Source organism: Canis lupus, chromosome 11, assembly GCF_003254725.2.
Source record: "Canis lupus dingo isolate Sandy chromosome 11, ASM325472v2, whole genome shotgun sequence".
NCBI lineage: Eukaryota > Metazoa > Chordata > Mammalia > Carnivora > Canidae > Canis > Canis lupus.
In genome coordinates, this window is record NC_064253.1 from 12206445 (window position 1) to 12350623 (window position 144179).

The 144179-nt window shown below is 43.9% G+C and overlaps 1 protein-coding gene across 1 annotated transcript; it reads left to right on the top strand.

Annotated features, from left to right (window-relative positions):
• The first annotated feature begins 7430 nt into the window (after positions 1 to 7430).
• On the top strand, positions 7431 to 109877 carry PRDM6 (PR/SET domain 6). The gene is made up of 8 exons (XM_025432497.3): positions 7431 to 7576; positions 8033 to 8651; positions 17652 to 17959; positions 78167 to 78294; positions 81804 to 81928; positions 92823 to 93165; positions 101723 to 101899; positions 108895 to 109877. The coding sequence occupies exons 2-8, from the start codon at positions 8048 to 8050 to the stop codon at positions 109007 to 109009; spliced, it is 1800 nt and encodes a 599-aa protein (XP_025288282.2). The 5' UTR covers positions 7431 to 7576; positions 8033 to 8047; the 3' UTR covers positions 109010 to 109877.
• Positions 109878 to 144179: the final 34302 nt, after the last annotated feature.

A 144179-nucleotide genomic window follows, 5' to 3' on the forward strand; every position in this document is an offset into this window, starting at 1 on the left:
TTAATATTTAACTTTAATATTTAAATATTTATGTATATTTATATATAATATCACAAGTAAAATGATATCTACACAGATGAAATATAATATTTATATATAAATTTAATATTTATATATCTATTTAAATATTTACATATTTAATATATATTTATATATTTTTAATATATTAACATGGTTCTTTATAGTTTGATAAAAGCAGTTCGGAGAGTCATAGCTTATACCATCCAGAGCCAGAAGTGGCCTTGCTGAGCTTACCAAATCATGGTCCAGGGTACTTTTTGCTGTGCTGATGGCTTTATATTGGAGCTTTCAGCAGTTTTCCACTTATCATACATAAGAGTTGAGTCTCATACTTAAACTTGAGTGTATTAGTTCGGCACAGTCTCATAAAAACATTGTTCTGAATCTATGGAATATAACTACAGGGCCCCCAGGGAGGTGGTGCTCTGCCTCTGAGAGAGGGCAGCCAGCCATCTGCTTGTTATTTTTGTGAACGAAGAAAAGTCACCCAAGTCTCCCAGTTTATTTGTGTTGGGTCCTTTCTTTGTGCCTCTCTGGTTCCTCCTAGCCTATAATGCCTCACTTCCTCTCTATCTGCCTGAATGGAGACGATCCTTACAGCCCACATCGTTTGTGAAGCTTTGCCTCATCTTCTCCTGGCCTAGATGGTCTCCTCTCTTGAACTCTCATGTCATCAATCGGCTCCAGGTCCTAGGAACTGGACTGGGAAAGCTGGGAAACCATAAGATTTCCCCAGATCACAGAAGGGAGGGGCATGGTGGTTTATCCTCTTTTGCTTTCCCCCAGCAACCTGCACAGGGTCTTTGTTTTGGGCTAAAGACAAGGTTTCCTGGTTCCAAAAGGGAAACTGAGAGTAGGTTCTATTCATTCATTCATTCATTCATTCATTCATTCATTCATTTCCTGGGAGGCTCTTAGACGGAGAACATAGACTCACCAGAAATCATACAATAAAAACAGACTGTAGTGTTATCCTTTGAGCCCGTAATTTGGAGGAGGGCAAGAGCACCAATCCAGCCAACCAGGTGTGTGATGAGGGGGCAGACAGGGTTCCCAGGGCTCCCACAGGTGCATGCGAGAGCCCCTGCTGGAGTGTGGGCCCTATATGCCCAGGCTGCCCTGGGACAAAGCCTTCAGGGCCCGCTCATGAATGGGGGTAACTGGAAGGACTGTTGCCAGGAACTCAGGGGAACCCATCACACACTAGGAACTACCAACCCTCGGAATATGATTCAGAATATGAATCAACCGGAGAGCATATGTTCCTAATTTCAAACAGATGCACCGCAATATGCCTGCCTCATCCTGATTAGAACTTAAGGCCTACAGGCTTCAACTAATTCAGGCAAATCTCTGGTGAACAAAAGCAGACTGCATTAGAACCAGGTAGCATTTGCTAGAAGAACATCCAAGGAGATTGTCCCAGAGATCCCTACCAGTGGTCTCTTGCACACAGCAGGCGTCCACTAGATGATGTTAGGTATAGCTGTTAATTTGTAGCTAACTTCAATGGGTCTTGTCTCCTCTTACAGATTCTGGTAAAAATGGAAAAGCAATTTGGGGGCCGTGGGGGCAGGGAATAGATAATATGAGGGAGATAGTGTAGGAACTCTAAGGGTTTCCGAAGGGACAGTGCCCCGTGTCTAATTATTTCTCTTTTCTTTTCCTTGTCAAGACGGGAAGAGAAAAGAACAGCTGGTTTTCACTCAATGGCTATTCATGAAATCTTTATGGGACCGAACTTCCTCGATATGTTTTAAAGTCACGAGGCCTCTCCAAATCATAATAGCTGACTTCCCTGCCAACGGAAGGGATATATTTAAAGGCTTTCCTGGGAGAATGAATGGGCCCCAGGGATCGGTAATGGACGGGAGAGCCTTTCACCTCGAGGTCAGCAGGTCAAATCCAAATCAGGCCTGGGGTGGCGGAGAGGCATTGTGTGAGTGACAGCTGTTGGGGGACCCTGGTGAAAGGCACTGGCGGGTTCGGCTGCATTTCAAGTGAAGTGAACAGGTGCTGTCTGCGGTGATGTTGGCAGTGGATGAAAGAGGGCGGTCAGAAATAGGCTGAGCTTGGGCTCCTGGCCCCAGAGGCTGTCCCTGAGCTGGCAAAGTGAAGCACTTGCTTTCCCCATCCAGTCGTGACAGGAGACGAGCAAGTGGAGATCACGGATCTGAACTGCCAAGGCCTCAGGAGGACACAGAGCCTCCTACTGCAGCCTCTGAGCAAAGAGCTGACTTCCTCTTCTTCATAGGGACCTTTCCAGGGCCTTCTATCCCCCTCACCCCCCAGCCCTGCATCTTACCCCTCCGCCTCTGTCTTTCCAGCACGCTACTTCTATCACCGAGTGGGGAGGAAGGAGTGAAGACAGAAAGGGGTCAGTGAGAAGATGGCAGTGATTAAGGTAAATGATGTGGGTTTCCTGGGTTCCAATTTCTCTGTATTTCTTACATACCACACGTGTAAAATCTTAGTCGCATGGAGGTGGTGTAGAAAATGGGTGGGAAAGAGGAAGGTCGGAATTTGGTAGCTCCTTTATAAAAACCTTAGGACAGAAAGCCACATGAGTCCCATCCTTTCATTTGAACATTGAAGAAACAGAGGTGGGGGGGGGCAGTGGGAGAAAGGTCACTGGATGAGGCTCTAAGTCACCAACAGAGGGGGCTTCCAGTATTTCAAGTCACCACGGGACTTCAAATGCTAACTGCCCATTGTAAATTCTTTCCCCTTGTCCTTTTAAAAAAAATTTTATTAAATTCAATTAATTAAAATATAATGTATTACTGGTTTCAGGCGTAGAGTTCAATGATTCATCAGTCTTACATAGCACCCAGTGTTCATGACATCACATGCCCTTGTTAATGCCCATCGCCCAGTTACCCCCTCCCCACCAGCGACCTTCAGTTTGTTTCCTTTGAGTCTCTTACGGTTTTTGTCCCTCTCTGATTTGGTCTTTTCTTTTTTTTTTCCCTCTCCTTCCCTATGATCCTGTTTTGTTTCTTAACTTCCACAGGAGTGAGATCCAATGATAATTGTCTTTCTCTGACTTATTTTGCTTAGTGCAATACCCTTTAGTTCCATCCACGTTGTTGCAAATAGCAAGATTTCACTTTTTGATGGCTGAGTAGTATTCCACTGATATCCCCTTACCCTTTCTTAATTGCTCTCCACAGCTCTTATTAGCATCTGACAACCACGCATTCATTATTTCATTTTTGCCCCTGCTCCCTCTCCCCCCACCCCCACCTTTAGTGTAGACCTCATACAGATCTGGACTTGGTGGTTCGGTTTTGTTTGAAAGCCCCACTGTGCCTTTCAGAGGGGAGAGTGTCCACCAGAAGCTGCCTGTGCCCTTTGCAAAGGAGCTTCCTTTTGATTCCATTCCACATGGGGGCAAGTTGCAAAGCTCCTCCTCTGGGAATTTTGTGGTGGTGGGGGGTGGGTAGGATAGTCTCCTTCCGGAGATTTCCGCCCTTTGCCTGCATTCCAGAGTCCTCAGATGACTCTTCCAGATCTTAAAGCTGGACAAATGGGGGCTTTGTGAATACGGGGGAGTGAACCAGTGTGCACATAGGCAAAAGGACTGCGGGGGCGGGGGGGGGGGGGCAGAGTCCCCAGGCTGTGTTTGGATGCCACATTTTCTACCAAGTTTTTGTCAGCAGGCTAGAGCGACCTGCCCATGAATCTGGCTAAACAAACATTCCTCCCAGCTGTGTCCAGCTCTCTCTTCATTTCCCTTTTTCTCCTTTTCCCTCCTTTCACCTGCAGCCCAACACCTGCCCCCCGCCCCTCCATTTCCCAGGAAAATAAATCTCTGGAAGGAGGCGGCAGAGCGAGTCTCAGAGAACCCTTCTGAATAAATGTCTATATTAATGAATTATTAACTCAGCCATCCATGACCTTAAACCTAGAAGCCGGAGCGCCGAGGGCAGACAGGAGAGCTGCTGAATCCTTTATTGGAGTCCTGTCAAAGGCAACCGACCATTTGTTCCCCTCCTCCATCAGGAAAAAAAATAATTAATATGAAAGGCAAACTTTAAAATTGTATGTCAAACGAAATCAGATAAAGGGTCTCCCTGACCAGATCCTCCCCTGGCTTTCCTGCCCCTTCTTGCCACTCCCTCGTGGCTCTGGCCTCCAGCTCCCTTCTTCCCCTCCCAGCTAAGGGTACAACGGGCTTCCAAGGATAATTTTCAGGGGAAAAAAATTGCTGGAGAAAATGATGAATTTGGGTAGTTAATTTATTGATCCCGGCTCCTCTTCCCACTTGTTTTATTTTAGAGGTCATTAATCAATGAAGAAAAACACCACCGTGTCCCCCCGTTTGCATTTAATACACTCACGCTCCTTATTTATTCCTCTGGAACAAATTCCCAGCAAATATTCACGCATCGATTTGGGGGCCATGGATTTTTATAAAGGTTTGATCGTTTCCTAAGTGGTCCAAGTGATTTGTTTCCATGGCCTTCTTCTAAATAATGAAGAGGAGGGGAGCGCATTTGAAGGGTGCAGGTCCCGGCGGCCAGTGGGCTCACTTTCTAAAACCCCCGGGGGGAGACGTGTGCGTGTGGGGGGGGCGGTGTGAGGTGGGTGGGTGGGTGGGCGGCGGCCTCCACCAGCACCCAGCGCCCCAGGGCCGAGGGCATTCCCGCCTACCGAGGTCTGCGCCCGCGAGGGAGCGGGTCTCCGGGGCCCTCCGCCCCATCCCGGCCCTTCCTGCCACCTCCGGGTGCCACCAGGGCCCCGCCACGCGTCGTGGGCCCACTGGGCAATGCTCGGACTCTCGCCACGCTCCCCCGCACACCTTCCTTGCCTTGCGCTCCCGGACTCCGGGGCCTTCTGAGCGCCCTAACTTTTAACCACCTCCCTCACGGAAGTTCTCTAAGGCCTGTGGACCCTGAGGGTCCGATCGCCGGTCGCCGGGAGATCTGCGTCTGCCCGGGCCCCTGGCGGCGGCGGGGACCAAGGAGCTCGAAGCTGAGGAGTCAGGCACCCCACACTCGGGCACAGCACACGGAGGCTCCGCGGCAGTCTCGGCTTCTTCCCCTGCCCCCCACGGCAAGGGGAGCCGAATCTCCCTCGAGGCGCCCCTACACCCTTCTGGCGTCAGTCTGGAAGGGGAGGGCAGAGGTTGGACTAGGACGGGCAGGAAAATACGTGCGGCGCCTCACTGTCCCGGTGTCGAGCACTCAGTAAGCGCGTGACCTTCGGCAACCTACTTTCTGAGCCTCAGTGTCCCCATCTGTAAGATGGGGTGAATGATAACGCTTTCTCGCCTCGCCGCGCGCGGCCAATCCGCGGCTCTCACGAACCGCTCGGCTAATCTTACCGGGAAGGCAAACCCGGGCTTCCCAGGGTTCGGGCGCCAGGAGGCCTCGGGAGCAGTTGATGCAAGCAGCCTCTTAAAATCTCGAGATTTTCAAGTGTGTGTGGGGGGCGGTCCGGGGAGGAGTTCTCTGAGCCGGCCAGTCCCGGGGACCCAACGCTCGTGCGCAGCCAGCTTGGCCCCAAACGAGAAGGCGGCGGGGCCGCTGCCGCGGCGTCCCGGCTCCCTTCCCCGGGGCTCCCAGTCTCTCCCGGGGAACCGGCAGCGAACCAGGAGAGTGTGAGAAAGAGCGCTCGCCCTTTCTCCCGAGGCCCGACAGCTCCCCTTTGGCAGTTCCTCCAGCAAATTAATTGAAACGGGCCTGGAACTCCCTAGTCTCCTCCCGGTGGAGTCGTTCAAAGCCCCCGCAGACTGCCCGGTTGGCCTCGGGGGCCACCGCACGTGGGTTTTCCCCCGTGGCGTTTGCCTTAAACTTGGGTATTATCAATCTATCCAAGAATGACCGATGGCCTTGTCGCAACGACGCCAGTCAAAACATTTTCGGTCCAACTCTGTTCCAGCCAGCGTCGAGGCGTCCTGCGTGAGACTCGCACGAAGTCTAAACAGCGCGGTTCCCAGGCTCAGGCGAAATGGTGGGAAGACAAAAAGAAACAAGCAGAAATCAGGAAAGAAGGGCCATCAATTGTTCAGAGTGGCGGGTGCTAAATAAGTTGGCTTGTTTGGGGAAAGGCAAACGTCACTTCTTCTCTGAGTGCGGACAGAGCACCGGCGTTGGGAAAGCGCCCGAGCGCGTCGGTTTCACACACCCCGGCCGCGCCCTGCCCCCGCCTGGAGGTGCCGCGGGCCGGCGCCCAGCGCGTGGATGCGAGACCGCGCGGGGAAGGGCAGCCGCGGCCCCGGGCGCCCGGAGGGGTCAGGGTGGAGGCGGGGCCGCTCTCCCAGCCCGCACCTCCGACGCCGGGTTTGGGGCCCGAGCCTTCCACCGGACGCCCTCCCCCAACCCCGGGGGCAGCCCCTAGCAGCCCAGGGCAAAGGAGCTTGGCGGGGTCCCGGAGCCCTGGAAAGGCAGTGTAACAGCTCGGGATCCTTGCCTCCGATGCCCACAAGGAGAAGGAGCGAGTCCCCCAGGGAGACTTCTGGAGAGTGCGCGGGCTCTAGGGCTGAGCCCCGGGAGACTCCGCCGCGGCCGGGACCAGCCGCCCTTAGGGACCCGGGGCTCACGCCTCCCGGCTCCCCGCAGCCTGCCTCCTGGGCTGCAGACCCAGGGTTTCACAGCAGCGCGCAACCCGCCCCACCCCGCCTCCCCCCGCCAGGATTTCTGTGGGAAGTCGCGCGGCGGGCCGGTGGACCCTGGCACCCAGCAGTACTCCGGGAAGAGTGAGCCGGGCGAAGGCGCGAGCCGGGTGCTGGGACTCGGTCCACCCGCCGGCTGGGCGCGCCCGCTCCGCTGCGGACGCCCGAGCGCCTGCGGACATGCATCCCGCTTTCCGCTGCTTTCGGGATCCGGGCAGGGAGCTGGCACCTCGAAAAGGCTTATCATGGGCAGAAAGAGACAACAGGCGAGCGGGAGACGTCACGCCAAAACCCGAGCAGGCGGGTGGGTGGGGGAGCGTGGAGGGGTTATCGGTGCGGGCGAGGCGCACGGGCGGCGTGGGGATGCAGCCGAGTCAGAACTTCCCTCTTTCCCTCTCCCCTCCCCTTCGATTATTCTGGCCTGCCTCCCGCCTCCCCCCACTCCCCACCTCTCTCTCTCTCTCTCTCTCTCTCTCTCTCTCTCTCTCTCTCGCCCTCTCCCTCTGTTTCTGTCTCTCCCTGTCTCTCTCTGTCACACACACACACACACACACACACACACACACACACTTGTATTTTGTGCTGTCGTAAAACCCACGTGTCCAGCCGGGAGGCTGCCAGAGCGCGGAGCTGAGGAACCGGGACCCGGCGGCGGCCGAGCGCAGCAGCCCAGCGCGGCTCCGGTCCGCGCCCCGCTCGGGCCGCGCTCCCCCGCGCGCTCGGCTCAAGCGCCCCGGCGCGCTCCGCCGGCCTCCGCGGGCCTCCGCTCGCCTGCCCGCCCGCCGCCCGGGAGGGTTCCGGCGGCCCGACCACATCTAGGGCTTTCCTTTCCCGCGGCGCAGGGGCATGTAGTGCACCCGGGACGCACACTCTCCCGCACGCTCACCGACACACACACACGCACGCACGCACCCGCCGGCGGCCCCGAATTTCCAGGTAAGGCGCGGCTGGTCTGGGGCCGGGGTCTGGGGCCCCGGGGACAGGAGGCTGGAGGTCCCGGGCTGGGGGCGGGGGGCGAGACTGTCCCGCCTCCTGGCGCCGGAGGCCAGCGCGGCTCCGGGGCTGCGCCACTCCGGCTCGGGTCGGCTCCGGGCGCGGGCCGCGGGCGGGGGCTGCGTCCTGCCGCCGAGTCCTGCGGGCGAGCGCCCGAGCGCCCGGCTTCCACGGTGCGAGGCGGGGTGCACGGAGCTCCCTGCGCGCCGCGCCGCGGCTCCAGAGTAAACTTTGCGCCCTAACGGAGTTGGAGAGGGGGAGCGGCGGCTCCGGGCTGCCGCAGGCGGAGCCCGGGCTCAGCCCTCGCCCCAGGGTCTGGGCGGCCATCCTCCCGCCCCTCTCGCCCCCGGCCCGGGGGCCCGGCTCAGGCGCCCTCTCCTCTCTGCCCTCTGCCCCCAGCTTGAGAGGTCGGACATGCTGAAGCCCGGAGACCCCGGCGGCTCGGCCTTCCTCAAAGTGGACCCAGCCTATCTGCAGCACTGGCAGCAACTCTTCCCGCACGGCGGCAGCGGCGGCCCGCTCAAGGGCGGCGGCGCCGCGGGTCCCCTGGGCGCGCCGCAGCCTCTCCAGCCGCCGCCGCCGCCGCCGCCGCCGCCGCCGCCGCCGCCCCCGGAGCGCGCCGAGCCTCCTCCGGACCCCTTGCGCCCGCGGCCCGCCTCGCTCTCCTCCGCCTCCTCCACTCCGGCGTCCTCCTCCACCTCGGCCTCCTCTGTCTCCTCCTGCGCCGCCGCCGCCGCCGCGCTGGCGGGTCTGTCGGCCCTGCCCGTGGCGCAGCTGCCGGTGTTCGCGCCTCTGGCCGCCGCCGCCGCCGCCGTCGCCGCCGAGCCGCTGCCCGCCAAGGACCTGTGCCTGGGCGCCGCCTCGGGCCCGGGGCCCGCCAAGTGCGGCGGCAGCGGCGGAGACGTGCGGGGCGGCCCGCGCTTCCGCTGCAGCGCGGAGGAGCTGGACTATTACCTGTACGGCCAGCAGCGCATGGAGATCATCCCGCTCAACCAGCACACCAGCGACCCCAACAACCGTACGTAGCCGCAGCCCGCGCGCGCTCTCCAGGGCCGCTGGCGCCGTCGAGCGCGGGCGCCCATCCGGGAAGGGGGTCGCGGGGCCGGGCTGCAGGGGGTGGGCTGCCCCAGGCCGCGGCCCCGCACCTCCCAGACCGTCGTGGCAAAATTTTTCCAACGTTAGAGAAGGAGAGAGAACGGATGGGATGCCGGGTGGCACCTCAGGGTTACCTCTACCTCGTCCCCACCCCCCCTCCCTGCTTCGCAAGCCTTTAGACCCCAGCGGCTCGAGGACCCGGCGGACAGACCTCTGCCCTCCCGCGGGATTGTGCCCGGGGCCCGGCGGGCGCCAGCAGCGCACGCTGGGGGCTTGGCCCGGCCTCGGAGGGACGCGGGAGGGACCCTCAGCGTTTCTGGGGAGCGTGCACTCCTCCTGTCCCTCACCTCGGGAGTTAGCTACAGCAGCTCACTTTCCACCCGTGGGGTGGGCAGGGGACGCGCCGAGAGCTGCTGGCTGGCCGGGCCTCGCCCGAGTAGGAATTTTGCATGACACTGGGTCAGTCTCTCCCTGCAGGCAGGCATTATTCTTAGGTCTTCTATTTATTTAGAAAAGGAGGAGAAGAAAACTTGCAGGCTGCTTAATGAGAAAACGTTTCCGACTTCGGGGTAGGGTCATTCCCAGCGGATCCCGCGTACTCCGCGCACCCTTGGTCGTTTAAACGTTTGTTCGCAATCCGTAGGCACGCTTGATTTCCTTTTTTGTTTTTTGTTTTTTTTAATGACTCTGACAGTAGTTCTGTATTAGCAGTGTACGCTCCTTGTTCCCGAGTAAATGGCAAATGCCTAATTGAAAAATTAAGTAAGTGCCTAATTCAAGCTACACGGTTCTCCTTCCTCTAGCTTCGATTCCTGTATTCAGATTTTCAAAGGCTTCTCGCAAGTACAGCTCCGTTTTGCGGTCTTGAGACAAAACGCTAAATGAAGACCAAGAATATGTATTGCTCTGTATCCAGTCCTTTTGGTCGTATCAGAAGTTAGGATACTCTTTACACCTAAGGCATTGGTGTCAGTGCTCGATACACTTCCAGAGATCTCTGGAGAGAGTATTAAAGGTTAAGAGAGTCAAGTTGAAAGCAGTAGAGGATTTGAAAGATCAGCGCTCACTTAGCTCCTTTCATCTCATTCCCTCGTTTAGTTTCTGCATGAGGAAAGTTGATGATAAACGTGTATAATCATTCTGTTCTGAATAAGCCCCTTCTTGTAGAATGTCTACCGCTCCATGAACTTCTTAATTCGTTGTAAAAGCAAAATAACTACACATTTTAGTTAAAGGACTCTCGTTGTCACTACTTTGATGAGAAAACACTAGCCACGAGCCTAGTGATGGCGGTGGTTCAGTCTTTTCAAAAGGGATGGGGATCATTTTTCTGATGGAGATAATTATTACTAACCATAAAAAGCAGTTGTATTTACTTTTTTCTCTCCAGAGTTTGAGGGTAAAGTACTAGTTTAAAATGAGGGTTTCAACTCAAATTTGCCCTGCTGTTAGGAAGACGTTTGTATTCCAGAGTTTAGAAAATTTTATATAATGATATCGTCCTAATGGACTTCAAAAAAAATACTTCTCTTCCTCCTGAATTTCTTGAACGTGTTGTTTTCAAAGCAGTTCTTTTAAAAATGTGAATTAAAAAGACAAGAAATGCTTTGGAAAAGACAGTTCTTACTGCTAAGTGAAATACAGTCACTGTGGGCTGAGAGTACTTTATCAAACTTGCACTTTCTCTTCTGCATTAAATGATTGTTGGCAAAGATGCCAGCAGCACACCCCAAAGCCCTGGCTGTGCTCTGAGTGCCTGTATTGTTCACAATGCAATCTTGAGGTTCAGTGCATTTTCACCAGAGAAAACCCTAGATTGATCTGAGAAAGAACTGGGATAGATTGCTAATTAATATATGGCTATCGAGCCAGTTTATCATCCAGGTAACGTTTTCCTCTGACTGGAGGAAATGAATTATGATGTATTTAAATTATTCCCATTGTGTTATCTTCTGGTATCTCTTTTTGAGTCAGCTGGACTGCGTCCCCTGTGCGAAGTGCAAGGGAAAACACAGAAGGCAAAGAAAGTCAGATTGCCCTGTTAGAGTTACACTTCACATTGCTTCCTCATTAAAGGGCATTTGAGAAAGAAAATAGAAAGCTGAGGTAGCTTTGTGTAATGCTGGCCAGCCAGGCCTGCCTTTCTTGCAGAAACTTCTCTGGGCAAGAGCACACACTCGTTTGAAACCTTGGGGTGCATGTTTTGCAAAGATGGATTGAGAAGTGATTGGGTTTAATCTAATGAGGGGATCAAAACCAAACAGAAATGCAAAGGGTGGGAAACTGTTGGTCCCCCTTGGCGGGGGAAGTTGGTCTGCTGTTTGCAAGGTGGTGAAAAGCAGAGCTGCTCCCCATTCCCAGGTTGTTTGCAGGTGAGGGTGGGGGTGGGGTGGGGTGAGAGGCTGCTCAGAAGGGAAGCGCCCAGTGATTTTTATCCCTACCCCCCACCCACGTTTTCCTAGTTTCAGGTTCCTGCCATCCATCCTCTTGTAAGAGCATTCTGTGAAATGACCACTCAGCATCGCTTCCCTTTATTACTTTGTATTTAAAAGGGTGTTGAGTCATTTTCTCTTTTGCTCAGGAGGCAAAGACAGGGACCCCCTCACTTCTCTTCCCTTTAGAAGAGTCGCTCTTTGCCTGCAAGCCGCAACCCAGTAACACGTGTGAATCATTAACACCCGCTTCACCTTGAAACTTTATTGGCATCTTTGGCAAAGGCCACAGTGAAGGCATAGCGGAGGGTCCTTAAAACACACACACAAAGACTTAAAAACAGCAGACGCGGTATAAAGCTAGCCGGGTGAACTCTTCCAGTACATTGCTCTTATCTGTGTGGGTTAATTTATTCCACGGTGGAAGGACACTTTCCACGGACCCTCTGCAGGCTGCTGTGCCTCCTGCTTTCATCTCCCAAACACCGGTGGGCGGTTTGCAACAGAAAAGGACGATGGGGGTGGGGGGCTTCCTTCCCTGTCCTGTGTTACCGCCCGCACGCATTTGCTGCCTGGTTGCCTAAAGCCATTGCTTACGTCAGGCGCCTTCGCTGTGGTCTCCTCCCGGGTTCTGGGAGCCGGTGCCTTGCCTGAGACCCTGTCACTCTTCTTGGAAGATAGCGAAAGGCAGCCACAGGGCGCCCCTGGTGTTTGTAGGCGCGATACCTGGCGGTGTGTTGGGGGGCGATCACCTTTCCAGACCTTTCAGGGAAGGTGCTCCTTTTACGTATCTGGGAAGGGGTTGGGGAGCTGAGTCCTCCCGGGGTCTCCGCGGAAGCGAGACGCTTCGCAGCTTCCCCAGCTGGAGGTCTCTGCCACTTTCCGTCTCGGGGGAGCTCTGCTGCGCAGGGAACAGTGGTGGGAACAGCACGGGCAGATGCTCCGGTGTAGGAGTCGGGCGCGAGGCTCTCCGGCTGGGTAGCGCCAGCCTTTCCGAGGGCTGGGGAGGGGCTGTGGGCGAGAAGGAAATGGGGGGTTCGTCCAGCAGAGGGGTTAAAGAGGGAGCTAAGAGGAGAGCGAGTATTTTCTGACCTTCCCTAATCTCTTCGCACCCAGTTGGGAGACGCAGGTCCGGTCTTCGGGAGCCCCCGAGCCCAGCAACCCCGCAGTGGGGTCTTCCTGCCACCGAGGCACGGACTGCGTCGGCCACTCCCGCCCAGCGTCCCCGCTGTCAGCCGCCAGCGACTTAGATTCCAGACCTGGTCCCCGGTGGGAGGGAGGCTCGGAGTCAGCGTGTGGGCTTTTGTGTTGTTCTATTTTTCTTTTTCTCTTTTCTCTCTTTTTGTGTGCAGGCCCAGCCCCATCCCGTAACATACATGATTTAGCTATTTTACATCATTCGTTATCTAGCGCCCTGAAACTGAACATAGAGCCATATATTAGATTGAGGTTAGAAGAGGTGGCGACTGTTTATTTAAGGTGATAAAATGGTCCATCAGCAGTAATCTCCATCGATATGTGCCACCAGGAGATGAAGGATGAGGGGACAAGCCACAATTAATTGCCCTATAGTTTTGTAGGAGAGAGTGGAGCCAGCCCAGACCCGCTTCGATCCCCTCTCCGTCCTATTCATCATCTCCGCATTGTATACGGCGGCCTCGCCGGGGCAGGGGCTGGCCAGGTTTATCTCGGCGCAATATTCTCTCGCCCGCACGCACACCCTGGCGCTCCCATTTAATTTATTAATACGGTCCTCGGAAGACAAATAAAATCCACATTGCCTCCCCCGCCCCTCCGCTTTCTTTCCCTCCCCCTTTGTCTCTCGCCCTCGGTCCCTGGGCCAGGCCGGCAGCCAGGCGGAGCGGGGGAAGCCCAGCGCCTGTGCCATTCGCGCGGGGAGCTTTCTAGCGCCCCACGGAGAGCCCTCCCGAAGGTTCCGTGCGCCCACGGTCGGCTCCCCTTCCCCGCCGTGGCGGCGCTCAGCCCGCACGGCCTTCCGGACGCGCCTCCAGGACCCCGCGGGAGGCGAGGCCCTTGCCCGGCGGAGGCAGAGCCGCCGTGGGGGGCGGCGCGCGGGAAGGCCGGGGCCGGCAGGCGGGGGCCGGGGCCTGCGCGGTTCCGACCGGGCTGCGGGGCCTGCCGCGGGCCCGGGCCCAGCCGCCCACCCCGCCCCGTCTAGCGGCCGGCCCCGGGGCTGGCGGAGAGGGCAAGGCCGCAGCCCGGGGGCGGGATCGCGCCGACGTGCTCCGCCGGCCCCGGACCCCGCCGGGCCTCGGGACCCCGCGACCCCGCGCCCGCAGCGCGCACGGCGCGGCCAGCAGGCGGCACTCCCGGGGCGCTCGCCGGTGGGATCGATGCGCGGCCGCCCCGCCGGGCTGGCCTGCGGGGCCGGGGGCCGCCACCTCCGCGGCGGTCGGGGAGGATTTATAGCTTAGTTGTCCCTGCCGCCCGGGCGGAGAGGCAGGCTTCTCGGCTGCTCCTCGGTGTCCTTTCCAGAGGGGGCTGAGGGCAGGCGCAGGAGGCCCGGAGGCGTCGGGGAACCCAGGGTCTGGGTGTGGGGCGGGGGGGTGGGGGGCTTCCCGCGGGTCCTGGCTCCGCCGGGCCCACACGAGTCCGTCAGCCTCTGCAAACAGGGGGATAAAAAAAAAAAAGTCTCGAAACGTTTTAAATTTCACCTTTCCTAGAACAAGAAATGAAACACCAGAAAAGAAAACCATGCCTGTTTTGCCCCCCTTTACCTTAAAAAATAGAGCCGCTTTCAATTGCCACAGTAGTGTACGCACTTGGGGAAATACTCAAGCAATCCACGAAGATGGGAAAGAAAGAGTGGAAGTGCGCTCTTCGTGACACTTGGGCTGGCCTTCCGAAGTCAGTAGGTGGATAGGTCTGTAACCTAGAGATACCTCCTTCCCTTATTCAGGGCCACAGAAACAGGAGCCCTGACAGATCCATTCACGATGAGAGGAGGGACCATGATCTCTGATATTGCCTAATTCGAAAATGGCATTTCAAAGTATCTTGCTTGGAGAATCTGATATTTCTCACAGATAGAGAAAACACTTTCCAAAGAACAATTATGGACTTTCAGAAAATAACCCTGATTTTAGGATAATCTAGGAACATTTATTTGCTTATTCTTTATGAATACAAATACACTTGTATTATGTATTGCTTGGCGTGGAATGCTGTATGTAATGTATGCGTTTATTATGTGTGTGTGTGTATATATATACATGCACATATATAAAATACATTTGGGGGGTGCACTTTGGACATCTAGCCAGCCTTCTCCCTCCAACCTTTTCTTGTAGGCGTTTATGGCTCCTTTCTGGAAAACACTCTGCTAGGATGTTTGTCTATCTATGCCACATTTGTCAACCCCGGAGTAAGAACTTGCTTGTTTTAAGCATCCTCAAGCTCCTTTGGGACCCTGAGACACAGAGTCAGAGGCCAGTTATTTTCAATGGCAGGGGTTTTGTGTATTAAAAAACATCAGGATATAATATGTATTTGGATGTAATTGGTCAACTTCTCCAGCAGAATATTTTGATATAGCACAAAGTGGTTTATCAATTAAGACTCATGTAATTAAAGTGGATTAGCCTCCCTTACTCTCTGGACTTTACACACAGGTAGTCTTCTGTATATTGGGAGAAACTCAGCTTTTTCTTTGGCAAAATGCCACTATTAAGTTTTTCAACACCTGCTGGAGGCAACTGAAATTTAGTTGGTAGAAGAGAGTTTTAGAGGACTTCTTAGAGAAAGGGCTAGCTGTAGTTTTATCATGCATAACAAATACAGGGAGTGAGTTTGCTGTCTGTGGGATTGGTGGCTGGAGTTCCTCCTTATTTTATTACTGATGTAGTTGGGGTGATAGTGCGTGTTGTGGAGATGTTGGAAGTTGATGTAATCTCTGGTGTGGACTGGTAGGGAGTGAATACCAACTGCTTTTGCTTCTCACCATATGCCTCATTGAGCCAACCAGAAAGGGAAAGTAGCTTAAGCAGCTCCTTAGGGTGATTTGAGTTTTATTTTTACCGGACATATTGTTTTTGCTTATTGTCATTTGTTTTAAGCTATTTTTGCTAATGTGCTGAAAGGTCATCTCTGAGGGCAGAGGCTAAAATTCAAAGTTATGGACATAATCTGTTCACTTTGCAGTACATTTAACCTCCCCAAACTCACAAGCGTGGGAGAGAGATTTGGAAATTTCTGTTATTCACCGATGCTAGAGCAATTTTTGTGGCCTGCCAAATAGTGCTTTCAGTGAAATACTTCAATTGTACTGATTATGAGTTTGGATGTAAAATTTTCCCAGCTTTCATTAGTCTCCCTAGATCTTTAGATTTGGAGGCTTTGAAGTCAGGCAAACTCGACCGAGAGTCTTTCTCTACCACTTTCTGGTTTCTGATCCTTGGTCTAGCTACATTGCTCATGAAGCCTCAAATTACCTCATCTACAAAATGGGGATCATGATATGGTGATTATTCTGAGATAGGTGTCTGGAACACTATAGACACTGGGTGACTTTGAATATTTATTGTCTTTTTTTCCATTCCCCCCTTGGTCTTGAGGTAGTTATTTTCACAGTCAGAAGCAAGAGAGGATGTGTGAAGTGTATCTGGAAGGGCTGACATGTGGTAAGGGTAGGAATACTTTCTGTCTAGGCCCTAAAGGCAAAAGTAGAGCCTGACACAGTATTTACATTAGTTGGTATCACTGGGAGAGGGGGCTTTTGTGGGATGGAGGTCCAGAGCATGGGCACCTCCCCACCTGTAGAAACAGGTTGTCTCTTGTCGCTTGAGAGGCCTGGGGATATCAGAAGCTGCAGTCAGAAGGTCCTGTCATTTCCTGCCCTCTTGGGAGGAGTGTGGGAGTAGGGGACTGAGGGGAAGGCACAGCCTGCTGGAGCCTTCTCCACTGAGATAGGATGTTCACATGGTCAACCCTGGGCTTGCTTTGAAAGAAATGGCAAAACCAGGGTTTGCTCTGGGCGGCTGGGTTGCCCTTGGGGATTCCTTCCTTGTAGATTCCTCCCTGACTCACTTTGTGAAAAGTTAGGTAGGCTTGCCTCTGTTTTAGGATGGATGGAAGCACACTGAGAGTGACAGTGCCCTGTGCCCCCAACCCCAGACCTGGCGGACCTGAAGCTGGGTGCAGGTGCTAGGAGGCTTCGAGGGCCACCCGTCGCCCACCCATGCCCCAGCTCCCACCACCCACCAGTTGGTACCCATCCCACCTCCTGCTCGGTGCCCTAGGGCTCAGTTGCGTGGGGGCGCCGTGGCTCCCCAGGGAGGCTGGGCCAGGGAGGCTGGGTTGTGCTGGCCGGCGCCGAGGCTGCCTCTCTGAGGCAGGTCTGCAGGGCCGGGGCGCAGACACCGCGGCTCCGCCAGGCCCATTAATAACCCAGAGGGCGCTGCGATTCGACAGCGCGGTCGCCGCAGGCTCTGCTTCCTGCGGCCGCCTGGCTTTTTCCCATCCAGTTTGAGTCGAGGGACACTGGGCGTCCACAGCCACCCGACCCAGAGGGAGGGTGAGGATCCCCTCCTCTGGGCTGCTGGCTGCCGGGGAGGGGGGGGACGTCGGAGAGAGCCGGGTTCACGGCAGTTCTTCCCTCGCGTGTAATGCACGAGGAGGATCGCGTGCAGCCTGGGGACCCATCATCTGGGCAGCAGCCACCCTCTCCACTCAGCCATTACCCAGATCCTTAAATTCACTATGTAGTCCTTTTTGGCTTCTGGTAAGAGCTTGCACTCCAGCACAGGCACCCCAAACCCGCTAGAATGGTCCCCCTTTTTCCACCCTTTCCTCTCTGGCTGGAGTGGCCGGTGTCTGGGGTTCTGCACCACCAGGGGCCAAGGACGGCTCCCCACTTTGGTGCCGGCTGCAGGCCGTGGGGGCGGGTGCTTCCCCAGGAGTCGGGAGGGTGCTTCGTGCTGGATGGGTCGCCCGCCTGCCCCGGTGATTTTGGAAGCATCTTCTCTCATTGTCGGAAGAGGAAAACCAAATATACCCAGGCGACCAAAGTAGAATCTCTCTGGGACATAAGGTTGAGCAAGAGATAGGCTCTTTTCATGGGACAGTGATAAACACACCTGGAAACACCCTGGAGTGAGAGGACAGGGGAGAGAGTCAGAGGGAACTAGAGAGAGAAGGGAAGAGGGAGAGAGAGACACCCCCCCCCAGAAGCAGAAGGGAGCTGGGGGTTCCACAGAGACAGCCATGCCACCCACACCCAGCAACCAAGGCGTTTGGGGCGCTGGGGGCTCGACCCCTATCAGGCCGATTTGGGTGCCACGATTTCCAAGGCAGGGGTGCAGATGAACCTCTCCCCTATTCCTAGTGGCCCGGGTGCCCTGAAGGTGTCCCCTCCCTCGCAGGTGGCATACCGGGGAGGGGATGTGGTCGTCTCAGGATTGGCCCGAGGATGGGCCGCCTTGAGCGGCGGGTTAACCGTCTTCCTTCCCTCCCTCCCGCTCGTTCTCTGGCAGGTTGCGACATGTGCGCGGACAACCGCAACGGCGAGTGCCCCATGCACGGGCCGCTGCACTCGCTGCGCCGGCTTGTGGGCACCAGCAGCGCCGCGGCCGCCGCGCCCCCGCCCGAGCTGCCCGAGTGGCTCCGGGACCTGCCGCGGGAGGTGTGCTTGTGCACCAGCACCGTGCCCGGCCTGGCCTACGGCATCTGTGCGGCACAGAGGATCCAGCAGGGCACCTGGATCGGGCCCTTCCAGGGCGTCCTCCTGCCCCCGGAGAAGGTGCAGGCCGGTGCCGTGAGGAACACGCAGCATCTCTGGGAGGTAAGTCACCCATGGCTCAGCACCTCGCCAACCAGAGCTTTGGCCGGCAAACAGCCTGGCCCTTGGTGGTGGGGGTGGGGCAGCTTACGGGAGAGCCTTCCCTGTTCTTCAGGGGGTAGGGGAGGATAGATTTCTCAGGTCATGCACATGCCGGGTGTCTGCCGACGTACAGCTCTTAGGTGCAGAGCTTGGCCTGGCACCTCAGCAACCCAGCCAGGAAGACAGGGCCTACAGGTTCCTGAAGGTGGGATCCCCTTAACAAGCCTCTGTTCCAGCTGGGATGGATTTGATGTTTTGGTCTCCCTGGATCTTGGGAAAAAGAAAAGCCAGCTGAGGTTGATAGAGCAGAGGAGGCCTGGCATTTGGGGTGTCAGCTAGGTGAATGTCCCATTCTGAGCTCTTCCACAGTATGTTTTTTGGGCACTGGGCAAGAAGGGACATAGCATAAACAGGAGGAAGAGAGTCAGGCTCCTTTTCTCAGATAAAAACAATTTTGTAAACGCTGAGCTTAAGAGACTGGGGCATGTTTCATAACTTTCAAAGCATCCCGAGTAAGCAAATTACATCGTGAATCTGAAATCACAAATTCTGCTTCTTTTCTGACAAAGTACAATTAGGCAGCCTTCAGCAAGACAGAAAATCCAAACATAGGAAAACTTGGAGCACTTTGATATCACCCAATTCATGATAATACTTCAGTGGCACAATGTCATGTCATGCTATGATTTAAAAACAAGGAATGTATTTGAAAAATGTTCATCTGAGATTTCTTCCAGAGCTTGGTTGTTATTGAGATCCAGTTCTGAAGAGGCAGATTCTTAGCCGTAGGTAATCCCCCCACCAGGTTTAGCCACCCCTCTCACCCAGGGGGTGATTTATGAAATAGAAGATGGTGGAAGTCTTACTCTTAGGGCCATATGTAAATCTGCCTGAGGCCAGGCGGTACAATAGAGTGGGAGTAGCCAGAAAAGAAAGTCACTTAAGTGCTAGAGGCCAACTTGGCAAGGACCTTAGGTCTCCATTAATGGGTCATTTCTACAGCAGCTTGTCTCATACAAGGTTCAGTGGCCTGTCAAGATGGGCATGCTGGCTGTGAGCAGCCTCGTAGTCACTAACTAAAACTCATGGGACTTGGTAATCCACTCACATTTTTGCTGAGCGCTCTGGACGGCACTATCTTGGGCTCTGGAGACACAGTGTTGTGAAAAACAAACCTGGTCTCCACAGCCATTACATGACTGTTGGCATGGGATGCTGGGGCTGGGGCCTGTGCCTGCAAAACCTTCTTTGATGGTGTAGGAGCTACATGGTGAGCTTACAGCCCAGGAGCCCAAGATGGCCTCATGGCGGCCATGGGCTGCATAGCCTATGCTTATCTTCTGGGGCCCTGTGCCCAGGCTCCCAGGTTCTGTTTCACTTCTAAATTGGAAAAACAATTACACATTTTTAATCTCTCAGGATAGGATTCTTGAACGAGGAAGAAAACGTTGGGCATGTTTATGTCACCAAATAGTGCCCCCCCCTTCCTTTTTTTAAACAGAATTTTTTATAGGGAAACAGGGCAGAAGAGAATGGCTCGGTACATAGAGCCAGGTTAGAAGTGAGAGCTTTTTGGATCGGAAAAACTGACAAGTGGGAAATAATCAAAGCATCTGGTTTTGAAATATTTCCCAGTTGGTTTTTGTTTCTGACTAATTAGTTGTAACCTCCAGTGCGGTTTAAAGTTTATAAAACACTTCCAGGCACTTTTCATGTTCCAGTAGTGTTATTAGGAGCTCTAATACCATACAGTTAAAGGTCTGCCAATACTTTTCTGAGGAGATTGTTAAACGATTGTTCAATGGTACAGATTCACTCTATCGGCAAATGTTAAAACCAAACACTGTTATATTGCCCTCTCATGCCCCAGGTTTTGAGCTCATCTGTTTTCACAGTACCAGGGGATGAAGCCATAAACATGAAAAAAAAATCCCATAGTTCATAGTTTTGTTATAAAGGATGTGGATGCTTGTGATGTTGGCTGGAGATCACTATGCATATAGAATATAATGATACATATTAATACTGAAAGCTGTGGAACCTTCCTTTTGTACCTTTCCTTGAGCTTGATTAAGTTAGCACTGTTGAAGAGCAGGGATTGAGAGTTGTTGATACCTCAGTGGAGAGGAAATGCGTCTTACCTATTGTTTCAGGTACTGAGTTGGTTCTGTGTTAGAAAAAAGACTTGCTGGGTGTATGCATGCTTGTAGGATCTCCAGATCCCTCCTTCTGAATTCAGAACATGACCTATTTATTTTTATCATCTGTAAGAAGAGTTAGAATAAGCAAACATTTCGGGGATTGAAGGGATATTAAAACTGCAGTGGTGCAAAATGTATCAGTCTACTGGGAGATCCTATAAACTGTGACAGAGTACGGCCAGGTACCTTAGTGCCAATGTCCATTTGTTAAGATGAAACTCTCATAGGGTTTCAGGTTTTTATTAGTATGATTATTTTTAAGCTATGAAGTCTTGAGTTTTTAATTTTTAAGCATTATGATTTATTTTTTTATGAAATGTGATGATTTGAATTTAAATTTATAACAGGAGAGTCTAAATGTTGGATTGTTCCTTAAACGTTAGTCTTTGCTTTCAAACCTCAATTTTATTGTGAAAAAAAGTGTAGTTATCATATTATTCATATTAGGAAAGAATCCATAGTCGGAATACAAGATAGATCTATAGGAAACTTTTGGCAATAATTGTTTAATGACTCACATAATAATTATCCATTAAAAAAACACATTCTTTTAGATATCTTCCAGAATAGCAGGTCGACATAGAGCAGATCTTTAAAAACTTAAAAGCAGTTGAATCATTACCATTTCATTTTAAAAGTCAACTGGAAGCGTCTCTCTTCCTCACATTTTTTTAAGTCACTTGCTGATGAAGAAATGTCTTTATATTTAGAGTTCAATACTCAGGTCCTGATGGATCTTACCAGGGTTACTTATCTTTATTTCAGTACAATAAATGGATTGCTAATCTTTTCCCGTCACTGTTTCCAAGTAGATGATGGATTTTTGTTTCAGTTTACAGTTCATTGTTTTTAGTATGGCTGTACTTTATTATACACATGAAGGCTTATTACAGAAACAATCAGATTCACCTTAGTTACTCCCTTTGTTTAATCATTAAAAGCTCTCTTTGTACAAAATGACTTTTTAATATTTAACGTACCTCAGCCATTGAGAGCTTATTTGATTGTTTTGTCAGTGTGCTTTTAGTTAATATTTTCTTTGTGCTAATCATCCTGGTTCTTAAAAAATATAGCAACTTAAAGAAAGTTCAATATCATTCCATTATCTGCAGTATATTTTGACTCTTTGGGGTATCTATGGGCAATTCGAAGAGTTTTTTCTTTTTTTTCTCTTTTAAAGCAAGAAGCCCAGGGTTTTTTTTTTTGTTTTGTTTTTTTCGTTTTTGTCTTTTAAGGAGATGAACAAACTGAAAGCCCGATTACTAGTCTTTTTATTGGGGGGGGGGTCAGTTTCTTTTAGAATCAGATTTCACTGTGTTTTACAAAAAATAATAAATTCACAGAGTCTAAAACAAAAACATTACAGGACGGATTAAACAATCACTCGTTTTGCTTATATACATTTATTCCAGCAAGACTTGGATGCATGGTATATTTCTAGCTATTTGGCCATAATGAGAAAAATCTTTCTGAATGTTTCGCAAAGAAAACATACTCTTTCTCAGCAATTAGGTCTTATTGATGAGAGTGAGATAATTTTGCTCTAATGTGTTTTCTAATAAAGAAGTGAAAAGACACGTTTGATTTCAGCATTTATGAAAACATTATCTCAATTATTAATGTGCCCTTTTTCCCTTGAGATAAATTAATCTAGTTGCACATGGTTTCCCCTTTCTGCTTAACATCAGAATTTAATATGACTGGACCTGAGGAATGTACATCGTGTAAACTTAAAATTCTAGTGGATAGAAAATACGGAAGTTTAAAATAAAGTAACAGTTTAAGATAGGCCAGAATTACCCAGGCCTTTCAAATCAAAGTCTAATTTGACAGGAAATTTTAGTGACAATGACAAAATAAATTGCACTTATTTTCATCCTAGAAAAATTATTCTGCTAATTGAAGTATGTTGTGACTTGTTAGGATTACGGTCAAGGTACTAGAAAGGTCTTTAATTTTATAGAATCTGTCTTTGCCTCTGTAAATTTGAGTGTCTCATTTTCGTTTACACTATGTGAAAACCTTCATTATTTTTCTTCAGAAAATCAAGGGGGAATAACATAATATGGGGTAGGATTTTTTTTGTGGTTTGATTTTATGCCATAATATTTTAGATTTAATAAGAGATTTGCTTTTAAGCAAATGGTCTATTTTTCATCATTACCATTTAGCTTAGGTCAAAAGACATTGATGAAACCAATATTAAAAATATATTACACATTGCTAAATGTTTATATTTCAAAACCATCATAGGAAACTGGTGCTTGGAGGAAATGATATGACTTCATATTTTAAACGCATTACTTAGGTTTTGTATAATCACCCAATTCCATGTATAGTACTGTACTCATTTGTATATAAATATTTAGATGTTAAAAAATAATTTAAAATTAATTATTTAAAATGAAATTAAAACCACTTAAAAATTTAACAGAAACCATTTTAAAATTGTTCTGGTGATAGCACTATAATTATATAGTCCATAGTTTTGCTTAATAGATTTTGGCTTGTTGGGTCTGATTCACCAAAGCACTAGGGGTTAGAATTATGTGGCTGTTCCAGTTACAGTGAAGTAGAAATTGTGCTTCTTAGTAATTTATCATTTAATATACTAGACTGCTTGTCAGCTTGGCTTTGAATATGTCAATTTCGTGAACTCCAAATAAATTCTTCCTAAAAAGAAGCCATAGTCATGTTGCTGTTATGTTTTAAATTTACAGAGGAACAGCTGGTGTATCTCTCTGGCTTTGCCTCATTTGATTTGAAGATGTCTGCGATAGTGGTGCCCATTTGATAGAGTGTGAGCATTTTGTAGTTTTACATAAACTGTAAAACCATCTGCCGCCTCTTGGAATGGTTTCCAGCATTGTGTTCAAAATCAAAACTTGGTACTTAAAGTTGGCTTGGCAAAGGCCTGTTCAAGTCCTGGTTCTCTTTGGTTTATGTATCACCCTGCACAGTGCCACTCGTGGTTTTCTAAAATTCAAAAGTGATAGTGCTTTTTTTTTTTTTTTTAAAAAAGACATCTATTGTAGCCATTTGGAAATTCTCACACTAGTGAGGTTCAATCCAAATATGCATGTGATGAGACAGTGTTTCAGTCGCAAATACTTTATGAAGAGTGATATGTTCTGTATCTGCAGGACTGATTTCTCTCATTAGTTCATTTTATCTGTTGTTTACAGATCACTTCTCTTATTGATAATATTTTGTCCATGTGGAAAAAAAAAACCTCATAAGTATTTCCTGTCACAACTGCATATTTCCTTACATCAGGTGATTCTCTCTGCCCCCCCCCCCCTTCTTCCACACTGACTGGAAAAGAGGATCAAGGAATTAAAATCAGAACCTCAGTCTTCCCCACTGGTAGCCAGCGAGCCGATGAAAATGTGTTGATGGTCATGTTGGACCTGAGGAACTTGCACAGGAGACTCTTTGTTTTATTATTTTACTGTGTCACTTAAGGCACTTTGAATTATTTGATTAATCTCTTTTGTTACCCAGAAATCACTTCATGGTGGTAGGGTAATATTACGGGTCTGACAAATGTCATGGAATACAAAATGGTGCTTGGTAGTTAGCTGAAGAATCAGGCCCACCATCTCCAGATCCAGCCCCCATCTGCCGATCTGAAGAATGCTGGGCCTGGAACCATGGCGGGGACTGCCTTGCGTGCACTCTCTCTCTCTCTCTCTCTTTTCTCTCTCTCTCTCTCTCTCTTTTTTAGAATCTTATAGACTCCCAGATTTAATGAGTTTAGACATTCCTTGTGTATTTACACAAGAAATACAGACCCCGGCATCACTACTTAGCATAAAAGCCAAGAGAAGCCAGAGCAGAATATACTTTTCCTTGTAAGCATTTGCCACCTCGCTCAGATAAGTTACAGAATTCCATTATCCAAATTGTTACACATGTGTGACAGAGGTTGACCTTTTGTCATGTCAATCCTTTTTTGTGTAGGCTCCAGGCTCCAGCCTAATGGCTCAAACCCTGATTTACTCACTGTAATAAGGGCAGGAGGTCGAGCAATTGTCAGGCTGCCTGTTCGTACTCTTCTCGGAGTCTGGTTGAAGGCTGTTAACACAAAGCTTTTCAAAGTGAATTTACAACCAGCCCCACTGACAGAGGCCAATCAGTGCACCATAAATGTCAGGTTAGTGAGATTGAGCAGTAAGTAAAGTACTGACAGTACACCATTGGCTGGAATCAATTGGCCAGGGTTTAACCCAGAAGAGCAATCTACGCGTGGCGGGTTGAGGGAAGGAGCCAAGCGTGCCGCCTGGGTGTCCAGGTGGGAGAGCATCCGTGTACCTGTTAGGGGGCATGGGAGGGTGAGGATCAGGTCTCCTCCGAGGGGCCGTGCTGCACAATGCCCTGACTTCGTGGGGGGCTGCTGGCTGAGCCTGCTGACTCTGAGGCTGGGTGGCGAGGAAGGGCTCAGCGTTAGGACAGGGAGGAGAACTGATCCAGTGTGGTGCTTTCAAAACCAGAGGACGCAGGCAGTGCCTGACTATCTAGCCAAAAGGTGACTTTTGCTGCTCAAAACTCCAAAACCGTGACCGGGATGTCCCCCGAGGCCTAGACACAGGTCAGTGGCTTCCTCCGCCCTTCCAGAGGCTGAGCAATGCGAAACTTTGGTGGAGGTCACTAATGAATGATCATGGGCTGAGGGCCTGAATATCCATGCGGTGTGGCTTCCCCACCACGCGGAATGTTTTTATCATTTTGTGTCCTGACAGCCTGGACAACAATTCATTCTGCTCTGAAGGCATCAGCATTAAAATGGAGGAATCCATTAAAATGCTGTATGCAAGGATTTATAAATTAGGCAATTTCCTTGATTATTGCAATCATTTACAAAATTGATTGTCCCAGTGTGGTATAGACAGATTTCAGCAACTGTCATTGACAACAAACACATTCTCTGATATCTATAGCTACTGGCCACTAAACCAGGTCACTGGTCCTCACTGCCCCTCCCCTGTTGTGTGTGGTCTCAAGGTCAGGCCGACTTCTAGAGAACCTTACAATGATCAAGTTTCAGTTGCCTTCAGAGGTGACTCACTTAGGCAGGCGCAGGTTCTTATAAAGGTTGTAGCATTGTTTGCACAGGTTGAGTTCAAATTTTGGAGGCAGGTGCTGAGGATCCTAATGTGCTTGGGATCAGAAGCGCAGATTCTGAAACGATGCCAGCTTAAAAGGAGATGATTTTTGCAAATTGCAGCTATAAATATTTGTTTGATTGAAGATCTGAAAGTCAATAATGTGTTTTATTCGTTGGTCCTTAGAGTTCTAATTATCCAATAGATATATCGTAGAGTCACTGGATTTTAGGTCAATTAATTCTGGAAGGCATAATAAAGACATTGTTACAAGTGTGAGGCTCTCAAAACGCTGTAGATTTTCCTATAGGGGAACACACACAGCAAGTCCACTTGGTGCTTAATCACTAACCACAAACCACAGAGTTGCCTTTATTCCTGAAATATCAGAGGTGGGCATGCCAAATGTGTCTGCAGAGCTGCGTCCAATGAAAGCTGGCCATGCGGTTTATGCTTAGTACAAAATAACTGACTTTAGACATTTGTTTTTAATCATCATTTTGTTTTTAATCATAAATTTTCCCTTTTGGAACTCTGAAGCAAAATGGGGCTTGTAAAATAATAACACTTTAGAAAATCATTTCACACTGTCGTGAAGACAAAGAAAGAAGTTTTTCAGTTTGTCCTCATTTGAATACATTAATATTTGATATTAAGGTAGTCCTTTGTTTAAAAGGGAAAAACGTCATGTTTTAGGAAGTCCCTGGGCTTGGCGACATGTCGTTGGGTTTGTGTGGGTATTGTTGTCTGAGAAGTCAGAATTTCCTTTTCATTTTTAATTAGTTGTAATATTCATGGCTTAAAAATTCAGTAGAAAGGCAGTGTTTTCATTTCAGCGTCTTGATAGTATCACCCCATTTTTATTTAAAACGTTCTCTTCCACAGGTATTTCTGATTTCTGTTAAGACTTAAAAGCCACGGGACCAGATCTGTCTTGGGTCAACTGTGAAGGGAGGCACTCACTGTTATAGATGTTTCTGCCAGTGCCCTTGCACATTTATTTAATAAACCGAAATCTCCAGCCTGCAACTGTGAAATAATGATATGGGGCTAAGCCCATTTTATTAAAATGAACAGTGTTTTTCACTCTCTGTGATCACTTTAAATTAAAGCTGCCTCAGATAATGAAGTGTCTTCTATAGAAACATTCAGTGTAATCTAATTCAGCAGAAACTTCTTAAGTGCTTTTTAATTGGAATCAAATTAAATGTAATCAAGTCATGTTTTCAGGGTCTTGTAAAGCACCGAGACCTAAGTGTTCTTAGCACACTTGGGAATATTAATGTTGATCACAAATTTAGTAAAACAGTGCTAAATTCTCACATATCCGTGCAAACTCCAAAATGGTAGATAAACCGTAAATAAATTTTTGGTTAGAGTACAGTGCTTTCGGAATCTGTTTTGTTTGTCTCCAAACTTATCTTCAAATTCATTTGTGATCTTAATTTTAAAAAAAGCACAAATCATTCCTGGAGGCAGAGAGTTCTGGAAAATGTTGTACTAGTGAGAAAAGCACTTAATTTCAGTTTGTTGCAATTAATTGCAACTTAGAATTTGACCTGGATAATCTACAAAGTGGAAAAATCTAATAATGAAGCTTTAAAAAATGGAAATGAGCTTTTCTATGGAACGTAGTTTATGCTCATCTTTAAAAAATTCAAACTATATAGAAGTATAAATCAGTGGTAACTATTATGACTTAAAAAAAAAAGATTTTTTTTCTAAGTAATCTCAACCCCCCAACACAGGGCTCAAACCCATGACCCCAAGACCAAAGGTTGCGTGCTCTACCAACTGAGCCAGCCAGGTGCCACCGCCCCACCCCCACCCCCATTGTTGAGGATTTTTGTAATGGCCTTTTGAGAGATGACTTGTAATATAATACATATTTATCTGATTGAAATCACAGTTTTGGTAAAGATATTTGCTCAGTGTCCTTAGTACTACAAAACACTTTGAAGGCAGCAACCAATGACATTGTTTTCATAGGATTTTCCTCAAATGGTTAAATTTGGCTCAGCCATGAGTAGGCTTTGATTTTGGGGTCTAGTTCTATCCTCCTGTCTGTGTATTTCTCCTGGTGGGAAATTTCATTAGCGGTCTGCAGGCCCTGCTGTATTACAGAAACACTTCTGATATTTTTGTATGTTTTTAGTACGTGTCTTTAATATGACCAGAGGCTTTCTGGGGTGGATAGGGAGATTTTACCTGTCCTCAGAGAGGAAAAAATTTCTGTGTTCCTTTTTATACATGAAGGTGTTAACAAAAAAGCATCATCAGAGCTCTGAAATGCTTTTCTAAGTAGGAAGACTCATTAATTTGCCTACTTGCATGTTAGACTTTAGGGAAACTCCTAAGTTTCTTCGTGCTGCTACTTCTCCTTGTGTAAAAGAGAGTCATACTGTACTACTGTGCAATTTAGACAGTATTTATGACTTCTTAAAATAAGAGATTTTTCCCTTTTTCAACTGGGATTTTTATGGTAATTTTTAAGTCTCTAGCGTATTCTGCACATAGTTATAATGCCATTATTTATCTGTTAAAACAAAAAATTGGGCAGAGTAGACCATGACACACAGTTTGAATGGATTTGATTACTTACTATAAAATCAGGCTTAAATAGTATTTAAATGTAAACTTATTTAGTGCTACTTATGCATAAGAAAAGATTATGTATTAAAGAGATCCCCATATAACATGGGTGTGAAAAAAATCATTGGATGGCTTCAACTTTTTTTAAGGTTTATTTATTGTTTTTAAAGTTTATTTTTTTTTAGTAATCTCTATACCCAGTATGGGCTCAAACTTATGACCCTGAGATCAAGAGTCATGTGTTCTTCCAGCTGAGCCAGCCAGTTGCCCCTGGATGGCTTTAATTTTTAAAACCACATTTCCAATGGAGGGCAACAAGGATAACCGTAAATATTGGACACATAAATAAAAGTTTGTAGGTGTATGATTTCACTAAGTGATTACTCTCCATCCTCATGATGAGAACCGACTTACAATATGAAATGTAAGGGGAATGACTGAGAAGCATCTAGAAAAAGTCACACAGAAGCCCCAAAACCTGAAGGTCCTTGGACCATAGACCTCAAACCAGGAACAAATCATTAGGTAGGATTGACACTGCATATTGAATTCTGAATAGAGTAGCATCTCAACGCCTAGCATATTGTGGCTTGTCAATATATATTAAATGACAGCAAATCAGCATTGTGGCACATTTGCCACTGTCCATAAAAACACGTGTGCCACTGCATGTGGACTCATTAGTACTGGTACACCATACGAATTTTGAATGTGTCAGTATAAACCCTATGAAAAGCAACGATTCTAAACTTGTTTTTTTCTTCCTTTAAAGACTTTTTATTTATTTATTTATTTATTTATTTATTTATTTATTTATTTATTTATGAAAGAGGGAATGTGCACAAGTAGGGGGAGAGGCAGAGGGATAGGGAAAAGCAGAGTCCCACCTGACCATGGAGCCCATGCGGCTCGATCGCAGGACCCTGAGATATGACCTTAGCTGAGATCGAGAGTTGGCTGCTTAAGCAATGAGCCAGCCAGGTGCCCTGAAAAGGAAGAATTCTATGTGACAGTTTGCAATTAGAAAACTTTAGATGAAAAAGTCAAAATAAAACTGAAACAAAAAATAAATAAATAAAACCGAAACATATCCTAAAGAACTAAAATTTAGATTGAAACTAGTATTTTTAAAAATATATGTTTATTTCATGTTAATTCTTTCTATTTTGGTATCTAGAGTTACTACGTAGATGGCATTCTAAGCAGGGGTGATACTCAAAATATTTGACAACCAACTCAGCTCTGACTTTGCCCTGTGAACTGGGATGCCTGCCATTGGATCTGTGTCCCACAGGGTTGTGTATCAGCTCTCAATCTAGGATAGTTAGCTGAGCTTTGGCAAAACTATTAAGTAAAATCAGGAAGAATAATAATCTATAATAGGTATAGGGGTTTGGTTTTATAAGGTAAAAAGTTCGGGAGATTGGCTGCACAACCATGTGAACATACCTTATGCTACTAAACTGTACACTTAAGAATAGTTAAAATGGTAAATTGTGTGTATTTTACCCCAACTAAAAAAATAATCTACATTTTCAGCGACTTTTCTTCTAGCTCAGTAATTCTCAAACTCTAGCGTACAAAAGAATTTCCAGGTGCAGAGAGCCAAGCAAAATTCAGTCTGGGGACTTGCTGCTAAAAGATTCTGACTCAGTCATCCTCTACTGGGGCCCATCACTCTGTTTTCTTAGCAAATGTCTCACGTGGCCCTCCAGCTGCACTTTAAGAAAACGGAGTATGCCAGACCCCACCTTTCTCTACCTTACTCCTGTGGTTGTCAGCTTCTCTTCCTGCTTCTTCTCTTGTTTTGGCGCCTCTGGAGCAAACCTGGTCTCTCCCTTGCTTCGTTTCTACTCCTGGTCTAGCCTCTTCTGTTCCTGTGTTAATTCTAGTCTCGCTTTCATTCCTGCTACACCTAGGCTAATGTCCAGGTATTTTCCATCTCCTACCTTACCACCCCCGTCCAGATAGATAGATGAATAGACAGAGATAAAGATAGCTCTAAATATGGATAGAGCTAACAGACAGCAGAATGCACTACGATGACTTTCATCTTCTATATATTTTGGAAGTCTACCTGGCCAGGTGTCAGGAAGTGTCTAAAAAAGGCAGAAAGCTTTATACTACGTGTGCACTGCCGTGTGTCCTTAGCCCCTGGGTAATCAAGGTGTGTTCAGAAGGAGGCGGCCTTCTGGATGGCATTTGGTGATGTTCAGAGGGCCTGAGCTCCATCTCTCTCTGGGGCTGAGCTCTGTGACAGCAAGCTGACCTCTTAGCTCCCTCAGCTCTTACCGAACACTCCTTACCTCTCTGCCAGTCCCTTCTGTGCAGTCCCTCCACTGTGTCGAGAAACCAGATGCTCCTTGCACAACACTTGCAGTCTGTAAATTGTCCATGTACCACCTCGATCTGCAAACTTGCTGATCTTTTTCTGTCTTTCTCCTTAGTTTCCAGTTTCTGCCCATTGACCGAGATGGTCTGCGGGCCTGCAGCCTGGCTCTGGGGCTTCTCTTCTCACGCTCAGCTCACCTGTTCTTATGGTTTCAATTGCTTTCTCGGGGCGGGGGGGGATGGATCTCATGGATTTCCACCCCAATCTTTGCTAAGGCCCGTGTTTTCAGTGTTCTTTGGGACATTGCTGTTGGAAGATGTTTTCTTTTCTTTCTTTCTTTTTTTAAAAGATTTTATTTATTTATTCATGAGAAACGCCGAGAAAGAGAGGCAGAGACATAGGCAGAGACATAGGTAGAGGGAGAAGCATGTTCCCTACAGGGAGCCCCATGCAGGACTAGATCCCAGGACCCTGGGATCACAACATGAGCCACTCAGGCACCCCAGTGGGAGATGTTTCAAATTGAATTCAGTCTTTGTCCTCTGCCCCATATCTCCCGAAGTAGGTGGCTCTTTATCCTTAACTTACAGGGCTATCATAGTCCTTTTTGCCCTTTGGGCCTAAAGTTTTGCAGTCATGCTAATGGTTTTTAAAAATATTTAGATTCCATGGGGGCAGCCCGGGTGGCTCAGCGGTTTAGTGCCACCTTTAGCCCAGGGCCCGATCCTGGAGACCGGGGATTGAGTCCCATGTCAGGCTCCCTGCATGGAGCCTGCTTCTCTCTCTGCCTGTGTGTCTGTCTGTCTCTCTCTCTGTCTCTCATGAATAAATAAACAAAATCTTTAAAATAAAAAAGGAAAAGAATTTTCTTAAAAAAATATTTAGATTCCTGGAAACTAACAGTAACACACAAAAGGCACCTGTTCAACATGATCTGCTAGCAATGATAAGAACTAACACAGGTAATCTGAGATGGTGAGCCTGGTGCTCTGCTAATGAGCTTCACAGGGGTTGTCTTAACTGATCCTTAGAATAACCCAGTGAGGTAAGGACACCTGTCAGTCATTTTTCAGATGAAGAAACTTTTCAGATGTGGGCAAAAGAAGCTAAGTAACTTACCTAAGATTGTATGGAGTAAAGGTAGGATTTCCACTGTGCTGGTGTGGGCTGTAGAGTCCTTGCTCTAGACGAGTCCATTGCTATACTACCTGCCCCCTTCCCTTTTAACCTCTGGACCCCATTATATTATGGGGCTCTGATGTGTGCCAAAGACTTCTTTCTCCATGCAGCTGCCCCTAGCTTCTGGGCCTGGATGTGAGCTTTCCCTCCTGGGTAGACACTGCTTTGGTTTCTCAGACATCTACTACTTGGTCCCTTGAAATGACCAGTCTACCCTGTGTTCTAGGACCATGGGAACCATATTTATAACGCCAGAGAATTCAGACTTGCCAGCCTTCAGAGAAGTGCATTTATTGAAAAGCCTACAGGTGGGAGGTGTGGTGCAGGTCACAGAGATGGGCGCGACCAATTCTGCCCTTAAGGACCATAGTATGGTAGGGCCTTGAGGAATTCCACTTGGAAACAGGTGCAAAAAGTGCTATTGCATTGCCCAGAGGTGGCTTCCTGCTGGGAAGGCCGGGGGGGGGGGGGGGTTGCGGGGGGGGGGGCGCTCAAAAGGAGGAGGGAGATAAATGGTTAATACTCGGGGAGTTGGGGAATGGGTGGGAGGTGCTTCTGGGGGAAGATCAGCCCCCATCCATGGATCCAGTTTTTCTAGCCCCAGCTGTATTGTCTCTGCCTCTCCTTCCTCTCAGCAAATGGCTTCCTATTTGGTATACCTGAGTCTTGCTATTTTTCAGTGTTGTGATTTTTGCCTGAGCTGGTTCTCTACTTAGACCACACCTTTGACTTTCTTAAGAGCCATGACTCCTCTAAGAATTCATTTTAGGCTCATCGCAGTTCTCTACCACCCTATCCATGTTTCCTTGTCTTCAACCATCCCCTTGAAGGTTGTTGAAATTTTGCTTTATCACCTAATGTTACAGTTGTAGCCTCAGGTGGTAAGCTCGTATTTGGAACATACTTAAACCAAAAAATAATTGATTATCTACCTGTAATTCAACTCTGACCAGAAGTCCTGTATTTTTATTTGTTTAATTTGGCAATCGTATTGGGATGATAATTGAGGAGAGACCTCCCAGAAAAGGGGATGACCCTTGAGACTGTCAGGAAGGCCAGTATGCCGGAAACTAAGGGATTTCAGAGAGGTATGGTGGGAGATAAAGTTGGAGGGACTATGGGAAAGACTGCATTTTATTGTGGTGAAGTAGATCTTGGGCCAGAAGTATTAGGAACTGACTTAACGTTATAAAAGGGTCATGTTGGGTTCTGTGTGGAGAAGTCTGTAGTGGAGCGAGGCTGGTTGCTGATAACAGGAACCCACAGTACAAGGTAGATTTGGAGTTAATATGGTTATTTCAGTCCATAAGACTCTTTGAGCTCAACTGAGATGTGTGGGAAGGCAGCGCTTTGGCTAGAGGAAGGCTAACATGTCTCTAGTTCTATCCACCTCTGTGAATTGGATCTATTAGTCAGATGTAGATTAAGGACCGTGCAGTTCCAGCCTAACATTTGGAGAGATGTAGGTATAGTCACAGATGTCCCTCCTCTGCCAGCAATGGGACCGGTCTTTACTTTTGCCTCTCTGGTTGGCAAGGCAGTGAGGCACTAGTACAGTGATAACATAATGATGCTGCCTCTCCTGAACGTGTTGGAATCTGTGAACTGTGAGGCCATTATATGCTTCAGTTGGGGTGTATCCAGGAAGCCTTATCCCCTCATCTCTCCTACTCACAGGGAGGTATCTGCCCACGCACACAGGTACAAAGTGAACACACACATGTTCACTACTGTCCTCTTACACTTATTTTCACAATACTTCTTGTGAAGTCATTATTTTTCTGATTACAAAGGGTAAAGGGGGATCCCTGGGTGGCTCAGGGGATCCCTGGGTGGCTCAGCGGTTTAGCGCCTGCCTTTGGCCCAGGGCATGATCCTGGAGTCCTGGGATCGAGTCCCATGTCAGGCTCCTGGCATGGAGCCTGCTTCTCCCTCCTCCTGTGTCTCTGCTTCTCTCTCTCTCTCTGTCTCTCATAAATAAATAAATAAATCTTTAAAAAAACAACAACAGCTTTTTTTTTTCGCAACGGGTTTGCCGCCAGAACACAGGTGTCGTGAAAACCACCGCTAAACCTAAACCAAAATGGGAAAGGAGAAGACTCACATCAACATCGTCGTCATTGGACACGTAGATTCGGGCAAGTCTACCACTACTGGCCATCTGATCTACAAATGTGGTGGGATCGACAAAAGAACTATCGAAAAATTTGAGAAGGAGGCTGCTGAGATGGGAAAAGGCTCCTTCAAGTATGCCTGGGTCTTGGATAAACTGAAAGCTGAACGTGAACGTGGTATCACCATTGATATCTCCCTGTGGAAATTCGAGACCAGCAAGTATTATGTGACCATCATTGATGCCCCAGGACACAGAGACTTTATCAAAAACATGATTACAGGCACATCTCAGGCTGACTGTGCTGTCCTGATTGTTGCTGCTGGTGTTGGTGAATTTGAAGCAGGTATCTCCAAGAATGGGCAGACCCGTGAGCATGCCCTTCTGGCTTACACACTGGGTGTAAAACAACTAATTGTTGGTGTTAACAAAATGGATTCCACTGAACCACCCTACAGCCAGAAGAGATACGAGGAAATCGTTAAAGAAGTCAGCACCTACATTAAGAAAATTGGCTACAACCCCAACACAGTAGCATTTGTGCCAATTTCTGGTTGGAATGGTGACAACATGCTGGAGCCAAGTGCTAACATGCCTTGGTTCAAGGGATGGAAAGTCACCCGTAAAGATGGGAATGCCAGCGGAACCACACTGCTTGAAGCCCTGGATTGCATTCTGCCACCAACTCAGTCCAACTGATAAGCCCTTGCGTCTGCCTCTCCAAGACGTCTACAAAATTGGTGGTATTGGTACTGTCCCAGTGGGTCGAGTGGAGACTGGTGTTCTTAAGCCTGGTATGGTGGTCACCTTTGCTCCAGTCAATGTTACAACTGAAGTAAAGTCTGTTGAAATGCACCATGAAGCTTTGAGTGAGGCTCTTCCTGGGGACAATGTGGGCTTCAATGTCAAGAACGTATCTGTCAAAGATGTTCGTCGTGGCAACGTGGCTGGTGACAGCAAAAATGACCCACCAATGGAAGCAGCTGGCTTCACAGCTCAGGTGATTATCCTGAACCATCCAGGCCAAATCAGTGCTGGATATGCACCTGTGCTGGATTGTCACACAGCTCACATTGCCTGCAAGTTTGCTGAGCTGAAGGAAAAGATAGATCGTCGTTCTGGAAAGAAGCTGGAAGATGGTCCCAAGTTCTTGAAATCTGGGGATGCTGCCATTATTGATATGGTTCCTGGCAAACCTATGTGTGTTGAGAGCTTCTCTGACTATCCTCCTCTGGGCTGTTTTGCTGTTCGTGACATGAGACAGACGGTTGCTGTGGGTGTCATCAAAGCAGTGGACAAGAAGGCAGCTGGAGCTGGCAAAGTCACCAAGTCTGCCCAGAAAGCTCAGAAGGCTAAATGAATATTATCCCCAATACCTGCCACCCCAGTCTTAATCAGTGGTGGAAGAACGGTCTCAGAACTGTTTGTGTCAATTGGCCATTTAAGTTTAATAGTAAAAGACTGGTTAATGATAACAATGCATCGTAAAACCTTCAGAAGGAAAGGAGACTGTTTTGTGGACCATTTGTTTTTTTTTTTTTTTTGTGCGTGTGTGGCAGTTTTAAGTTATTAGTTTTTAAAATCAGTACTTTTTAATGGAAACAACTTGACCAAAAATCTGTCACAGAATTTTGAGACCCATTAAAACAAAAGTTTAATGAGAAAAAAACAACAACAACAACAACAAAAAGAAACAAAGGGTAAAGAATAGGAATCTGGAAAATGCAGAAGATTATTTTTGAAGGCACGAGAAAAATGAGCTGTGAATTAATTTGGTGTCATTCTTATTGCCGTTAGGATTTTCTTTTAATATATAGATAACAATATGCTCTTTGGTCTTAGCATAGAATCACAATTGAAAATTCATAGAGTATTTAGCCAGTGATTCTTCTGGCTGTATACCCTGATGATGGTCAAATCCAGTTGTTCAGCATGTGTGTTGATCCTTCCTCCTTCTCTACCTCCATCCCTTCCTTCTTTCCTTCCTCCCTCTCTCCTTACTTTGAAGATATTACTAATCATTTGCTATCCCGAGTGTTTCAGATTGTGCTTGCCAAAATACCTGCAGGAGAAAACACACACAGAGAAACTATCTTTATACAAACAATAAGAATTCTAAGAACGACAGCAAATATTTATCCACCGCTTTGTTGACTTAAAAGAGATTTCATAATGGGCTTGCTGATTTTCTTGCTGTGCCCTGTGAGCAGGGAGCACTCTGTTCCACCTGGTGCTAGTGAGATGGGAAAGCTGGATCTATGAGGCTAGGTAGAGCTGGCTCTTTTGACCTGTGTGCTCCAGGGGAGCTTTCCATCTGTCCAAATGTTAGGCTGGAACTAAACGCCTCCACACAGTGATGAAATCCCTAACAAATGTAGTGACAACACTGAACATAAGGCCTTAATTTTTTTCAAATTGCTTGCATTTACAGTTAATTCAATTTGAAAGATAAGTCACCTCCATGCGAATGACTCATGCACTTATTATTATGAGCTTTGTTTTCTGGAGTACACAAGACTGAGAAGTTGGTTTGCAAACTGTGCAGAGCCAAGGTAATATCTCAACTGGTTTCTAGTTGAGAAAGTTGTCTCATATCTTTATGCACCTGTGCATTCCAGGTCTGGAGTTACACAAGAAAACAGAAATATCTTTTAAAAGCATATTTGGACCACTGTCCGCAATGGCAGTGGACGGGATAAATATGCAAATCAAACTTAACGTAGGTCACAAAGTGAAAAACAGTGTTTTTCTCTGTTACAGAGCATTTTGCTTCAGATCAGCTGAGACCCCTTTCCCAAGTCCAGGCCTTTGGGGATCTAGAGGGGCAGATAGATTGGGCCTTGCAGACTGTGACAGAAGGGAGGAAATGATTTCAAAAGCAAATCACTTCCACGCTGTAGCAAAAGACCAGAGGGAAACAGTAAGGAAATGTCCAGAAAACAACCATATAAATAGATGATTGCTGAAATATTTGGATAATTTTGAGAATAAATGCAGGCTAACATTTTTGGACAGTGAAATCAGCTTTTCATAATAACTCTGTCTCCCAGCCAGTAATTTCCTTGTTCTCCCTAATTTACTTCACTTCTCTGTAACTGGCAAATTCCTGTGTTCTGTACCTCAAATCAACTGGCTTTCCAGCTACCAGGTTCTGTTGTGAGACGCTTGCCTCCTCTCCACCTGCTTTTAATGCACAAATTGGTTCTCATCCCTGGGCCAGGGGGCTCCAAAGCCCCTCAAAGGGGCTTTGGGCTTTCTGATGACTTTCTGCATGGCACCTTCAGGGATGCCCAGCATCCCAACACTACATTTAATTTTGGACCTAGGTCCAGAGTAACTCCTGAGTTATACAACTTGTGACAATCTTATGGCTCCTGGTAAGGGCAGTAGGGACCGGGAGAGGGTAGTCAGTATGCCCAGGCCTACTCCAGTAGGGGCTTATGGCACAAGTGGTCACTGCCAAGATTGGACTGCTGTGGAAGGCAGTGGGTCATTCCAGGTACCTTTGGATTTGGCATTTGTTTTTTTCCTGGCCCAGGGTGAGGAGCAGCAGCAGTGACTTCTCCTTCTGAAAACACTGTTCTGTGGCCCTGGCATGATGGAAATTTTCATCCTCTTGACTTTGGATGGCTTCAAGTTTGAGTCTGGAAAGTTGAAAATGGGTATTTTTAGGGACACATGAGAAAGGACTAGATAACCCATAGAAAATATGGTGGGTTACATATTGATGTCCTATGAACTTTCTTGTTTGGCTGGAGTCACTGATGGGTTTTTCCTCAGATTTACCTCATTGAGGTCAGATCGCTAATGATGGGCATTCTATTTTAAATCTTGCTGAAGCTAGAGCAAGGTGTTCTGTGTGGAGTGACCGTGGAGCATGTGGCAGGGATTGTGTGTGAAGTTCAAGCAGCATTTGCTTTGTGTAGCATGAATGGTGGCGGAGAACTGGACTGGAAATTGTGGAGTTGTGTGAAATGTTCATGGAGGCAGTCCAGGTTCTGGAGGAATGAGGAGAACCATTGATCTAGCCCTATATTTGACAAGCTTTTCCTATGTGCAAGGCACTGCACAAGGTTGATAGAGGATGGCGCTGTGTTCGAAAGACAGTGTTGCAAGGCGCCTGGGTGGCTCAGTCTGTGGAGCATCTGACTTTTGATCTCAGCTCAGATCTTGAAACTCAGGGTCGTGAGTGGGACCCATGTGGAGACCACTTAAAAAGGAACAGAGACATAGTCTATGTTTGGGAGGAGCTTACAGCGTGTGAGGAAGGCCTCAAATATTCGAGAGACATATTAAGGTGAAACAAGTCCGGGGAACCTGGGTGACTTAGTGATTGAGTGTCTGCTTTTGGCTGAGGTCGTGATCCCAGGATGCCGGGATGGAGTCCCACATTGGGCTCCCCATAGGGAGCCTGCTTTCCCCTCTGCCTATGTCTCTGCCTCTCTCTGTGTGTCTCTCATGAATAAATAAATAAAAATCTTAAAAAAAAAAAAGTGAAACAAGTCCAAGAGAGTATCAGTGGACACGTGATTGTGAAGATCCAGGGGGAGATCCGAGGAGGTGAGTGAAGGTCTGGTTGGAGAGCAGAGCCCTCTTGTGCCTCCCGAGGCAGCTTTGCCAGTAGGTTTTTCAGGGAGGAGTGATACAGAGAAGAAGAGGGTGTATAAAATGGGAAGAATAGCAAGTGCAGAAGGCCAGGGGAGGGGTCCAGAAGCTATTTTTGTCCAGAAGGTCGTCTTGGTCCCTGGGTCTCTCTCAGTGGGGCAATGGAAGTCAGGCTGCAGACACAGGAGGGCACATCAGTGAGTTTCTTGAAACCCCATTACAGGGTTGAGATTTGGGGTGTGTGGAGGAAACTACAACCTGCTCTTGGGCAAGGGAACACAAAGCAGACCAGTGGCAGATGAACAGGACCTGGATTTGATTCGACAGGTCATGTTTGGATGAGCACAGCTATAGGTATCAGAAGTCTCTGGGATGCATGAGATCTCCCCTTCAGTCAGGCCGAGGATGCTGGCACTAAGGCCAGGGGCACCCCAGGACAGCAGAGGGTTGCAGTGACGAAGCCCAGTTGAGCTGACCCGCGAGTCATCAGTGACAGGGTGCAGCACCTCGAAGGCACTAGGGTCTTAGATTTGGTCCGAAACTCCAGGTGGCATCTAGTTAGGTGGACAGGGAGAGCAGGGAGGCAGGGAATGGTCCTCTACATGGGAGGGGGGCGGTCTGAGCTTTTCAAAGGTAAAGAGCAGTGCTCTGGGTTGGAAGCTTTTTGTTTCCCCCTTTATGGATGGTGATTGTAGTAGAGTCACTGACAGGTGTGTATGATTGTCTTTTAGCACAAAGATGAGTGTCTTCAGCTTTGTGCCAAATGAATGCATCTTCTTCCATTCAGGATCTCCTTGTGTCTGCCCTTAGGTGGTCTTTCAGCCAGCAGCACTGACTGAGCTGTGCAAATTTGGAGGAAGAAACCCAGCAGAAACCTAGGGAAACTCTGCTGTCTAGGAGCACAGAGTAGAAAGATGCTCATGTGTGTGGGTGTGTGGGTGTGGGGGGGGGGAGGTGTTCACATGACACTTCCAGGAAAATTTGGATAAAGGACCAGTGACTCATGTGCAGCAGGCTGCATTCGTGGTTATCATTTTCTGCACACCAACACCAAAATCGAAACACCAGTTCCACAGACTCAGAGGAACAGGAGGGAATGCAAACTGCTGAGTGTGTAGAGCTCATCGGAGGGAAGACCAAAATGAGATGGATCTCAGCTGAAGGAATGAGAACAGAATGGGTGATACAGGTTAGGCATTGAGAGGGATGGGACCTGGGCAGGGGATAATCGTCTACTGAGAAGATGGAGAAAGACCAGCCGAGGTGGGGAGGACCCAGTGATAGCAGGTGGTGTGCAGGTGCCCATAGCCTCCCCCCGCCACCGCCCCCACCCCCTACCGGGGCCACCATGCCACTTCCTCAGCTGCAATTTCTTTACTCCTGCTAGAGTGACCAGAAGCTTCCTCGGTGATGCCTGGCCCTGCCCTGCCCGCCCCCCCTTGGAATTAGAGGAATGCATCTGTTTGAGGGCAGGAGATTAGAGTTTCGGGCTGAAGGGTGTACAGGGAAAGCTGCCTTTTTGGGTGGCCTCACAAGACAGGCTTCAGCCAAAGCTGATACTTCAAAACTTCCTTCTCTGATAATCTATAATATGCTGTTTTTAGAACTACATTGTCAGTGGTGTCAGAGAGACCCTTCTCAGATGATTCATCCATTTAAGACTAGCAGTAATATCTCTTGTTTGGAAATTAAGCAACAGAAAGGAATTCAAGGGGGCAAGCTCAATAACGACGTTTTAAATGAAAATATATCTGTGGTTATGCCACCAAGTTGAGCCAGATTGGTTTTATCCCAGAGTTTGTATAAGGTTAAAAGATTATATCTTAATAGCTCTTTCAATTTTTTTTTTAATTTGAAAAGCTTACGTTGAGTTAAAATTATTTTGGAAAGTCTTTCCCTTCCCGCGTCTCCTCTCTTGTAGATACACATTCAGCATCTTGTGAAGAGTTTATGGTTAGTTTTGAGTATCTTTAGTTTTGTTAGAGACCTTTGTTTAGCCTCTGTTCACCTTGTTCCAGAAAAGTGGCTCTGGGAAAGTCTGAGTTTAGAGATGAGCAGGTGTTTCAGATGAAACTGGGCAATTCGAAATAGAAACAAAGGTGCATAATTTAAACATATTTAAGAAACTTTTTGATGCTGGGATGTGTTATATCCATACAGTGTTGTTTTGGCCTGGTTCCTTGATGGATGCCTTCTCCAGGAGTTTTGTTGTCTGTGGGTTTGTGTGTAGGATGGATATGTTGTTAGCATGATGTGATGTTTTGCTCCATCATCTGGACCCATTGAAACAGCAGTAGAGTGAGATGTGCAGTCTCAGACTGAGATCTCATTCTGTGGGCCTTAGCTGACAAGTTGTTACAATGCTGGGTTTCTTTCTTCAATTGTTATTTTTGTCTTAAACAAATAACTGGTGCTATTATCAAAAACTGAGAAAATACAGAAAAAAATTAAATTCTCATAATCCACTACCTAGAGACAAACCCCTCTTATACAATTTTACATGTATTTTTTCTAGAAAATTAGATATCCAGTCATATGTGTATATTCTTCTGAGAACCTTTTTTACTTAAAATTATTAGCTAAACATGTCCTATATGATTAATTCTTGGTAATCATCCTCTTGGACATATTGTCCATCAAATGAATGAGTCAAAATTTGCTTAACTATTTCCTGATCATTAGACGCTTAGTGTTTGTGTTGCTTACAGTTTTCATTATTTTAGCGAACATATTAAGAAATGTTACCTCATCTTTGGGAGTCATAATTTGGACTTTTCTCTCTATTGGGAATTATTTTTCTCTTTTAGGGGTTATAGTAATAATGAATAAAGTAATACATGATAAACAAATGCCTATGAAATATAGGTCCCGTTTTTAATATAATAGGACTGTCTTTAGTAGGTGGAGTTGACATTTATAAACATTAAGTCATTGATGTTTTACAAATGATAATCCCCAAAATGTGAAGTTTCATACTTTGTGCAACACATTTGTTAATATCATCTAATTTCCGTATTCCATTATTTCCTCCCCTACATCTTTCTTACAGTTGGAGGTTTGAATAACAGTCAAAACAGGATCTGCACATTGCATTTTGTTGAAATATGTCTTAAGTCTCTTTTCATTTCTAATAATTCAGTAGTCGGGGAGCTTTTTTATTTTTAATGAGAATTCTTGAGTCTCACCTTGAAGCTACGAAATCAGGATTATCAGGAATGTGGTCTGATGGTCTGATTTTATAAAAGCTCTAGTGGTGATTCTGACTGACAAACAGCTTTGAGGACCTCTGCACAGAGGAACATTACTTTAAAACACCTTAGGAATGAATATTTTAGTAGAGAAGTAAATTGGAAATATAAATAATCACCCTCCTTGTTTCCTAGTTTATTTATTTTATAAATGTGAACCTTTTCTTTATTGGATTTCCCCCAAATGGGACTCCCTTTTTGCATGGATGGTAGTTGAGATGCCTTGTGGCTTTTTTCTATGATGGCTTCTTTTTCTTCTGGTGATATGCCTTGTTGTGGGTGTTTTTACTGATTTCTGTTGAGAACTCTATGATAAATTTCTCAGCCTATTTGCATCAGAACTGTAGTTACTTGTCTTCACTTGGCAAGAAATTTTAGAACTGAAAATATGCGGGGAAGTAGGAAGAGATAAAAACTACCTACAATCTCTCTGCTTAGAGGTAACCACTGTTAGTAGTTTCACTGTGTTTCATTATGATCTTTTACTATGACAATAAAAAACATGGGGCACCTGAGTGACTCACTCAGTTAAGCATCTCAGTCTTGGTTTTGGCTCAGGTCATGGTCCCAGGGTTGTGAGATCGAGCCACGTCTCAGGCTCCATGCTGGGCGTGGAGCCTGCTTGGGATTCTCTTTCCCTCTGCTTATTCCTCTCAAAAATGAAAAATTAATAAAAACAAAGTCTAAACTCTGACTTTGAAAATTTTTGTGACTTTCACACATAATATATTACAGGCGTGTTTTTGGTGACTAAACATTCTTTATTGTATGTTCAATGGCTATCTAGTATTCCAGCATATAGGTGTGGTCTAACTTTGGATATTTGTCTTAAATTTTTTCTCTTGGGACACCTGGGTGCTCAAAGGATGAGTGTCTGCCTTCGGATCAGGGCATGATCCCGGGGTCCTGGGATCGAGTCCCACATCAGGCTCCCCGTGGGGGGCCTGCTTCTCCTTCTTCCTATGTCTCTGCCTCTCTCTGTGTGTCTCTCATGAATAAATAAATAAAATCTTTAAAAATTTGTTTTCTCTTGTATTGATAACACTCTGAGAATCCATATAGGGTTTTTTTGTTGTTGTTTTGGGGTTTTTTTTTCTTGCACATCTCTGATTATATTCCTGATTTAAATTTCTCTATTTCTGAGATAAAATGTTGATTCGTTTTAACAGCCGTTATTTAACTTTGCCTAATTTGCCTTCTAACGGATTCAGTCAGTTTACATTTATCAGAGTGGCAGAGGGAGTGTTTATTTCGCTGATTTCTCCTCTATACTGTGCTCCTTCTCACTGTGTAATTTTCGTGTGTCCTTCCCTCTTTAATATTAATGGTTTTTAATATAGCCGCTTCATTATGCTCTCAAGTCACATCACATCTGATGATGCATATTTGGCCCTTCTGACTATGTGAGTGTTAGGAAAACACACTTTGGAGGTCTGGGAAACCACCCGTGGTCAGTTCAAAAGCCCTCAGCTCTCATTACAGGGATCAAAGATGATCAGAACCATGTAGCTGGCTAAGGAAGTTTTTTTTCCATCGACTTTGAGTATTTTAGATACTACATTATTGGCCGAGATCATGAAATGTCCAGGTTCTTACAGGTGGCTGCACTTCGTGGGTAAGCAAAGTGAATCCAGAATAAATACATTTTGTCAGTTACCTTTAGGATCCTTGGGGGTCCAGGTTTTTAGAACAAATATTTTATAGTTGGTTGTATTACTTTCATTTTTGTTGCCCTTTGTTCTTTTTCTGCATTTACACTGATGCTTTAGTAACTGTGTAATCTCTCTCTCTTCCCAGGCAAACTCCGATACCATTCTGATAAAGTTTGAAACTTTAGCTCCATTTAATACAGACCCTTAGATGTGCCTCCTGATTTCTTGTCTGATTTTTCTGGCTGCCTCTGGTCGGGTCTCTTGTCTGAGATGGGAGCTCTGTGGGCTCTCATTACTAAAAAAAAGAGTAACGTGGAGAAAAAAGGGACAACCAGCCAAAGTTTTGGTGGGGAAAGGCAGAGCTAGAATATTTGAATATTTTGGAAAAATGGGAAAAATCCATGGTTTTGTGTGAAAATAGCCCCTTCAACAGAACTCACCAGAGTGGAATGGCAGGGTCAGAGAAGATAGGATCCCTGGCAGATTCCAACCCGGCCCCGGAATGAGCAGCCTTTGAGACTGACCTGCCAGGCTGAGCAGCTGCTCTTTCTACGTTGAGGGCAAGTTGAGTGGTACGTCTCTGTTCTGTGCTGCGATAGTCCTGAGCAGCCACACCAGAATGCTTCACATTTGTGACTGTTTATGTAGCACAACAGGAAGAGCCAATCTGGTGGTTTTCTAAATAATTATTTCAGGGTAGATGGCCAGCAGGATAATTCAGACGCCAATGGAAATGATTTTATCTTAAATTGTCCACTTTAGGCATTCACATTGGTAGAACGAATGTTGCCAAATTGCAGTTTACTTTTGTGCTGTTTAGACACACTTCATATGGTGCTTTGTTTAAAAGACCTCAAAGTATTTTTTTATGGAAGTATTTACAGGAAGTTTGGTTCTCAAGGGCTAAGGCAAAAATACTATTACCTCATTGGTAAATGTATTTATCCACATCTGCTTTATAAGACAATAGCACAACTTTGACTCTAGCATTAAGTAGAATGGCTCAGGTCTTTCACAGATACAGTGTCTAATTCAGAAACTTTGCTGTTTTTGGCACTCACACTGCCTTGATTTAGGTGGGACAGAGATCAGGGATTAAAATGGCTCTACCCAGGAGGAAAGGAGACAAGTTTGACAGCACTGAAAGCCAAGACATTGCTGCATCCAGGAAATTTATGGTTAAGACTAGGGAAGTCTGGAAAGTTAGACAACTCTGTCATTTATTGATTTATCAGCCTGCACAACATGTTTTACTTTAGAAGACTGATCTATGACCTCTGAAAGGATATGTCTTCAAGCTCAGTTTTGTTTTTCTTCATATAAAATAAGGATAGTCTACATACAGTTTTCTAAAACAGAAAAGTAAGGGAAAATGGGAGCTGTACTTTTGCATCCAGATCTGTGAAAAAACTATACTTTTCCTCCATTCACATTTTATATACTCCAAAGTTTTGATGGCAAAACCTCATCATTACAGATATTTCTCCGGAGACAGAGTACAGGCGACTTGTACATTTTTTTGTTTTGTTTTTTAGCTTTATGTTGCATTTTCCTAAAGATTCTTTCCTATACCCTGCCCAGTCCACATAACTTCACACACACACACACACACACACACACACACAGGAGCCCAGAGACTCTTTAGCTCTGGGTACCTTTTGCACTACTCACCCAGCTGGGCTTGTAGGACATTTTAGATTTTGGTGATTCAGACTCTTATTTGTTTTGATGCCTCATTTGCATTGTGGTATCATAAATCACTCCATTTTTTAATCATTTGAGCAGCAAACACCCCAAAGCATTAAAGTTAAACAATGTTAATGGGGATTTACTTTGGATGCCATTGTTTTAATATGACAAATGGCCATGCATCAAGCTGCGTAGCACGGTTTATTTATGCAGACATAATTAGGCCTTTGAAATGAAATATACAGTGAGCCATTTGCCAGAAATTCAAAGCCTACTTGACTTGGTCCCTCCTCTGATCTTCCTTCTCCTGTATGCTTGACAGCTCTCAAGCAAAATGTAAACTAGATGAATACTCTTGGTTGGGACAAAGTGTAATTTGGCTCAGGAGAGAAATCACCTGGTCTTCAGAATGGAATGCTTCCTCCTCTGTAGCTTTGGCCTTCATTTGGTGACTTCTAGTGGGAGAGAATTGAAAGTTAGAAGGAAAAAAAAATGTTTTTGGCTTCAGGTATCCAAAAAAGAGGCATTTTCCCAAAGTGGTCTCACTGAGGAGAAGGGTCATTTCAGGCTTTAAAGGACCCTGAGCCAAGACATGTGAGTCCTAGAAAGAAACTACAGGACGCACTTTCTCGGATCTTTCTCAGAAATCTAGAACAGCATGTGTGTGTGCCTTTTTGGGTCTTTGTCAAGGTTCTAAAGGGTCCTTGTCTCCACAATTGTATGTTGATAGTCTGCTGTGCTTATGTGTGGGTGAGAAGGGTTAGAGATGTAGTAGTACATTTAGTGCTGGGTAGATATTACTTTAAGGTCCTAGTCACTTACACTTTGGGAGCTGGCAGGTGGGGACTCAGTTGGCCCAGCAGACAAGGCCTGGGAGTGGGGAGCCAGCCCTCAGGGAAGGAATTCTCACAAATTCCTGTCGGTTTCTCACTCTTGTTCATGCATAACTAGGTCTCATCTTCCTCATTCTGAGAAGAACTACAATTCCATGAGTTATAGCACATCTGTGGCAATTACTGTTTCTCTTGCTTGGCGTGGAACATCAAGGAAGTGGGTGACTGCTTCAGATTCTGCAAGCAGGGAGTTGTTGACCTTACTGGATCATGGTATTTCTGGTGAAGTTTCGAATGTAGTATCTCTGTAGTGATATAGAGCTGAGATCCCTGGCAGGGACCAGGGGAACCAGCACTCTTTGGGTGGAATGAGCATTTTTTCTAGGCTTAGCTAATTAGTTCTGGAAATGGTCTCATGTCAGCCTCAACCACTTAGTGTGGTACATTTTACTGAAAAGCTAGACTCCCAAAATGTCAGCCACCACCAGTGTCTCAGACTCCACTTTAACCAAGTTTTGGCTGTTTAAGCAGGATGTATGCCCTGGACAACAGATGATACATGTTCTTCCATGGTCTTAGAATGTAAGGAATAAGATTAATTTAAAGGAGAATATTTCTAGCCAATCACATATTCCTAGCCAATCATAAGAATTACCCCTGTCCCTACCTTGGTTTTTGAGAAAGAACTCTCCCTGCCACTCCACCTGATTCTAGCTTCCAAAGACTCATCATGACCATAATCACTAATAAGCCTTTCGTGTTTTATAATGTGATTCAAAGTGGCTTCTACTGTTGACGTGAGGAGAATCCATGAATGTTTTTCGCTTTTATTGTTTTGGTACAAAAGACTTAGTGGCCTCTTGAGCTGAAAAGACAGATTCTGAAAATTTAGGGAAAGAACCCCCCCCCCCTCCACTCTCAACACTTACTTTCTCTTACTCCTGTTTCCTAGAATCCCTGAGAAAATCTCACAGTTGAGGTGGAAGAAAAAAATTGAGAGGTTGGGAAGAAATTCCCATTTCCAAACCTTAGGACTGTAAATTTGAGGGGAAAAGATCTGGTCTCTTTTCTCAGTATAAAAAGATGGTGTCTGCAGCATCACTTAGAGAAGTAAATGGAGAAGTGACTTTTTGGGGTTGAAAAAAAATGAAAACGTTGTTAGTTATGAAACATAGCCCTTTTTAAAATTTGTTAACTCCTCAATCTGTGCCTGGAAAAATCTGTGAATGAAAATAAAGCCAAAGAATTTGATCTTGAAAATGGAACTTTTAGAGAAATGATTTTCTAAGGGATTTCTCAGGTAATATGTGAGTATGAAGCCATTTAGCATCACATTGAACCCAGGACTTGGTATATAGATTATTAATAATAAAACAGCATCTTCAAATGCAGGGAGAACCTTCTGGGGTATTCATTGAAGGGGTAGGTATACCCTAACCCTGCTGAGGCCAGCTCACTGATGACACCTTGCATTGTAAACAAGCACGACAGCATTTGAGGATATTTTAAAAAGGTTTTGTTGGTCTTCCATGCATCTTCTGGTGCTGCATAGAGAATAAATCTTCATGTGAAAGAAGCTCTGTGGGATAATACAATGAATAAAGCCTTAGCAGCCATACCTCTTCTTTCAAACCCTAACTACTTCGTGGGACCCAGACAAGTCTCTTTTAACTTTCCTTAGCTTCATTTTTCTCACGTGTAAGATGAGGAACACCAATCTTATCTAACTTTGATGATGCTGTAATATGAACTTCACAGCCTGTTGTTTATCACATAGTAGGTTCACTGTAAATTTTTCTTTTTCTCTATTGCATTAGAAAAAAAAATCTGGAGTATGAAGTTCTGTTCCATGTAGGATCTAAGCCAGAGAGAATCAGAAAATCCAGGATTCCAAACCAAGCAGTTCTTGTTTATTTATTTTTAAATTTAAAGATTTTATTTATTAGAGAGGGAATGAGAGTGGGGAGGGGCAGAGAGAGGGAGAGACAAAGAGGCAGACTCCCTACTGTGCAGGAAGCCTGATGTGGGGCTTGGTCCCAGGACCCACCCCAGGATCTGGAGATCATGACCTGAGTCCAAGGCAGATGCTTAACCACTTAACCCACTGAGCCACCAGGTGCCCCAAGCAATTTCTATGTATAAAAACAGCCTCTGAACAAACTGCCTGCATTTCCTCCTCCCCTTCACTGTCTCCTCCTCCCTCCCTTCTCCTCTTTTCTCTTTAGTTGTTTCTCAATAGCAGTTAGCCCTGGCACATGTTTTAAGTATCAAGAAATCCTCAAGCATGGGGAGTAACTAATTTCCAAATACACTCAGTGGTGCTTGTATGATTTTGGCTTAGAATCGGACCCACAGGGTCTCCTTTCGTAATGGCTTTATTTAAATTCTCTCATTTATTTCGGGATATTTTTCAAACAATAAAGTCCATGTGTTTCTTTCATGGGTTTATTTCATTAAGAGATCAAAATTACACTTGAGCCAAATGATGGGGAATAAGCACTTGTTAATTCTCTCAAGAAGTGGTCTCAGAGGTTGATACAGCTACAGTTCCGTTCTTACCAGCACATATTTCCTGCTACTCTGTTTATTATGTTAAAAATTATCCTTATTTGTATTAACAGCATTTACCATGTGCCAGGCATTGTTCTCTGTGCTTTGCACACACCATCCATCCTAATCCTTGAACCTTCCCTTTGAGAGTGGTTTAATTATTCCCATTTTACACATCCATGACTGAGGCCTTGAGAGGCTATACCTGTCATGATGCTGTGCTGCATTTTCATCATAAACTTCACTATCTGTGTTTCTCAGGAGATGGAATGAAAGGAACTTGAGGTCAGAGGTCATGTTTGCCTCAAATGCATATGCTCCTGTTGTGATACATAGTTGTTGAATGAACAGTGGCGGAGAATGATTTCTCGATATTGAGTGCTTCCTGTGTGCCTGGGACAGTGTTAGCTGTTTTGCATTCAGAATGACGTGGACAGGGGCATGGTTCAGGGTTCAGCTTTGTTCCCTGGTAGGAGGATGTCCTGGGGTGTTGCTCAGGCTTCCGGTGTCACAGGTCCCTCAGAAGCAACATGGACATCATTATAGTATCTTTTCTGTAGAGCAGTTTGGAGAGTAAGTGAGTTAACACAAAAAGCACTTAAAACAGGACCTAGTACAGAGCGAGCAGCCTACAGATATCACCCATCATTATTGTTTCCATCTCGGGCACATCTCATTCTGAGGTATGCCTCACCTGTTTTTCTCTGAAAAAGTTTATGTAATATGTGAGGCATACAACAGGATAATTCAGTATGCGTAGACGGAGTGAAATGATGCCTGTAGGCCAGCCAGCACATCACTACCTTCCACAGCAACATGGTATGTATGTGAATGAGCACTCTTGAAATATCTCTCAGTGCGTTTCCACTGTTCAGAATGGTGTTATTATTAAGTATGCTCACCATGCCTGCTCATTTGCTTTCTTAATGTCCTAATCAAATATGTGGATGCAGAGAGAGCCAAACTTCCTTTGTCTCATTACTGGAGCAAAATTCCTACGTTGTGGTCTCTTTAGCACCTAGAATCTCATCCATTCACACATGGAGTGCATAAGTGTGGAGAGACACCTCAGGCCTTTCAAAATTAGAATTATTGCGGCTCAGCCTTCATATAAGCAGTATAAACACAGTCCCCTGTCCAAGTAACCATGAGGTATGTGGCTTCTCTTGTTTGTTTCTCCTTCCTCACTTATCACAGAGAAGCTTCCAGATCCTGGATGCTCTGTAAGTACTTTCTAATGGGTTTCCTTGTTTAGTTTTTCACAAGAGCAGGTATATCATCCTCATATCTTTGGTGGAACGCTCTCAAAGCGTGTTGACATTTCAGGAAGCCTTGGATGTTTCTAAATGCATCAGTGTTTGAGGCTGAGGGGTTGGCCTAGATTCTGAGAACTGTGTCTACACAAGATTGTTTCCAAGTATGATCTCTGACACGATACAGTTGTGGTTGCAGGTCCGTGTGTGTGTGTGTGTGTGTGTGTGTGTGTGTGTGTGCAGGTGTGTGTGTGTACCAGTCCATACCTTTTACGGACCCCTGCCCCGCTTCCTTTTTCTTAACATTATTATTTTAGACGTTTTAATTATATATAAAAATATATTCTCTCCCAGATATGTTAGCTTTTTGTTCATGTTTTTTAAAATTTTTCCCAGCATGTAAGTTTTCTAACTTTCCATTTTTTGAAGTTTGGAAGACTCTTACATGTTGTCTTTAACCAATATTACCTAGAAGACTGTTTTCTGACAAACAGGGCATTTCATCCATTCACTTCTCGTAGCCCATGCAGGTAGAGTAGTCCTGTAATTGTCACTCCAGTAAGGGGCCTGTAAGGAGAAGGACACGCTGATACAGATAACACAATTTATGTTCTGGGAAAGAGAAAATCAGGAACACCAAGTACGGGAAGGCTGTGAGACACAGAAGTAAAAAGAAAATAGGACATGGTCGCAGAAATCGTGTAAATCACCTTTGTCAGAATCTTTTTCATTGAAAACAAAGTATTCTCATTATCATAGGTTATGCATTTTGCCAAACTGAGAGAGTCGTAGAAATCTCATAAATTCCTACTACAAGTGTGTGTGTGTTGCCTGTAAGTGAGGGAAATAATCTTTGTTGATAGCACTAGTATTCTTCTACTTTTAAAATGAAATCAGACTGAGAAATTCCATCCTAGAAAAGGAGGGGAAAAAATAGTTCTGGTAGCTTGTTGCACTTTCCTTGGGGAGGAAAAAAAAAAAAAAAGACAAAGGAACAAAACACAACCAAAATATTTTTTTTCATTAAAAGTCAGAATTAGCATTGCAAATACAATCCAGAACTTCAGAGCTGTCACTTAGGGTGAACCTTTTGATAAATTAGATCTTGATATTTACAAAATCTATTAAAATACAACCAATAGTGTGTTTGTTTATATGTTGACAAGATGATATACACCCTGAAGGTCAAGGGTGATGTGAACTGTTATAGTGTTCTTGTCAAAGTAGCTAAAAAAGAGGGGGGCTATTTAAAGAGTTTTGATGGAATGATGGTTTCACCGCGCGTGACAGCAAATGCAAGAATCATTGTGAAAAAGTTCGATTGATTTGAAACAAAATCTGTGATGTTTATCAATCAAAAAAAAAAAAAAGGAGAGAAACTTTCTCTTCCTTCTGTAACATGTTAAAAAATTGGCAGCTTAAATGGAAAAACAAATAGTGAAATTAAACAGAAAAGCATTGATTTAACTTCTTGGGTGGTTTATCAAAATGCCACAATGAACTTTTCGTTCTTCTTGTCATTTATTAATTATCATCTTTTAATCAAACCAGTTAAGGATCACTTTACAAATTTTGGGACTACTTCTATATAAATAGTTCCAAAACTGAAAGTCACTTTGTCTTTTCTTTTTCCTTTTCTTTTTCCTTTTCTTTCTTTCTTTCTTTCTTTCTTTCTTTCTTTCTTTCTTTCTTTCTTTCTTTCTTTTTCTTCTTTCTTTCTTTCTTTTTTTTTTTTTTTTTTTTTTTACCAAATATCTTACTCTAATTGTTAGCCAAGTTGTAGTTCTTTTTCCCTTGGAAAAACTCAAAATGTATCCGAGAAATAAATGCGAAGTTTGCGTAAGATTTTTCCTAGCATGATTTTGCCACTGCATTTGGGTTCCTTATTCTTTTCTCCTTAACAGTTGTAATGGCCTTAATTATTGGAGACTTTAGTTCTAAAATGTCACACCAGAAAGGACATAGATGCATTCAAAGTCGGTTAAGTTTTTCAGTAGAGGTCTTTATTTTGTACTTCAAACTAGAAGAAACAGTAAAAATTGTTCATGGTAACTTCAAGGGAATAGATGAAGCTTTAAAAAATAGGGTTTGTTAACAGGCTGTTAACAAAATGTGAACTGGTATAGGGAGGTAGACTTAGATGTTAGATCTCCTTGTATTTAGAAATCATTTTAATTTTTACATATTTTAGGTTATAGTAGCACATACAGAAAGCCATTTATTTAATGGGCACCTTTGAATTTGTTTTTGAAAGGAGCTGAACTTTTCCATGTGTCTGCCATAAAATGGATTAATTAAATGAAATTAAGCCCAAATAACTGAAAACAGGCATAAAAATTATTAACCTCATATCTCCACTGTTTTCACTCTAAGATTTCTGCTAAACAGATTTCTGCCCCCTCGGGAATTAATTCTTTGAGAACTTTTCAATAAACCGATTCATCTCGAGTTACTGCTCTCAGCATGCAGAGATGTGTAATAGGATGTTATATAAGGCATCAGTGTTTTAAGAAGCTAATCATATTGCAGTGCAGGGACATTTAACCTGCAGTGGTTGACACATTCAGCTTCTATGGGCAACAAGGACAAACAGATCTCAGCAAAATAAATGCAAGAAAAAGAGCAAAAATAGGCTTTAAGAAATACTGATCTGTGTTCTCCTTAAGTTAATTAAAAACTTTTGCTGAAAACAAATTTCTCTGGTTGTGTTCATCTAAAAGAACGTGGTTAACTCAGAATTAGCAATTGTTAGATGGTTTATACAGGCTGCTAGCCATAGTGAGGTCAATTATATGCAATTATTTTGAAACTAACAAAGTCCTACACAAGTGTTACCATTTGAACAAGGAGTGAAGCCACCTTTGTGTGCATTTCAAAACATATTACTCATCCTATCAGATGAAGTTTTAGAAATCAACAACTCAGATGAAAGGGTTAGTGGAAGATCTTTAAGGCAGTATAGGATTGTGAAAGTCACATGCTGAAAAAGCTAAGGTGGTTCTCCAAAAGAAAACAAAACAAAACAGAAAGACATCACAGGCTGCAAGAGTGGATGTAGGAGTCCATCCCCCCCCACCCCTCTGGTGGCTCCACTCTTCCTACATGCCCCAGGGCTGCAATTCAGCTTCATATTTAAAGACCTGTGGATTTTAAAACTTTACAGTGTGTCCACTAATGGTTGCTATAGATGGGATGTTGGTAACGCAACATTACCCCAAACCCCTAAACTAAGCCACTAAGCTATTACTAAAGCTGATTAATCACCCCTGACTGCTTTGAAATAAAACAAATGATTTAAGAATTAAAGTTTCTGTATCCCATTATCAAACTCATTAAGTCATCTCAAACTGCCGAATTTTGGATGAATTTCTAAATTCCTAAGAATATATTCATGCACATTCATCACCCCCCCAAACACACACACACACACACACACACACACACACACACACATTACACAAATACTAAAATAACCAAACCAATCCATTTGGACAGCACAGTTCAACAATTATTTTAGAGTTTCATTAGTTTGTTTTGTTAACTGTCCCATTGCATTGGGATATTAAAAAAATGTTTTTAATACTTTTTCACTCCAAGTAGAGGAAATTAAAGTATTAAAATTATGTTTGCAGATGGTCTCAGATCTTACCAAAAAAACAAAACTTTCTTGTTAGGCCAAGCCTCACCGTTTTGCTGGGTGTGCGTAGGTTTTGGAGAGTTCTTGGTGAAGTGGAAGTGACTAGATTTTTCATGAGAGTTTCAAGGAGGATTTAAAAGAAAAGGCCATCTTTTTGAAAAGCCCTGTCCCACTTGGAAGTCAAACATTTATCTCCTTTTGGAAATCATTCTACTTATGCGTTTCAAGACTATGATCGTATGGTTCCAGCTTTGAATGTATTCCTTGGCACATAGCATGGTGTAACGTGAACCACATAGGCCTAACATGAACCACACCACTCCTATTTTATTTCTGCCCTGACCATTTTACTGTGTTTATGGGGTTCATGCTGGCCGCGAACAGCAGTGAGCTATAGAAGGTTGTTCACCCAGCACAGTAGACTATTTTACAAAGTAGATGTCCAAGAGGCCCACATGTTTCCGATTGTTGTTACTTGCTGTTCTTGTGTAGAAAGAATGAAAGTGTAAAAAGAAAGAACAACCTAATTGGAAATTACTTAAGTAGCCAATCTAAGAGATTACAAATAGAATTTTGGTACACTCGACTCAATTTGGCAACATTTGCACCACAGTTTTTTATTTTTTAAAGATTCTTATTTATTCACGAGAGACACAGAGAGGCAGAAACATAGGCAGAGGGAGCAGGCTCCCTCTGGGGAGCCCGACATGGGACTCGATCCCAGGACTCCCGGGATCACAATCTGAGCTGAAGGTAGATGCTCAACCAATAAGCCACACGGGCGTCCTTGGATCACAGTTTTTTAAAATTTAATCTTTTTGGGGGAAGAGGCTGGGGATATAATGTGATTTGGATGGTTTCAGTTTGAGTTTTGGTTGTTTGTAGTGCTGTCCAAAGGTTTAATTCTGCTGATGTTATGTATGCAAATTTATGCAGAGTAATACATGTTGTACTAGAATTTTTCTTTCTAGTTTTCCTTCTTGTTTTCCAGGTGCTGTTCACTTTCCATATTATTTTTGGTGTTCTTTCTCTCTGCCTCCCACTGCTCTACTCACATCTTCAGAGTTGCCACCAAAGTGTGCATGGGAACCTTAGCAGCTGAGGGGCACCCCAAATCCATAGTGTGCTATGGTGACAAAAGCCCACACTCTGTGGCCAGGCCCTGGGGGGCCCAGATTCCCAGCTATGTCGCTTCCAAAACAACCCTATTATCTTGCACAAATTACTTCTTTTACCTTAGTTTCCTATCTGTGAAATAGGTTAAGAGATAGTTTGTTTTTTTTTTAAGAGATAGTTTTTAAGACTAAGTGACATAACACATGATCGTGTCTTTGCAAACACCCCTGGAGCAGGGCACGTGCTAGATATGCATTTGCTGTCAGTGTGCTCATTTCCAAATCACTTGCATATTTGTGTGCACAGTAGGAGGAGAACAAAAGTGCACCAAATTGGGAGTCCAGAAACCCGAGAGTCAGATCTGGTTCTATCCTGATTTACTGTGCAAGGTGACTGTCACCAGATGTTCTGGGAATGTCACATTTTAGAATTTAGAAGACTTCTCAGGTTACCCTATGTTCCACTTATGAATGAGCAAAGCAGGAGATCTGCAGCACTTGAAATGACTGGCCCCATGTCACACGTACCTAGGGCACGACTGGCTCTGGACGTCCTTGAGGTATTCTTATTTCTTAAGCCAGCCTCTCCCAAAGTGGGGCATGTTGTTGTATTCAAAATAATTTTAGGTCATCTGCAGAAAAGTGGTTTTAATGTATCTAGTACCTCAAACCCACAATTTTATAAACATTACTGCTTTTGATGATGCCAACGTGAACAGACTGATTTAAAATCATTTCAAGAAGAGGGATCCCTGGGTGGCTCAGCAGTTTAGAACCTGCCTTTGGCCCAGGGTATGATCCTGGGGTCCCAGGATCGAGTCCCATATCAGACTCCTTGCATCGAGCCTGCTTCTCCCTCTGCCTGTGTCTCTGCTTCTCTCCCTCTCCCTGTGTCTCTCATGAATAAATAAATTAAAATCTTTAAAAAAAATCATTTCAAGAAGAATATGAAGTATGTAACGGTACAGGTTGTGTAAAGATAAAGGAAAGCTCTTCAGTGTTGATGCTCAAGTGTAGGAAATCCTGCCTGGTCCCGGGGCAGCCTCGTCCCTTGCACATACTAAGAGAGGCCAGAACTCTGTGACAGCCCAAAGCTTTTTCTATGATTTAAGATTTTTTTTTCCAGTCATGATTCTATGTCCAGAGATCAAAATCTTTCAGGCTTGAGGAGTTTTTCCTGGTCTCATAACTTTTTGTTTTGTTTTGCTTTGTTTCTTTTAAATGAGAGCATAAGTGAATATTGGTTCACTGGATGACATACACTTCTGGAATCCTAAGTGCAAAGGGAAGCAGTAGTTTTTGGCAATGGCACCGAGCTGAGTGAAAGTGTGAAACGCACTTTAGAAGAAAAAAGGCAGATATGAAAACCAAAATGTCAGGAATGGTTCTGATAGTGGTTATCTTATCACATGCATATGAAAGTTTGCCCATTCACTTTCAGCAAAGATTGTCCAGAGCCTCTATGGTCTCATCTGTGTCTACACACAGGTAGACCTCATTTCACACCTAGCTGTATTTTTGAAATGTTGTAAATACACTGAATTGTTTTTCTTCGAGTCATACTTTAGAGCTCCTGGGAAGTCAGATGGTTTAAGGAACTTGAGTAAAGCATTTTGTCAGGCAGAGTCACCTCTTTATCTCTGGTAAATTTGGATTTTGCTCTGTCACATTTTCTTAAAGCAAAGCAAGCATAATCAGAACTCAGAGTTTGGGGCCTATTAGATAGCAGGTGTCTGGTTTTGGTGCAGTTGTTTGTGTTTGTTGTTTATTTTTGGAGGCATGGAGGGAAGCCATTGGGAATGTCAGCTGGTCTTGGGGAGAGGAGAGGCAGGGACTCTTAAGCACCATGCTCCCTCCGTCCACCACCTTTCAAGTGCACTCCAAGGTCATTTTTTTAGATGAATTGGAGTTCTAACATTAAATTGCAGTTCTTTGACAAATAAGAAAAAAAAGTTTCTTTATTTTTTTTAAGATTTCATTCATTCATTCATTCATTCATTCATTCGAGAGACAGAGAGGCAGGCTCCATGCAGGGAGCCTGATGTGGGACTCGATCCCAGGACTCCAGGATCACGCCCTGAGCCAAAGGCAAACGCTTAACCACTGAGCCACCCAGGTGTCCCAAGAAATTTCTTTAAAAAGAAAAAAAAGATTTTATTTATTTATAAGAGACACAGAGAGAGGCAGAGACATAGGCAGAGGGAGAAGCAGGCTCCCTGTGGGGAGCCCGATGCGGGCTTGATACCACGACCCCAGGATCACATCCTGGGCTGAAGGCAGACGCTCAACCACTGAGCCACCCAGGGATCCTGAAGAAGAAGTTTCTTATGTCTCAAGCTAGAGAAATAGCCTGGCTGAAATGAGCTTTAAAGGATGCCATGGAGGGATGCCTGGGTGGCTCAGCGGTCGAGCGTCTGCCTTTGGCTCAGGTAGTGATCCTGGGGTCCCGGGATCGAGTCCCACATCAGGCTCCCCACAGGGAGCCTGCTTCTCCCTCTGCCTGTGTCTCTGCCTCTCTCTCTCTGTGTCTCTCATAAATAAATAAATAAAATCTTTAACAAAAAAATGAAAGATGCCATGGAATGTCTTGGTGGATGCTGAGTGCCATTCCTTTTGAGGGTGGTCTGTGAGCTAATCTCATGTGGACAGTTTAGAAGGAGCAGAGCTCCTAATTACAGATAATACTTAGTGAAGTTTTGGTCTCACAGCTGCGTTGTTAAATTAGCATCCATTCCGTGTGTGTGAGGCTTGGTATGCTAAGCTTGAGAGGAGGAGGATGTGGACAATGTGGGCCATAGAATCTAGGATCTTTTGCTCTTCTTGAAAAGTTCTTTGGAGAACTTTTTCATTCCTGGCATATGCTGAACCCATCTTTGGGGACACCAGCTTCAGTCAGTGCAGGCAGGCTCTACTGACCCTGGTGACTTATTTCTATAGAAATCCGCCACATGTGGGCCACCTGTGTGGTCATGTCAGTTAAGTATCTGCCTTCAGCTCAGGTCATGATCCCAGGGTCCTAAGATTGAGCCCTGTGTCAGGCTCCCCACTCAGTAGGGAGCCTGCTTCTCCCTCTCCCTCTGCAGTTCCCCCTGCTTGTGCTTGCTCTCTTTCTCTCAAATGAATGAATAAAATCATAGGGGAAAAAAAGGAAGCCCACCACATCTAGTGTTTTGATTTCATTGATTCATCCAATCAGTCCTTAAAATGTGCAGATTTGGACTTTGGGTCCAAAGTTGAATTGAAAAAAGGCAGAGATTCTGGAATCCACATGAGCTGAACTAAATAGAAGTTTGTGGGATGGGCTGGGTGACAGAGGAGGGGGAAGGACCTGTGGCCAAGAGGATGCTGCAGGAATGGCCTCCATTTGACATAAATGCTGTTATAATTTGTTTGTGAAAAGATGCTGACATAACCGTAGCCCTTATTTCAAACTGCGGTAAGCCCTGCATCTGATTTTTTTTTTTTTTTAAAGAAAGGAACTGTGGTATCAGTCATCACAGTTTTTATGAAACCATTAAAAAATACTCTAAGCACTATTTGTGAGCTCCTAAGACTGTCTAAGTGACATCATAATTTCAGATCTTAATTATATCATAATTACTGCAATTGATGAAAAAAATGGGCTGAGTTCTAAGATACTATAACATCTTTAATCTGAAATTATCTGTGCTGGCCAAATTGGCTTGCCTGTATTTTCTTTCCCAAAACATTTGGTCTCAATTGTAGTTTTCTTTCTTTTTTTTTTTAAAAAAAAAGGTCAGAAAAAGTTCAAAATGACATGATGGAATATATATTTGTTTGGAAAAATGATCTGGTTATTGCCATGGCAGCTATATTAAATTTTTAGGGTTATGTGATATAGTTTTTATATTAATACCATCTTTGAAATTTATTTACATGATGTAACAGCTCTGATGGTTACATTACATCCTTGAAAGCAAAAATGTACAAACTAGCCAAGATTTATGCAGCTTCTTAGCAGGAGACAATTATTCAATTTTAAAGGGAAAAAAAGGTATTTGTTGGGTTTTAATTATACCATTGAGAAGATGGCATGTATTTAATTTATTGCCAAAGAAATGCAAAGATGGTTTATAGAAAAAAAAATTCTTACCTAGTAAAAGATGTCTTAGTAAAGCTATATTTTGCTTTGTAATGAAAGCAGTTGTCTGAGGAATGGGTTTCATGAGCAAGACAGTCTTTGTAGTCATTCCTCCCTCTCGTATGTGGAATTGTTATATGTGTTTACTCTTGCTGGGACTTGGGTTTTTAAAGAGCTTACTGATCAAGAGAAGCCAAATTGTTAGGACACCTGGGTGGCTCAGTGGTTGAGCATTGGTCTTCTACTCAGGTTGTGATCCTCGGGTCCCGGGATCAAGTTCCTCATCAGACTCCCCATATGGACCCTGCTTCTCCCTCCACCTGTGTCTCTGCCGCTCTCTCTCTGTGTCTTTTATGAAGAAATAAATAAAATCTTTTTTTTAAAGGAGAAACCAAATTATTAATTCTTAAATAGAGTATAATTATAGGTGTTAGTGTTTCTAAAGTTGTTTATTGGCTTCTTTCAGACACATCTCCCCTTTTAAATTGAACTTTAGATTCTGAGTTTAAAACATTTTTTAAAAAGAAGTCTTAATTTTAGGGTTAATTTTAATAGTCATTACAAGGGTGATCATAGAAAATGAAATATTGCTGATAGAAAAGTATACATTTTCTGAAGTTTCTCATTATTATCCTTCCTAGGTTTTATAACCCAGTTTTGAGTGATTATACCCCAAGAGCAAAATTTTTCTATAAAATAAATATATCCATTTTTTGACGAGATAGAAGTAATGTTATTTTCCCCCTTTAAACTGTTATTTTAACTTAAGAGGAAATACTGTATGAGCCACTGAGCTAAAACTGAGACGATTTGGAAATTCAGTTTCAAGTTGAAATGTGCCTCAGTTAATATTTATAAACATTATTGGTATTTATGTTTTTAATTAGTAACTATTTTTAAATTAACAAACGATTGTATAGAGGTTTTTCAAAATTTGTTATGGTTTGACACTTTCAGTATTTAAGGTAGTGGGGTCACTGGGCTACAGAAAAAAATGGATTTTTATTTTTCTAGGAATTCTTTTTGTAGCTGCATGTGAGGCACTATCTTAACCCCATTATAGCCTTATTTTCCTTAATCCTTACACACCCTGTGGGGTGGTTATTCTCTTTTTACACCTGAGAAAACAGAGAAATTAAGTAATGTGCCCAAAGTCACATGGCTGAGGTTCCCGATTCCTGCCTGGCCCAATTCCACTTAACACATAACACCTGAGGGTTGAAAAGTATGTCATTTTTTTTCTGTACGTAGTTTTTTAGAAGTATTAAAGTGGATGGACATTTGTTTTGGAAAGGAAAACCCAAACCCTCCAGTAAAAAAAACAATGAAAATGGTGTGCCTTATTGAGCACTTACTATGTTTGAGGCATTTATATGGATTCTCTTATTTCATCCTCATGGAAACCCTTGGAAGTTGCACAAACATCTTCCCCATCTTACAGGTGAGATAAATGTTTTGCTCAGGATGACACAGCTCATCACTGCCGAATCCAAAATTTGTACCCAGATGGGTAATTCTACTCTTACCATGGCTCCTTTACACTAAAATCTAAATGTATTCAATTACATATTTGTGTAATTGAATTCACTTTCAATTACGTGGAACTTAAAAGAATATAACTGTGTAAAAGCTTATTCTTGGTTCTATTCTACCACTTGGAAAGGATCAATTGTAATTAAATTTGCACAGGTGTAATAGAAAAGCATGTGACTTTAAGGAGGGCATGTGACGTACCGAGCACAGGGTGTTATATGAGACTGATGAATCGCTGATCTCTCCCTCTGAAACCAATAATACATTATATGTTAATTACCTGAATTTAAATAAAATTTAAAAATTTAATTTAAAAAGAAAAGCATGTAATTTATGTTTATGTTGTTCTGTCTCCCCTATTGGGCGTCAAAATATTTTTGTGTATGCTTGAAATGGTTGTATTATGGTTTTTACCCTTTTGGATTCCAGCTGCCACATATTTATATGTGAGACATATTTTTACATAGCTGTCATTTCACAGGATCAAAGAAGTTGGGCTGGAGCATCCTGAAGATCATCTAATTTAATGTCCCTGCCTCTTATTGGAGGACGTGGAGAAGAGTCAGATGAAGTGATTTACTGACACACAAAGTTAGTACTGCCCAAGTTAGAATTAGAACCCAGTATTCTTAATCTGTAGCTCATCTATTGATGTACCTACTAGGAAATATAAAGACAGAAGCCAAAGGAAGATAATCATTGCTTTCACTTATAAAAATTTTACAGCTTACAAAGCAAGTGGTTCTACAGGGTCGACTGATTCAATGTGAGTATGTACTTTCTTTTTAGTAGGAAAAAATGGCAACATCAAAGGGTTTGATCCAAGCTGGAAGGGAATGCTTTGGAGTATTAATAACTATTAACTCACTAAATCCAGCAACAGGGCAGTGTTTAATGTTCACAAGGCTTGAAAACACTGAGCTGCCTGATGTAATCTGGTCCACTCACATGATCTCTCCTCTAAAAATATCTGTCTTAGGAACTAAACCAACCTAAGGACTCTATTCCAGTTTACTTTTCTAGTGCTCCTGAAAATATGGTCCAAGATCTGAGCAAAACCAATACATCAAAACACATCTGCTGTCAAATACAAAATGAAAGTACTGTAAAAAGGAACATAGGAAGCCCGAAGTCTGTAGACCTGGAAAGAAAGAAATGAGAGTGAAATAGGGTGCTTTGGAGACCCAGAAGTCTGAGTCTGAAGAGAACTTTCTTAGAAGCACATAACCCATGCTAAGAATTCTAGCTCATTTGCTGGTGTTCTCCTCTCTGTTTCTCCATTCAGTACTATCCTAGCTGAAAGTGTGGAATTGGCAGTAGTTTTGTGTGTTTGGGGCAGGGGGAGTAATATGTGTAGTGTGTGTATATCGTATGTATGAGTGCTGTGTGTGTGGTTGTATTCTGTGAGTGTGGTTATATAGGATGATGTGTCGTCTGTGGTTATATAGTATGTTGTGTGTGTGTGTGTGTGTGTGTGTGTGTGTGTGTGTGTAAACACACCCCTTTGAGAATGCCATGAGAGCTCTGAGACTTCCTCCCAAAGTTGATCCAGATGCACATACACCATCTTCTTGAAGCTTTCGGGTATTCATAGCCTCGCCTGAAACCCCTCCACAGATCCCACTGTGAGAGAGCTTGACATTCTTTCATTTTGGCCTGCAGATGCTTCCTGTGGAAAGAAGGGACTCTAAGTCTTGTCTAAAAATGAGGAAGTGTGCAGGTCATCACAAGGTGGTAATTAGGTGGTGGCTTTCTTTGGGTGTTGATGTTAGTTATACCTTTGCTCACCAGAGGTTTGGCACACCTCATGCCTGAGACATTGAGGTTTACTGGATCTCTGGGTTGGATTTCCGGGGAATCATGCCTTGTGGACTTGACTGCCTCCCCAGGCACACAGGGCTGTGTCTCAGTGAGAAAAGTCTGCGTCCCTTCCCCGGCTGCACACCGGCCAGCCCTCTGGAGTGACGGTGTGCATGGGGCTTTATTAACAAGCCCAGACCAGGGCTCTATAGAGGCCGGGCCACTTCCATGTCTTGAGACCCTTAATATATCGAAAGATGAAAAAAAGCCACGACGGGGTTACAAAAACAGTAGTACACTTTAAATGTTTACCTTTCACAACTTAATGCTTTTAATACCAGAAACGTAGAATTGTGCTATTCATAAGTTAATTACAGGATTTTTTTTAATTACAGGATTTATAAAAATGTTAATATATGTCTAACTGCAGGCGTGTGGTCCTGTCAGGGGACCCGGTTGAAAGTATGCAGGGAAGGTCTCTCAATCTTCCCGGTCTGTTTCCGGGATTGTGTGCATAACCTCATTTGGAAGGGACTTCAGAGATCTCCATTGGAGGCTCTTTATGACCCTGAGGCTGAATGGCCCTGCTGGCATGCCCTGGGGAGGATCCACAGCATCCTGTTGTGCAGGAGGCACTGGGTTGCCCCTGTCACCAGAGTCTCCTCTGAGCTTCTTCAGGTGCCTGTGCTCCTGTCCCAGAGCCGAGACCCTGTAGTGGCCTCGCCCTGTGTCTCTATGAGGACCCACCAGGGATCCTCAATGCCACAGGAGGGATGTCAGGAATGGTCATCTGTCCCCACCTGCCCCCCGCCCCCCCCCCCCCAGGGTGACTTCAGCCTTTGCTATAATGTTTAAATTCCTTTAAAAGGATACACCCATGTTCAAGGCTTGCTTGGAGACAAAGCTCAAAATGCAACAATTCTTCCCGGAATAATACCTTGACCTAGGTTCATGCTCCCAGAATCCTGATGAGGGGAACCCTGGCCCTAGAAGTGAAAGGTCGGAACCTGATGAGAGGAGAACAAGAATTACCCCAAGGGAAGACTGGGGAGAGTGACCATCGTCAGCAGGGGGCAGGTTTGGGGTTGGAATGTCCGGAGGAACCAACATTTGCAGAGAGCCGGGTGCTCCAAGCTCAGGTAGTCTCCGGCCTTGCCATTGGCTGAAATCTCCATCTAGCTGCTCTGCAGCTGCCTCCCCTCTGCAGAGACTCTTGGGAATTTTTAAAGAAAATAGTAATTTTAGCCAGGCATCTTTTAAAATACTCACAGTTGGGTTCAGCTCTGCTTTTGCTGTGTGAGTCTTCCCAGAGAACAGATGGACATGGTGCAGCACTTAATGCTTAGGTACCTAGAAGGTATCCTATGCTTTCATCTATATTCTTCTGGCTGTCTTCGCATTCATCTTACCTGCCATCCCTACCTCTATGCACACATGCATCCACACCTCTATCCACACGTGTCCACACTTCCATCCACACCTCTATCCACACCTCCATCCATACCTCCATCTACACCTCCATGCACACATGCACCCACACCTCCATCCTACCTCCATCTACACCTCCATGCACACATGCACCCACACCTCCATCCTACCTCCATCTACACCTCCATGCACACATGCACCCACACCTCCATCCTACCTCCATCTACACCTCCATGCACACATGCACCCACACCTCCTCTAAACCTCCATCCACACCTCTATCCATGCATGCATCCACACCTCTAGGTACACCTCCATCCACACATGCATCCACACCTCCATCTATCCACACATGCATCCACCTTCCCATCCACTCATGCATCCGTACCTCCCGTCAACATCTCCATCCATACAACCAGCCAGGTAGTCAGACAACCAACCAAGGGACATTTCTTGAAAACTAAGCTCTGTGTCAATGAGTAAAGATACAATGGCAAATATGGCAGACTTTATGTTCACCTTCCTCAAGGTTATAGTCTGGTAGGTTTTAATCCAATGTTTGTTTAATGCTGCCTTCACAGTCCAGAATTTGGTAAAATAACTCATTTTAACTCTCTAAGTCCTGATGTCCTTTTTTATCTTTGGCAAAATAGTAATGGATTGCCCTTCCTACACCCAGCAATGCCATTATGGACATAAAATGTCCCCAAGATTGTGTGGAAAAATCTATAGATTGTAGTGCAAGAATAAATGTCTTCTGATTTGCTTCTGTGTGTATGTCTCCTGTTGAAGTATAAATTCCTTTTTTTTAAAAAAAGATTTTATTCATTTATTTGACAGAGATGGAGTACAAGCAAGGGGAGCAGCAGACAGAGGCAGAGGGAAAAGCAGGCTCCATGCTGAGCAGGGAGCCTGATGCGGGGCCTGATCCCAGGACCCCTGGGATCATGATCTGAGCCGAAGGCAGATGCTCACCCAGCTGAGCCACCCAGGTGCCCCTGAACTGTAAATTCCTTGAGGCCAGGGACTGGGTCTTAAGTTTTTTAATGCCTTGCATCACATGCAGTGGCTGGCACATAGTAGCTGCTTACTAAATGTTGGTTAAAACAGTGCTGCCTGGGAGGTTGGGTGGTCACATTTGAGTATCACCATTACTGACATCGCCTTCTGTCCTTGGTGTCTCATCTCCTGGATACTGATGGGAAAGAGACCTGTGACAAACCACTGGATTCATTCAGTCCTCTGTGCAACTGTGTAGCCCTTCCTTTAAGAAAAATGGTCCTGGGGAACCTGGGTGGCTGAGTCAGTTAAGCGTCTGCCTTTGGCTCAGGTCATGGTATTAGGGTCTTGGGATTGAGCCCCATATCAGGCTCCCTGCTCAATGGGGAGTCTGCTTCTCCCTCTTCTTCTACCTCTCCTTCTTGCTCTCTCCCTCAAATGAATAAATAAAAAATTTTTTTAAGATTTTATTTATTTATTCATGAGACACACACACACACACACACACACACACACACACACACACAGAGGGGCAGGCAAAGGGAGAAGCAGGCTCCATACAGGGAGCCCGACATGAGACTCGATCCCGGGTCTCCAGGATCACACCCTGGGCTGAAGGCGGCGCTAAACCGCTGAGCCATCTGGGCTGCCCTAAAAATCTTTTTTTTAAAAAGGAAAGAGAAATGCTTCTAAGAAGCCAAAATCCATCCCTCTCCCATGTCTCTTGCTCTAGGACAGACTTAGATTTCATGAGGATTTTTCCCTGTGAGCAGTTATCTTTGGAAGACAGCTGTCTAAGGGTCCCAATCTGGGGGCTGTGCTGGGTCTCCACCATGCACACATGGCCACTCCCACACTTTACAGTCTTAAGTGGCCTGAATTGGAGGATTTACTCTGTCTCTACCATTGTTCTATGATCAAGGGCAAGATGGTATAAACTGAGTGCTTGCTAAGCACTGCCCTAACTTGACGTAAGGAATGTCTCTCCTAAATTATATAAGATCTGAAAATATGTTTTCACTCTGGACAGATGGTCATTTTCCCCTTATAAAGTGTGTCTGACAATCACACTTTATTGGTGTGGTTAGGAAAAGAATGTCGTAGACTTGGGAAAACATAATAATTTAAGGAGTGACACATTTCAGCAAAGAAATAAAGCCGTAGACCATCGGAAAACCATTACTTCATTGGGACAAACATTCAGTGTCTTCAGAAAGTTCTTACTAAAAAAAAAACAGGTGAGCTCTAGGGCCTGGTGTGTGTTTGACTACACATACATGGAAGTAGCCTCTCTCTCAGGGACATTCCCTTTACAAACATTCCCTACTTAGTACCTTGTTAAGTATTTAATATGATTGCTAACATCGCCGTTTGCACCAGGCTCTGGTCCAAGCAGCTTCTTGGAAATCATATTCTTCAGTAGCTACCACGCTGAGCTGTAAAATTAGTAATAGTTTCAGCAGGGCCTATATGGTGTCAGACCCAGTAGAATTTGTAAACCCGAAATCTCTCCTACAGCAAGGGTTAAGTCGTATTCCGTAAGATATATTGCATGAACCATGTGGAGATTTCACATGTATACCACAGTGTAATAACTTGAATGTGTTATTTTACAGTTCTCAAATATTGAACTATTCAGTATCCTCTTTTAGTTTGTAAATCCTTCAATTCACCCTGGTGTTATTTGTGGGCTTATTTTAATAACATAATGGTCCTCTTTCCTGTTTGGTGGAAAGCGAAGGCTTTGGTTTTCCAAGTGGAGGAGCACGTTAATTCATATTTCCCTGTAATTTTCTTTTATTTTATTTATTTTTATTTGTTTTTTAAAAGATTTTATTTATTCATGAGAGACACAGAGAGGCAGAGACATAGGCAGAGGGAGCCCAATGCGGGACCTGATCCCAGGACCTCGGGATCACCACCTGAGCTGAAAACAGACGTTCAACCATTGAGCCCCCCAGCTGGCCCTGTAATTTGTTTTTAAAAACTGATGCTTTCTCACATGCAGCACATCATTGTCATTTTTGATATTTTTTTTTGAAATCCCCCTTTCATTTATGTGAGAAAGGATGGCAAGTAGCTGAGTGTGTTTGCCAGCCAGGTTCTGGAGTCAGCCCCGTGGCCCTATTCTCTGATGCTGGGTGCTGAGATCCAGTTCTGCTGATCCATTTCCACCTCCGCAGAAATGCAAATTTGAGAGAGGAGCAGGAAAGGAGAGGGAAGCTGGAAACTGTGGTGTCATTACTCATTCATTTCAGTATATGGAGAAAAACATGGTCATAACATGCGTCGCCCTTTGTTTATAGCACACACAATTCATGGCAGCAGGCTTTATAACCCCCCACCGGCACTTAATAACTAGGAGAAGATACAGGTTTTCTTGATTACGTAGATCTAAATGTTTATTCAAACTTTCACGAGAGTTTTTCTTCATTTACACAGAGTTCTCTCTGCTGAATGAATATCCATTTTAAAATGTGGGCTCTGTGCATACGAAACACATTTTCATGGCATCCAGATTCATTTCGTTTGTAAATATATTTAGTGGAGGTCAGGACTTCTTGTCGGTTGCTTTGATTAAAACTGGATTTCTTTTTTTTAAACTGAACTGAAGCAGTTTTTAAATGGGTAGGTCGTGTCAAAGCATTTTACAGTTTATGAGAGACATTAGTGCTAATATTTTAGCAAAAAAAAAAAAAAAAAAGGAAAGGAAGAAAAGAAATAGCCGCATGAAAATACTTGCAAGGCTTTTTCTCAGCACCGGAGGATTAGCCGTATTTTCCTTTTCAGTGTTGATGTTGTTTGGGCACTGGAGACAGTGTTGCACTGTGGATATTATTGCTGTGACGGAGGAGAGATAGCATTGCAGCAGAGCCCGTGGATGGCACCAAGCCAGTGCCCTGAAAAATGGCAAATATGTCACAGCTAACAGCTGGATGCAGAAATATTTCTCTTTAATTTGGACGGATAAAATTTTTTTCACAGCAGGGCACTCTCCAAAGAGTCCAACATCAAAGAGGGCGGGTCTCACCAGTCAGACATCAGCTGGCTCCGGGATGGAGCAAAATGAATGAACTGTCAGGACTTTTCCAGCGTATATGCTTCTGCCAAGTGAAAAGTTAAAGGTTCAGTGGCTTGTTCAGATCACAGACAAAGTCCTGATAATGGGAGCCCGATTCCCCACCAAAGTCTTCCTCTGATCAACAGACAGAGGATGTCTGAAGAAGACTCCAGATTGATGGATGGCAGGCTTCCTATTGACGGCCGCCACCGCAGTCCTCAGAGATAAGTAGGATTCCCCAAATGCTCTCCAGCTCCCAGGAGTTCTCGGGCCTCCGGGCGGGGATCCTCCCAGCACCCCCCACCCAAAACGCACACACACACACACACACACACACATACACACACACATTGTCTTCTGCTCCACTGACACTTAGCAGCAGCTGCCCCACCGTGGGACCAACACACCCGATTCTGTTTCTTCACATGGCCGGCTCTCTGATGCAGGCTTCGCCAACACCACCCCGGGTGTTTTACAGTTTATTGACACTTTTCAACTGTTTTTCTGATTACCATATTTCAGTCTTGACTTATATGTTAGTATTATCTGCAAGCTCAACATAAACCTCTAATGATTTTCTAATATTTCTGGAACTTGATGAATGTGAATTGACATAGTACAGTATATAGCTTTATATCAGCATTACTGAAAATACAACAACGGTGTATATAACCATTACTCATTTATTTTATGGGGCATTTATTATGTGACCTTTGAGGCCGCATCTTAAAATCTCGGCATTCCAGACATTCCCAAATATGCCAAACCCAAGGAGAAGGAAAGGGTTTTCCTGTTTGAAAGAACAACAACAAAGTAGGTAAATTCTAATGGAGGAAGGAGAAATTATTGAAACAAGACAACCCATGGGTATATATCTGAGATAAAAGTTGAAAAACTGAACACACATAAATATGGGCACACTGGCTGGTGTGTACTTTAATGAAGCAGCTTGCATTGTAAAATCTGCTGCTTCCTCTGTAGGCTTAATGTCCCTACCGTTTTTGATGTTTCAGGTCATTATTGCCAGGGCAAGGAGAGTGATTTTTCATAGAGCTGGGGGGGTTGTACCTTTCTTCAGTTGCATGCTTGCTTTGTGCAAATTTTACCAACACATTAAGTAATTCTTGTTAAATGGGCATGTGCTCTGAAAATAGGAGTTTATTTCATGCGTGGCATTATTAATCATTATGAACATTTTTATGACCCTCACTTGGAGAATTTCAGATGCTTTTAAAGAAAAAGCTCTACATTTCTCCCTGATTGGACAGATGGGATATGATGGAAAAAAGCAATAATGAGGTGGCCTATGATTGTGGGGCAGGGGGGGTGGGAGGGGGAAGGGAGTTTATCCTTGTCACACTCACCTATCAACCGTATGACTGTGGACAAGTCATTTAACCCTTCTTAGCCTGTGGTTTTTATCTGTAAAATGGAGTAACATTCTAGCCTACCTTGTAGGTCAGTCGTGAGGATCCGGTGAGCTCGAAAAAGTATGTTGTAAGCTAAAATGCCACACGCACGTGTGTGACCTAGCCATTCACTGCTGCTCCTTCATTGTGTTAAGGTGGAGGCGGATGCTCTCATTTTAAAAATGCTGCTCTGTGGTATCTTTTCTCAAGCTCTGTTCCGAATGTTCATGAGCGGAGAGGTTAGGAGCCCACAGTGGTGTGGATCTTGCTGTCTACCTCTCTAGCCTGGGAGGATGGTGTTCCCAGCCCATCCGATGCTCCAGGCTGCCATCTACAGATGTTCCCTGCTTCTCATCCAGGACATTTGATTGCTCAGACAGCTCACCTACCTTGAACATGTTCAGGGCTCGTAGAGAAATGAGGCAGTGTAAGTCAGGGCCTCCTGTGGCCAAATAATGTCACTGACTTCAGAGGTCAAGCAATGCTATGTCATAGGTGATATTCACTGAGGTGGTTTTGGGGTTGTGAAGCCACAGTTCATTAAAATGCATGTAATGACTGCCACTTTGTTATAAATATGCCCCAGATATGTTCTTAAGAATATGCTGGGTACTTGTGTCTTTCAAATGACATTTTAATTTTATTTTATTATTTATTTTAAAGATTTTATTTATTCATGAGAGACACACAGAGAGAGGCAGAGACATAGGCAGAGGGAGAAGCAGGCCCCCCACGGGGAGCCCAATGGGACTTGATCCCAGGACCTCAGGATCACGACCTGAACCAAAGGCTGACACTCAACCACGGAGCCACCCAGGCGGCCCTTGAGTGACATTTTTATAACACTGCCCTAAATGGAAGACTGAGGAAGTTTAGGAAATGGGAAATGTAGAATGGAAGAGATACTTCTCTACTGTTTTCTAGATGGTGTTCATGTCCATGCAGCATTTTAGAATATTTTGTTTTATCCTGTAATAGCTTCATCTGGGGGATGGAAATACAAACTAGAATGACTGTTTTACTTGCACATCTCCCTCGTGTCATTTCAAATCCTTTTCCCCTCTCTCTCTCTTTTTCTCTTTGGACAGAAGTTGATTCCCTGGTATATACAGAGATGTGTGTAAGGTACCTCTGGGGAAAGTTAAAAAGTGAATACAGTGTATTCCTGTCCTCAATGGGCTTGGGGTCTGGGAACCACCTCCATAGTCATGAGTTTGCTTAGATTGCACGTATTATCCTGTGGTCAAAGTGTCCCCCAGCAGGTTGGTTGATTTGATGACATTCAGGCTGATGTTTCCTATTTAATTATAGCGATGGCCTGAGCGTAGCTAATATTCTTGGGGCTTCTACTGGGTGCCCAGCTCGAATTTAAAGACTTCCCATATACTAGCCCATCTGATTTTTCTGTTAGCCCTTTGATGTAGGAACTGTCATTAGCATCACCTTTTCAAAGAAGACCTTTCAGCTTCTTCAAGAGGTTCAGCAACCATCCAGAGTCACTTGGCCACCCAAGGTGGAATCACGCTATCAGCTCACCCACAGCGGAGCTCACAGCCACATGGCCTCGGTGGTCGCTCCTGACTTTAGTGACTTCTGTGGTGTGCTTTCATTGGTAATACTGAAGAAAGCCTCCTGAACAATCCTACTGTCTTTTAAAAGAAAGTAAAAGCTTGTATTTAGCAACAGGTACATTCTGGTTTTTAAGCTTTCTCAGTCACAACAAGTCAAGAATTACTCTTTGGTGGCAGTGATCATGCAGATCTCCTCGGGCCACAAAGATTCTGTGCCCTCCCCCTCTGACACACAGGAATCCCACAGTGAAACATTATTATCCATCTTGGCGAATAATATATGTTTTCAGTGAAGATTCTCAAATTCCTAATACACTTGATTATTGCAACCCTGCTTTTCTGAATTTTATAGAAAGATGAGACCGTATTAAGGCGCTCTGGAGAATAGGTAAAGGAGAGAGGAGAAACCATCTTTCTCTCTGCTCTTCCCTGGCTCTTGGCTCCTCTAGATGCTGTAGAAGCACATAAAACAGTGCTGGGCTTTCAGGTCGAAACTGGAAAACTGCTGAAGACCACTTCTTGGCCCTTTCTGTGGGAAGTGTTTATTAACATTTGAACCAGCGCGTGAAACTCATCGCTGCATTTCATACAATTAAGAAAAGTTAGATTCAAGGAGGATGTTGTATTTTCTTTCATGAGCCCTGGGGGTTTGTGAAATCTTAGGATGGAGTTTTAATTATTGTGAGGCTTCATTTCAGCTCACTTCAGTATGTGTTGAGGTCCTCCTATGTGCCAGGCCCTGGGTTAGATGTTTGCGCCTTAAGAACCGAGGGCAACTGGCATTTCAGCACAAGACTGTCTGGGGCCTTGGCACAGGGACAGACCCAAGTGTAGAAATGAAGATGAGGGGGCCGCAGATGTCTCCATACTCAGGGACAATTGGCCAATCCTTTTCATTTATTTATTTTTTCTTTTTCTCCATACCCAAATTCAAGGACCCAGGTTCTAGGAGGTACAGATCAGAGTTTAAGCTGTAAAGTGAGTTCCTTTTGTGTAGTGTCATGGGCTTTCTTCAGTGACTTGTGAGAGTAGAGGAGGTGGGGAAGGCTCGGCACACTCCCAGTGGGAAGGCAGAGGGATGGAGGGTGGCAGGAGGCCTGGAAATGTCCTCTCCCCACCACTGGCTAGTAGTCTCATTTTGTCTAAGTCACCAACTTTTGAAGCCCCCATTTCATTGTGATGGAAATGATTAGGTTGGGACAGATGGTCTGTGAGGTCTCTTTCAAACTGATTATCCTGGGGGCTATATTTATTTATTTAATATATAAAGATTATTTATTTATTTATTTATTTATCTATCTATTTATTTATTTTTAAAAGGTTTATTTATTTGAAACAGAGAGAGAGAGAGAGAGTGCACGCATGCACGGGGGGCGGGGGGAGAGGCAGAGGGAGAGAATCTCAAGCAGACTCCACCTTGAGCATAGAGTGCCACTCAGGACTTGATCTTACGACCCTGGGATCATGAACCTGAGCCGAGACCAAGAGTTGGACACTCAACCAACTGAGCCACCCAGGTGCCCCTGTAAAGATTTTTTTTTTTAAACAGGACAAAAATATGGGGAACCTGGATGGCTCAGTCAGTTAAGCATCCGAATTTCAATCTCAGGTCTTTCTTTTGTTTTTCATTTAAATTCAGTTTGTCAACATAAAGTATAACACCCAGTGCTCATCCCCTTAAGTGTCCTCCTTAGTGCTGGGCTCTAAATTTAGCCAAGGGTACTCAGCATTGTAGCAGAGGAATGGTGACTAAAATCTTCCCAGAAGCCCAACCACCAAAGGAAGTGCTCTGCCTGAGGCTTTTAAAATAGGGTCCCTCTAGTTCACCCTGGGCCCTTGGTGATATCCCCACAACCACCTCTTAGAGGAAGCCTGAGGTGAGCTGATTCGGCGCTTTTTCTGGTGGGCTTTTCTTTTTCTCTGTTTTTATAGTGGAATTCCTTTTACAACTTCTTTGAGTTAAAGGGGAGCTTTGCTTAAGAAGATCACTGAAAGCCTCCACTGGTAAAACTGAAAGAGCTGAACTCTGCTCTCTCACTCCTTGGAAAACTGCAGTCCAGAAAGCTTGAGTCTCAGCCAGATGGGAGCTTCTGGGCAGCATAGGAGGAATGAATGTTTGCAGTGTTTCCAGGTTATCAGTTCAAAAGATTTTCCTTGAACGCCTCCTAGCTATCACAGGCTGATGTTTAGTGGTAACAATAATTTCTTTAAGGCTAGGACTACCTAGCCTACCTTAAATGCTTAATGAGGCCAAGCAGGTAAGTAAAGGAGTGAAGTGTGGAGAGTGCAAGACAATTGGGAGGGGTAGGGACTGTGGGGAAATGGAATAGCACATGGCTGATCTAAAGGGAGTGACCTTCTTTCCTCTGCTTCAGCGGGTTATTGCCAGAGATTGGGGACTCACGTTTTGATTTTTTTTTTTGAGAACAATTATAAATGACAGAAAATTTCCAAATTTTTAATACATTGTGGAGGAAAAACAAAGTTGATCAATTGCCTGAGTTCAGCCCAAGAGCCCCTGGTTTGCAAATCTCGCTTTAGAGAAAGACATTGCTCAGAGCTGCCAATATACACAAATTACTATCGTTCAGAAGATGGTTTTCCTACCTTATGTGAAAATAAGCCCAACTTAGTTGCTGGCTTACACTGTGGCTGTGATTATTATCCTGAACGCAAATTGGCAAATTCATAAATGACAAAGCTGTGGACCAGCTACTCAGGATTAGTGTTTAGAACACAACACAGGGTGTATTTTTTTACTTACGCTGTTCTTATTCAAAGTAGATTCTTGTTCTAGGAAAGGAAGGTCATGGGAGGCAGTGGTGCTTCCTGATACCCAGGATTGTAATAAATGTGTGGCTTACACATGGTGGTTTTCAGTTAATGCCACGCAAGGTTCATAATAAGCAAGAATGTGTGATCATTATTTCAACCACGTGTGTGGTGTCCCAATAAATATTATTGCATTGAAAACTGCAAAAATCCCTGTAAAACGGTAAGAATTAGCTTTCCCCCTTACTTATCTCTCCAGTCCCATTGATAAAAGAGAAAAGAGAAAGTGCCGACCAAAAACAATGGTTTTAAAACAGGAACAACAACATCATAAAAGAAATCAGTGGCTGATAATGTAGTGATACATATTACAAATATTTTCCTAGAAGGATAACACAGAGTTTTTAACCTTGGGTGAGATAATCTTGCTTCTCTATTTCAACAACGCATGCAAAAGCCAAACTACAAGGACATAAATGTCTAGGTTTTCAGTGGTTTTTCTCTCTTTGATTTTTTTTTTTTAGAAAAACAATCAGAAAAGCACAAAGTATAATATATAAATGTCAATATATAGGCCAGCAAAAAAGTGAATGTTTAAGTGTTTGCCATATTCTTTTCAGATTTTTTAAAGAAAAATGAAGCTTTTCAGATAAAGCTTCAGATAAATTCCCTTTATTTTGCCGGCATTCCTTTTCCCCCCAAGGCCAGTGCTCTCATAATGTTATCAAGTACCTTATCAATGTCTTTTCAGAATTTACTGTATGTATAGTTAATTACATGTATATTACAATATACACTGTTATAAAATATACTGTTGACTGTTATTTTGTATATTTTGAAATGTTAACAAATGGTATCAATCTGCACTCTGTTTTTCTCAATCCGCTCTCTGTTCTTGATGTTTATCCTTATCAACCAGATCTGAATACAAACAGATCCACATGTTCATTTTTTTAAGTGTTTTATACTGTTTTATTGGATAATTAAAGCATAATTTATTTATTCTTATGATGATGGATAGTTCCATCATTTCTCATTATTTACTTTTACAAACAATGCTACAGTGAATGCCCTTGGATTTGTCTCCTTGGTTTCAGTGGAATCATTTCCTAGAAGTGATATTGCTGAGTCCTAGGATTTATGCATCATCAGCTTTCTTTCGATGTTACCAAAGTGTTTCCCAATATGACTGTGCTTTCTTACCCTCTGTTTCAGCAAAGCTGGAGCTAGCTTGCTTTCTTTCATCCCTTTTTAAATAATTGTTATTATTTTAAACTAGGTTTTCTAGAATCAATATGCTAGATATACTTCCTATAGTTTTGAGTTGTCTACTGTAAAATTTTATCTTTTTCCCCACCAAGTATCCTGTGTGTTTCTTTACATATATTTCCCCCATTTTCACAGGGTTCTTTCTTTGCTTCTTTAGAAAGAACTGAGCAAATATGAAACCTTCAGTTGTTCATGTTCATTCAGAACAAAGCGCAAAGTTTAAAGCAAAACTATGCTTTATTCAAGCGTTCTTCCCAAATGAATCTTCCTCTAAATATAAATTTCACTGTCTTGCCTTCATTGTCATTATTTGTTTTTTTTTTTTCATTGTCATTATTTGAATGAATAAAATTACTGACGTTGTTGACATCTTCAAAGATCCTGAGAGGATTGTCTTAGTACTTTGTGTATGAGTTTTGATATTTTCCTGCTTATTTTAAATTTTTTGAAAGGAAATGAAAACAAAATGAATATCAGCATCAGCCTTAATTCAGCTCCTTAACTTCTTTAAGTTTTTTTAGACCTACTAGGTATCTAACTTAGAATTTCATTTGTGTCACACAAATGTAGGTATTAATATGACTGCCAAAAAAAACCTTCCTGAAATTAAAATTGTTGCTGTAGCCTGAAACTTATTGAAATACTTCCTTACTTATAGTTCCTTCTGTCTTGAAGGAAGGAAGTCAGCCCCTGTCCAGTAGAGTAGATGGATATGGGCACAGTGTTCAGTTACATGAGGAATTTTATATATATATCCCCCTTTTTATTTTTTTTTAAATTTTTTTAGAGAGGGAGAGAAGTGAGGAGGGGCCAAGGGAGAGGGAGAGAGAGAATCTTAAGCAGGCTTCACACCCAGTGTGGAGCCTGATGTAGGGTTCAATCTCACGACCCTGAGATCATGACCCTAGCTGAAATCAAGAGTCAGACACTCAACTGACTGAGCCACCCAGGTGCCCCCACATATTCCCTTTTTAAAAACACTGAACTCTTAATTGAACTTAAATTTTAAAATGTAAAAAACAAATAAACACAGAACTCTTAAACGGAAACAAAGTTGGACTGATGATGAAAGTTAAGGATAGGGTCCAGACAAGTACCTTGAGCTTTTCTGAGGAGATCATCCTTAGTTCCTGTTTAGGATCACCTTTGAGTATCCTGGTTTTCCCACTATTATTCTCCTTTTACCAGAGGAATGAACAGAAGTAAGCATCAGTAATACCTCCTGGCCCATTGTTCCTCTTTCAAGAAACACTGAGTTTAACTGTTAGCTCTTAACAGCACAGAGCAGAAAGGGTTCAGGATCGTCGTGAGCCAAGTACTCAGGCCTACATTTTTGGCCTCTCTAAATAACTTTGATAGGTAGTGCTGGTCTTATTAGCATGTTGAGCCCAATTGAGGAAGTGCCACATGTACAAACATCTGTTGTCATGACTTGACATTTTATGACATTCGTGATGCATTTATTTTGAGGAGGGGACCTGAGTGAAAAGGATGTAATCAGATTTGTTTTTTGAAAGTGCAGTTTGGCTGTGGTGTAGAGACTGGGTTGGAGGGACCTGGGGAAGGTGTAGGGAGGTCTGTGGGGAGCCAGATGCAGTGCCACAGGTGCTCAAGGAAGCCCGCCCCAGCTGGAAGGGTGACAAGGCAAGGGGAGAGATGGATGCACTTGAGAAACATTTAGGGGGTGGTGAATTGAACTGGATTTGGTGGTAGCCAGGCACTGGGGACTGCGGGAGAAAACAACATCAGGATCAAATGAGTTTCTTACACTTTGATTTGGTGCACAGCTATGGAATCTAACAGGGTACCTGAAATTTCCATCACCATTCCATGTGAAATAGTGTAAAATCAGTATTAGCTGAAGGCAGGGAGGCACATCCTCATGTCCTATGCTACATTTTGTGATGCTTGGAAAAAACCTTGGAAATAGCCATCTACTTTTCCTCAAGGCAGGTAACAAGAAGGCAAAAATGGTAGGATTCCTGTAGTTACACGCTGTGTAGATTGAGGAGATTTTTGCTGAAACAGGAGTGTAGGAAGAAACCTCTTCATACTCATTTTCAAGACTGACTGGCTAGTGTCTGGTGTTCAGATGTGCCATCATTCAAGGCAGCACCCGCTGCACGCAAAGGTTAGAGAGTTTTATGTGCCGTTCATGACATTGGCTAGAAGCACAGAGGAGAATTGTTCTTCTCAAAATGCTTTGTAATTATTTTCAGCAGCAGCTCTCAAGGAAAGTTTGTTCATTGGGGAAGGATAGGGCAGAGGGCTGGGTCATCAACATTTTTGGCTCCATTTTAGATAAACATTGGTGTCTGAAGAACTGATGGCTTTTGTTCAATGTCGCATGGACTGTCAACAGCCGACTCAGGGTTGAGACTTTGAATCTTAGAGCTTCCTAGAAGGGACACAAAAGCAAAAAGTACAATGGAATACCCTAACCTAAATGCAAAATCTCTCATTAGTTTGCTCAGGTGGCAGATGTGTCCACCCCGTGAAAGGATTCCACTCTGTGCCACGATCCTCAAACTAGGAATTTAGAGAAGCCATTAATCTTTAATATAATTTAATTCAGGAATCTCTTTATTCTTCTCAGGCAGCATTGATTATCAGCTGTGATCACGCTGGCAAGCCATCCAGTCAAAGCTTCTCCAACCATTGCTGTCATTAGATTGATGTCTGCCTTTTATTTGGGGGTGGGGTGGTTCGTGTAAAGGTTGGGAGTGGAGACAAATGAGTTGAAGAAAAGTAAAAAAAAAAAAAAAAAAAAAAAGTCAGCTGTTTGAAAATGACTGGAGATAATAAAAGAAACTGTCATCACTAAGCCCTCTGGCCCCCAGAACAGAAATACTGAGCTAAATTAATATGAATGACGATACTAATTTTAGGGTCTAATGTAACCAGTGAGTCTCTCTGTAAGACGAACTCTCCATTTCTGTTTGGAAGAGAACAGTGGAAAGGCTGATCAGAGAGTAAGAAAATGATTTGTCAGGATGCTCTGGGGAACACCTCAGCAGTCACCAGGATCCCATCACTGATTTTATTTGAAAGGGACCAGCCATGCCGTGGTCCTTCTGATGACTCTACCCCTTATGTCTCAGATACCCCTAGGACTGGGACTCCCTTCTGGAGTTGTTGTACATATGTAAGCCCCTGGTCTCCCACTCATCGAGATACCACATCCTACAAGGTGCCCAGGGCTGACCTGGTTTCTGGAAGTGGGAGCCCATTACCTCTGTGGTCGGCGCTGACTCCCGGGTATCTGGACTGGCTAGCGTTATGCATGAGACTTTTTGTCGCATGCTCTTTGCTCTGAAGCACATTTCATTTCCTTGAGTATGATCTGAAAAGAAAATTTGCATAAGATGACCGTAAGCAATCATTATCAGACCAACCTCAGTTAAGACATAGAAAATCCATAGGAAACAATTTTTTCTATTTTTGAGGGTCTTTCTTTTTTTTGGGGGGGGGGGGTCTTTCTTTTTTGATGGTCCTCCTTAGAGTTTCAGGTTCTGACAGCTGAAGTCCCACATCCTCTGTGACACGAGAGTCCATTAATTTCATTTGAATCAGGGGAGGGGTTTGGGGTTTTTTTGGGGGGGGTTGTCTGTTTTTTCACCAGTTCTGTACATTTCCACACCGCTCCACCTGCCTTCCGCTGGGTGTCACCGAGCTTGTCTAGCAGATGGCTACTGCCTCCTGAATGCCTTCAAACAGTTACGTGTTTTGAGCTCAGGGGCCCGTCGTGTGGACGTTCCAGCCATGTCAGCGTGGCCTCTCTCTTCAGCTTGCTTTGTTTATCTGGCAGCTCATTACTTAAGAGTAGCCTGTCAAAATAGGTTTAAATATCCTTTGGGAAACATGGTCACTCACATCCTTGAGATACCAGAAATATGTTGAATACAGGGAAGATTGGCTTGATAAGAAAAACACGATCGGCTTGCATCACCAAAAAATATTTTCCCGTTATTCCGGTTGAGTTTCCACAAACATCAGTAAGTGCTCACAAACCTACAGGCAATACATTTCTGCAGCCGACACATGAAGACACCGAGGGAAGCAGGGAAAATGATTGCTGATGATTCGTTCTAACTACTTGACCTTCTGACCTCTTCTCTAGATATATGACCAAGATGGGACACTACAGCACTTTATTGATGGTGGGGAACCTAGTAAGTCGAGCTGGATGAGGTATATCCGATGTGCAAGGCACTGTGGAGAACAGAATCTAACAGTAGTTCAGTACAGGTAAAGTATATCTTGATTTACCACTTACAGAGCTGAAGCCCTTTGGCTTGCATTTACGAATCCAGGCTTGCTGCTAGTTTTGAAAAAAATCCTGCAGAGAGTCCTACAGACCCCTGTGGGAACTGGCAGGAAGTTTTCACTAGGTTTCTGGAATCTCCTTAGTTCTTGCAACAGTAATGCCGTGAGAATTCAGGAATCAAGATGCTAGTGGAAGGCCTCTTCCTCGGTGCACATGGTCAGGCTCCTCCCAGGTCACTTCCCCGAACATTCACAACTGCCTGAATGAGCCTGGAAACCCCAAGGGGGGGAGGGTGAGTCTCCCCTCAACCGCAGCACATGTGTACACGCACATAAATCACAGTGCAGAGATGCAGCCTTGGATCCCCTACAGCCCGTCATCTTCAGGCTTGCTGCCTCAGGAAACTGTCATTCGCACACAAAGGCGTGGGAAACGGAGGACAAACGCTCACCCTGCCCCGGGCTGCTGAGCCTGATTAACCTCTCCCCTCCATCGAAAGGTGCCAAAGGGTTTGGCTTTGGCTCTTGGACAATTCAGAATATGTTTTAGGTGACGAGGCAGTTTTAGGTGTTGAGAAGTTTGCTCAAAGCCCAAAAGGTAGCAAAGACGAGGCACGGCCACCCTCATTTCCCAGAATCCCATGTGGGGGGTGCAGAGGAGCAAGGTGGACTCCCAGATCCCCGCCGCATCCGCTCAGCGCACCTGTTCGTCCAGCATTTCCACTTAGTGCCAAAGAAGGCAGGAGGGGAGACGGGGGCCCAAAAACAGATCACATAGGGAAAAAGCCCTTTTTGCAAAATCCCTCGAAAACACGTGCCATATAAATATATGACCTCAGTTATAAACAGCCGTGTTCCCTTTAGAATCAGAAGCAACTGTTTCGCTTTATTAGGCACCACAGACACATCAAAGCAGAAGGCCCTGTACTCGGCAACTTGGAGCCCTGCCCCTGGCTATTTATTTTCTTTCTTTTTTTTTTTTTTTCTTTTTTAAACACGGAGCCTTATAAAGGGAAAAAAGGGGGGGGGTGTTTTATCCCCCTTATAGGTTAAAGGCTGCACAAATCTGGCTGGCTCTCCGAAGGTCTCCAGTTCAAAAGGAACATATTTGGGCAGCGTGTGACTCACTGCCATGGTTTCTTGTGCAGTTCTATTTCATTAAATAATGGTTTCAGTGAAATAGTGCATGACGGTATTTGGTTACACTGCCATGTGCAGGCTTTACCCACCTTTATTGCAGCCGCATTTCTGCCATGAAGGTTTTGTTTTGTTTTCTTTTCTTTATGAAACTCGAGGCTCGAACATTAGTAAACATCGTGCTTGTCCATTCAGCAAGAAACCATTTGGCTGGTTCTGTCATGAGCACCCAGGGAGATCTCGAGGCAAATTCTGAATTGGGGGAAGCAAGACGCCCCTAGGGGGGAGGTGGGCCGGGGTAAGGCAGTCACCTCTCTGTCAATAATAAGTGGATTTTACAGCTCCCCTTTCGTGATGGCGCTGAGACTTCTAGATCTCCATGCCGATCTGTTTTCGATTACTTCGGATCTTTCTAAAATGAACTACAAAAACACAATTTAAAAAAAAAAAAAAACTGGCATCCATCACCAGTGACCACGTCCAAGAGTAAGAAAATAGAAAAGTTGGACTCTGAAGAGCCAGCTTAATTTTTATTGTACATGAATGTCCTCTTCACGAAGAGTCAGCTGGTTTAGATTCATTCTGTTATGATTTGTAATATCTAAATGGTATTTTCTTCAAAGCGCCCTTGATTGATTGACCCTTTGCTGAACGTTTTGTTTTTATTTTGAGGCTGACAATAATGTTTGTTGGCATGTGTTCTGCTTCAACTGCGTTGGGACGCCATGAAGCTATCTTTATGAGTCATCCAACCACAATACTAAATACATGTCAGCAAAGGAAATATTATCTGAAAAGGGAAAAATCCCTTTGATGTGCTCCAACATGCAGAGATTTCTGCGAGTTTTGGAAGCTCTGCCCTCTTGTAAGGAACGGTGTACGCTTACACGGGTTTTTTTTTTTTTTTCTCCCCCTCTCGGCCTACTCCGAGCCTCAGAAGACCACCCATTGCTCGAAAACAGTTCTGCTCTTTCAGCGGCAAAGTGTGTCATTTGGTTTTAGCACATTCATTTGCCGGGCGCTGTGTTTATATTAAGGGAAGCCAAACGGAGAGATGAAATGTTACAAGGGTGAAGTCCAAAGTCGACTCAATTTTTCTCAAGTTAGGAGATGCCAGTGATTTATAGCTCGGCTCCAATTTTGATTTTTTTTTTTTTTATGTAGCAGTGGAAAGAATTAATAAAATGCACAGCTCTTGGAGTTGCGCAGGGAGGAGGGTAGTGAGGTCTGGACAACTGGCTGGAGTTTTTGTCAGATATTCATAGAATGTTGGGAAAAACATTCTGCTTAGCTAGCAGTGCCCTCGTGAGACAGAATGGCAGCAAGTAAGGAAAATAACAAGATAAATGAAATTTTTGCAGCTGCAAGTAAAATATTGAGAATCTGCACTTTTTTATTGATCTTTATGATCCTATTGCCAAGAGCCACTTTGTGGTGACAAAATATGTTGACAAGTGCATATCTCACTGCCATGAAAAATGTGGTGAAGGATTCACCTTATGTCTGCAGTGTTATACAAGGAACAAATTGCCCCACTACAGCCAATTCCTTGCAGAAAGGCTAAATTTAAGGCCCACCAACCCTAAACACTTTTATCTTGAACTTGAGGCTAATATTTGTAGCAATTCCTCATTGAGGAAGCCGGTCATGGTCTCATTTTTTTTTTTAATCTGTAGGTTTTTCTTTATAGTACCAAAGCTGTTATAAAAAATGTTTATTTCTTGGTGCGTTCACTCTATCATTTCAGAGGGTAATCTTTCAGCTAGAGTAAAGTGCTCCCCTTGTATTTATTGAATTTCCATTCGTTCCCCGTAAGAGGGGTTTTCTCTTCTCTTGTGTCAAACTTTAGAAGACAGGCAATGGGGGGAGATTTTTTTTTTTTGCTTCCCTCCATCCTTCTGTCACAAAGCAGCTTGATTTTACTGCAAATTTGGGGACTGCCAGTGCCAAGGCGCAGGAATACGTGTAATGCTTTTCCTTCAAATAAGAAATCAATAACATTAATTTATATATGAGGGTGAGGCACCGGTGTCTGCAATTTGCCAAGAGACAGAATTTTCTCATTAGTGTGAGATGGAAATTTTTTTTTTTTTTTTTAATGAGCCCTGGCTTTCTGCTATCTCCTGGGCCCCATATCTGTCTCTCCAGCCACGATGTTCTGTGGAGGGACACTGTAGACATAAACTGGAAGGTGTTTATCACTCTGGGGTACAGGCTCTAATTGGTTGCTGGGAATAATAAGGGGTGGTGGTACAGATTTTATTACAAACTGTGTAGATGGAGCTGGGCACAAGTTTTTCGGGGCAATAACAATGTACCTCTTACTAAGCTGGGTTTTCTTTTGTTTTGAATAGGTCGAATATATTCTACCGAGCCTGTATAGATATCCCCAGGGGTACCGAGCTTCTGGTGTGGTACAATGACAGCTATACGTCTTTCTTTGGGATCCCCTTACAATGCATTGCCCAGGATGAAAACTGTAAGAATTTATTTTAGCTCTGCATTCACCTCTCAAAATACCTCTTTGAAAGCTAACGTTTTAAGAGTGTTGCTTGAGACTCCTGAAATATGATTCGCTCTGATACGTGATGCAAATGTGCACGAGTCTGTTCCCTCGATTTCTTTTCCCCTCTGTTGTGCTTTGCTTTTTCACAGGGCATCTCGACTTACACAGGCCAGTCCTTTCTTCACCTATTTACGATTTCAAAACCGTTGTCAGACTTCTAAATGATCGGTGGTAGCGATGTGAAGGCAGCTGGTATTTATCAAGCACCTACTATGTGTCTGGTTCTGTGCTTGCCGCCTTATGGGGTTACTAGAGCCGCACAAGGTACAGCTCCTGCTCTGAAGGGATGTATGGTCTCGCCAGAGGCACATTATATGCAAAAATGAAATAATGAGAAAACAGTGCTATGGAATTAGGAGTAAAAGCCCTCTGGTTAATTGGGTGTGCCTCCTCCTAAGTAGTCATCGGGATGAGAAACAGCAACACTCGTAGACCTACGACTGAGGAATTTGTCTAAGTTTCTTAGTCTAAAATAAACCATGTGACTTTCTTCTATCTTTATGACCGTGGCAATCACTATCTCTCAAAAAATCATCTGACGTCTAGGCACATCCTAACTTGAAGCCATTTTTTGCTCAAAACTTTTATTTATGTTTTATCAGTTCTTTGGAAAATATTGTAAGGTGGTTTCCAGGATTTGGAACAAAATTAAGGCATTCTGCTGTGTTTCAGTGATGTCATTTTTGCCTTGGCACTCAACTGGCAACGGATAATTGCGATGAGCTAATAATTTGAGATTATGTAACAGGAAAGACCCAGAGAGAACAGATCTGTTGAAGAAATTTCATTTTGAAAAAGAAGTTTTATTTTTCCTTTTCTGCTTACTTTCTCCCGTGCCCCCCGCCCCAAACTCCACTAAAAAATATTCATGTTACTACTGAGGAAAATTCTGATCAGACATTTCTTTTCCACGTTGTCTTTATTTTCCTTGCAAAAAATTAGAATCCTCAAAAAACATGTTACTGTCAACTTTCCCTTTCTACTTTACCCTAACCCCAAACCAATCTCAAATCAAAAAATGAATCTTTGGACGTATAGTACATTCCTCTTGCTTCCCAAGTTTCTACTGGAAAGTTCTTTTCTGCAGTCATTCTCATGTTTGAGGGAGTGTCTGTTTTCATAGGAGAAAATCTCAGTGTTGGACATGAGTGTGCGGTTGCCGCTAGAAGCAGATATGGACAGGACACCAGTACATGCTGTCTTCCCACAATGGCTCCAGGCCCTTGTTCTACTAAAACTAGACCAAAGTCCCTATACAGAAGGACTCTACTACCCGACCCCCTGACCTGCTGAAATAGGCCTGTCTTCTGAATCTTTGATGTACCCTCACCTTCTGGAATGTGGAATCGATCCAACAGCATTTCTGAAATCCTGTACAGTCCTCTGTTTCCTCCATTAACAAAACCCACTACAGACTCTGAAGACGTTATTGTGGTATATGTGTCCAGAAATATCTGCGAATAAGCCTATCAAAGCCTAGAGTTCTGATGTACCTAGCACATAGTCCAAGGATTTATTCATTCATTGCTCACATATTTATTGAACACCTTCAGGGGCCAGTGTCTTTGTAGGTGCTACATATATAGAGCCAAAAAAGCGGATGAGAATTTCGGCCCTTGTGGAGCTTATGTTCTAGTGGAGGGAGACATATTAATAAATGAATAAAAAAATGAGTAAATAAATGGTTTGTTAGGTGGTACGTTTTGTAGAGAGATGGAAGCAGAGAAGGGATGATGCATGCCAGGAGTTGGGAGTTGCAGTTTTTGAGAGTGATCAGGGTGGGCCCCACTGGGACTGTGGCCTTTGCGATGAGATTTGAGGAGGGGAAGGAGCAGCCACATTTCCACATTTGTTATTTGGGAGAAGGGTGTTCCAGGTGACGTGATGAAAAGTGTAACGGCCCTATGATGGGATGTTCCTGGCCTGTTGGAAGAGTGTCATGGAGTTTAACATGGGTGTTTTGGAGTGAGTGAGGTGAGGAGAAGTTAGGTAGAGCACAAGCAAGGACAAGTTAGATGTCAGGGCATGAGCAAGGACCTCATGGGGCCCAGGAGGCCCCTGTCAGGAGCCTGGCTTTTCCTCTGTGTGGGCCTCTGTGTAGCAAAGGGTGCTACAGCTGAATTTTGAAAAGAAGAGTGATATGTTCTGGCTGCCTTTGTAAGAGGATTACTCTGGCCACTGAGTGGAGACCAGACAGTAGGGGCTAAGGGTAGAGCAGAGAATCCAGTCCCAGGCTCTTGTAGGAATCCAAGGGAGAGATAATGGTAGTTTGGGCCAGTATAGACATGGTGGAGGTGGTGAGAAGTGGTTGGATTCTGGATGCATTTCGAAAGTAAAGTCAACAGCATTTGCTGACACCTTGGGTGTCGAGTGAGAGAAAAAGGAATCAAGGATAACTCTAGGTCTCTGGTCTGAGGAGCTGGAAGGATGGAATGGCCATTTACTGAGTTATGAGTCAGAAATGGAAACCACCGTGTAATGACTTCTTAGGGAATGCATTTCAAACCCTTGATGTGATCTCTGAGGTGGAAGTCATACATTTGCACCATTGCTTCCACCTCATGATGTTGTTATATGGATGAGACAGATTTAAGGATTGGGCTGGAGGATTTTGGGGTCTTGTGTGCCATTCACAGCCACCTGACAATAGGTGTCTGAGAGCGTACCATCTGGTTTTTAGATTCAGTGCCGACGTGTCATCAAAAGGGTAGTTTCTGGAAGCACCAGATGCTTTGCTTTTTAATCCCTCTCTCTCCTAGAATCTGACTGTGTAAAGCACTCTTGAGGTTGCTTGTTAGAGTATTCCATTAACTCTCCCAGGGCATATGTTATATCATTTAGCACCTGAAACCCTTGGGAGACAATTTGAAAATGGTTAGCAGGTAAAATATTGTGGAGCAGCTCTTTTGCATTGAGTTCCAAGCTCAAAGTGAGGGTGGAGGGAGAAGTTTAAAGAAAATTAAGCCATTGACCAAAATGCTCCACAGTGACAATCCCCCCCTTCCCCCTAAGGGTATTATAGGAATTTTATTTCAGTTCCCGTCTCAAAGTCATATATCTGTCATGTGATTGGCCACCCAAGGAACCAGCAGAATGCTTCATCAGATAGCATAGGGGAGATATATGACTTGAACTCTAAGATGGATTCTCATTCCACATGATTCACTGAGAGAGCTGGAAATGCTTTATAATGAGGGTCCCTTATTCTGTGCAGAGAAAATACTCTGTGTGATTTAAAAGCACAAATGTGTGAAAGGGCAGGGCAGATAATTTAACAGGTCCCTTCCATAGCCCTGAGTAATTTAAATCTTCTCAACCAGATTAGCAATTCCAAGAAAATTTTTATCCCACTGAACTGGCTACAAAATAAATGCGGTACCTTAAAAAAGAAGCTTCTTGATACCAGAGACGTATTTGACAAAAATGCTTCCACAGAGCCCCCTCATAGTGCTACACACGCACCAATTAATAAATGCCCACTGGATGTATATCAAGAATCTCATCCTATGATTTGGAGGAATTAAACATTTCAGCCTGGTTTTCCTTTTGCTGATGACACGGATATGTGGCCCAAGACAACATTCAAGGGAAATATGATTTCATTGAGCGAATAACACTAATTAAGTGCTTGCATTTATTAAAATCTCATTTTTCTCCCATTGTTCTTTCAACGGCGAAAGCACACGTTTCCTCCTGAGCGTGTGTGGTAGGTCGAGGCTTGAGTGACCATCCCCCCTCGCGGCGCCCGTCGAGTGGTGGGCACACTCCGGGGCCCAGACAAGCCACTGAAAGCCGCCGAGCCTCAAGGCGAGGGCTGCCTTTCACACAGGCATTTGGGCTCTGGAAGCAATTCCTCTGTTATTTTCTTTTTTAAGAAACCGGGCTTACAAATGTAATAGAGCCCCAGGGAGAGAGCTGCTCCATCCACCGTGGGCCTTTCAGGAGATCCCGGAGGAAAGCCGGTGTCGACAGATTGCATCCGTGAGGAGGAATGAGGCTCCCCGAAGCTTCCAGTGGGGGATTAGCTCCTGCGGAGTGTAAAGAGCATCGTGTGTTCATATTCCTTTCAGAGGAAATTAAAAAGGAAAAAAACAGGGAATAAATGTTCAACAAGTCTTCCTGCGGCTCTCTCTGTCTTGGCATGTGACGCTGAGGTAGGCAGAATGTGGAACTCAGTGGCCCCACGGCAGTTCCCACACTGACGTAACCTCTGCCTCTTCCTCTTGATCCTCCAGAGCAGAGAACAAAAAGGGGCACTTCTGCATAGAGCCCCTCACCCTTGCTACCCTACCAACAGGGAGGAGCTAAAAGAGCTAGGCCCAGGCTCATGCCTTACCTCCAGGAAGGAGAGGCTTGCAGTAGAGCTGGGTCCAGCAGGACCGGCTGTGCGCTGAGCCCTGTTACAAGCCATAGAAACTCAGGCCCTGTCCTCACATCTAGAAGAAGGCACACAAGCATGCAGCTGCAAACCACACACAACACAGGAACCAGGTGACATGACCATGGCAGTGAGCCTGAGACAGGGGGATTGGGCCAAGTACTAATGCAGTTGAGGGGAGTAAAGGTTCCAGGCCCCTTGTGTACTGTAGGAAGCTGGGATTGGACTCCTCACATAAGTCCAGGCACCGGAAGTTACTGTTCTGTCACTGACAGTGGACTAGAAAAATATTATCTGGTCAGTAAGCCAAGGAACTGCCTATCTCAGGCCACTGGGCAAAACCAACTGCCACTCTCTAAAAATAAGCCCCGGCCTCTGGGATGTTGTGGAGCTTGATTTCGTACTACCTGCCAGGTTTAGAAGCCTTGAGCCAACAAACAAAGATTGATTCAGAACCACAGAAACCTGTAGAGTGCTATCAGGAGCAAAGAGAAGTCACCCCATAGGGATCCTCTGTATCAGCATAGGACTCCCAACAGAAGGCACTGCCCACTGAAAATGCACCCATAGCAAGAAATGACAGAAAACATAGGGAAATCCACTATCGTGAAAGATCTGATCTGTTCGGGTGCTTTGGGATGCTGGGGCGTGCCACCTAGATCACAACCATGTTGTCAGCTTGATGCACTCATTCTCCCAGTTTGTGGGAGAAGAAGGGGTTACCAGCTTTCAGATCAGTTTGTCCCCAGGAGTTACCTTCTGCCTAAGAAAGCCACTTTGCCCTTGTTTGTGCTCCTCTTCTGCAAAGCCCGTGTCCAGTGACTGGTTGGTGTGGGGGCTGCCAAAGACTGCTGACCTTGTCCCAGAGCAGGACAGCAGTGAAGGATCTCCCCGAGCTCTGGAGCTGCCAGTCTCCTCCATGGACATGGTCCTCCTGTGTCACTCTCCACGAGATGTTAATCCCAGGAGCACTCCTCAGTAAATCTCCTGCACACAAGACTGCAAATCTCCATTTCAGAGTCTTTTCCCAGGGGACCCAGATTTGCATTTCCAATCCAGATCTCTCTACTGAGCCCCATACTCTTATCCAGTTGTCTGCTCCACCTCTGCCTTTGGCATCTTCCCAGAGTGTCCGACTCAGCATGTACAGCTGAAACCATTCTGCCTCTCTCCCAGTTCAGTAGCTCACCCCCATTCATCCAGTTGTTATTTCTAGAAACCCTGACCCTCTCTCTAAATCACCTTTCTATCCAGGTACAAAGCCCTGTTGATTGTGTATTCTTAGGTACACTTCTCTTTACTTCTTCTGCCACCCCTTGGTCAACATGAGCATCAGCTTAAGCACGGATCACTGCCGTAGTCTCCTCCTGCATGTCACATTTTCCTTGGTGGCATCACAGCAGCCAAACTGAAATCTTCTTCATTGGCTTATTGTATTGTTTCAGGTCATTTGCATGTTTTGTTAATAGGTAATTTGGTTCCATAGATCAAAATCTAGAAGATACTGTGGTCATATAATTCCGCTGAGAAGTCAGTTGATAGATTCCCAGGTTTCCTTCTAGACTTTTTTTTTTTTTTTTTTTGGCCTACTCTATTCGAGCATGTTCTCCCCCTCTTTCTCTGGCTCTCACTCTGCCCTTTCTGCAGACAGCAGCATACTGTACACATTGCTCTGCACCTCACTTTTTCATTTAGCAGTATAGAATGATGATGCGTTTAAAGCATAAATCTCATCACCTCACACCCTAACTTAAATCCCTTTTTTTGGTTTGTCTTACTCTTATAATGAATCCCCAGTTCTTTAATATGATAGCCCATGGGCTGTATAGAGTCTCCAGAAAGTATTTTGTATAGCTCACATAGTGTTAATACAGAATTAGAGCTCGAGCATCATTGGATCTGGCCCCGTTTAGTTTGTTACAGACCCTACATCCTCTGTCAAGCTCTGTCCCAACTTGGCATCCACACACACCCTATGGCAGACCTGCCCATGTTTCATCTTCTTGTATTGCCTTTTCCCCCTTCCCACCTGTCTGACTACCTGTGTGCCCTACAGGACTCACATTCAGGATTACTGCCTTAGGACATCTGCCCCTCACACCCTAACTGTAGCCATCCTGCATATATGCTTGCTGGGCACCACTTCGTCTCTCTCATAGCACGTATCACACTTGTAGCAACTATGTATTGTAAAGAATGGAATTTTAGATGTGATGAAAAAACCCGAGTAAATACTTACTCTTAAGAACATTCGTTTGCTATCTATCTCATTAGAGTGTAAGTGGCATGAGGACAGGGGCTGGGGTTTGCTTGTTCCCACCCTCCCCACTCCCAAACCACCCCCAAACCCACAGTACCAGTGGTGTCAGGCATGGAGTAGACATGCTCCCTAAGTATTTGTGGACTGAACAAATGGGACCGAAGGTTCTTTTATGGCTTTTGCATTTGCCGCTCTCACTGTTTTAATTTTCCAGGATTTGATGAGTCCGTGGCTTTGAGAGTTTGCCCTCTACCCCTTCATCTTTGTCTGGTGGATGGAAGAGGTTTTACCAGCTCCTGTGTCTTCATGTAGAAACCACTTCATCTTCTAGGTCACATCAGTCATCTTTGGGCCTTTTGCAGTTGTCTGTATGGGCTGTCCCCTTTCTGATCATTTGCTGTGTTTTGTTAATACTTTTGATTATCATAGCCAGTGAGGCTACAATTTAGGAAGAACAGTGTTCTGGGTCCAATAAGTCCTGCTTTAAAAAGCTATACTTTGTACATCTTTAGGGTCCTATGGAAGTGCACAGGAGCTCTGCAGGGCAGCGTAGAAATCAATTATGGTTGCTTTTGTGATACTTATTTCTTCCTATCCTTAACTTTTTCTTCTCTCTCCATTGCCTGCTCATTTAACTTAGTGGGATTGAACTGAGTCACACTTACAGTAATGGAGCATACCAAAAGTAGAGTGTCATTGTTGCTACTTATGTGTTGAAACCATATTACCTTTGCTCTGAGGTGTCCCAGAGAGAGGGAAATAATGAGACAGGGCATAATTTTATTCCAACTGTCTGCACCGTTATTGCCTAATATTATTACTACCCCAGATCCCATATATCCCAGATTATTTTACAAACTGGTATAAATTTTTCTTTATTACCATGTTGACATTGAGCATTAAAGTTAAATTCGTTTGCTCACCAATTCTCATGATTCATATAAAGGTGACGGGACCTTAAACAGTTTTTGAAAATTAATGTATTAGGTTATTTTTCAGGAGAAGTGAGAAGTCAGAATTTATAATCTATACTTAAAGTCTCCTTTGCGTTAATTTCCCCCAAAGGTGTTACAGTCCTCTTCCCACAGTGAAGCTTCTGGCTGGTGCTCCTGCTCTCAGACATGTTGATGACATCTCCATTCGATGATCTTTTCACTGTGTCTTCCCATTAGTCTGGGATTTCACACCCCACAAGAGCCTAGCATTGCCTGAAAATGTGTGGGTTTCCCTGTGCTTTGTTTCTTCTGGATTAGTTCTAAACAGGCTACACAAAACGGATTCTGCCCTGATCCGTGACAATGCTGCTGTTATTTCTCACTAAAAAAGTGCCAAACCATGGTAAAACATTCCTCTTAATCTTTTGATTCTTATTTAAAAAGAGTAGCATTCTGTGTGCAATGATTTTTTTTTTGGAAGCCTAGAATGTGCCGACAGATTTCATATGGATTATATACTGTTGCCTCAGAAGTCGAAATTCCGTGTAAATATGTGTGTATAAAATAAAGATATGCACATAAATGTGTATAGGTATATATATGTATATATCGCATATATATGCTATATATGTTTATACACATAAGATATGGTATTAGCTATAAGATTTTCCTTTAATTTTTGAAGTACAGCTGGTAAGCAGTGATGAGATAGGAATATGGCCAGAGAAAAAATGCCTTGGAAGTTAAAAGGCTAAAGCTTCTAGCTCAGCTGTGTCCTTGACCACATGTGTGACCCTGGGCAAGTTCCAGTATTGGACCTTCTGGGACTTCAGATTTTTTTATTTGTAGTAAGAGAGGATTGACTTAGATCAGTGATTCTGGAACCTGATTGTCCATGAGAGGCATTTGGGGGAGCTTCTAAGAGTGCAGATGTCCAGGTCCTATCAAGAGATTCCGATTCCCTGTGAGTATAATGTATGTTCAACTCTTCCCAGGTGTGCAAGACTCTTGCTTTCTTTTCCCATCCTAAGACAGGATGGGCCACGCTGACAGAGCCCTGTAGACAGAGCTGTTCCTTTTGGTAGATTTGTGTAATAGCTGTGGTTATGCCAAACACTCTCTGGGTTGGAGTCGCTAATGGCAACACACCATTCCCTCTGTGTCTCCACCACTCATGGCATCTCCCTGTCCACTCAAGCACAGAGCCTCCTGGTGGTCATGGTCCAATACCATTTGCTCTTTGTAGTTGAGCTTGCATGCTGCATAGGCATCTCAGTGGGGGTCCGTGGCAGGGAAGGATGAGAGCCCCCAGGTCATTTGTGTCCTTCTGTGTGGACATGAACCAGTGGCCAAGGGCCATCATTTACTTCTCATCACCAGTCTTTTTTCCCATCAACTTCTTCAAATTTGGGGGTCTCTAATTTTCTTCTCTTGCCTGCTCTATGACTGTTAGTCCTTCTGACCCCTGAAATAACCAATAAATACATTTTATTGACACAGTAGTTACTAAAACAAGAATGGTAGTTTTAAATCATACTAAGTTATGTTCACTTCTATGGCTGTGGGTTGACCAGTGAGTGCATGAGATAGATTGTTTACACCATAATGACTTTAAAAACGAAAACTATTTCACATATATTAGGTTCCCTTCCTTGGAAATGTTTCTTACTTCTAGTTCTTTCCCCACCATTGCAGTTAACATATCTTCCTTCATTCTAGACTCTTCTCTATAATAAGAGTGATGGCTGCCTTGTTGATAGGAGGCCCTGTGATGGATACTTTCATTTGCTCATTTATGTGTTATCACAGGGGATTTACAGATGAAGCCAGTGCTCCTAGGACTCAACATTTATGGAGTGGTAGCCATGGCATTTCTACTTACTATCTATGTATTGACTTACTCAATTCTTAGGGTGACCGTTTTATAATTCACCAAGGACAAAATTGTGGATTTCAACTTCTGTACTTGCCAGCAGTCCCCAAGCCCATATAAATGTAGAATTAAGACAGAGGCAGGATCCCCGGGTGGTGCCGCGGTTTAGCGCCTGCCTTTGGCCCAGGGCGCGATCCTGGAGACCCAGGATCAAATCCCATGTCAGGCTCCCAGTGTATGGAGCCTGCTTCTCCCTCTGCCTGTGTCTCTGCCTCTCTCTCTCTCACTGTGTGCCTATCATAAATAAATAAAAATTTAAAAAAAGAAAAAGAAAAAGACAGAGGCCATGTCAACCACTTAGCCATGCTGCTGTTACTTTGGAGATCGTTACTCCCACTGTCCTCACTTTACAGATGGAGAAACTGAGACACCAAGCTATATATATATTTTTTATGATTTGCCTAGGATCACCAAGCTAATGAAAGGTAGAATCAGGATTTGAGCCTTGGTCTTCCTGATTCCAAAACCCAAGTTGCCAGCACCATATACTCTTTTGCCCCTCACAAAGGGGCTGCACCCCACCTGTAAATCACACCTGACTCAGACCTACCCTGCACACATTTCTCTTGCCATTTTCTTGCTTTTTTTTCCCTTGCTATTTCTGTACAGAGACACTCTGTGTCTATATCCTAGGTCTGACATCCTTTCTTTACTTATTTGGACTTTAAAGAACCTCTGAGGCCTACCCCCCTTACACTCCTTATTCCCACAGTGTTGAGAACCCATGCCCTGCTTGGCCAGCCTGTCTCCATCGCCATCCTACCAAGAAGGTGCCAGACTTCCATCTCTAGGTGTCTTTCACATTGTTCCCTTCATCTTGTAGTCAGTTTTTCTGGAATTTCCTGGGCTGGCAAGGTCCTGTGGAGGGCCTGAAACACTGAGAGCTTGGATCTCTGCCTTCTCAACATTGCTCGGGGTTAGCCTCTGTGGCTAACCACCCATTCTCTCCTGTTCTTTTGCGAATTTTCCCTTCTGAGCTCCCTCTAAACTTAGGGCATAGTGTGGAGCCTCGTTATGGAGTCCTTATGTCTCAGCTCGTAAGTGAACTCTGGGAGGCAAAGACAATGTGTGAACGATCCTGAGCATATAGTATTTGCTAAATAAACAGGCATTGAGTGAGAGAGTAATCTATGGCTGTCGTGCTTTCCCTCTCAAGTCAAATAGGCTATTACTATGTTGATTTGGAGTCCAGAAAAAATTTTTAAATCTTGTTGATATATGGGATTTTTTAAGTGTGTGTTGTTGTGCTTATTTTAAAAGCTAACAAAACTGATCTTCTAATACTATTACTGTTCTCCCAGTAAATGTCCCGTCAACGGTCATGGAAGCCATGTGCAGACAGGACGCCCTGCAGCCTTTCAGCAAGAGCAGCAAACTGTCCCCAGCAGCCCAGCAGCGCTCTGTGGTTTTCCCGCAGACCCCCTGCAGCAGGAACTTCTCTCTCCTGGATAAGTCGGGGCCCATGGAATCGGGATTTAACCAGATCAACGTGAAAAACCAGCGAGTCCTTGCGAGCCCGACTTCCACGAGCCAGCTCCACTCGGAGTTCAGTGACTGGCATCTCTGGAAATGCGGGCAGTGCTTTAAGACTTTCACACAGCGGATCCTCTTACAGATGCACGTGTGCACCCAGAACCCCGACAGGTAACCCCGACTCTCCCTGCTCCCCACGTGTCTGCTTAGTGAGACCCACTGCTTGCCTTCCACCAGGCTCTGGGTACCTCTCCTCAGGGCAGTGGGGGAGGAGTGGAGGCCCTATGATGGGAGGTGTGTGCGTCCTGGAAGGACGGAGATTAATGGTGGGGCCACTGCTCCACTTTTTCGTTGAGACGGGCTATGGGAACGGGAATGACAGTGGTTGCAGGGAGGACTCTGCTCTTGCCTTCCAGGTGGTTCTGTCCAGGTCCAAAGGAGAGCAAAGTAGACAACACATTTCTGAATATCATAGATGGAAAAATGAGGTCAGGATAATCAGAATCCTCTCTGTCTTCCTAAGATAATATAGCTGGCTGCTCTGCTTGCTGTCACGGGCATTTCAGGGTTCACCTCCAGTGTGCCGTGGGTATGAACTTAATTAAGTACTAAGAGGTAATGAATTGGAATTTTTTGCTTAGTACTATTTTTCTTCAGAGCATGCAAAGCCATAAATCCTGCAAAGCTGTCAAAAGGAAATACCTACTCTGCTAGTGATGTGGAGGAAAACAGATGCCACTTATTCAATAAACTAATATCCACACAGAAGAAAAATGTTGACTAGATACCTCAGAGTCAAAGTTGGTTTGAAAGTTTGTCAATAAAGAATTTTATGGCCATGAACTGAGGATGAAATTTAGCTGAACAAGTGAATTAAAATTTCAGGTACTCTGACGAGTGGCACAGTAGATATAATGGAACTATTATTTATGAATCAAAACTGGTTTATTCGACAGTCTTGATAGCTGGGAGCGCAAAAGACAAAAATCAAAATAATTCAATAAGAAAGGATTGTGTTTTCTCTTTCATGTCCTATGAAAATTTGATTAAACCCAAAATATCTAAGAATAGCCTTGAAAACGCACTTTGAATGGAAAAGTGGAAGAGGATTTTTAGAAGGAAGATAGGACACTTAGGAAAAAAAGTCTTCTGAATTATTTTCTTAATTTGGCTACTGATTAACTTAAGCCACTCAAGCTCTCTTTGCCTTATATTCTACACCTAGCCGTCTGCTCCCAGCCGTGCAGAAAACCCAGCCAGGGATACAGAGTGGAAGTGTGCTGGAGAGGGGGTGGAAGTCATCTAAAATAATAAAAAGAGGGCAGCCCAGGTGGCTCAGCAGTTTAGCGCTGCCTTCAGCACGGGGCGTGATCCTGGAGACCTGGGATCTGGTCCCAGGTCTGGCTCCCTGCGGGGAGCCTGCTTCTCCCTCTGCCTATGTCTCTGCTTCTCTCTCTGTGTGGCTCTCATGAATAAATAAATAAAATCTTTTAAAAAAAATAATAAAAAGAATCCCTTTTAGTGTACATGTACACATATATACATGTGTACAAGAATCCCTTTTAGTGTACATGTACACATATATATGTGCATATGTTTTTATTTGTGCCTTTCTAGAAACCACTTGCTTAGCATCAAGCATTGTTGTAATTAATTAGTGTTGAAATGGTTGCATTAGGGCTGTTATGGCACGTGGGTCTTTACAATCTTTTATTTTCCATAGGAAAAGTGAAAAGTAAAAGTAAAGTCTGGTGAAAATATCATCATACCTCCAAACATCATAGTACTTTTGGGTTTAGAGGTGATACAAAAGTTTCTAAAATGTTTTCCTCACTCTGAAGGAGTTTTCTTAGAAAATTCCTCTCTCTTGCAAGTATACATAGGGCTTCAAGATCTATCTATTCAAAGTTTACAATGCATTTTAGTAGTTTAAGTATAAAATATATATTAAATTGTATTATCAAATTGCTTTCTAAATTGAGTGCATTCAGATGTATGGATCTGTTATTTGCATGGGTGCACTGTTGTCATAGGAATTGAACATGCGAAGTAAAATGACATGATGGTTGGGAGTTTCTGGATACTGGAACGCAAAGCTTAGCTTTGAGTATGATATGACTTCATGCTGAGTATCACATAAAGCAATGAAAATATGTTACAGTAAATTGATACTAAGACTATTTTGTCTGACCCAGGTACACTTAGAAAACCATATGTGTGTTATGGTTTGATTCCCTACAAAGTCTGTCCCATAAAATAATAGTGTCATAATTTGCAAAACATCTATGTAGACCATCAAAAACATGTCTGACAAATGGACAAATGTACATATACAAAATACATTCCTATGAGAGACCATTGGGTCAATGCTGATTCCAAGCTAATTTAGAGCTATTGGCAAAAATCCCAGTTGTATGAGATTTCCGTCCTGTGTTAGGCTCTGATGGGTTTATTTGACTCAGATGCTCAGGTGTGGTGTGGCCAACCTTCCCAGATAAGGTGGAGTGATGGGTGCTGGTTACCTAGGTAGCTAGCCAGAGTGGGATCAGATTACTCAAGAGGTGGGTTCCTTCTCCCTTCCCTGTGCTTTGTTGGTGACCTCTTGAGAGGTGATCACCAGCTTTCATGCATCAGTTCAGTTTACAATTTATGACTTCAAAAAAATTAGACTCTTTACAGGGAAAGTAATAAAGTACAATGTTTCTGAGTAATGAGGAGGAGATGCTTGAAATACCCCAATCATATTCCAGATTGATTATTGGAGGCAAGGGGCAAATAGTGGAAGATACCCACTCACTCTGATGCACTTGTTTCTCTCTAGATACCTAATATGCTGTTAGCCTCTAGGACTGGAATAGGTCTTTTCTCTTGTAGAACCTGGAATGCTGTCTTTGTGCCAGCAAGTTTGGAAAGTAAAAGATACTCTCCATAATACTTAACCACATAAGTGACTTGCTAAATAGGAGAAATGTATAGAACTATATTGGAGCATCAAATTTCTCTCTGATGGTCAGGAAACTTGAAGCCTCTTATTATCCACATGGAGAATTACAACTGCAGAATGTACATATTTTCTTTAGTTATTGACTTCATAAATCAGCTGGCTTTTCGTCTTTGGCAGTTTGCACCCATTCAGCCCTATACCAAGCTTAGAACCCGCCAGTCTGACACCATTTCCCCTCTATTTGCAAGACTCAAACGCTTTTATTTTGATAGGAAAACCTTGCTAGAACCAGAGGCAAAAAAGAGAGACACCAAAGACAAAGTCAGAAGGTAAACAGGTTAGAGTTTCAAACAGATCCAAATTTGAAACAGGCCTCTGAATCCGAGGTCCAAAAGATTTTTCACTCAACGGATGGAGTATTTGGCCATGAAACCCAAGACATTTGAACCTTCATCAAAGAGACTATATTCGTGAGCTTTTCCATGTGAGAGACCATCAAAAGGTCTCTGCTTTGATATAAAAGAAAAGGATCTGGGGACACCTAGGGTTGCCAGCATTACCATTTTTCATTACTACATTATTTATACTCAATGCAGAAAGAAATTCCAGTTGACCTGGCCAGGTAAAAATTAGCACTAAAGGTAAAAGCACATCCATGAGGGTCCAGAATTATTGTTTCTTATTTTGTTCTGTTAATATTAAACAAACCCATAGTTCTCGTCTTCCTTTTTCCCAAGCTACTGACTTTTTCTCTTCCTGAGTAAATTCAAAGGGAAGAAGATGTTAGGATCTAGATCCACCAAGATTTTTCTTTAGGGACCTCATAAACATGTGGGGTTTTGCGTTAGCTTATGACCTGGGCTAGGACAGCTTAAACCCCTTTTGCTTGAACCAGGAGTTAGAAATCCCTTTTCTCTTCTCTTCTGTTTTTCTGCTGCAGAAACTTTCAACCATCCCACTGGGGGGGCTCCAGAAAGGGGTAAGCAAAGCCTTCACTCTTGGTGGATTATTTTCTTGGATGAACATGTGTTCTTTTTATTTTCTGCAGAAAGTGTCTTTATAATGCTTATCTTTATGTTGTGTCCTTTTCTTTTCTTCTGTTTGATTTTTGCGTGGCACATGTTTGCCTGTTAGCCTCCTGGGTACCTGGTCAGCTGCTCATGTTTGTGTTGTTTTAAGTATCATTGTTTGTGATCGGATATGGTGGCATCAGGGGACAAGGTGACCCTGGAAGGTGCTGTTTGGTGGGAGGAGCCTGGAGATAATCCATCCCGTAATAGTTTCTTTGCAATGTGTCAGTGTTCTTGTGTTTCACCATCCTCATCCACCATCACCCCCCAACGCCCCCTGCCACCTCCCTCCCACCCCGCCCGCGAGTGTGAAACTTCTCTTCTTTCTAGGGCTCCATGTTCTCCAGGTCCTTTGGCTCTGCGCTTTTGCCACTTTCCTGAAATCTTTCCTCCTTCCATAGAGCTGCATTCTTTTCTCACTCCACCCAGCCCCGGCCGTGACCTAAGTAGAGCTCCCTTTGAAGTCTTGGAAGGTTTGCACGTGGGAAGACTTGACGCGGGGCAAGGAGAGAACGTGGACCCCGCCGATCAACTTTTGTCCCGGAGGCTTTCGTTGCCATGAAAGAAAAATCAAAGGATTAATATTTTAAACCAAAGCACACTTAATTTTGTTAAATGTTTCATCCTTTTTCTCTGTGTACACCAAACCAATTACAGACTCAAAGTAAATGAATTGCACATTGCGCCGGCGAGTAATCTTTGGCAGCGCTACTTACTGCCAGTTACAGAGTGCCAGGGGGTGTACGAAACTGTCTCGCCTCTCTCTCTGCTTAAAAATGTACCAACAGTAATAGATGTTAACTGACTCGACCTAGGCCTTTGTCTGTTTTTCAGTTTTTTTGTTTGTTTGTTTGTTTTTTTGTTTTGTTTTGTTTTATTTTTTACTGAGTACTGGGCACCTTCTCATTTTTCATGAAGCCTTGACATATCTGTATTGGAACTAGTCACACACAGGCTAGGTACATTTTTTTTTTTTTTTTTGAGGCTAGGTACATTTAAAGCAAAATTAAGTAAAATAGCACATCCCTTTCTCAGCCACCCTAATAACCACATTTCAAGAGCTAAACATGAGCTGTGTGGCTCCTGGCTTCCTTATTGGATAGGATGGATAAAGAACGTCTCCAGCATCGACAACAGTGCTATAGATGCCTCGAGTAGTAAAAGAGCAAGAAGTTTCTCTGGTTTGGAGATGTCCCCTGGTGAGGAATGCTGGTTGCGTTTGTTTGGCAAATAATGGAAATATGGTCTGTATGCGGTGACTTGGGAGAATCAGGGTGCTCTAGAAAGGAGGTTCCAATTTAGCTGGGAATCTGGAAAGAGAGGATCTAAGCACAGAGACTGCTAATGTCAACTCTTCCGAGCTTCTGCTGGTAGGACACATCGGAGGGAAGGGAGGAAGAACTTTGGAGTGGAAACTGATTGTATCTACAAGTTTAGTAAAGTAAGACTTACCTTTTGGCCAGACCCTGACAAGTGAATGAGAATGTTAGTCATCAGAATACAAAGCCTAGCGATGGCAACAAATCCCAAGCCTTCAAAACCCTTAACTCCTGTGGCCACTTGTTCCAAGGAAGATTCCATAGTGGTGATAAGTGTTTTCTAAACCCTACCCTCGGGCTTGGAGATTTCCTTTTGCCTTGAATGTATGCCTTTGTCCTTAGGTGAAACCCAATAAAGCAGTCGGTGTTAACATTCCTTTTGGATCATTTCCTTTTATTCATTTTTTAGGAAATAGTGAAAATCCAGGGAAAGAAGGACTCTTGTCCACTTGCTGTATGACTTTGTACTTTCTCAAGGCTGACTTTCTATAAATTTCTAGGCTGAGAGACAAACTGTTATTATAGTGGCAGCTGGAGTACACACTTCAGTTTAGAATTCTTCATAAAGTCAGCTTCTGCAAAGATGAATGTAACCATGTGGTGTAAAATCTTATCCTTCGAGGTACCTAAGAATGAAAGAATATCAGTTTGTTTCTTGAGAGCAGTTAAAGTAAGGTTTGGGTCTACATTTTGGTGCCAAATTTTCTTGTTGCCTTGATTCTCAACTGTATACTAAGTAAGTTTAAATCGTTCATGTTCTAAGCATGCACACACACGCACACACACACACACACACAAACCATAAAAGACTCTGTGTCCAGGGAACTGGCTGGTACACAAAATAGAAGATGGAGGTCAGATTGTTGTTGCTGTGTCTCATGGGGGGCTACATCTTGGACAGATCCTCCAGCATTGATTATCTGGAAGCAGGAACAGAGCATGATGGGATGCCAGAGAACAGCTAGTTCAGTCTATCCCTCTTAGAACAGCTAGTTCAGTCTATCTCTTCTTAGAGAAGTAAGACAATAATCAGGAAGTCAAGTTGATTTGTCCAAGTCCCACAGCCACCTAATGCTAGTGGCTGAAGCAAGACTCTTCTTTGCTATCTTCCCTTTAGTCTAGACCCTTCCATTCAGTCAAGCTAAATTCCACCAAGTTTTTAAACCTGTGCCTTAGGTCACTGGATACCTAGCAAAGGGGATGTGTGAGGATCCTATTTGCCTGTCCTCAGAATTACCTGGATATGAGAGTTCAAGATAAGCCTCTCTCTATTTATTTCTGCTCTTCTGTGTGCAAATCTTTGCCACCGAGACTATGAACATCAAAAGAATGGATTGACTTCTGACTGTAGAAAATAAATCACCCCAACTTTTGACAGCAGAGTTAGAAAAAAAGAAAAGATTAATTGGCTTTATTTAGTGGCTTATTGTTTATTGTGATAGCTATTAAAAATAGATAACCAGAGGCTAATAACTTTTAATGGTCCCTTCACCATTAGAAAAATCAATTGTCAGGGAATATAGCATATATTAATAAATTATTTTGTTTATTATCTTCCATAACATTTTACAAAGCTCACTCCTGAGAGGATTTCTTCTTGAGGAACACTAAGGTTAACGGTTACTACAAAAAAAAAACAGACTTGGCAGGAGGACATTTGCATTTACGTACAATTTTAATGGCTTTCAAGGCATTATTTAATCATTGCAATCACATGCACGTGTAATTTATCAAGATTGATAAACTCCTTACCAAGGACGCTTATATATATTTTTTGAAACTTGTTTGAGAGCAGTTAAATAGATTTCTAAATGTAAGTAATTAAAATTGTATAGTATTGAGTTATTGACCAATCCTGGACTATTAATCAAGCTAAAAAATTCTACAATCAGAGCTCAGTGTGCTGAAGCCTAGTAAAATAATAGTATTTGTGTTCAGTGAGGCAAGTAGCCACAATTAAGCACTTCGCTTGACAAATGAGAGGGTACACTTTATTTTGCACTTAATTGAATCGTTGTACAGGCTCGCTCACCATTGTCTTCTAGCCCTTCGTTTTGGTTTCTGGTCTTTGGTGCTTATGCATTTGTGGGAGGCAGAGCAATTAAGTCTCCCTCTGCCATTGGCTTTCTCAGCGTAGTCAGAAATGTCCAGGCCACAAACCAAGGGCTTTGTGAGCACTGCTCATTCCCTCATGACACATTATTAATTTTCTTAACAAAAATTTTGATAAACAAATTAGAGCGCTGTCAAAAAATGATGTGAAGTAGCTTCTAATGGGGGGAAAACTCCAGGTTTTCTATCACTCACCGGATTCTGCTTAAGTCAGCAGCAGAACTTCGGTGGAGAAGAACAGAATTTTAATCTATTTTATGAAAACCCCAAATTGATTTCCTTCTCATGAGCTGGAAAGAATGTTCTCTGATAATCTTGCTAATTATCAGGTATTTGTCACAACTTCCTTCCATTTGCTCTCACATCACCATCATCCCTTCTGTGAACATAGTGACATCCCGTCATTTCTGTGCTGCTATAAATCATTGTTTGCCACCAAATTAAACTGGGGAGCTGAAGTTTAAGGAAAAAGACCCAGTGGATAGATGTATGTGTGTGTGTGTGTGTGTGTGTGTGTGTGTGTGTGTGAGTGTGATTGTGTGTGTGTTTGAAGAGTAAGCGCAAGTCAGGATTGCTTTTACAAAGAGACAGATCTGAGTACTCACCTGTGTCAGTCCACACACTCTCAGATGACCCCCAGTTGAGGTCCTGCTTGCAGACCCCAAGGCAAGTGAGCATATCTTTAAACCCGCATGCCGCTTGCTGACTTCTCTGCACAGTTTGCCTCAAGGTAACGTCCACACCCCCTACAGTGACCTTGGCCTTAAGAACTCGTTTCCAACTTGTTACCAATGAGGACCATTTATCCTCAGTTTTCTGAACTGGAAGAGATAGTGACAGATGCTTTTTCCGTACCCAGGAGGATTAGCATGAAGGTAAAAGTGGGTAATTGATGAAGCGCTTTGAAAAGTTTAAAGTGCCACGGAATCAGGAGCAATAGTTATGTATCTCCTCTTGTAACCTGCTTAGCCAGGGCTCCCAGAAGCCTGCTAACATCTGCCTCGGGTGGGGGTAAAACCAGGAAAGTAAGGGTTCTTGAAATGGCAGGGTTAATACCAGAAAGGAATACTCGTCTGGGAACTAATGTGCCTCAGAAGCTCTGTGAATTGTGTTCCCGTGGCAACAAGCACGGGGTCCTCGGGTACCCAACAGCCAGAGCCCGAGATGCCGTTTGCAAAACTGAGGAAGTATCACCAGAAAGTTCTGGCCCTTGCCTCGTGATGCTGATTTGCCCTGATGGACACAGGCCAGGAATGACCAGGCAGTCTCTTTATTTGTTTCAGACCTTATCAGTGTGGTCACTGCTCCCAGTCGTTTTCACAACCATCTGAGCTGCGGAACCACGTGGTCACTCACTCCAGTGATCGGCCTTTCAAGTGTGGCTACTGTGGTCGCGCCTTCGCCGGGGCCACCACCCTCAACAACCACATCCGAACCCACACTGGAGAAAAACCCTTCAAGTAAGTAGAGCCTGACCCTGGAACCTCGTTTCCCCTCAGCCTTTTCTGAGAGCTACCAGATGAGCCGGCACAGTGCTGCTCGGTTCAGCCAGGGGGTGGAGAAGGCTGCTTGGGAGCTCAGCGTCCAGGCTACAAGAGAACCTACCTGGTTAGTGATGGGCATTTAGGAAGCAAAGTCAAGAAACCTATATACTGATCCTGGCTGAAGCTGTGCAGCCATGGACACAGAACGATCTTTCTGGATCTGTTTTCTCATCAGTGACATCAGCAAGTAGGAGTAAGTCATTTTAAGATTCTTTCTAGTTCCTGAGAATCCGTGCTTCTAGAATTTAAGCTGGGAGCCCCTACCAGGTGCCACCTTTTGGCCACCAGCAAGCCCATGACCATCAGTGAGGTGACCCCCACGTTTAGGACATATAAATAGTCATCCCTTGGGAAACTTGAATGTTGTAGGATTCTGGTGGACTCTTTCCTCCTCTTTCCTACTGTTAAAGTGGTTTAAATCTGTGATAGCAGCCAATTTGTGGCTTTTATGGTGTGACCTTCTGATCTCAGAATTACTATGTTGTGACCCAAAGCAAAATGAAACACACCCACATAGAGGGCACTTCCCAATTCTTGAGGGTCCAGGGAATGTGGAAAAAGATAGGACTGGACTCCAAGGACTTTGACAAAGTAAGGGCACCTGAACGGGAGATTCTTTATAGATATACAGTCATGAAAACAGTGGACATCTGATTCATGCAAGGTGGCCTGTTCCTTCACTCATTCATTTATTCATGTGTGTGTCATCCACTCAGCAGGTACTTACTGAGCATCTCCTTTTGTACTGGGTACCCAGCAAGGTGCAAAAGATACAAAGGTGAATGAGACCTTGCTCCCCCAGTCTTTGAAGACCACACAGTTTATAGGGAAGCCCAGTTAATAAACTAGTGTTACAACATAGGATGTAAAGTATAAAAGTGAAGAACAGTAAGACATATACATACAGAGCTGCAAGGTAGCACAGAAATGAAGTCATCTGTTCTGTCTGGGAGACGTGATGTTCAAGATGTGTTTTGAAGGATGACTAGGAGTTTTCCAGACATACAAAGGAAAGAGGCATTTCTGGCAGCCCAAGCCACATGTGGAAAGACTTGGGGAGCATGAACCAGTACATGTGACATGATCGGTTGTCTCAAAGCCACTTCCACTGTCTGTGTAATCGACTCTTTTCTCTTCACCCCTCTGCATATCTCTTTACTCATTTACTATTTGGTGTTCCCTGGTTCAGAAGGAAAATTCAAAGATTTGAATTTTTGATTCTACACGTAGATGTGTAGCCTATTTATTTTCTTTAGGACAAGATCAAGCAAGAAGGGAGGTGACTTCAGGTAGTAGGAGATGAATCCCCTTGCTCAGTCTCAGCCTGTGAGTCTTTGTAGAGTCTTACTACCCATGGTTTTCCTCTTGGACCTAGTGGCATGGTACATTGTTGCCCTGGTGCTCGACCTGAGGCTAGGTTTGTCTCAGGGTAACAGTCCTCGGGCCTGGGTCCTGCCTGCCTCGGTGTTTGCCATCAGAGGGAGGAACTCATAAAAGGTTGTCAACTTCACTTACCACCCCAAGAATTAGTTACCTTTGTTTATTATCCTTAACTAGTTTCATCATGGTTTAATCTATGATGTTAATAGTAAAAGGAGTTTTAATTTTTGTCCACGTACATGGGTGCAGCTTGTTCACTGCACAAAAAGCATCTGGCCAAATGGACAGGAAGAGGTCTAAAATAAAGCCTGTGCTACACCAGCCAAGCTGGACCCTCTAGAGCTGTGATAGCCCAAAGGGGCCACTTTTTTCTAATTTGCCTTAAGGGCCAGTGGTTAGCACAGGTACTGGAGTTGCTATTACAGGTGTTTGCATCCTGCACAGTAGACTTTGTCATCACCCTCAGGCCTGACTCTCAGGGGGTTCACAGATTCTACTTCATCACTGCTCTGGAAGTGGAAGAGGACAGTGGCCCAAGTCCCATGCCTTTGAGCAAAAGAGCTTTTCAAAAGCAAAGATGCAGGAGGATTGACGATCCTTCTGGCCCCCTTACATTAGAGAGGGCAGCCCGACAGACACAGTGCCAGGAATCAGATTGATTTTTATCTTGTTGCTGTGTAAATAGATTTTAGTAATTAATTGAAGAGGTTCCAGGGTCAAAATGGGAAATAGATTTCTATTAATGTTAAGGTGTTACTTATGTGTAACCTCGTTGACTCCACTCAATTTTTTTTCTCTAACATCCTATTTTTGTCATGTTTCCAATAGAGTTGCCGTTTTAACTTACTTTTAATTCATCAGATTAATATCTGAGGGGCTTTAATAATTGCATCTTCTTCCTTTCATAAAATGTGTTTTTGTGACCATCACCTAATTTCATCTAGAAAATGAATTAAGGAAAACCAAGAGTTGGTTAAATTAGAGGCTGCGTACACCCTTTGGTTCGTTCTACTTCTACTGTTATTTGGATAGCTACATGCTGTATGTAGGGTAGGGTAGGGTTGTTTGTTTTTTTTTCCTTTTGGTTTATCAAATATATATTCCCAGGGGAGAACTGAGTGTACACCCATTTTAATAGTGTAAGAGTTAAACATCTTCTAGGACATGGAAAGCTAAATCCTTCAGTGTATGCAATCTGATCGTTCAGGATTGAACTATCCCAAGGGAGTTTTGGGAAGCTTCTCACCATAGCTCACAGATCTCCATCCCACGGACATTTGTAAATATTATGAAGATACCCTTTTACAAGCTCATAAAACAAACATTCAAAAAACTTTTGTTGCAGATTAGTCAATAAAACAGATTTCACCGCAACAGTTAATTTTACTACCCCAACTAATGGGCATTGGCTTAAACAATGTTACAAAGAAAGGAAAAGACCTCATAAAAATGTGGAATGCTAAACTGTATGCCTCAGGCAGCTTCCACAGAGATGCCCCAAATGGTCAGCCCCCAAATTGTCCCATCCACCCAGGGCCCAGCAGGCTTTCACAGAATTCTTAGGGGCCTGCCATGATTGGGGAGGGCCCTTGCCAACATCTAAAATCTTAAGATGGGATGTAGGTGTAGGCAGATCAAGATCACTGCCATCCAGAGAAGGCTGGAGAAGATCCGACATGAAGAGATCAGAGTCTCAGTCCAGGCTTTGCCTCACAATCTGATTGGCTGCGGTCCCACAGGAATACTCCACCCCCATGAGGCAGGTAGATCATGGGCCTGTGGGCAGGCAACTTAGCTGTAAAGTTAGAACTTCCAAAGTAAGCACATAGGAAAAATTCCTACCAAAGGGGCATAAGGAAGGCCTTGGCTTTCAGTTTGTACGGTGAGACTGGAAGTGATGGACAGGAAGGAACAAAAGCAAGACATCATTTCATTTAGTGGCAATTGCCAGCTCTTTACTGAAAAGAGGACAGAAAGAAGGAGGGAAGGAAGGAAGGCAATTAATTGGCATATAAAACTTACTCTTTGTAGCAAGGACTCCTTTCTGCTTCTCTTCCTCAATATAATCTCTGAAGATTTCAAGGGGCTGGGGCTGCTCTGCTCTGATGGGTCCATGTGAACTGCTTGATGCCCAGCTTTGGAGCATGGGAAGACCACCAGGTCTTCCCATAGGAGAGGCTCATCTCTTCATGTTTGTTAGAAGCAGGGGAAAATACTCATCAGTATGTTTTTGCCTTAAGTCAAGACAGATTGGCTCACTATTTAAAAAAAAAAAAAAAAAAAAAAAAAAAAAAAAAAAAAAAACAACAACAACAAAGGATATTCCAAAAAGCATCTGATATTTTAACAAGATTTAGGCAACAGAGCAAAGAAAAACAGCACATCAGTAAATATGCCTCGAGCACATCATATGCATAAGCCCTGTGCAACTGGGTTCAATCCAAGAAGTATTTGGTGACAGGCTGCAGACGCACAAAAAAAAAAACCTTCTTGCGGGTTTTCTCTGTATTGGAACTTGACATCATTTTGGCCTCTCAGTTTCAGGAGGTGATTTTTAGGCTCCCTGTACCTATAATTTACCCAGCCATCACATTAAGTAAGGAATGACTTCAAATCTAAAAGGAAACCATATCTAACTAAGCTACCCCTACTCATATAAACTTGGGGGCTCTCTCTATGCCAGAGTATTCGGGTGACTTATACCTCAGCATTCCTGTGACGTACCCTTCAAGGCTGTGACATCCCCAAGATGAGGAAGACCTGTATGCAAGAGCATTTCTTTGCTCCTGCTCCTTCCCCTCATCCTTTTCTTCTTCTTCTTTTTTTAAATAATAAATTTATTTTTTATTGGTGTTCAATTTGCCAACATACAGAATAACACCCAGTGCTCATCCCGTCAAGTGCCCCCCTCAGTGCCCGTCACCCATTCACGGCCACCCCCCGCCCTCCTCCCCTTCCACCACCCCTAGTTCGTTTCCCAGAGTTGGGAGTCTTCATGTTCTGTCTCCCTTTCTGATATTTCCTACCCATTTCTTCTCCCTTCCCTTTTTTTTCTTCTTATTCTGCTTGCCACTGCATGAAGTGCGGGGTTACAGGTTCCCAGTCACTTGACAGGGTTGGAGCTCAGGGGTCATTCAGTGCCAACCCAGAGGAAATCTAGCTCTGACTTGCAAGAACCCAGGTATTTGCCTGGAGTCTTTCTAAGGAGTTTCATTGAGCTATAAAAATAACTCATAAAGGAAATTTTTCCAAAATTAAAGGCAATGAGCATAAAATGGAGGCTCTTCCTTCATTTAAACAGATATTTTTTTCTGTCTAGCTCTCTTCGCCTCGTTGTTTGGTAAGGAAGCAACCCCCATAGATACACATACCTGCACTTGTTTCCATTCTGCCTTGGAGCAGATGGCACTGGCGATGATATTTGGGTGAGGGTCCAGACAGACCAGACTTGGTGGATTTCCTTATTTTGGGAGTGTGAGCCCGTTAGGCACACTGCTTGAGAGAAACAGAGATCTGAAGATCTCTGTCCCGTCAGGATATTTAATGATCACATAGAGACATACACTTTGCCTTATGCGAAGGATGAAACTTCCTACCTACGAATTTTTCATATTCTAATACCCAAGATTTTGAGAAGTGTGGAAATGTGACACGGGTAAAAGGGCTTTCTTCCTAATTGTTCCAACAGTTCTCTTTGAAATTGATTCTAAAGCTTCAGAGGTTTTTTTATTTTTTTAAAGGAATATAATAATTTGAAAGTTTGTCAGCAGTGAAAGGTAGTATATTTTGACACACCGATCTGGTAACTAATCAGTTTTCTAATAAACAATCAGCCGTTCGCTAACATGTCATCAGCACCTCAGGAGCTCTGGAGAGAGGATGAGCTGCCCGTGGACGTTAATGAATACACCAAAAATCATTAGCTGATCAATACTTCTGAGTTATTTTCATTGAGCTGATAGGTCTGATACATTAAAGCTGACATTATACATTTGTCAAGATCACAGTGCAGTTTTTAACAGTAAAACAGGCCGCTAAAAATATTCCCAGGAAGACAATCAAAGAAACACAACTTCTTCACCCTGACACATTCAGCTGGCACAGGCGCTCTGAAAAATCCAAGCATGGTAGTCAAGTCCCCAGCCTCCCAACATTAAAAAAAAATACACAAGAACCCCCAAAGTGGATGGATGCATTCTGGTCTTTTTAAGGTAATTATCTCTGTGGCAAGGCACTTTGTGTGATGTACTTTAAAAAAGTAGAGAGAAGAGAGGACTGTCCACCAGATGATGTGGCGCACAATGGAGCAGTGAGGACTTTGTCTGGAGAGCTCTAGCACAACCCAGTAGCACAGAGACCTGAGACCAAAGGTTGCTTCATTTGAAAGAGAGACAAGTCTGTGCAGCGCTCCTGAGTATCTTTTCCTTCAAAGGATTGAGGAGAAGGCATTGAGGGGATGGCTGTGGTGGCCTCTCTCCCTAGTGCGTGCTTGGCTAGTGCTGCACACAGCCCAGACATGCAGAATCGTGTCATGGAAGTCACCGTCTGTGCCACTTGCTGCTACAGTTTGCCTGTGTGCATAATTGTAGACAACCAGAATCACAGCCACCCCAGAAAAACTAGAAGCCACCATTGGATGTGTGCATGTGTGTACACGAGTTAGTTTTTTTTTTGTAGATTGAGTCCCCATCGAGCTAGTAAGTGTGTTGCATGGGAAGTGGGTCGAGCTCACGGTCTCTAGGTTACAATCCTTGTTTTTTTTTTTTTTTTTTTTTTAAGTGAAAGACAAAAGATGTTCTTGAAGCAGGATGCCAGTTTTCTCCTCATCAGACACACTGACCCTTAATTATGGCATACAGGTACATTCTTTACTGTACCTTCCAGAAGGGATGAACTTCTAGAGCCAAATATGTGTTAACTGTGAATTTTTCTGTCTGCCACCCCACTCTGCAAACACTCCTTTGGCTCTGCGTTTTGGTCACGCTGTCATACTTTTGCACAAAGGCAGCCTCCCGCACCCACCCACACCGCCCCCCAGTCCCGCAGACTGATGGACTGCTTCCTGAAGATTCCACATTCGGAGGTGGTGGCTCTTAGGCCGCTGTGCTGAGGGGAGGAGAATGCTCAATTCTAAATTAGCAGCAGGTGAAATTCTATTTGTCATCAATTTCTCTTTGGGGTTACGGAGCAGGAAACTGCAGACAAGCTGCTGCTTTGATGGCTCACTCCTAAAAATCTCTTTTTGTTCTTTATCTATTTGAACTGACAGTGATCAGAGCTGCAGCAGGACAGGACTCTCTGGAGAAATCACCTTCCCCCTGCCTATTGACAGATCCCTCTGTTCCGCATCAGACGGGCTTTGTCCCATTCCAGGCATCCAGGCCTTGGAAGGAGCCACCAATTAAACCTCTTGAGCCGGTAAAATCTGAAGCCACTTTGGAGTGTCTGTTCTCATTAGGCAGGATGAGAGGAAGCCCATCACCCTGCAGGCCCTGCTCCCCGGTCTCAATTTTCTCTCTTGCCTCCACCAGGTGCGAGAGGTGTGAGAGGAGCTTCACGCAGGCCACGCAGCTGAGCCGGCACCAGCGGATGCCCAATGAGTGCAAGCCAATAACCGAGAGCCCAGAATCAATTGAAGTGGATTAACTGATTGACTGGTTGGAATTAAACTGCAAGGAAAGTCATGATTAAATGTCATGGACACTTAAGCAAAACCAAAGATTTCCTCTGAGTAACTTTCAATCAGTCCCAGAAAACCAAAAGCAGTAATAAAATAAGTAAGATGTTCAGAGATATTGATCCTGGCGTGGAAGTCAGACCAGGAAAGAGATTATTTATTTATGACTAGGGATGAGACTTGTTTCGGTGGACAGTGAACCCGGGACGGCGCCCCATTTCCCGTCCCACTGCGTATTTGCTTTGTTTCTAAAAAGCTTTTTTAAACTGTTATTTAATACCAAAGGGAGGAATCCTGTGGGTTCTACGGCCCACACTTGTGACTAAGAACTCACAGGGACTTCTTTCTCGTTGCACCTTTTTTTAGTAGCATGATTCAAGGATACCCATTGTACAGACCACCCCCACCTCCACCCCACTCCCTGCCACTTGGGTGCGTGTGGCCTGTCACGGCTGCCCCACCAGGACCACAGGACCAGAAGCCAGAGCCTCCGGCCGGGTCAACATCCCTCGAGGACCCTGAGGGGGGTCTGTTTCTGTGTTTTCCTATGCACTTTCTACGTCACTTCTTCCATCCACCACCCTGGTCTTGATGCAGAAGAGCCTGGAAGAGGCAGGAAACGAGGTTCAGTTTCAAAATTCAAGGAAGAGAAGTGGGGGACCTCACTTTGGCCTCTCAACATCTCAAAAACATTGAAAATGTACAGAGCTTCATAATGCAGTATATTGTTCCAAAGTGGCTAGTTGAGAAGATTTTGTTTTCAGTAACATTTTAGCTTAAAAAAAAAAACAAAAACAAAAAATAAAGTTCTTCGGTATGAAGGTGACATAGAAGGTATGAGGCTTCAAGGAATTTTTTCGTTGTGTCCCTGGAGGTGTTGAATATGCGAGCAGAAAGGGTGCCCTGCCCCACTGTCAGTGCCCTGGTTCTGGCCCTTTGCTCTTCTGTCCTCCTGTAGGTGAAGCCCAGGACACCCCTTTGCCTTCCCCTGAGTGTCAGGGGAGCATTTCTGCAGGAATAAGTGACAGTAGCCCAGACCAGGAAACAGTGTGAGAGGAGGAGCCCCGGAGGGGGCTATAATAGAACAGTCTGAGCAAGAAATCACTCCCTTGTATCAATTGGACTTACTTTTTCCTGTCCTCTGGCCCTTGACAGGGCTCTTCTTTCATCACCAATCTACTGAAAGAGGAAGGATGGAGTCCCTAATTTCAGTGTTCTTTGATTGAGTGCAAGGAGAGCGGGTGAACGTCAGCTAGCCTGCTAGCAGTTCAACAGCGGTGCCTGGTCATGTCCCATAAAATGATCCGTGACCCAGGAGGAACTGGTGGCTTCTGTGCTCTTGTCCATTAGCTGCCAGCATCATGGCAGGGACCCGGTCTACCTTGTAGATGTCTTGATCACCTGATAGCGTAACACAGTTCCTTTAAAGGAACTCCTAGTCTTTCAGCCCTCCCATGGTCTTCCCTTAACACATAGACAAGACACAGGACTGGCTACTGGAAGCAGGGGTACTTGGTGGTTCACTTGAGTTGGTCCTCATGGCTTTGGCTCTCAGGAAAATTCTTCCTTCCCTTTATAATTTTGCTTTCCTGTCCCTGAGCTCCCACCTGCTACATTTCAGGTGAGGTAAAACGGGGCCTCATTGATTGTGTTTGTAATTCATTTATATATATACTGTTAAAAAAAAAAACTGAATCAAGTAAATTTGTAGATCTGATTGGTTTTATTAAAGGATTCATGGGTTGGGCCACATCCTATCTGGCAAGCAGAGAGATGCTCCCCAGAGTTGGATTAAGTAGGAGGTTTTCATAGGAAGGAGGGTAGGGCAAGGAAGGTGTCAGCAAAAGAAAAGGAAGGATTCTTTTAGGCCAGGACATCATCTTTTTTATGGGGGGGGCAGGGAACTGGCAGGATTTTTATCATGCAGGGGTTACCTCCCTAGTGCCAGTCAGGAAATTCCAGATTGACTCTTAAAAGGTTATGTTCATGGGACAGTTTGAAACTGTAGTTAAAGTCTTGGTTGCCTCTTGTAGGGGGCAAGTGACTCCATTTTGGGCTTGTTGTTTATCTTTTTTCATAATATGTTTATATTTCAAAATAATCTCTAAGATTGTGAGCTCCAAAGAGGAACTTGAACAGTCCTGACCCCCGAAGTCCACAAAGCCTAGAATGTTCCCTGCCTCCATTCTTTTTGGGCTCTTGGTCACAGAACTCATAAGCACTCTGTGCTCCTCTGTAACTGCTGCTGATTGAAAATATTCCATGTAGTACGTAGGAATGTCTTCCATTTTATAGTTACTTTTCTTAAATGGTAGAGACATGTGCCAACAATGTGTGCCATTGGGAGGGGTGGAAAGAACATGGAGCCATATGAACTGGAAACCTGTAAGAAAATAGCAGGTTGGCCGTACAGAGGAGCAGGTGGTTTCATTTATTAAGGCTGAACCATTTGCTTGTACATTTTGAACATGATAGTAAGGGACTCACCTGTATGTTCCTAACGCTTTCTTCAGTGAGAAGGATCAGTTCTGCCATTGGCCACATTTCAGTATTAGATGTGAGTGCACTCTCTGTTCCCGGGAGCTCCACATGCAAGAATGAGAGGACTTCACTCCTCCCTTGATGTCTGCCTTGGGAAGTTTCTTTCTTTTTTTTTTTTTTTTTAAAGATTTTATTTATTTATTCATGAGAGAGAGAGAGAGAAAGAGAGAGGCAGAGACACAGGCAGAGGGAGAAGCAGGCTCCATGCAGGGAGCCTGATGTGGGACTTGATCCTGGGACTCCAGGATCATGCCCTGAGCCGAAGGCAGACGCGCAACCACTGAGCCACTCAGGTGTCCCGAGAAGTTTCCATAACAGTGTTCTGTGTCACTCTTCATGGTTTTGCCAGCTGACCCCCAAGTTCTACTTAGTATGGTGGTAGCCTTTCTTTTCTTTTTTTCTTTTCTTTTCCTTTCTTTTTTTTCTTTTCTTGTCTTTTTTCTTTCTTTCTTTCTTTTTTTTTTTTTTTTTTTTGGTGGTAGCCTTTCTAAACCAGAAAGTTCTTCTTGCTTTCTTCTCTGTTTAAGTTCAGCTTCCCCTCTAATTAGTAAGGGAAGCTTTTGGCATGTATTTTCTACCAAACTTGGTCCGAAATATTTTCTCTTTAACAAATAGAAAACTGGGGGCATGCCTTCTGGTCACGTTGCTGAGCCATTACCTATTTCTAGCAGACTGACATAGGCTGGCTGGCTGTCCATAAGACAGGCCTCCACCTGTAAATTGACTTGTAGCCCTGATGCAGGTCCTGACTTCGTGTGGGTCCCAAAGCCTTTTAGTTGAAGTATGTGCTGCAGAAGGGGTTTCTCCTTAAAATCGTCCAACTATTCCTTTACTCTTTTTATTTTAAATTGACAGGTACTCAGCGCAGGCCTCTGCAAATGGCTGGCAGAAAGTGCAGTCATAAAAATTTGCTAGTTTCCCGTAGGAGTAACTTCCTAACTCATTATAGGATAAAGAGAGTAAAAGCTCTGAATCACTGCACTGGGGGAGGCATCAGCTGAGGTGGTATTTGACTCCTGGAGTGTTCTCTCTTTGCCCTCTTCTCTCCATGGGGATCTTTTTCTTTTTCTTTTTCTTTTTTTTCCAGAATAGGATGTACTATCCTCTCACATGCTCATTTGTCTCACTAAGAGTCTAAGCCAAAGGGTAATGCCAGGTGGGGCTGCAAACATCACATTTCTAGAAAAATCTCAGTAACCTGAAGTAAAGCTGAATATTTTCCCCAGGAAATGTGTGTGAATTTTTTTTTTAAGAGAAGCATTTTGTTTTGGTTGTTTTTAATCTTTAAAAGTTGCTTTTTTTTTTTTTGAGTTTTTAATTTTCTTTCTTTTTTTTTTTATTGGTGTTCAATTTACTAACATACAGAATAACCCCCAGTGCCCGTCACCCATTCACTCCCACCCCCCGCCCTCCTCCCCTTCTACCACCCCTAGTTCGTTTCCCAGAGTTAGCAGTCTTTACGTTCTGTCTCCCTTTCTGATATTTCCCACACATTTCTTCTCCCTTCCCTTATATTCCCTTTCACTATTATTTATATTCCCCAAATGAATGAGAACATATAATGTTTGTCCTTCTCCGACTGACTTACTTCACTCAGCATAATACCCTCCAGTTCCATCCACGTTGAAGCAAATGGTGGGTATTTGTCATTTCTAATAGCTGAGTAATATTCCATTGTATACATAAACCACATCTTCTTTATCCATTCATCTTTTGTTGGACACCGAGGCTCCTTCCACAGTTTGGCTATCGTGGCCATTGCTGCTATAAACATCGGGGTGCAGGTGTCCCGGCGTTTCATTGCATTTGTCTCTTTGGGGTAAATCCCCAACAGTGCAATTGCTGGGTCGTAGGGCAGGTATATTTTTAACTGTTTGAGGAACCTCCACACAGTGTTCCAGAGTGGCTGCACCAGTTCACATTCCCACCAACAGTGTATGAGGGTTCCCTTTTCTCCGCATCCTCTCCAGCATTTGTTGTTTCCTGCCTTGTTAATTTTCCCCATTCTCACTGGTGTGAGGTGGTATCTCATTGTGGTTTTGATTTGTATTTCCCTGATGGCAAGTGATGCAGAGCATTTTCTCATATGCATGTTGGCCATGTCTATGTCTTCCTCTGTGAGATTTCTGTTCATGTCTTTTGCCCATTTCATGATTGGATTGTTTGTTTCTTTGGTGTTGAGTTTAATAAGTTCTTTATAGATCTTGGAAACTAGCCCTTTATCTGATATGTCATTTGCAAATATCTTCTCCCATTCTGTAGGTTGTCTTTGAGTTTTGTTGACTGTCTCCTTTGCTGTGCAAAAGCTTCTTATCTTGATGAAGTCCCAATAGTTCATTTTTGCTTTTGTTTCTTTTGCCTTCATGGATGTATCTTGCAAGAAGTTACTATGGCCGAGTTCAAAAAGGGTGTTGCCTGTGTTCTTCTCTAGGATTTTGATGGAATCTTGTCTCACATTTAGATCTTTCATCCATTTTGAGTTTATCTTTGTGTATGGTGAAAGAGAGTGGTCTAGTTTCATTCTTCTGCATGTGGATGTCCAATTTTCCCAGCACCATTTATTGAAGAGACTGTCTTTCTTCCAATGGATAGTCTTTCCTCCTTTATCGAATATTAGTTGCCCATAAAGTTCAGGGTCCACTTCTGGATTCTCTATTCTGTTCCACTGATCTATGTGTCTGTTTTTCTGCCAGTACCACACTGTCTTGATGACCACAGCTTTGTAGTACAACCTGAAATCTGGCATTGTGATGCCCCCAGCTATGGTTTTCTTTTTTAAAATTCCCCTGGCTATTCGGGGTCTTTTCTGATTCCACACAAATCTTAAAATAATTTGTTCTAACTCTCTGAAGAAAGTCCATGGTATTTTGATAGGGATTGCATTAAACGTGTATATTGCCCTGGGTAACATTTTCACAATATTGACATTTTCACAATATTAATTGACATTTTCACAATATTAATTCTGCCAATCCATGAGCATGGAATATTTTTCCATCTCTTTGTGTCTTCCTCAATTTCTTTCAGAAGTGTTCTATAGTTTTGAGGGTATAGATCCTTTACATCTTTGGTTAGGTTTATTCCTAGGTATCTTATGCTTTTGGGTGCAATTGTAAATGGGATTGACTCCTTAATTTCTCTTTCTTCAGTCTCATTGTTAGTGTATAGAAATGCCACTGACTTCTGGGCATTGATTTCGTATCCTGCCACGCTACCGAATTGCTGTATGAGTTCTAGCAATCTTGGGGTGGAGACTTTTGGGTTTTCTATGTAGAGTATCATGTCATCGGCGAAGAGGGAGAGTTTGACTTCTTCTTTGCCAATTTGAATGCCTTTAATGTCTTTTTGTTGTCTGATCGCTGAGGCTAGGACTTCCAGTACTATGTTGAACAGCAGTGGTGAGAGTGGACATCCCTGTCTTGTTCCTGATCTTAGGGGAAAGGCTCCCAGTGCTTCCCCATTGAGAATGATATTTGCTGTGGGCTTTTCATAGATGGCTTTTAAGATGTCGAGGAATGTTCCCTCTATCCCTACACTCTGAAGAGTTTTGATCAGGAATGGATGCTGTATTTTGTCAAATGCTTTCTCTGCATCCAATGAGAGGATCATATGGTTCTTGGTTTTTCTCTTGCTGATATGATGAATCACATTGATTGTTTTACGGGTGTTGAACCAGCCTTGTGTCCCAGGGATAAATCCTACTTGGTCATGGTGAATAATTTTCTTAATGTACTGTTGGATCCTATTGGCCAGTATCTTGTGGAGAATTTTTGCATCCATGTTCATCAGGGATATTGGTCTGTAATTCTCCTTTTTGGTGGGGTCTTTGTCTGGTTTTGGAATTAAGGTGATGCTGGCCTCATAGAACGAATTTGGAAGTACTCCATCTCTTTCTATCTTTCCAAACAGCTTTAGGAGAATAGGTATGGTTTCTTCTTTAAACGTTTGATAAAATTCCCCTGGGAAGCCATCTGGCCCTGGACTCTTGTGTCTTGGGAGGTTTTTGATGACTGCTTCAATTTCCTCCCTGGTTATTGGCCTGTTCAGGTTTTCTATTTCTTCCTGTTCCAGTTTTGGTAGTTTGTGGCTTTCCAGGAATGCGTCCATTTCTTCTAGATTGCCTAATTTATTGGCGTATAGCTGTTCATAATATGTTTTTAAAATCGTTTGTATTTCCTTGGTGTTGGTAGTGATCTCTCCTTTCTCATTCATGATTTTATTAATTTGAGTCTTCTCTCTCTTCTTTTTAATAAGGCTGGCTAATGGTTTATCTATCTTATTAATTCTTTCAAAGAACCAACTCCTGGTTCTGTTGATCTGTTCCACAGTTCTTCTGGTCTCAATTTCGTTGAGTTCTGCTCGAATCTTTATTAACTCCCTTCTTCTCTTGGGTGTAGGATCTATTTGCTGTTTTTTCTCTAGCTCCTTTATGTGTAAGGTTAGCTTTTGTATTTGAGTTCTCTCCAGTTTTTGAATGGATGCTTGTATTGCGATGTATTTCCCCCTTAGGACTGCTTTTGCTGCATCCCAAAGATTTTGAACGGTTGTATCTTCATTCTCATTAGTTTCCATGAATCTTTTTAATTCTTCCTTAATTTCCTGGTTGACCCTTTTATCTTTTAGCAGGATGGTCCTTAACCTCCACGTGCTTGAGGTCCTTCCAAACTTCTTGTTGTGATTTAGTTCTAATTTCAAGGCATTATGGTCTGAGAATATGCAGGGGACAATCCCAATCTTTTGGTATCGGTTCAGACCCGATTTGTGACCCAGTATGTGGTCTATTCTGGAGAAAGTTCCATGTGCGCTTGAGAAGAATGTGTATTCAGTTGAGTTTGGATGTAAAGTTCTGTAGATATCTGTGAAATCCATCTGGTCCAGTGTATCATTTAAAGCTCTCGTTTCTTTGGAGATGTTGTGCTTAGAAGACCTATCGAGTATAGAAAGAGCTAGATTGAAGTCACCAAGTATAAGTGTATTATCATCTAAGTATTTCTTCACTTTGGTTAATAATTGATTTATATACTTGGCAGCTCCCACATTCGGGGCATATATATTGAGGATTGTTAAGTCCTCTTGTTGAATAGATCCTTGAAGTATGATATAGTGTCCCTCTTCATCTCTCAGTACAGTCTTTGGGGTAAATTTTAGTTTATCTGATATAAGGATGGCTACCCCTGCTTTCTTTTGAGGACCATTCGAATGGTAAATGGTTCTCCAACCTTTTATTTTCAGGCTGTAGGTGTCCTTCTGTCTAAAATGAGTCTCTTGTAGACAGCAAATAGATGGGTCCTGCTTTTTTATCCAGTCTGAAACCCTGCGCCTTTTGATGGGGTCATTAAGCCCGTTCACATTCAGAGTTACTATTGAGAGATATGAGTTTAGTGTCATCATGATATCTATTCAGTCCTTGTTTTTGTGGACTGTTCCACTGAACTTCTTCTTAAAGGGGAATTTTAAGAGTCCCCCTTAAAATTTCTTGCAGAGCTGGTTTGGAGGTCACATATTCTTTTAGTTGCTGCCTGTCTTGGAAGCTCTTTATCTCTCCTTCCATTTTGAATGAGAGCCTTGCTGGATAAAGTATTCTTGGTTGCATGTTCTTCTCATTTAGGACCCTGAATATATCCTGCCAGCCCTTTCTGGCCTGCCAGGTCTCTGTGGAGAGGTCTGCTGTTACCCTAATACTCCTCCCCATAAAAGTCAGGGATTTCTTGTCTCTTGCTGCTTTAAGGATCTTCTCTTTATCTTTGGAATTTGCAAGCTTCACTATTAAATGTCGAGGTGTTGAACGGTTTTTATTGATTTTAGGGGGGGATCTCTCTATTTTCTGGATCTGAATGCCTGTTTCCCTTCCCAGATTAGGAAAGTTTTCAGCTAGAATTTGTTCAAATACATATTCTGGCCCTCTGGCCCTTTCGGCGCCCTCGGGAACCCCAATTAAACGTAGGTTTTTCTTTCTCAGGCTGTCGTTTATTTCCCTTAATCTATCTTCATGGTCTTTTAATTGTTTGTCTCTTTTTTCCTCAGTTTCCCTCTTTGCTATCAACTTGTCTTCTATGTCACTCACTCGTTCTTCCACCTCGTTAACCCTCGTCGTTAGGACTTCTAGTTTGGATTGCATCTCATTCAATTGATTTTTAATTTCTGCCTGATTAGCTCTAAATTCTGCAGTCATGAAGTCTCTTGAGTCCTTTATACTTTTTTCTAGAGCCACCAGTAGCTGTATAATAGTGCTTCTGAATTGGCTTCCTGACATTGAATTGTAATCCAGATTTTGTAACTCTGTGGGAGAGAGGACTGTTTCTGATTCTTTCTTTTGAGGTGAGGTTTTCCTTCTAGTCATTTTGCTCAGTGCAGAGTGGCCAAAAGCAAGTTGTATTGGGAAAAAGAGAAAAAGAGAGGAGAGAAAGAAGGAAAGAAAAGAGAAAGAGAAAAAAAAAGGGAAGAAAAAAAAAACGAAAAAAATAAAGAAGAAAAAGAGAAAGAGAAAGAAAGGAGAAAAAAGGGGGTGGGGGAAGGAAACAAATCAAAAAGCAAAAAAAAAAAAAAAAAAAAAAAAGAACCACGGGGGAGTATCTTCTGATTCTGTGTACTTTAAGTCCCTTGGCTTCTACTGGAAGTTTTCAGTCAGTCTGGCTGGTGTTCTGGGGGAGGGGCCTGCTGTGCTGATTTTCAGGTGTTAGCAGTTGGGGGAGCTGCTGTGCCCCTGCCTGGTGCAGGGCTCAGTGGGGGTTGTTTACCCCGTGAGGCCCCAGGAGCAACAGCCCCAGTGGCGGGGCAGCTCTGGAAACCTGGATTCAGCTCCGGCAGGAACTCCGGAGCTCTCGGTCTGCAGGGCCTGGAGGCTCCGGGGCGGGGCCGCTGATCTGCTCAGCTGGGGCAGGAGCGTCCTCGCTGTCCTGGGCCCTCCCGGCCCCTGCCTGTCCCGGGGGAGGCGGGATCCTGGGCTGTGTCCCGGCGCCCTGTGCTCCGGGGCCTGCGCTGGTGGATTCGCGCTCCCGGGCCCCGCAGCCCCCTCCGCGGAGCTGCCGCCCGAGCCCCTCCCAGCTGCTCCTGGAACCGCGCAGCCCCCTCCGCACGGAGCCTCTTCCTCTGCCCGAGCCCCTCCAAGCTGCTCCCGGGGCCGCGCAGCCCCCTCCGCGGAGCCGCCCCCGAGCCCCTCCGAGCTGCTCCGGGTCCCGCCGTGCGCGCTGCAGCCCTTAGGGAGCTCGGCGCACTCTCCTGGGCGCGCAGTTGCTGTTACTGTCCCCGGGAGCCCGAGGGCATCCCCGCCCTCCTGGGTCCTGCTCCAACTCCCCGCGAGCCCCTTTCCCCCGGGAAGGTCGGTGCAGCTCCTGCTCCTCCGGGACGGGGCTCTCCTGTCCTGGGGACCCTCGCCCCGGCCTCAGCCCGGCTCCTCGCGGGGCCCCTCCCCCTTGGAGGCTTTTTATTTCTTTATTTCTTTTTCCCCGTCTTCCTACCTTGATGGAAGCGCGAACTCTTCTCACTGTTGCATTCCAGCTGGTCTCTCTTTAAATCTCAGGCCGAATTGATAGATTTTCAGGATAATTTGAAGGTTTTCTAGGTAATTTGGTGGAGACAGGTGATTTGGGGACCCTACTCTTCCGCCATCTTGCTCCTCCCCCGAGTTTTTTTTTCTAAAAGTGGCTTTTTAAAAAAAAAGGGGGGGGGGGAGATACACTTTTACAGAGTTACTGTATGGATAATTAAAGTTGTAAAACTAAATCTTGTATAATTTGTAAAATTTGATTCCGTTAGTAAATATTTATTGAATGTCCATTCAAGTGTAACTTTTTTGGGGGGGAGAAAGATTTCCAGTGTAACATAACAGAAAAAGATGATGCTACCCCTTTTTTCCTCACAGGGCTTAGAGTTTATTGAATTCTATTTTGGATAAAAACCTCATTCTAGTCCAGATATACAAATATTTATTAACATTTGCCAACTCATCAACTTTTCCATCAATTAACTGGTTCCTGGTTTCATTCATTTACTCAACAAATATTTAGTGAACTCTTCTTTGGGATAAAGACCCCATTTTAGGAATTTGCTGTAAGTGATATTATTTAAGCAACTTTGGTGAGAAAATGTTATTTTCCTCGTATGTGGCTGGCTAGTGGTGTGGGGATTTTCGTCCTTTCCACTGTTATTTTTAGTGAAGGCCTAGAGATTGCTACATCTGAAAATTAGAGAGATGTAAACACAGCTGGGGACCAGAAGGTGTAGTATATTTCAAGACAAATTAACATGTACCACCACATTGTCTTTGGTTGACCCACTGGACTAGTGGTTCTTAGCATCCATACCAAGATACCAGGAGTAGAGTGAGAGTCTTAAGCTTTTATGACTCTGTTCCAGTGACAAAGGCAACAAATAGAGGTAAGGCTGGAGGTGCTCAGGGAAGGAAGCATGCAGACCCTGTGTGGTGGGTGACAAGCCTTGGCATTGTGTCCTCTGTCCCCAGTGTGTGGCCATACTGCTCTCAGAGGTGGGGCCCCTAGATTGTACTCAGGTGTTTCAGAGAGCATGTCAGCATGGATATTCACCTCTGGTTTAAGGAGAGCAGTTGTTGGTTAAGTGTGTTCTTGAATCTCACTGTCAAGCTCTTAATGCACCCAAACTGGAGAGTCTTCCCCTTCAGTGGCACCACTTTCCAAGGCCCCAGGTCTCTGGTGTATCATTGCAAAACTAATTGCTAGTTATTGGCTGTAAGAGTTGTACATGTAAGAAACTAACATTTCATTGCTTCTCATGGTAGAAGTAGCATCATTGCTTGTATTTGTACTGTTTTAAAAAACACACACACACACAAGTATCAGCTGAGTTGTTTAAAATGGAAAACATGGTGCATCTCCCAAAGCAGAGCATTTCTGGAACAGCACAGGGTCAGTGGGTCACTCTGAGGAGGCCTGGCAGCCTTGTGTTTAAAAGCAAATCTGTCATTTTCTGATTAAGCCTATATATGCCCAAAGAAGTCAGGCACACAGCACGCATGTTTTCAGAAAAGTTAGTTTCTATTTTCCTTCCTTGACGTGAATTTAATTTTACTTCCCATAACCTTTACCAATTCCTGACATCAAATCCTGAAAGATCCTAAGAGGTATGCTTCTTTAAGGGATAAACAGCACATTCCAGAAATGTCATTCATTTGTCAGGAGCTTTTCAAGGCAAAGAGGTTTGGAGACACTTTACGATGTGACATGACGTTTGGGTGCTTATCTACCCAAGGGTTTGAGGTTTCTCCATCACTAATACTTATCTGAACTATGGCAGAATACAACATAGAGTCCCGGGAAGATCCACATTTCAGACCTTCTCAAGATTAAATTCTACAAACCCAACGATGAGCTGTCAGGGACAACTGGCTGGAGAGAGGCAAACTGAAAAGGTTATTGCTTTACCTGTGGAAGCCTTCCCACAGATGGTTAGCCTGTAATTCATGGTTGTGTTTAACATCAAAAATGTTTCCTTCCTTCTTTTAAGTAATGGAGGTCAGATATTTCATCAGATCAATAGGAAAAATGACAAGAAACATTTGGATGTCAGAAAACAGGGCAAAGACTTAAACCTATTGAATTATCTTCCCTCCAAATTGGGATGCTACCATATTTGCTTAAAAGAATCTGTTGAGGGGTGCCTGGGTGGCTCTGTCGGTTAAGCGTCCAACTCTTGATTTCCACTCAGGTCATGATCTCAGGTCGTGAGATTGAGCCCCGTGTCGGGCTCCACACTCAGTGGGGAGCCTGCTTGAGATTCTCTCTCTCTTCCTCTCCCTCTGCTCCTCCCCCCCTTAAAAAAAGAATCTGTTGAACAAATTTTAATAGAAAAACAAAGTGAGTTTATTCTCCAGATGTTGGCAGGGATGACACTGTGCAGTCACTGGCAGGCACTGTTCTAACTGCTTGACATGGATTATCTAATTTAATGCTCAGTAACTCTATCACAAAGATACTGTCACTATCCAGTTCTTATATATATCTTAGCAGCTGCTTTACCTTCCCACTCTCCCACCCATCGGCTTCAAAATCACAAAAATGACAACAGTCATTTTTTTTTTACAAGGGAAAAACCTTTATTCAAATTGCTTTTTTGAGAACAAGAGTTTTTGTAAAATAAAAAGACACAAGCATCCTGTGTTTATAAAAAGTGTTTCTGGAAACAATGCTGAGATAGTCTTAAAATATATACATTGGAGTTGCTGATTTTATCATCCCCAAATCTCCGCTGCTGGGCAGCAGAATTTCAAATGTCCCATTGCTGGCAGGCTTTGTTTCTGTTTTTCTAAACATGCAACTAAAATTCCACATTAAAAGCAAAAAAGAATCCCCTCAAGCCTGTGCTACACATTGGAGACAAATGGCAACAGGCAGGAAGGCAGATTATGTTGGGCAGTGGCCAAAACAGAGCTAGGCTAGAACACTATTGACAGGCGAAAACACATCCCAAGCAGGGCTAAGTGAAATCTAGTTTTCTTCCTTTGTTCTGAACGAGATGCTAAGTGAGTTACTTTTCAGGTATCAATGGAGTAATTATGTAGTTGTGTCCATTAAGAATATGAGCTTATGTGGTTAGTCTGTTGGTGTAGAGCAGTGAGGTAGAAAGATTGGAGTCCTTATGGGTTCGGTTTGTCACAAACAACGTAGTTACAAGTGTAAGGTACTTAAGAAACCAGGTCACGTTCTTAGGCACCATCTAGAGACTCTTTGTGAGGTTTGTTCAAAATGTAAGTTTACAGGGGCGCCGGGTGGCTCAGTGGTTGAGGGTCTGCCTTTGGTTGAGGGTCTGCCTTTGGCTCATGATCCTGGGGTCCTGGGATCGAGTTCCGCATCAGGCTCCCAGCAGGGAGCCTGCTTCTCCCTCTGCCTGTGTCTCTGCCTCTCTCTGTGTGTCTCTCATGAATAAGTAAATAAAATGTTTTTTTAAAAAGTACGTTTACAGAATTTCTTCATGAACTACCTTTATTACAAGACAATTCTTGATCATGGTGTTGAAACCACAGGGTATACGCCTTTTTTTCCAAAATTCAGATTCTAACAGGCACATTTGTTTGTCAAAGGATGAACACGTTTTCCCCATCAGTCAAATCCAGTGGGTTCCAGTTGGTATTTCCTTTCTTGCAAGATGTCTTTATTGTTGCCTTTCTCCCCCAAAGCCTGGCGTGTCACTCCTCACTGAAAACGGTCTTGATAGAAACTTCAACCAACTGGAGGTAGGTCTCCGTAGCAGAACTCTGTGTTTTGTTTTTCTTTTTCTTTTTTAAAAATCATATCACAGAAGTGATCACCACATGTGAGGGAGAGCAGCCACGTAGATTTGATGTCGGTCTCCTCGCACTGTTGACCCCATTCAAGCACTGTCTCATGCCAAAAAGCAACACTCATAGACTCACTGTCTCTGAACGATCCAGCATGCATACTCAAGTTTTTCCCAACTTGGAGATGATGAAGTAGCAAAACCAGAGGCAAAATTCTTCTCCTGGGACGTTCTAAGTACTCCATGAAAGACACTTCATCTGGTATAAACACCAAGGCCAATGTGGTAACTCTAATATTAAGAGTTTTGGGCTCACATCAGCAAAATTATTTTGGAAACCTGGTGTCCCCAAGTTAATTTATTTTGTTCTGCACAGGGAAGGCATCCAACTTTGTAGCATGCTGATAGAAGTGTGATATTTAAGGGGCTATCAGGGCACTGTGTAAACTTCCTCGATATGCTAATTTTAAATTTCTTGTGAAAAAATAAATGTATTGGGAATGCTCCCCAATGGAATAGAAATATGTCTCTCTCCAACTTCCCACCAAATAAAATGGTTAGGGTTAGCACTTCATTTCGGTTCTTCTTTTTGAGGTTTGGGAAGTTTAAACAAGTCAGTCGATGGAATGAGGAGAAACTCACTGTGGTGTTGAATGCTTGTTGTAAGGGCCAGTGATCTGACAGTTATGACTGATTAACTTGCACTTAAAATGGCAAGCAATTTGTATATTATGCTTTTAAATCTTTTTTTTTTAAGATTTTATTTATGAGAGAGAGAGAGAGAGAGAAGCAGACTCCCTGCTGAGCAGGGAGCCCAACGCCGGGCTCGATCCCAAGACCCTGGGATCACGACCTGAGCCAAAGGCAGATGCATAACCAGCCGAGGCACCCAGGCACCTCTATGCTTTTAAATCTTATTGAATTCACATCTTAAAAAAAACAAAAAACAAAAAACAAAAAAACTACTAAAGACCAATGAGATCATGCATGCAGCTGGATTCTTATGATAGAATCTACCGGGATTATACTGTGTTTAAATGAAAAGCAGGCACACATTGAGAGATAATCGGCCAAGGAATGTAAATATATTTGATTCATAAAACATTCCTATGCTAACCTGATCCGCCTGTGGGTTCTGCCTTTCTGTCCCACGATGGCCATTTTCCCAAGGGCCAGCTCTTCGATTCTAGAATCAGTCCTGAAGCTGATGGGGTAGGAGGTGTCAATGGATTCTTCCCGGGAAAGCAGAAGCTAGAAAATGGAATGAGGAAGTTCCTGAAACCAGCTAGCCCAGTGGCTGTCCTAACTCAGCCCCGTGGTTTATTTGGGTATTTTCACAATTGCCTTTCCCTCACTCCTGTGCACACACACTCACAGGCCCCAACTGAGTCGGGGCCACCAGCCAGGGAACTCATGTGGAGAGGCCCAGCCACAGTTCTGTGACAGGCTGGACTGGGCTTTTTATCTCTGGCCTCCATCAGCCTTAGAGAAGAACAGAGAGCTCTTGCTCTAAGGGTAGCCTAGGACTGTGATCCTTCTGAGTCGCCAGGGCCATGGGCTGACAGTCCACTGGTTGATTTGCCTCTTGTTCTGCTAGGAAATCAAGTTCTACGTAACTCGGAAAAAGCGTGTGAGCTTCAGGGAGCATCAACGAAAGCACCTGGGCTAGAGTGGAACAAGAGATGGGGAGATGGTAGGGGAAAAGGGCAGCGAGGCAGGGTGAGCTGGACCATGGGAGCCCTGAGGGCTGCTCGGGAGAACCCAAACTTCTTTCTCCTGAGCAAGGTGGGGAAGCTGGCTTTGAGCAGATATAGGGCAAGGTCCATTTGGAAAGGGGTCATTCTGGCTGTCCTGTGAACCACCACCTGTAAGGGAGCATGGGCTGAAGGTGGGAGTTGGTTAGGAGGATGTCTCACTCAGGTGGGAGATGGTGGTGTCTGCACACAAGGGGAGTGGCGGGAAAGGCGACGGGAGGTTATTGAATTCTGGGCACGCAGTGATTGATGATCGACAGGATTTGCGGCTGGATTGGACATGGAATGTTGGATAAGGAGGGGACCCCAAGGACAACTCCAAGGGTTTTTGGCCTAAGCACCTGCAAGATGGAGTTTTTCGGTTTGGGGTCTTATGTGTGTTTTTTAGGGCACGCACCCTCTCCATAGGCGTCAACAGCGTTCTTATATAATAAATGTGGACATGATCACGCATGACAGGTGGCTCTGCGGTGAGGTTGCTGACTCTCTGTGTGTGGCTAGGTCTCAGCAGCCATCCCCAACCTGGAGACCAGGCGGTGGAATGATGCCCTGCTTCTTTTGTCACACCACGTGGGTATTCCGTTGCTCAGGAATGACATGCAGATACTTCTTGAGAAAAAGAATACATCAGAAGTGAGGGTCTACTTTCAAAATAGCAGTACCAAAACAAAACAAAACAAAATAGCAGTACCCTGCTGCCAGGGGACATCTGAGTCTCCTTCTGGAGGTTCTTTAAGGCAGGTGTGCTCCGGGAATACACGTGGGGACCACATTCCTGTGTGGCTTGGTTCTCTGGTCCGGCTATAGGGTCAGATCAGTGCCTCTTGGTCAGGGAGAGCAGGGCCAGCCAGGGATGGGGGGAATTGGGTTGTGGGTTTTCAGCCTCCTGGTGGGGACACTTCTAAGCAGCTTTAATGGGACTTCTAGTCATTATGCAACTCACATTTGTCATTCATCCATTCGTGCACACAGCCACTTAACAGATATTTTTAAAAGATGCTTATATACAAAATCGAATGGGACATGGGGGATAAAATCTAGAAGGAAGAGAAACATAGGCAACCAAGTAGAATGGCAGGGGGTAGGAGGCCATGCAGAAACCAGCGGGGACAGATTTGAAGGAGTAGTCAGTTCTCTCTGGAGGAGGCAATCAGGCAAGTCTAGGGAATTGCTTTGTGAGATGTGTGGAGATGGAGACAAGGGTTTGGATTCCCTACCGGACATTTGTGTCATATTTGAATCAAAGTTTTTTTTTTTTCTTTTAATTGAATCTTTACCCTTGTTTCCATCCCCTGTGCAGAGAGTAGTTTTGCACCTGGAAACTAGATAACTTGTCAATAGTCAACAACAAACCAATGGTTCATAGCTGTGAGCTGACCTGTGGATCTTTCTTACCTTCTTGGGTCAGTGGATTTCTTTGAGAATGTGACTACTTCACAGAAAAATCCACAAACACACCAAACTGTGTGTCGAATTTCAGGGAGGAGAGCCCGCATTTCAACTTAAGAACTCCCAACTCTTAAGATCTTGCATTTGGAAAGGTGCCTTCCAGTCATGAATTATACCTTCAAAAGATTGATTGGAAATGAAAGCAAAAGACTCCTAGCTGATAATGAAGACGTGTATCTCTTGCTTCTCTACTACACGCAGGTTCTAGGTAATGAGGAAGAACAAGCAGGATTGGTTGGTTCACTCTTCTAGCAGGAGCGACAAGGGGCTTGGGTGTGTGTCACTCTGCTCAAGAGCTTCTCTCTTTCTGTAGGATTTGGCATGAGGTCCGTAGAGACCTAGAAAGAAAGCTGGGCCAAACCAACAGGTTAAAGAGGTCATTTTGTTCACATTTAAAAGGGCAACTTACAGCCAGGTGGGGATTCTTCCCACCTATTATCCCAGATTATTCTTTTTTTCCTTTTCCCAAATTAAAACCAAATCTTTGGGGGATCTCTGGGTGGCTCAGTGGTTTGGCCCCTGCCTTTGGCCCAGGGCGTGATCCTGGAGACCCGAGATCAAGTCCCACATCAGGCTCCCTGCATGGAGCCTGCTTCTCCCTCTGCCTGTGTCTCTGCCTCTCTCTCTGTGTCTCTCATGAATAAATAAATAAAATCTTTAAAAAAAAACAAATCTTTGTATGTAAAAATTATATACCACATGCATACAATAGTAAGGGAATACTAGTTATTTGGAATCCCAGTCACAACCAAAGTCACTTAGTATCTATCAGAGCAGGTACAATAGAGTTGGTAGTTTCAAATCACCAAATAATAAAGTGGAGAGAGATCTTCTAAGACCTTCCCGTCAATATTTCTGCCTTCAGGTAGCCAGTGGGTATGTGCGTGCATGATAATGATCTATTTCATCTTTAACATCCTTAACAAAAGAATTTCAAGCTTCCATATGTGCTGTCTTCTGAGTTTGCCCATCCTCTTTCCCATTTGTAGGGAGTTGAATGGTACATGTTCCTAGACCCTGACCATCCCCTCAAAATGTCTGCCCAGATCTGTGAATTTGACCTTACTTTGGAAAAGGGTCTTCACAGGTGTAATTAAGGACCTTGAGGTCATCCTCAATTATCCACGTGGGTCTTAAATCCGAAGGCACCCAGAGAAGGCCATGTGAAGACAGAGGCAGAGGTTGGAGAGATGCATCCACAAGCCAAGGACAGCTTGGAACTCCCAGAAATGGAGAGTCAAAGATTCTCCCCTAGAGCCCTTAGAGGGAGCATGACTGTGCTTTCACCTTGATCCCAGACCCTTGGAGCCCCCAGACCTGTGAGAGGATAAATGTCTATTGTTTGAAGCCACCAAGTTAGTGCGGATTCGTTCCTGCAGCTGTAGGAAACTAATACACTACATCATTCCTAACCTGGCTTCTTGAAATAGTGAGCAATCAGATTTACCTTTGGGAAATTCTCTCACCAAGATAATATAATTTGCTCTTATTCTCAGTGGTCAGTAAGTCTTGTCACTTTTGCAATGCAGAATGACAACATTTTCTAATGATAACTGTTCTGGAATTAGTGAAGTACCTTTGGTTTTACAGAATCTGTATTCTGCTGACTCAGGATTGGCAGGTGTTTTCAGACTTTGGCTAACCACTCCTTGCTTTTCAAACTTTTATCATCTACAGGGCATATGATGGCAAAGAGCATACATGTAACCCACTGATTTTAGGTATATTTCAAAAGAATTGTCATAATTTTGAAATAATAAGATATTTTAAAAATTTAAGACAATTTTTAAAATGTCAAGTATAGGAATGATAATGTCAAATATACGAATAATAAATCTTTCTCCATGTTATCTTCCTGAAAATTAATCTCATCATCTGGCTCCATGGTGGATAGCTTGAGGCATCGGTCTATTTCCATCCTTCATCAGTTTTTTTTCCCTTTATCTTTCCTTTCACTTAGCAACACTTAATTCCAATTTTAAGTTGTTGGCAATGACAACAGGTATTTGATGGCTTTGTCAGAGTCGTCAACATTCAGGTAACACACAGACCCAGGAATTAAGAATTCTTTTCACTGAAAATTACCTTTGGAACTGTGTCAAAATCTAACGTGAAGAAAATATACCATTTCAAAGTTGGAAATTTGAAATTCCAACTCAAAAGAGTTAAAAGCAAATGGTGTCCAATCCACTCTGGCTGTGCATGTAGCTGTGGAAAGTGTTTCTGCCTGTTCTGTTGTAGTATCTGTTTGTGATTTTAAGATGTGCCCAATAATACCTCATTAGGTTTTTTCCTCCAACAAATGATAAAAATGATCGAGTATCAGAAAAGCTCTTAGCTATTAGACATTTGCATTCCAGTGTTGTCTTATTAAGAAATTATGGTTTTGCCTTAAGAATCATGATATCTTAGGCCTTACCGTAGAATTAGAGTGTTCTCAAATTGCAGGGCATGTTATGAGCAGTTCATAAAAATACAGCCCACCAATTTTTAAGTACGTTTAAAAAAAATGCATCTCTTGGAGAATAAATCTTGGGGGAAAGCATTTTTAGTCACCGAAATGGTCTTCTATGTTGCCTGTCTTTGTGTTCATTCCCTTTTTTCCTGTGAGTTTGGAATTGAGGCCACTAAAGAGATTGGGTGTATTTCCCCCACGTCTCCAGAACGGTTGGCTTTTACCTTATTGTCAATAGTGTGCTGTAGAAGTGAGCGTGTGCCAGTTCTGAACCTGGCCCTCAAGAAATTCTGTGTGCTTCTGCTTGCCAGATTCAACAGAGCTGCCAAGCTAATCCCCAGATGATTCCAGCTGCACGAGCAAAACAAGTATTGTAGTAAGCCATAGAGGTTTTGTGATTCTTTGTGACATGGACTAACGGTAGCCACAGATAATCAGTGCAATAGTCAACAGAGCTCCACCATGTACAAGCTCCACTTGTATTCGCCTCTTCTTCATACTGAATGTCAAGAAGCCAGTCGGTGACTGTAAGCTCATTATATTTACACTTTTCATAATTTCCTTCTCAACATATAATTAAGATGGAGAGGCAGATTTTTGGCCACACACTGTTCTGTGGGAATAAGACTGGGTACGGATTGACACTTATGTAATAATTGACCTATTAATTTAGTCTTTTATTCTTGGCACACACATAGTTTTTAGCACCCTGCCAATACTCAAGTGAGTGTGCCTTTTCTATTCATGTCCTAACTCATCAAATAATGATTAACCAAAAAATCCCTTCGTCTGTGGTATTTTACTTTCAATGGGAATGAGAACAAAAGTCTTTCTACGTTTCTCCCTCATATACGCACATATATGTATTACGTTGTACATCAGCATCTTTGTCTGACCGTAAGGTGGGAATATCTTTTAGCCCGCATTATGTGTACTTACTTGACAAACGTTTATTTCATAATGAGTACCGTGCACTGGCCCCTGCCCTGAGGGCTTTGCATTATTGGTTTACTTAATCCTTTTAGCAGCTTGGAGGCAGTACTTTTATAATCTGTGTTTTCCACATGAAGAAACTGAGGCACAGAAGGAGAAGAACCTTGCCCAAGGTCCCACTGCCAGCAAGGGGGAGGACTGGGAGGTGGAGTTAGGCATTCTGGCTCTGGATTCTGTGTTCTTGATCATGATCTCTGATAAAAATTGTCCTTCCACGTTTTATGTCATGGTTATTATGTGACACCTACAGTGCCATTCGAGAAGCGAGCTTCTCCAGGGCTTGCTCTGATTTCTTGCCAAAAACGATGATCAGTCAGTGAATATATCGCTGGCTTTACAAACTTACTGGTGATGATGTGACTTGTTTTGCTGTTGGGTGCCACTTTTAAATGATGCTTCTGTACTTTTGGTCTTTCCTGGGCCTCAGCAACATGTTTGTTAATCTCTTACTGTACATTATTTTGTACTTATTCTAGAAAGATTCTGTTGGTTTCTCAGAAAGGTGGTTGTGCTGTGTTACAAGTAAGGGGAAGGCTTGAGATGCCTCCTAACCCCATATGACAAAATATCGTCATGTAATGTACTAGGTAAATGGATAGATAATCATACAAAATCTAATTTTCAGATATTATATACTGGGATTCACTCACCCCAGCCCACATAGATACATATTTTACATTGGTACTTGAGTTCTGATGATCATTTACATTCATGACACTATCCTGAATTGTATATTTTTATTACTTCTTTTGCTCTTTAGCATATATACTGCTGTGGAGTTCGTGTGTGTGTGTGTGTGTGTGTGTGTGTGTGTGAATTGGTAATAAAATGAGGCATAATTGAGAAGCAGCAGAGGTCAGAGTCCATGGTCTCAAACCAGATTGCCTGAGGTCAGATTCCAGATCCAACACTTAAGAATTATGTGACCATGAGCTAGATACTTAATCTCTCTCTGACTCAGTTTTTTCACCTACAAAATGGGAATAGTAATAATACCTGCCTTCTGGAATCAGTCTGAAGAATAAAGTATTCACTTGCAATAGTGCATGGCATATAATAAGTGCTTTGTTAATTATTTGCCATCTAACCAATAAAAATGCATGTATAACAAAAATGAAAATACGAATTTAGCTTTTGTAAATATTAACACGCAAATGTCATGAGAGACTGTCCCTTTGTTAACTGAAAGGTAGCCATGACACATTGGCTACATGTAATCCTAATGGTGCATGGGTAACTTTTAAGATTATGATGGTTACTGAGGACAGAAAGGGATTTTTGCAAAAACCATAATCAAGGTTACATTGCAGATTTGTGCCCTGAATATAAACAAAGTTGTTTCCTCACCTTTTCCACTGAAATCGCCAAACTACCAAGGGAGCACACTCCAGCTATGTTGCTGGATAATCACTTATCCCAAAACTCAGTGACTCAAAATGATCTTTTAATTTTGCTCACAGATTTGTGGATGAGGAGTTTGGGAAGGGCTCTGCTGAGCAGTTCATGTATGGAATCTGTCAAGCAATTGCAGCCAGTACGTGCGTGGGGCTGGGTCAGCTGAAGCTTCACTGGGCTGGCCGTCCAGCATGTTCTGTGGTGTGGCTGACTCACGGGGAGCTCAGCTGGGGCTGTGGACCAGAGCACTTGGACATGGCCTCTCTAGCATGGCAGTCTTAGGAGAGTTTGACATGTTACTCTGGCTTCCCCCAGGGTGAACATCCCAAGAGAACCAGCGTTGGAATTCTTTTGGTTGAAGCTCTTACAGACCTGACCAGATTCAAGGATGGGGACACTGACCCCACTTCTCAATGGGAGGAATGTCAAAGAATTTGGATGTCACATTTTTAAAGTGCCACACACCACTTAATTGAAGTCCAGCAACTGCAGAAACCTGCAGAAACATTTCTCTGCAATATGTATGTCTAGATTATTCAATTCCAGTTTCTTTAATTTTTTGTTAAAGGGCTAAGATTTTAACCTTTGAACCATTCACAGAGATTTATTCTGGGGCTTTCATAATAGAAATAGCCCAGAGCCGAACAAAGAGAACTTAGAAATCAGCTAAAACTTTGAAAGTGTGAGGAGAGCCTGGTGGAATTTCTTGAAAGTCACTGGTAGTGTAGCCATCTGTCTCAGAGCTAGGAGCTCTCACTGGTCCTACAACCACAGGGCGTTTAAAGCTCCCTGTGTGGACTACATTGAATTGACTCAGCGGTGTTGAAACATTACCTTTCCTTAGACGTGGGCAACGAATTGCTGTTTCGTGGCCCTGCTGCCTCTCTGAGTGAATTTTGTACATGACTCTGGAAAATTAATTCCGCCTTCACACCACACTCCAATTTGTTCCCCATCATGTACTGCCCACCCCTCTGGGCACTCCTATGTGAAGTTTCCCTGGCTCTGAGTCTTAAAGTGCCTCTTGGCTGAGCCTTCCTTTTTTAGGTGTAGAGAGGGACCTGACCCACTGAGTGCCAAGTATGAGGGCACCATCCACATAAAACAGGCCAGAAAACAACTGCTCTAAGAGAAATTATTCTTAGATGAATCCATATGGAAACGGGCCCAAACATACAGCTGGATGAATTCTGTTTTCAGATTTAGAAATAGTTTGTTCTCTGAAAGCTGACATTGTCCATGAGACAAATATATTTGGCATCTTCCTTTGCTGTTGACTGGGGGCAACTTAGATATATTTGCTTTGGGCCTGATAACAAAACGCCACTCATCCCTCAAATGAGGAAAATAAACTGTGTAGAGGTTCCTTGGGTCTCACAAGGTGAGGTTAGAAGAATCATGGATAGGTTTGGTTCATCTTCTTTGAAAAAACCATTTCCCATAGTGAAGAGCTTGCTTCCAGTATCCCAGTCTACCTCGTCTTCCCTTTAAGATGACTTTCTCCAGGGCACCTGGGTGGCTCAGTGGTTGAGCATCTGCCTTTGGCTCAAGTCCTGATCCCGGGGTCCTGGAATAGAGTCCCGCATCGGGCTCCCCATGGAGCCTGCTTCTCCCTCTGCCTCTCTCTTTGTGTCTCTTGTTAATAAATAAACAAAATCTTAAAAAAAAAAAAAAAAGACTTTCCCAGATGGCACTGTTTTCATGTGCCCCTGGACCCCAACCTAGTGGGGTGTGTTACTCTTCCATGAGCTATATCTCTGTGAACGGGAGCCAGGCAACCAAGAGGCAAGGCCCCAATCTGGCCTCCTGCACTCCCCTGCTTTTGGCAGGAGAAGATTTAAGGGGTTAGAACTCAGCTCAGCTCATTTTCAAGTACCCAGAGAATCTCTGACTTTCTTTCTACAGAATTTTCTTACTGCCCTTCTTTGAGCCAAGTTTCGAAAGTGCTCACACTCCACAGGCCTGAGCCTGGGATATGAACTTGAGTCTTCCTAGCTTAGTGGTCTTCTAGTCAATCACGAAGCCTCCTCCCATTAAAAACAAAGGAGATAAGAGGCTAAGAGTCTCTTGCACATCAACCAGAATTTCAAGGCAACATTTCAGAAAGTGCTAGTGTCTCAGGCCAGATGGATTTCATGTCCCTGAAAGAGACAAGAGTATCTGGGAAAGCAGGAAGTGAAGCCCATGCAGACCAGTGTCTTTGGGTTTTCCAGACTCCAGCCTCACCGCACACATCATCAGGCTTCATCCTGTCCTCTCTCCTCACCCATCTACTTGCCCTCAGCCATTCTTCAGAGTAACCAGACCCGACCCATATGGCGTCTTCAAATGGGGAGTGGCATCCTCAGCCTCTCTTCATTTCCAAAATGCATTTATTCAAAGTAAATCTTTTATTTTATTTTCATGATTTTTAACTGTCGTGAAACATATATATCAGCTGCCTGAATCAACTGCAAGTGTACAATTCAGAAGCATTAAGCTCATTCCTATTGTCATGCAACCATCACCACCATCTGTCTTTAGAACTTCTTTTCATCTCACACTGACACTCTGTGCCCAATTAACACGAACCCCTACTCCTTTCTCCTCCTAGCCCCTGGCAACCAGCGCTTCACTTTGCCTCTCTATGAATTTGACTACCTTCAGTTCTTACCAATGAGTGAAATCATGTAGTGTTTTGTCTTTTTGTGACTGGCTGATTTGACTTAGCATAATGCCTTCACGTTTCATTCATGTTGTAGCACGTGTTAAAATGTCCTTCCTTTTGGAGGCTAATCATACTTCATTGTACTTACATGTTACATTTCTTTTTTTTAACCATTTGTCCACTGATGGACATCTGGGTTGCTTCTACCTTTTGGCTATTGTAAATGATGCTGATGGGTGTGCGAATATCTCTTAAAGATTCTGGTTTGAATTCCTTTGGGTATATACCCAGAAGTGGAATGCTAGATCCTGTGGCGATTCTGTTTTAATTTTTTGATGAATTGCCATGCTGTTTTCCATTGTGATGGCATCTTCTATGCTGCCACCAGCAGCGCATAAGGGTTACAAATGATCACATCCTCTCCAACACTTGTTCTTTTCTGCTTTTCTGATAATAGCCATCTTACTGGTGTAAAGTGATATCTCATTATAATTCTGATGTGCATTTATCTCCCTAATGGTTAGTGATGTTAAGCACCATTACATGTGCTTATTGTCCATGTGTTATATCTTCTTTGGAGACATGTCTATTCAAATCCTTTGCCCATCTTTAAACTGGGTTAGTTTTCTTATTGTTAAGTTATTAGAGTTTGGGATATTATGGGTGTTAACCCCTTACCAGATATATGATATATGATTTGCACATATTTTCTCTCATTGCTTGGGTTGCCTTTCCACTCTGTTAATGCTTCTTGAGATATGAAAATTTAAAAAAAATTTTTAAAGTCCAATTTATCTATTTTTTTCCTCTTGTTGCCTGTGTCTTTGGTGTCACATTGAGGAAATCATTGCTAAATCTAATGTTATGAAACTTTCCCCTATGTGTTCTAAGAGTTTCATAGTGTTAGCTTTTATGTTTAAGTTTTTGATCCATTTTTTTTTAAAGATTCTTTTATTTTGAGAGAGAGAGAGAGCATGAGTGGAAGGGGCAGAGGGAAGAAGAATCCCAAGCAAACTCCATGCTGAGCATGGAGCCTGACCTAGGGCTCGATCTCACAATGCTGAGATCATGACCTGAGCTGAAACCAGGAGTCATACGCTTAACTGAATGCACCACCCACGTGCCCTTATCTTTGATCCATTTTGAGTTAATGTTTATTGTGCTATAAGGTAAGGGTCCAAGTTCACTCTTTTGCATCTGGATTTCCAGTTTCCTTAGCACCATTTGCTGAAGATTGTCCTTTCCACATGCAATGGCTTTGACACCATTGCTGAAAATCATTTGACCATATATATGAGGGCTTATTTCTGCGATCTTGAAGTAATTCTTGACTTATGGGTTGGTTTTTTTTTTTTTTTAATTTTTATTTATTTACGATAGTCACAGAGAGAGAGAGAGAGAGGCAGAGACATAGGCAGAGGGAGAAGCAGGCTCCATGCACCGGGAGCCCGATGTGGGACTCGATCCTGGGTCTCCAGAATCGCGCCCTGGGCCAAAGGCAGGCGTCAAACCGCTGCGCCACCCAGGGATCCCAACTTATGGGTTGTTGATGTTGATGTTGATCATCTGTTGATGATCACAGAATTCCCTCCTGCTCCTTCAGACCAGAGACCAGACACTGAGGCCCACAGCGTGTCCTAAAATACTTGATTCAGTATCACCAGTCCCTTTGCCAATCAGCGAAATATATCCTCGGCTCTTTCAAATGCATGGGCAGCTTTGGAGGGCATAGCACTTCCTCCCGTATGAAAGATGTATACTGCGTTTTCTAAGACAATGAGTTAGCACAGCCCTGAAAACGCTAGTGGTCTGCGGTAGGAGGGAGTGTAACGAACAAGCCAACATATATGTGATGAGTGTCAGAAAGTGGGAAACAATGGATGCCTTCATGGTAGGTGGTGGCATGGAATTTGGGGAGGTTTCCCTGACCGTGTGAAGTCCAATCTGAAAGCTGAAGGACAGTCAGAATTACTTGTCTGAAGAGTTAAAAGAAAATGTTTCAGGCAAGGAAACAATGCGTTATTGACTCTTCTCTGGCCTTCTGAAGATGTTTCACATTATACCAAGAGCCCCACAGAATGAGAATGATGTTTCCTTACATGTCTCCCTCCCTAGACCTGAGGTTCCCTGAGGCAGGACTGTGTGATATCCACCTTTGCATCTTGAGCACTGAGCACGGAGACCCTGCCCACAGTGGGAGTGTGGTATGTGCTTATTGATCGGTGAATACTGAGCATATGCCATTGGCATCTGACAGCTCTTAAGCTAGACATCGCTGTCAAACAAAACATTGCCTTTCGTGAGGTCTCTGATTTTGTCCTCAGAGCTACCTTGTGAGGTAGGCACTGTTGTCAAGTTTAGAGATAAGAAAACCAAAGCACTAGAAAGTACTTTGTCTAAGATGACGTAGTCGTTAAGTGGAAAAAGCAGGATTTGGATCCAGATCTGATTGGCCTCACAGGTCATTTTTTTTTCTTTCTTTCTCTCTCTCTCTCTCTCTCTCTCTTTTTTTTAAAAAGACTGGTTGATTGATTGATTGATTGATTGATGAGAGACACACAGAGAGAGGCAGAGCCATAGGCAGAGGGAGAAGCAGACTCCCTGCGGGGAATCCGGTGAAGGACTCAATCCCAGGACCTGAGCCAAAGGCAGATGCTCAACCCCTGAGCCACCCAGGTGCCCCAGGTCATGTTCTTACAATTAAATTTCATGCTGCTTCATTTTATATCTGCCCAAGTAACTCAGAATTGTGCGGAGGGAAACTAGCTTTCACTGAGAGCCTAGATGTCATGCAAGGGGCTTGACATGTGCCATGATAATTGATAACTTTGAGCACTTAGCATATCCTCAGCTCTTCCAAACACACGCATGTCTTTTCTCATTGGATTCTCAAAACAGTCGCATAAGGCAGGGGCTTTAATGATCAGTCTTTTTTTTTTTTTTAAGATTTTATATATTTATTCATGAGAGACAGAGAGAGGTAGGGACACAGGCAAAGGGACAAGTACGCTCCCTGCAGGAGCCCATTGCGGAGCTCGATCCCCGGGCCCCGGGATCATGACCTGAGCAAAGGCAGATGCTCAACCGCTGAGCCACCCAGGCGTCCCAGTCAGAGAAGTTGAGGGCCAAAGAGCCTGAGCATCACACAGCGTGCTGGACTGCTGCCCTCTGAGTCCTCTCAGCGATGCTAGGAGGTGGTTATTACTACCTTTATTTTAAAGAGGAACGATCTCAGAAGGGTTGATATTGACCGTCTTTGCTCGTGGCTTTAAGTCATTTGTATTATATGGATTTTTCCCCCCTGTCAGTCCCTTATCTGCCTGCAAATAATCAGAAAAATCACTCAGGATGGGGCAGGATCTCTAAGAAATTCCTTCTCTCCCGCAGAGGCTGAGTCATTTATACCAGCAGTCCCTCTTTGGGGTCTCAGTTGTTTGATGTTTGGTCTGCCTTCGGAGGGCTGATTAAGAGCCCAGCAAAAAGAGAGGCTTCAGAGCGTCTATGCTCTGAAAGGGTCCCTTGACCCCGGGCACCCCAGCGGCTGGGTCAGACACGGTGACCATGATTTATAGATCAATAAACAGAGCCCTTCCAAACCTACATTTCCCCTCCTTCAAGTGGTGAGCCCTGAACCGTCTGCATGTCAAACTTCTCTTTGTGGAGTGTTTTTGTTTGTTATTGAGAAAAGGCCTTCATGCTGGGCGTGGGAGTGGAGGCCGGTGGTCATGGGCACAAGGGAGAAGGCGAAGAATCTAGAATCTAGACCAAAAAAGAGACCCCGAATGCACACAGGCACAGACACATGTTGACCTGGGAGGTTGTACCCAGGCCAACATTTGTGTTCGTTTTGTTCCCCTGCAAACAGACAGTGGCTGCGGGTTAGAGCGCTCCCCCAAGGAGAGGGATACGCGAGTTAGGAAATGAGATTCACCTCCCCCTTCCCATGCTGTCTCCACCCCTGGCCCCCTGGGGGGGTGGGTGGTAGTCACCACACTTCGTCTGAGCTTCATGATGCAATGTGATTTTTTTTTTTTTCTGGACAGAGAAGCAGCCGTTTTTTTCTTTCTCAACTACTTTTTGTTCCAAGACCTCACAAGGCGTGAGGACAGTAACTTCCTGAGGGAAAAAAGCGTTTGACTGTCTGCATCTAAAGATATACAGACCCAAGAACTTAATGGGAGTAGGGTGGAGACAAGAGCGAAAGAAAACAAAAGAAAGTCATTCCTGCTACAGGGCAGTTAGAAACCACATTTGTTTTGTTTCCTTCCTTCCTTCCTTCTTCCTTCCTTCCTTCTTCTCTTCTTGCCCTCCTTCATTTCTTCTTCCTTTCTTCTTTCTTTCTCTCTTTCTTCCTCCCTCCTGCCTCCCCCCTTCCTTTTCTTCCACTATCCCCTACATCTATAAATAACTCTATACACTTTTACATACGTTCAGCTTTCTTTGAGCCTGAAAAACATTCCAAGGCATTCTTTTCTTTTCCTTTTAAAGATCTGGGTCACTGATTATGGAAGTTGGGATATGGAAGATTCTTAAGATATGTTATTCTAATAAATTCTAGCCTGACTTGTTGTGAAATTATAAATTCTTTTAAGGCATGTTTCCCCCCGGTTTCCACCCGGGTGAGTTTTCCCTGGCTGAAATGCTCAGATTACACACAAGCGAGCACTAAAGTGGAGACGGCGGGGAGGAGGGTAGATAAGGGGTAAGCGTCATATCCAGAAAATTCCTATAGCCGCGAACCTTCGGGGCGGACAATTAGCAGGCTTCCCGGGAAAGGTTATACATCATGTCTAGGACTTTACATTAAAATGACTTTTTACTTGAGTCATTTGTTAGTCCATGGCCAGCTTTCATATCAGATTGCATTTCACCTTGTATTAAAGCGAGGTAGTCTTGCGTGTTGAAGCGGACTCCTCCGTGGCCCTTCCCGCTCCGGGCAAGGTGGAGATTCCGCGATGGGCAGATAGAGGCCGGATCGTGCTGGTTTTTCTCTTTAGGGTCCAACTCATTGTCCTCCAACTCCAGTCCTAAAAGGATCTGAAATTGAGGGACTCCGTTGCTAATCCTTCATAGTGCCAAACGCAAAAAGCAGAAGAGAGACTGCACTCCGCACAGAGGAGCAGAGGAAGCCTGTGTGTTAAAAAATAAATAAATAAATAAAATTAAATAAATAAAATAAAATAAAAAAGCAAAACCCATGTCCTTCTGCTTTGAGGCCGCGTGGATCTTCCTTATATGAGGACTTAACTCCATTTCCAAGCAGTGTGTCCTTTTATGGGGGCACGGGGGAGGGCTGCTTAATTACCAAGACTTCACTGGTAGGAAAACTGAGCCTCCGTATAATTCACATTATTTATTGCACGAGGGGACTGTTCGGTTTTTGTACCGCCCGTGACACGAATGGCCACAGTGTTGGAGTGAAATCCTGCCCTCCACGGGCCAGGACCGCATGTGTCACATCAATTATGTTCCTAATACTCTTCCCCGGTCCCCCTGTGTTTCCAGAGGCTTAATGCACCTATGAGTAAATGATTTCTTTCCACTGCTCCTTAAAGTGCCAGAAGGCAAGAGAAATTTAAACAGACCTAAGATCAACATTGTGAGTTTACTTGGCCTCCCCATCTAGCAACACTGCCATAAATTTCTTCGGCTTCTTCGTTGGGAATTTAAAAGGCCTATAGTCTTGGCAAGGTTTATATAACAATGTTTCTTCTATATGGATTACAAACTCGCAAAATCCCAAGCAGTGCTTGGGGTATCGTATTTGGTCAGTGGGTCAACCTGAAAAGCCAACGGGCAAACTCAACACCAGGCCCAGCCAAACGCTTTTTCTGGCTTTTTCTGGGTTGGTGGAGCCCAAACAGCTCGTTGGGCTCCGTCTCTGGAAAGGTCAGGAGCCTAGGTCTTGAGAGGCTTTTTCTTTTTTCCTGTGGGGTTTGGTACACTTACAGCCTTGTCTTCCATGGCCCTTGCAGAGCCAGTGGCCCCAAGCAGTGCCATAGCTGGAAGGCCCCGTTAGGAATGCTTCACTGGAACATAGTATGCTCCAGTGTGGTGAGTCTGTCCTCAGAGTGCAGGAATGCTCGAGAACAGGAACGGTGTGCTGGTTTGTGCTGAGGGTGACCCTGGGGGGTGTGGGGCTCATCAACCAGTCAAGTGTGCTTGATTTTATCAAAGGAGCCTTTGTGATAATGCCTGACCACATTTTCTTAGTCAGATTGACCTGCTCCGGGAGTTCCATATGCCTCTTTTCCCAGATGTACCATCGTTGGTGCAGAACATTCTCACACAGGACTAGCAGGTAGATCTTAGAAGTGACTTAGCTCCAAGGCTTCTGCAAGTGTCCCTCACTAAAACCAAAGAGCATTTCCTTCATGAGAAACAATCTTTTTCAAATGAAGCTCTGCCCTCAAAACACTACGTTTTTGGACTCGTCTGGGGAGACTCAGTAAAATAGTCTCAGCGTTGAGCACGATTCCTCGTGTGCCAAGAGCTATGTGTTAGGGGCTGAAGGCCAAAAGTGTAAAAAAACTAACCAGCAAGTGATGAGCTTCAGTATCGAAGCACCAGAGTGATAGAGGTACTCACAGAAGACTTCGTCTTTCTCTGCTGCCCAGGAGAAAACACAACTATGAGACTTGACTCTAACTTTGGAAGGACGTTTGAGCTCTATCCTCTTAGCCAGAAGAATGGTGAAGACTGACCTCCTCTTTCTCATGGGTCATCCAAAATGGGCTGCAAAGGGAGTTTCCCACCAGCCAGTCTGAGCAGCAAGAAGGGAAGGGAAGGCTGGAAAGTTCTTGGCTTGAAGAACAGACGGCGGTGAACTTTGCATTGTACCTGACCTTACCTTCTCAGAAGGAACCCAAAGCATAAAGGTATGACAGTGATGCAGAAGACTAATAGAAGTTCTTGGTTTACCGTGTTTGGCCAGAGTGAGACGTGTCAGGAGAGGAATGACAGACACGAAGGAATGCCTGCTCACACAGGTGTTTCTGGTTTATTCGCTCATAATTCAAGGCCCGGACAGTATTCTGTTAAGTCAAAGGCTTCCATTGAAGGTCGATTCAAAGTTATCCTCTTGATGCATCATCCAGCTGGGAACCTCATTGCCTAGGGTTATTATTTAGGTCAAAGTGAGAAAGAAAAAAATTAATAATAGGGAGTGCAGTGTAGATCAAGAATTTTTATACTTTAAGAAAAAAACAGTCAAGCTGTTGAAACACTGAATTCTTAAAAAAAAATCCTAATATATAAAGCAGATAAAAGTGGAAATCTTTTGGTCAGAGGAGCACCCACTGGCCTCCTCTTTGCCTATTGAAATACCGATGGTCCATAGGAATGAATACAGAAACTGGTGTTTTAGATCAATGTTTTTAAAACTTAATCAGTACGGAAGCGCTGGAGCATGTATCCTCGATAAACCAGTTCCCCAGGGGCCATAGGTAGCAAAGCTTATAGCCTCAGCATTTCCAGAGATGAAGCTTCTGGGCTTGATTTTGCTGTGCCTGATGGTGTCATGAGTGAACAGAATCAAGGCTACCAGCCACTGTAATTTCCTACGTGCCTCCCTTGTAATACGGAGGTTCCTCTGTGCACCAACATGCCAGCAGCATGAAAACTGGGCAGTGGCCATTCTCTTAAGTCTGTCCCTCACTAGGAATACCTGTTAGGGTCACTCTCCAATTCCTGAATTTCCTGGTGTTTGGTAGGAACCAGTCTGAAAGGTATCAGAAACAGATTTGGTCACAATTTTGCCTACTGAAAATGTCAATAGTAATGCCATCTCACTGAACTCATGGAACTATTCTCACCAAAAAAAATCACTTAGATCTGCGGAGACTGTTACCAAAGCAAAAGAGGACATTTGGGACTGACTTCTGACGTCCTGCGTGCATGATCCCTCCCTGAGGATAGCATGTCTATCTCCCTCATTTAGGATGGGATTAAAATGGGTTGATTTGCAAATCGAATACCTCTGCCCTGTGTCAGCCCTCAGTTGTGTATGTGATGGTTACTCACCTTAGCTTCTGTTTGACTTGTGAAGCCAATGCTTCTGGAAGCCAATTTCCTGTGGATTTTGAGAATACAAATTTAGCCCTGGAATTGGGTTAGCTGGAAGGGAAATAAACAGGTTAGCCAAGGAGGTACAAATCTTAAAGCTCTATAAATCGAGTGTGGATTTTCACTTCCAGGTAAAATTGGAAGCAACTTATCTCCCCAAAGGTAGGTAAATATGGATAAGATGACCCTACTTTAGAGGAGCCCATGATTTCTTTCATATTTAAGATTTTATTCGACTTCACCAGAATTGACTATTAAAACATGTCAAGAAGTTCCGTTGTATGTGGCGATTTGACTCCAAAGTCAGTATTTGAGGCAAGAAATGGATGTAGTGTAATCATCCTCAACAACCACTTACAATATACATACAAAGTACGGTAATATGTATGGATAAAAGTTGCTTGTATAGTAAGACAATATATGATAAATATTGCACATGCAAGAAACAGTTGTATGACGTTTCTAATTGCACGAGTGGACAGATGTGGTTAAACTCACAGCGGTGAAAAAATCGACCACCAGCCAACATGGCAGTTCAGGGGAATTATTTGAGATCTCAAGTGAGCTTTTGCATCTTGGATCTCAAGGGTGGACGGTTTGAATGACCTGTAAACTTGCTGCTAAGAACTCTTGTTGCCTTTGGAACTGACTTCTCCATGTTTCTGTTGCTCAGAAAGAAAGTCAAGATATGGTACATTTATACAGTGTTTTGCAGCCTGAGAGGCACTTTCACATGCTTTTCCTTATTTGACCTTCCCCATGACCCTGTGCAAGTCATTGTGGGGTAGAGTTGCTACTCCCTCTTTACAGATGAGAAAACAGAGTCTCAGAAAGACCAAGTGGCTCCCCCATTCCACAGCTAGGGAGTGGTGGGGCTGAGGCTGGAACCCCAGCCCTCCGGTGACTTCCCACCCCCAGGCAAACTTTGAATTTATGACTTTCAGAAATCTGCCTCTTTTGTATACGTTGTTTATGTTGTGTGTGCAGACAATAAGGAGAAATTTGTTTCGTACAGCGCTCACGTATTTCTCAGGCTACAGACTTGCAAGAATTATGGCTCTGTTCCTTGGATTCCATTTCTCTCTTTATCTAACAGCCAAAATACCAGTCTAGTCAATTCTCACATTGGATCAGGAATTTTAAGGTTAGAGTCAGTCACTTAAGGGTTGTGTCTACATTGTCTGGCTTCTGCTAAGATGTGCCATGTTCCTGGGAGCTTAGCTGGTCTTCCTTTCTCGAGAATGGCATTTGATGAAGGCCCAGGCCATCGTCCTCCTGCACTGGCTAGTTTGCCCTGGCCTCCAGACCTCCTAAACACTTATTTCTCTTCCCTCTCTCATTCCCATTGACTGCTGTACCGGCATCTAGCTTGCTTTCCAGAGGCACAGAGACAAAAGGAATTTTGGAGGGTGGGTGATTGGCCACCTCCCAGTACTCATGATGGGAAACAGGCCCAACTCTCTGCACTCAATTGCCCAGCCCCCAGCCTGGGCAAAGCATCCACCCTTATCTTATGACCACTCATGAATTTCTCAGTGCTCTCTCTCTTCTCTCTTTCACCAGCTCTGAGGATCACTGTTTTGGGTGGGGGTGAGAGATTAGTTCGGTTTGATTCTCATCACTTCTTCTGTCATACTCAAGGATAAACAGCTTTTGAATTTAAAAACTCATCTTTGCCTCTTTGTTCACCCATCTCCTCTGAAATTACTCTCCAGTGGAGGCCAGATGGCTAATGGTCCTAGAGTGAGATGCTCACAGGGTCACAGCGCTAAACACACACACACATGCGCGTGCACACAAAGGAAAAACCTACCATTGCCTAATATATCAAATTATTATCCCACCGCAGTAAGAAGTGTACAGAGATTTGATACATGGCTATTAAATCGAAAACATACATGATCACATATTTTCCCTTCTCCAAAAGCCAAAGACAAATGGTCCATCAAAAGGTCTATAAAGTTACAGCTCAAACAGTCTTCAGATAATATGTGCCCAAGGAACCATTACAACATGCATCATTTTAAGGGCATTCTACAAAGTGGAACCCTCAGAAGTGAATTTCACTTTTGGTGAAACCTCCACATCGTAAGTTGAAAAGTGGGGTAGCTCCAAGTCACCAAGCTTCAGTGCTAATCGCTTTTGCAATAGCAGTGTTTAAAAACTGTTAGTAGCTTGTCAACCCTCAGAGTGGATTTTTAATGTTAGGGAAGCAATTTCCCAACACTTAAAGATGGAAATCTATGACATATGTATCTCTAAATAAAAAAAATGCAGAATGTCATTTTTGAGGCATACTGATTGGTGCAAAACTGACTCAGATAAATGCAGTTTATGCTATCTTCCAGCAAGTGCTTTCGATGCTAAAGAGTTGTATACAATAGATTCCCATTTTCAAAATCACATCATTTTTATGTAGAGCATTTCTGAAAACAGGTACAGCCACTTTGAATCAGCTGCCTGGCGATAATTTAAGATTCTCTTTCCACTAGGTTGTGAAAGTTTGACCAATGCACAGAACTTCATTGCTTTAGTGTCTTGATCTAGAAATCACTGTTTCCAAGGCTGCCAAGGATTGTGCCGCCAGTTGC

What these genes read in the sequence shown, in the direction of transcription:
- PRDM6 (XM_025432497.3), top strand. Translation starts at nt 8,048, where the DNA reads ATGCTGAAGCCCGGAGACCCCGGCGGCTCGGCCTTCCTCAAAGTGGAC. An exon ending in CTAACAGTAGTTCAGTACAG is followed by an intron (nt 78,295 to 81,803) that starts GTAAAGTATATC and finishes TGTTTTGAATAG; the next exon opens with GTCGAATATATTCTACCGAG. An exon ending in TGCACCCAGAACCCCGACAG is followed by an intron (nt 93,166 to 101,722) that starts GTAACCCCGACT and finishes TATTTGTTTCAG; the next exon opens with ACCTTATCAGTGTGGTCACT.